The sequence below is a fragment of the Balaenoptera ricei genome, chromosome 6 (genome assembly GCF_028023285.1).
Source record: "Balaenoptera ricei isolate mBalRic1 chromosome 6, mBalRic1.hap2, whole genome shotgun sequence".
In the NCBI taxonomy this organism is placed as follows: domain Eukaryota; kingdom Metazoa; phylum Chordata; class Mammalia; order Artiodactyla; family Balaenopteridae; genus Balaenoptera; species Balaenoptera ricei.
Window position 1 is genome coordinate 24,640,082 of NC_082644.1, and position 144,179 is coordinate 24,784,260.

The 144,179-nt window shown below is 38.1% G+C and overlaps 1 protein-coding gene, 1 non-coding gene and 1 pseudogene across 3 annotated transcripts; 1 reads left to right on the forward strand and 2 right to left on the reverse strand.

Moving 5' to 3' along the window:
* Positions 1-9,317: 9,317 nt before the first annotated feature.
* LOC132368253 (zinc finger protein 883-like) lies at positions 9,318-106,221 on the forward strand. 2 transcript variants are annotated; one of them, XM_059927046.1, is made up of 8 exons: positions 9,318-9,525; positions 10,679-10,737; positions 12,697-12,848; positions 20,260-20,352; positions 77,885-77,943; positions 79,835-80,021; positions 98,894-98,986; positions 103,752-106,221. In XM_059927046.1, exons 3-8 carry the CDS (start codon positions 12,701-12,703, stop codon positions 104,837-104,839), a joined length of 1,668 nt encoding a protein of 555 aa, XP_059783029.1. In that variant the 5' UTR covers positions 9,318-9,525; positions 10,679-10,737; positions 12,697-12,700; the 3' UTR covers positions 104,840-106,221. The 2 variants fall into 2 exon arrangements, with proteins under 2 accessions (XP_059783029.1, XP_059783028.1); XM_059927045.1 differs by lacking the exons at positions 77,885-77,943; positions 79,835-80,021; positions 98,894-98,986; positions 103,752-106,221 and adding an exon at positions 25,613-27,262.
* Positions 37,557-37,629, reverse strand: TRNAW-CCA (transfer RNA tryptophan (anticodon CCA)). Its single transcript has one exon. It is a non-coding gene; the product is annotated as a tRNA-Trp (tRNA).
* Positions 65,466-68,497, reverse strand: LOC132367575 (nonsense-mediated mRNA decay factor SMG5-like; annotated as a pseudogene).
* Positions 106,222-144,179: the final 37,958 nt, after the last annotated feature.

Below are 144,179 nucleotides of genomic sequence, written 5' to 3' on the forward strand. Positions count from 1 at the left end.
GCATTATGTTTGGTGGGGATATGGAGAAATTAGAACCCTTGTACATTGCTGGTTTGAATTTAAAATAGCTCCGCTGCTATGGAAAACAAATAGATGGTTCCTCAAAAAGTTAAACATAGAATTAACTTATGACCCAACAATTCTACTTTCTGCTCTACCCCAAATAATTGAAAACAGTTTTCAAGTAAACACGTTTTACATAAATGTTCATAGCAGCAGTATTCACACTAGCTAAAAGATGGAGACAACCCAGATATCTTATCAGCTAATGAATGCATAAAGAAACTGTGGCATTATATACAATGGAATATTATTCAGCCGTAAAGGGAATAAAATACTGGTACATGCTGCAAGATGGATAATCCTTGAAAACAGTATGAGTGAAAGAATCCAGATACAAAAGGCTACCTATTCTATGATTTCGTTTATGTGAATCATCCAAAATAGGCAAAAGCATAAAGACAGAAAGCAGATGGATGGTTGAAGGAGATTGGGGACCTAGGGATGAGAAGAAACTGCTTAATGGGTATAGTTGTTTGGAGGGGTAATGAGAAATTTGTGGTACTGTACAATGTTGACAGCTGCAAATCCTTGTAAATATACAAAATGCCACTGTATTGTACACTTTAAAATTATTAACTGTGTATTTTATCACAATCAATCCATAAATTTTGTTACAAATGAGAAAGGAGAAATAACTGGAGTTGAAAGGAAATTGATATATTGCCAGAAATATTCCCAAGAAAGATTGTGTGCAACTATTTTTAAAAAGTTTTATTATTATTTTGATTTGACAGGTAATGAGATATTTTATTTTGGACACTCATTACCACATCTTAGGCATAACCCAAATTTTAATCAAGTTAGAAAGATTAAACTGTTTGATATTTCCTAGAGGAGCCTTAGAAAATTATAAAGATTTGTTTTTTCACCTTGTTGGGCTGCACCCCACAGGCCTGCCTGTACTTGCCCAGCTTTAAGACAGAAGAAAGAGCCTGGAGTCAGCAACAGAGACATCAATGGTTTAATGAACAGGGGAGCTTACACGTCTGAAGCAAGGTCCTGGAGGAACATCCCACCGTGTGCGGTGGACAGCGGGCAGGACATGGTGGCAGTCTTCACTCCCAGGGGAAGGGGAGATTACCAGTTATAGGGGAATTGATGTCAGGTGGGCTCATTAGTTACCAGGGGAACCAGTAGAGGGGGTTTTCTCCTCACCACCCCTTTGATAAGCTATCCTTAGCTGGGGCCTGAGGCAAGTAGTCAGGAAGGTCAGTCCTGTGAGTTGGGTGTAGGTGAAGCAGGCCCTGGTCAGGAAGTGGCCTGACCATACACACCTTATGAAAAGTGAGAGAATAGAAACAACTAGATTTGATGTAGTACTATTAATGAGTTTCAAGGGAAGAGTTGTCAAATAAGAAGAGATGGCCAGTCTTTCTCAGGTTAAATTTGTATACATGAAAGTCTACTTAATATAAATTTTTCTGAGACTATGTGTTATCTATATTGGAAGTCCCTGGTGATTTTTCCATGCCCTTGCTGTTCATAATATGTTTTAACCTCAGGGCAAATACTAATCAAAATTCATAGTTGGGGAGGAGAGGAGAGAAAAAGGTGAGGGAAACTAAGATGTACAAACTTGCAATAACAAAATAAATAACTCACAGGTATAAAAGGTACAGTGTGGGAAATATAGTCAATAATTATGTAATAACTTTATATGGTGACAGATGACGACTAGACTTAATCGTTGTGACATTTTGAAATGTATAGAAATATCAAAACACTACGTTGGGTACCAGGAACTAACAGAGTGTTGTAGGTCAATTATACTTCAAAAACAAACATACAAGCAAACAAAATCATTTAAAAAGAAATCAGATTTGTGGTTACCAGAGATGGAAGGTGGGAAGAGGGGGAATTGGATGAAGGTGGACAAAAAACACAAACTTCCAGTTATAAAATAAATAATAGGGCTGTAATGTACAACATGATAAATACAATTAACACTTCCATACGTTATATATGAAAGTTGTTCAGAGAGTAAATCCTAAGAGTTCTCATCACAGGGAAGAATTTTTTTTCTATTTCTTTAACATATTTTTATGAGATGGTGGATGCTCACTAAATTTCTTATGGTCATCATTTCATGATATATGTAAGGCAAATCATTATGTTGTACACCTAAAACTCATACAGTGATGTTTCTCAATTATATTTCAACAAAACTGGAAAAAAAATCAGAAAATGTATTGCTTTCCTATATTCTATTTTCTATTTCCTATATTTTCTATATTCTATTTCCTATAGTCTTGGCAGTGCTTGAATTATATTAGGTAGAAAACAATGTAGTGTAAATCATTTTATTTTATTTATTCCTTAAATAACCAGATAAGGCCAGTCTCACTTAGGAACCTAATATATTCCATTAATTAATGAACTTTGTTAAATAATTAATCTTAATTCATTCCATTGATAGACTTGGGACTATACTCTCTGAATATTACAGTAAATGCTGAAAAATATATTGTAGCACTCAACACTTATTCCTGTTGAAAAATTTTAGCAAACCAGGAATAGCAGGAAATCTCTTTTCTTAGTGGGAATTCACCAGAAACTTAGAGTATGAATTATATTTAGCAAAGATTTGTTAGAAACACTACCTTTAAAAAGAGGAAATGCTTCCAAAACTCAAACCTGATTATGTCATTGCTGGCCTTCACAGCGTTGCATGCTCATATTGCTTGCAGAATAAAGTCACTGCCCTTTGACCTTATAGGACAAAGGAAAGGACAGGAAAGGTAACAATTAACCTTAGTAAAGCAGTTTGGCACCTGAATTCAGCTCTTTTCAGAAAGGATTAATTTCCCCCCAGCACCTCCTGGGTAATGATCAGGATAAAAAGGATAGGGGTTTATATGGAGCTATTTTGAAATTTAGGTTCTCTTCTGATAATTCTAGGTTAGGTTATCCCCTTGTTTTCCTTGACACCTCCCTGGGGGGACCCACTGTTATAGTCTTGAGTGGCTGTACACATATACGGAGGCTTAGGTGACTAATCCTATTTTAGTTTCCTTCCCTGAAGTTTGTCAGAATACTCAGATAAAAGGATTATTTAAATTGTTATTTTTTTACAGAGGGATGTCTAATCTGTGATTTGGTTTCACCCTACTTTCTAACTAATAATTCTCAGGAAAAAGGGCCCCTGAGAGTAGCTCTGATTAAATTCCAAAGGCAAATACAAATAAACATAAATTCTTTTAAAAATTCAAGAAACGTTTTTTAAAAAATATTTTTAAAATAAATTTATTTATTTATTTATTTTTGGCTGCGTTGGATCTTCATTGCTGTGCACAGGCTTTCTCTGGTTGTGGCAAGCAGGGGGCTACCCTTTAATGTGGTGCAAGGGTTTCTCATTGCGGTGGCTTCTCTTTGTTGTGGAGCACGGGCTCTAGGCACTCAGGCTTCAGTAGCTGTGGCACATGGGCTCGGTAGTTGTGGCTTGTGGGCTCTAGAGCACAGGCTCAGTAGTTGTGGCGCACAGGCTTAGTTGCTCCGCAGCATGTGGGATCTTCCTGGCCCAGAGCTCAAACCCGTGTCCCCTGCATTGGCAGGCCGATTCTTAACCACTGTGCCACCAGAGAAGTCCAAAAAAGGTATTTTTTAAAAACTTTATTTTGTCTTATATTGAAAAGCTTTTGCTGTTTTTCCCCCCAGATTGACAGGTTTTTTTCTTTTAGACTTTTTCTTTTTCTTCTTCTTCTTTTTTTTTTTTTTCTCTTGCATTGATTCTGACAAGAAATTTGTCATCTTTCTCCTGGCTTCCTTGTACAAAATATTTTTTTTCTCCAGCTGTTTTTAATATTTTATGTTTATCACTGGTTTTGAGCAATTTGATTGTGATGTGTCTTGGTGTACCTTTATGTTTCTTAGGCTTGAGGTTCACTAAGTTTCATGGATGTATGTATTTACAGTTTGAAAATTTTTGAAAATTTTTCAAACATTATTTCTTTAAATTTTCTCTCCTACAGGAACTCCAATTACGTATGCATTTGGCTACTTGAAGTTGTTCTACCATTTGCTGTTCATTGTTAGCGTTTTGCTGTCTGTTCTTTTTTTTTTCCTTATGTCTCCTCTCCTGAAATGCATCATGTGCTGTTAATCCCATCCATTGTATTTTTCATATCAAGAATTATAAGTTTCATCTACATCTAGAACTTCAATTTGAATCTTCTGTTTCATTTCCCATGCCTCTACTTAACTTTTGAATGTATGGAATACAGTGATAATGACTGTTTTAATACCCTTCTCTTCTAATTCTAACACCTGTGTCAGGATAGCAACAATTTTAATTGATTTCTTTTACTCCTTGTGGGTGCCAGTTTTTTGAGTCTTTATACTCAAATCATTTTAAATTGGATTCCAGACTTTTTGGGTGGTGGATATTTTGTAGTCATATAAATATTCTTAAGCTTGGTTCTGAGATATATTTATGTTAGTTGTAAACCATTTGATCTTTTTGTGTTTCACCATTAAGATTTGTTAAGTGACATGAAAGCAAGGCTCATCTTTGGTCTATCTTGCCCTGAACCACGGGCCAGCCATGACCAAGCACCTCAACCTAAGGGAGCAGCACCAATTTGGTCAGGCCTTTCTGCCAGGTAGGGACATACTCCCCTTGCTCTCTTGCTGGGACTCTAATAGGCTTCCCACACTAATCCTGAGCACAAACCCAAGAACAGAGTAGAGGGATTTTTATTTCTTTTTCTCTCCTGTCAATCCAGCATCTAGAAAAACAGGTGTCATACAACAGGTTATAATAAATACACAGAAAAACTATTTTATATATTATATATATAGTATATAATTATATATACTTTTTCTCTGTTAGTAATCTTTATGTTAAAGTCTATTATGACATTTAATACAGCTCCACCAGCCTTCCTGTGCTTATTATTTTTAATTCATCAATGAAGCTGTGTTAGTTTGCTAGGTCTGCCACCACAAAACAGCACTGGGTTCTTAAGCAATAGAAATTTATTTTCTTATAGTTTGAGAGTCTCAAAGTTCAAAATCAAGGTGTCAGTAAGTTTGATTTCTTCTGTGGCATCTCTCCTTGACTTGCAAATTGTTGCCTCCATTTTAAATTTAAATATATTTGACATATAACATTATGTAAATTTAAGTTGTAAAACATGTTGATTTGGTAGGTTTATGTATTGTAGTATGATTGCTGTTGTAGTGACAATTAGCACCTTGATCATGTCAAACAATTATCATTTCTTTTTAGTGATTGGAATATTTCAGGTCTAATCTCTTAGCAAGTCTCTTAACAATAAAATAAAATATTGTTATCTATATTCATTATACTGTGATCCCAGATCTCTGGGACTGGGACTTCCCTGGTGGTCCAGTGGTTGAGAATCTGCCTTCCAATGCAGGGGATGCAGGTTTGATCCCTAGTCGGGGAACTAAGATCCCACATGCCACAGGGCAACTAAGCCCGTGTACCGTAACTACTGAACCTGAGCACTCTGGAGCCCACACGCCACAACTGGAGAGAAGCCCACAAGCCACAACAAAAGATCCCGAGTGCTGCAACTAACACTCGATGCAGCCAAAATAAATAAATAAATAAATAAATAAATAAATAAATATTAAAAAGAAAAGAAAGTATGCAGGCTCAACAATATACTTAAAAAAAAAGATCTCTGGGACTTTTTTAGTGTTGCCTTCTTATTGTGTCTTCATATGGTCTTTCCTCTGTATGTATGCATCCCTTATATCTCCTTGTGTATACAAATCTTCTTATAAGGACACCAGGTAGATTGGATTAGAGCTTACCTTCACAGTCTCATTTTAACTTAATTACTTCTTTAAGGGAATTTCCTGGTGGTCCAATGGTTAGGACTCTGAACTTTCACTGCCGAGGCCACAGGTTTGATCCTTGGTCAGGGAATTAGGATCCCACAGTCATGTGACACAGACAAAAAGTAAAAAAAATAAATTTACTTTTTTGATTGGTCCTAACCCTGAATATAGTTATATTCTAAGGTATTGAAGGTTAGGGCTTCAATATATTAACTTCAAGGTTGGGGTACAATTCTGCCCATATTAGAAAGACAAATAATGATAAATATTGAAAATGAGTAACATTATGTTCATGAAAATCAAGATCATTAACATTCAAATTAGTTTAAAAAATAAATAAGAGAATGAAGGAAAAAATATTGTTAACATATCAAAACCAATAGCTCTCACATGTGCAAATAAATACATGTTATACAATATGTGAAGATGATTTATTTATAGTAATAAGAATCAAACTGAAAGAACTTAATAAATGTTTACCTGTACGTTCATCTATTTGTAGAAAACTATTAACCTGCATAAGGGATTTAAAGACTATACAGTGACCGGAAGTATATTATTGGAAGACTGGATAATGTCATTATTTTATTATTGTAAAAATACTATTTCTCACTTTAACTGATAAGTGTAATGCTAATCAGAACCTCAACATGATTATTTCAGAGATTTGGCCCTACAAACTTATGGTAATGTTTCTCTTGATGAATAGCTTGTGAGGATAGCTAGGGAAATTCTGAAAATTAAGAATCAAGAGAAATGATTAGTACTACATGGTATTTATATCCATAAGAAAGCTAAAGTAATTAACATTGTGCTTAAATCGTACATTGATAGGTAGATGAAGGGAATAACAATAATGAAATGTCTATGAATACATCCAAGTACATAATGGAATTTTATATGTAATAGACATTGGTTTTCAGAATAATAAAGAGGACTCTAGTTTCAGAACCTATTTGAAAAAAATTTAGAACTTGTAACTCACACATACAGTAAAAAAATGCCCAATGTAAATACGTAGATGTGAATGGTCAATTCAATTAGCCTCTGTAATAACTATTTATCAAAGAATAATAAAATCCAATGTTGGAATAGGGGTGGGAGAAATGGAACTCTCATGTAATGTGACCCAAACTCTCTTCTTGACCAAACTTTAGTCAGGCTCCTCTAAACCCTCTTTTTGACTAGGCCTTGACTTTGGCATTCCATATACATCCCATCCTTGACAGGCATACATAGTTCAGTTTTAACAAGAATCCTGCTAATTCAGTTTAGAATCCTCATCCTTGATCTTCATCCCTCACCGTTGACATCTAAGCCTTAGGCCTCTCTTTAGCAAGAATCTCAATAGGTCAGTTTAGTAAGAATCCCTCTACCTTTGAAGTCTCCCTCTAGTCATTTTCTACCCATGTATTCCCTCACTTCGCTCATCAGCTATAAATCCCCACCTTTCTTTGCTGTATTTGGAGTTGAGTCTGAGCTCTCTTCCCTACTGCAATCTTCTTGAATAAAGTCTTTCTTACTGTTTGACTAAGTGTCAGAACAGCTTTTTCTTTCACAAATCCTAGTGTGAGCATAAACTAGCACAGCCTCTTTGATGGCTTGTTGTTAACATCTACCAACTTTTACACATCTATTTTAATTTAGCAATTCTATATTTTAGAATTTGTATTGCAGAAATAATGCAAACATGAAAAGAAGTATAGACACAAATATATAGTGCACATTTACAGTAATGAAAATTGGAACAAACTAAACATCCATGAAAAAGATTTTTATTTTAAAAAAAAGATATACCCGTCCAATACAGTATCATGCAGCCAAGAAATAGCATGATGTAATTCTAAATAATTTGACCTGCTAACATGATTATACCCTAATTGAGGATCAAAACAAGTTGTAAATAAGTCAGAGAAAAGAATAATTCCTTTTTGAAAAATGTATTCCTCTAGTGGTCTGCACTGAATAAAGTCAGAGCTAAGCACCAGTTAACACTGGTTACATTTGGGAAGGAGATGGAGAGTGGGAAGTTGGTCCAGTTATCCCATCAAGCACTACTCTTTTGATTAAATGGATCCTGTGTTTTTGTATAATTTAATATAGAATGCTGAAATACATTTATATACGATAAAGAAAACAGGAAATGCTCCGTAAAGTGTGAAGGAAGAATGCTTTTTCAACAGCTTTGCTCAGCCCAGAATTTCAGGCGTGTGAAAAGTTGCAAAATATATTGAGTATTTTGCTAGGCCTATGTCATAAGGAGGGCCATCTAGTCTACATAAAACATACTTGGTTGGGTTATCAGTTTATTATATAGTCATATTTAGCTTTAACACTTGGAGTTCAAGGATTTTTTTGTAGAAAATCACTGCCAAATGCAAGTTTGTCTGCCTGATGCATAGTGAAGCCAAACAAACCAAAAGGAAGTTTGGAGCAGATAAAGTTTTACTGAAAAGGCTAAGGAAGGAGAAATGGTGGCTCATGCTTAAAAGACCCAAACTCCTGGATGATTTTGGGGTAAGAGTTTTTACAGGCAAAATTTCAGGCAAGAGCTACAGGGTGTGTTACTGTGGTTGGTGGTGAGCTAACAGGGTGGTGCTCAGGAATCGTGTGCTCCACCTGAAGCTACCATCCTCCGGCGGGGTTGCAGCCCTGGTTTGCGGCCTTAGTTCCTTCAGAAGAACTGAAATATATGTTGCTATGTATATCCCTTGAGGAGGAATGAGGTCCCTGCTTTATAGTTGCACTATTGTTTTTTTGACTGCTCCACCTTTCTTCTACATTCCATTCTTTCCCTTATTAGTAACTGTCTGAATCTGCCCTTTGGAACTCAGGGATGGCCTGGGAGGCTGAAGCCTTTTGCCTGCAAAAAAAGCAGGGGACAGGGAAAGCCTTTTGTACCTAGCAGGGCCCTGCAGGGTGCTGCTTGGTTTCAAAATGGCAAAAAATGAAAAAAGATACCTGTTCCATTATGAATAAACTGGTGAACTCACTTTGGAAAAAATACGCTATTTGTCCTTTACAAAGGAAGCCCACATGATGGCAAGTAGGTTAACTAATGCAGAGACAGAAAATTCTATTCCATTAGGAGGACATTTTCTCAAGACTATAAGGATTTAGCAATTTTGACAATCTGATTTCGGTCATGAGCTTTCCCAGTTTTGCCCTTGAACCTCCACATACGCCAGGTATGAAGATGGCCTAAGACCCACAGTGTGGAGACACACCCGATCCAGGGTCTCTGGGCACCGAGGACCCTTGGACAAGCATTTCTCCCATATTTCTACCCTGCAGCAGGAAACCGATTGCTCTGTTCAAAGTCAGCTCAGGGAGCGCGCAGAGAGCGAAGGGAAATGTAGTCTCTCCCCTCCACCTTCCTCCTGGTCTCTAGGGGCTCCCTCTGCGCATGTGCAACTTAGGCCCCGCCTCTTCCCTTTTGCGTTTAGAGGTCGGGAGAAGGGAAGATTGTGGAGCGTCTCTGTCGGGGTCGCAGGTGCGGGAACTGCGCAGCCGGGACGGGGACTTCGCGTGGCCTGGAGCTTTGCTGAGAGCCGCGTTCTTGTGGCGGGGGCGGAAGCGGGACGTCTCGGGCCGTCCTCTGGCCCAGGCGGGACTGCAGTGCCCTGTTCTGGCCTGGACCTCCGCCCTGGGAAGGTGGGTGGGGCGATCCCGGTTCGGGCCTTGTGGTCTCGGGGGCCAGTGGAGCTGAGACCCGTTAGGAGAGGGGACGGTGCGTGTGGGGACGGAATGCCCGGCCCCGCCCGCATCTGACGGGGGGACGCCGGGGCGGACAGTGGGAGGGAAAGCGCGGTGGTCACGCTGGCCGTGAGCGGGCCAGAAAGCGCGGGCGGAGGGTGTGCTGGGCCGCCCTGCTCTGGAGCGGGAGAGACCCGGTCAGTTACAGCCGTGTCACCTGTACTGTGGGCGGGAGAAGTAACCTGGGGGCGAGTCAGGTCTGCAGAGGAGGCTATGAATAATGCCTGCTTCATGGCGTTGTTCTGAGAATTCGATGTGGTGTCATTTGGAAAAAGAGCCAAGTGCCAGGTACTAACCGCCGAAAAAGTGATAATAGCTGTTATACTTAGAAGACAGTTTGTTCTTTTCATTGGGTGGTTTACATAAGCCTCCCAATTATCTCGTGATAGCGGTATGAGCATCTGCATTAAACATACATTAAGCAAAAAGCAAATCTGAGTCTCAGGTTGGTGAGGTGGTCCTGAGTTTGAGAGGGCCGGTGACTTCTCCAGGCTCACCCAGATTGTGACAGAGCCAGGAGTCGAACAGTCGTTCATACTGTTCAGTCATCAAAAGAAACTTATCAAGAGTCCCTTTTGAGAAACTGCAGCCCACTTCAATAATTTTTTTAAATTGCCTTCAAGCACCCCATCCTTTCTACTGGGGTTTTTGTGGATTCTCTAACTCAAGGGGTAAACAATTTTGCTGGGAAAATCGATAAAGAATACAGTCTGTGTCTCTTTTTCTACTGTTAATTTTTATGAAATAGTGTCATCCTTTGGTGTACTTCAGTCATCTGTTGTTTTCTGTTTGTATTGTTTAAATCACTTTAAATCAATAGACAGAATTGTTTTTACAAAATGAGAAGTGGTAGGTTTAAGGCCGTGCTCATTTCAAACTGGAAAATGGATAAGTGGTGCTTCCACTGTGTCCTTCCCTCGCCTTTCAAGGTCTAAGGGGAGGCTGTACAGAGGCTGCCCCTAGGCTGGGCTGCTGAGGTGATTGGGAGGTGAATGTAGGAACTATCAGGCAGGCCAGGTGTCCTAACCCTTTCCTCTTTCTGTCCCCCCAGCTGAATCTTCACCGTCCTCTACACTCTCCCAAAACCTACCGAAAATGAACATATCTGAGGTGAGCTCTTTATTCATTAGCTACTTTGTGCTGTGATAGATATAACTTGATTTCAGATTGCTCTCAGTTTGTGTTACACATCCTTTATCAGTGTAAGTTATTTCTCTTTTATAATCAGTTTAAGATTTTACTTGAGTCGTGAATCTACACTGAATTATATTGAACACCTTTTTGTATCTTTTGGAGTAAAGGTATAGCTTGTTTTCTTTAATCTACAAATATTAGATGTAGCTTAAGTGGATTTTAGAATGTTAACTTACTCTTGAATTCCTGTGTAGACCCTATTTGCTCATGGGTGTGTTTTTTTGTTTTTGTTTTTAAATTTGTAACTGACATCTTTTTGCTAATATCATATTTGAATTTTTATTCCTGTATTGACAAACTAGATTAGCCTATAATTTTGTTTTCTTGTATACCTGACCAACTGTGGTATCTCGGTTGTACTAGTCTTTTCAGGGCACTTTCTTGCTCTTTTCTCTTCTCCCCTCCCTTCCCCTTTCCTTTCTCCTATCCCCCTCCCTCTCTTTCTGTCTCTCTCTCTCTCTCTATTTCATATGAGAAAATCACCTGCTATATATTTCCTTAAACTTACCTCTAAAATTGGGCTTTGTGAGTACATCTGCTTTTTTGTGTAGATGTAGATTATTGAATCACTTTATTTAAACAATCACAGATCTAGTCTGGTTTTCTATTTTTTTAATTACTACATTTTCAGAGAAAATTGTACATTTTTATGTGTTTTTAAATGTATTTCATAACCTTGTTGATTGTATTCTCATATCTGTTTTGTTATAGCTATAATTTCGGTTTTCATATATTTAAATTTTTTACTTAATACAGGGAATGCTGATCAGAAAGCAACCAAATGTGTTGCTGGTTGGCCCTGTCATAAATCTAGAATTTCAGAGTCTGAGGATGGGTTGGAAATTTGTACAGGTAGTGTATTCTAAATACTGAGTTGAGGGAGCATACACTCAACCATTTTGCTGGTTCCCACTTCAGTACACCAGCTGTCAGTTTCTTTTTTTAGGTAGGTGATACGTTCCTCTGACTCTAAAATCTAAGCAGAAAGCAGACTCATTGAGGTCTGTGATCATTTTGAATTATTTTTTGTGGTTCAAAGAATGAATCAAGGTTATTGTTATTATTTTTTTCTAATGGAGTTTTTTAGTCTTGCATGATTTTTTGTCAGAATATACTTTCTCCGTTGAATTGCCCAGACACCTAAATTAAAGAAATGTGTGTGTGCACATATGTTTGTATATATCATTTTTAGACTTTCTCTTCTTTTGATCTGTGTGTTTCACTTTTTGTTAATATCACATACTATCTAGAGGTGGCTGTATGGTATGTCTTGAAATCAAGTAATATCAGCTCTCCAACTTTATTGTTTTTCAAAATGGTTTGCATATTCTAGGATGTTTGCCTTTTTACATAAATATTAGAATTAGGTTGTGAATCTAAAAGAACCTGGTAAGCTTTTAATTGTGATTTCATTGAATCTATAGACCTCTTTGTGGAGAACTGATACCTCCACCATATTGAACCTCCTAATCTATGAATTCAATATTTATCTCTGTTTACTAGGTTTTTTAGAGAATTTTGAGGTGAGAAAGGGCATCACCTGACTTATAATTTAAAATATAACTCTGAGAATGGACTCTAGTGAGACAGTGGTGGAAACAGAAGAGTTAGCAGGTTCTTTCAGTAATCCTTTCAAGAAATGATGATGTTAGCAGCTGTACTTTGAAGTGATCAAATTTTGAATGGATTTTGAAGGCAGAGCCAAATATATGAAAATGCCTGCTTCCCTAGGACATTGCATATAAAGAGTATACTGTCAGATATTTTTGATAATATGAAAAGATTTTCAGTTTTTGTCTTACATTTTTAACCATAAACTTGATAGGAATTAGTTCCAAAGGTATTATCCATGTCACCTAATTTTGAATTCTTCAGATTGATGAGAAATGTGCTTTCACAGACATCAGTGTCATTCAGGGACGTGACTGTGGAGTTTACCTTGGAGGAGTGGCAGTGTATGAACTCTGCTCAGCGGACCCTGTACAGAGATGTGATGCTGGAGAACTACAGCCACCTTGTCTCATCGGGTGAGCCTACTTTATCATGCGACTCTGCCTAGAGTGCATGTGATTTTCTGCTGCTTCTTCCTTTTTTTAAAAAAAAACACCTATATTGAGGTATAATAATTGAGTGAATTTTGAAAAATGTGTACAGCTGTACCAGTAAAATCATGATACAGATTATTCCTATCACGTGAAAATTTTCCACTGACTTTCTCAGTCAGTCCTCTCTTCCCACCCATTTTCTGATAATTATTGATCCACTTTCTGTTTCAATACATTTGCCTTTTTTGAAATTTCACATACAAGGTTGTGTACTAGTTTTTTGTATGGCTTCTTTCATTTAGCTTAATTCTTTTGAGATTCATGGATGTTTGTTGTGTGTATCTGTATTTATTCTTTTTATTGACGAGTAGTGTTTTGTTCTATGCCATGTATTTTCAGTTGTTCATAAGACATTGAGGTCCTTACCAGTTTGGAGCTATCATAAGTAAAGGTGTTATAAATATTTAAGTCCATGTTTTCATTCCCTTGTGTAAAGACTCTAGTTGTGGTTTTCTGGGTCTCACGGCAAGTATTTGTACCTATAAGGATACCTGGTTTTATTGTGCTTCACTTTATTAGGCTTCCCAGATGTTACGTTTTTTACAAATGGAAAGTCTGTGGCAACCCCTTGGGTCTGACCACATTTATTGCTCCCAGTTTTCGAACAGCATTTGCTCACCTTTATTTCTGTGTCATGTTTTGGTAATTCTCATAACGTTTCAAACTCTTTCATTATTTTATTTGTTATGGTGATCTATGATCTTTGATGTTATATTGTAATTGTTTTGGGGCATCATGAATTGCACCCATATGAGATGGCAAACTTAATTGATAAATATTGTGTGTGTTCACACTGCTCCACTAACTGGCCATTCCCCTATCGTTCTCCCTCTCTTCAGGCCTCCCTATTCCCTGAGACACAATAATATTGAAATTAGGCCAATTAATAACCCTACAGTGGCCTGTAAGTGTTCAAGTGAAAGGAAGAGTTGCATGTCTCTTACTTAATACTAAAAGCTAGAAATTATTGGTGAAGAAGGCACCTTGAAAGCCGAGATCAGCTGAAAGCTAGGCCCCTTGCACCAAACAGTCAGCTAAGTTGTGAATGCAATGGAAAAGTTCTTGAAGGAAAATAAAAGTGCTAACTCCAGTGAACACATGAATGATAAGAAAGTGAAACAGCTCAATTGCTGATATGGAGAACATTTTAGTGTCCTGGATAAAAGGTTAAACCAGCCACAACATTCCCTTAAGCCAAATACTAATTCAGGGCACAGCCCTAACTCTCTTCAATTCCGTGAAGGCTGAGGGAGGCGAGGAAGCTGCAGAAGAAGAGGTTGAATCTAGTATAGTTTGGTTCATGGGGGTTAAGGAAAGAAGCTGTCTCTCTTAAGATGAATGTTCAAGGGGGATCAGCAAGTGCTGTTGAAAAAGATGCAGCAAGTTATCCAGAAGATCTAGCTAAGATGATTAATGAAAGTGGCTACACTACACAACACAGTTTCAATGTAGATGAAATACTCTTCCATTGGAAGAAGATGCCATCTAGGACTTTCAAAGGTAGAGAGAAGAAGTCAATGCCTAGCTTCAAAGCCCAGACTGACTCTCTTGTTAGGGACTAATGCAGCTGGTGACTTTAAGTTGAAGCCAATGCTCATTTACCATTCTGGAAATTCTAGGGCCTTTAGGAATTATGCTGAATCTCTTTTGCCTGTGCTCTGTAAGTGGAACAGCAAAGCCTGGATGAGAGCACGTATGTTGACAACATGATTTACTGAGTATTTTAAGCCTGTTGTTAGACCTACTGCTCAGAAAAAAGATTCCTTTCAGAACATGCTCATTGATTATGCACCTGGTCACTCAAGAACTCTGATGGAGATGTACAATGTGGTTAGTATATTTATGCTTGCTAACACAACATCCATTCTGCAGCCCATGTGTTGAGTTGTTTTGACTTTCAAGTCTTATTATTTAAAAAATATATTTTGTAAAGCTATGGCTGCCATAGATAGTGATTCCTCTATAGATATGGGCAAAGTCAATTGAGAACCTTCTGGAAAGGATTGACCATTCTAGATGCCATTAAGAACATTTGTGATTCATGGGAAAAGGTCACAATATCAACCGGAACAGGAGTTTGGAAGAAGTCGATTCCAACGCTTATGGATGACTTTGACAGTTTCAAATTTTCAGTGAAGGAAGTAACTGCGTATGTGGTGGCAGAAACAATTAGAATTAGAAGTAAAATCTGAAGATATGTTTGAATTGCTTCAATCACATGATAAAAATTTAATGGATGAGGAGTTGGCTTCCTGAAGAAGCAAAGAAAGTGGTTTCTTGAGATGAAATCTACTCCTGGTGAAACCACTGTCCATAAATTTAAGGGTTTATTTCTGGCCTCTCAATTCTCCATTGTTCTCTGTTTTTATTCTTAATATGTCTATTCTTACACCAGTACTACCTTAATAGTATAGTATGATATTGTGATTTATAATAAGAAAGATATATTTGGTCTTCATCCCTGTTCCTGGCACAGAGTTCTAAAACCCTGGCAATTTCTTAAGTAATACAGGAGATAGAGGCGTCTTACTCATAATGAGCCCCTTTCAACCATGCCTGAGTTCATGTTACTGAGGTGACTTTTGGAAACCCCCTGAGGATATAGGCTTGTTGCCAAGAATGCCAATCAAGTGACTAGAGGGTTGGGACTTTCAGACCCACCCCCTGACCTGCAGGGAGGGAGGGGGCAGGGCTGGAGATTGACTTAATTACTAATAATAATTATTCCTGTGTAATCAAGTCTCCATAAAAATTTCTGAACTGTGGGGTTCAGAGAGCTTTGTTGTTGGTGAACACTTGTAGGTGGTGGGAGGTTGATGCTCCTGGACAGGGCATGGAAGCTTTGCCTTCTGCAGCTTTTTTGTCTGGCTGTTTCTGAGTTGTATGCTTTGTAATAAACCTGGCAATCTATTAATAGTAAGCAAACTGTTTTCCTGAGTTCTGTGAGCCATTCTAGCAAATTAAACCTGAGGACAAGGATGTGGGAACCTCCCATTTATAGCTAGTTGGTCAGTAGCACAGGTAGTAACCTGGGCTTGTAACTGACATCTGAAGTGTGAGGAGAGGCAGTCTTGTGGACTCAACCCCTAGCCTGTGGGATCTGATGCAAACTCCAAGTAGATATGTCAGAACTGAATTGAATGTAGGACACCTTGCTGGTGTTGCAGAGTTGCTTGGTAGTGGGAAAAACCTCTACACACTCAGTGACCAGCAGTGAAGTAATATTGAGGCTACAGAAGTATTCTGTGAGTAGAGACAGTAATATAAATGAGAAACAGTAGTGTTTTCTGTAAACAGAGTAATTGAAAGTTTGAGCTCTCCAGGTTTTTTCTTTGTCAATTTCTGTAAAAGAATGGAGCTGTGATTTTGTTAGTGGTTCCATTGAATCTGTAGCTCAATTTCTGGAGTATTGCCATCTTGACAACATTAACTCTTCTGATCCATGAACACTGAGATTATCTGTCTTTCTATTTATTTAGGACTTTTAAAATTTATTGTAATGATATTCTGTAGATTTAAGTGGTCAAATTTTATACTTTTGTTAAAGTTATTTTAAGTGTTGTATTCTTTTTGATGCTATTTTAAATGAAATTGTTTTTATTTTTCATTTTAGGCTTGTTCATTGCTAGTGCATGGAAATACAACTGAGTTTTGCATATTTACCTTGTATTCTGCAACCTTGTTGAACCTGGTTATTAGCTTTTGGAGGTTTGTTTACTTTTGGAATCCTCAGGGTTTTCTATACTGATTTGGTTTACCTTGCCCTTCCTTTCTTTACTGTTTTATGATAAAATTTAAGCTCATGAATTGAGACTTGGTTTTGCTTTTTTAATGTAAGCATAAGGCGCTATATTTTCCTTTGAAAACTGCTTTAGCTGCATCACACAAGTTTTGATGTTGTGTTTTTATTTTCATTTAATCCAAGATATTTTTTTAAATGCCTGGTAATTTCCTGTTTCATCCATTGGTTTTGTAGAATTTGTTTACTTTCTAAATATTTGTTTCATAATTTCTTACTGTTATAATTTTTATATCCTTTTTTGTTTGTGTGTTACTCTGGATAATATTTCATGCATGATTCAGTCTTATTAAAGGTCCTGAAGTTTGTCTTAGGGCCTAACATATGATCCTGGGGAATGTTCCATATGTCACTGAAAAGGGTATTTTTTCTAGATAGGGATTAGTTCCAGTGGGCTGATTGTATTGCTTAAAACTTCTATATCCTTTTAATATCTTATCTACTTGTTCTGTTAAATACTGAGAAAGGAATGTGAGTATCCAAGTCTAATTTATTTGTATCTTCTTTCCTTTTTAATAGGATTTGCTTCATGCATTTTGAAACTCTGTGTTTAAGTAGTAAACCACTTAGGATTGTTATATCCTCTTGGTGAATTTTCCCTTTTAGCGTTTTGCAGTTTTTATTGATATCCCTGGTAATCTTTCTTTCTCTGAATTTTGTTTGGTACTGTATAGTCAGTCAGACTTTCATTTGCTTATTGTGTGCTTCGTATGATATATACTTTTCTCTGTCCTTTTATTTCTAACCTATCTTTGTCTTTATATTCACAGTCGGTTTCTAAGAGACAGCAAGGTTGTCTTGATTTTTATCCACTCTGACAATTTTTGAGTTTTAGGGAAATGTTCACATCACTTATATTTAATGTTATCTTTGTGGTTGATACCTTCTATTTTTTTCTGTCTTTATTTTTTTTTTCCTTTTCCCTGGTTTCTCTGTGCTTTTTGTTTTTAAATTTTTGGCCACACCACATGGCATGCGGGATCTTAGTTCCCCTACCAGGGACCAAACCCACGTCCCCTGCAGTGGAAGTGCAGAGTCTTAACCACTGGACTGCCAGGGAATTTCTTGTGCTTATTTTTAATGAATCTCTTTTACCCACTTTTGGCTTCTATGAAATGTACTTTTTGTTTTCTAGTGGTTGCTAAATATACATCTCTGAAGTATCAGTCTACCTTCAAGTAATACTTGTTACTTCAACTATGTCATAAGAATATTACAACAGAATATTTTCACTTTCTTTCACCCTTTGTGTTATTGTTGTTATTGATTTTATTTCTACATATCTGGTAATCCCCATAATGTATTGTTATCTTCTTATAGTGTTATTTTCACTTCAGTATGTTTTTAAAATGAGAACAATATTTTATTTACATATCGTCCATTTACAGTTCTCTGTATTTCTTTGTGTAGATTCAAATTTACACTGTATCATTTTTTTAAATCTAAATGACTTATTTTAACTTTTCTTTTAGATCAGGTCAGCTGGCAATGGGTTTTATTTATTTATTTATTTATTTGTCTTAAAACAGCATTATATTTTTTGATATGTACTAGCGCTCTGAGTTCTGTTTGAGTTCGCTCAAAATTCCAAATAACTGGTTTGGGGAGAGAAGAGGAGCCTCATTTGACTTGGGGGCTGTTGAAACTTAATATTTAATTTTGGGTCCTTTTTTTAGCTGAGAAAGTTGATAAGGTGAATGATACACTGAATGTGTAAGATAAGTATGAACAGTTTGAAAATCTTATGTTTGGGAGTGTTGACTTTTTTTTAAGCTGCCGTTTAGAATAAATCAAAGGGGAACAGAAATGTCTGCTATTCTAATATTAAAGACTCTTGAATCATCTTGGAATTGGTTAGAAGTGCAATCTCTCATATGTCATCCCAGAACAACAACTTAATAGAGTGCTCAGTTGGCCGGGTGCCCATTGAAATTTATGAGGAATTCTTGGAGGCACTGAGTGTGGCAGGTCTGTTGAGACCATATAGTCCTTTGACCTAGGAGGCCAGTGATGTTTCAGAGTGCCTTTGAGGTCAAAAATTGTGATAATGACACTAAGATATTAGCCTTTTTCACCATTCACAAGTAAACAATGGAGTTTTCAAGTAACTGCGTGGCTGGACATGATAGAACGAATAGAGCAGGAGCATGGGAGAACCTAGATGTCTTATTAAAGAGATCTGTGTCAGTTTTTATTTCTATTGTAAATATTGGTAATCCATATCACAAAATCTTTTGGAGTCTTTCAGTGTTTTTTCCCCCAGGTGATATATTTTCCTGCCTTTACTTCCAATTTGTGACTTTTTTTTATAACTTTGTTTTCTCACCCTGTTCCTGTTTTCTCTATCTTCATTAACATGTGGAGTGTATTAATAATAGCAGTTTTAACGTCCTTGGAGGCTAATTTAATCTCAGGTTACATTTCTTCTTCTGTCCCATTGATTGACTTGTCTCCTTGTCGTGAATCGTGTTTTCCTTCTTTTCATACTTGGTCTCTATTGATAGTGTGCTGCATACTGTGAATTTTACACTGTTGGCTGCTAGATTGTCTTGTGTTTGTTTAAATACTTTGGGGCATTCCTGGGGGGGGGAGTAGTAAATGACTTGGAGGCATTCCTGAGGGGGAGTAGTAAATGACTTGGGAGTAATTTTAATCCATTAAGTGCTGGCTTGTAATTAAGCAGATTAAATTAATTCAATGTTTGCTTGTTATTTCAGGTCTAGAACATTCTTTAGTTTAGGACTAATTTGGTCACAGTAGTGGGACAGTAATACTCTTGTGAACAGAGTGTCTAATACCTCATGTATTCCTTATGTATTAGAAGATCTTTCCACTCTTTCTAAATATCCTGTCTGTGTTTATGCTTTGGGAATTTTTCCACCTATTGCATTTGGGTTCTTTTCCTCCACTGTTGGAAGTTTTCTTATATGAATGTACAAATTTTACTCAAGGTGACCTTTCTGTTAGAGCTTCCTGCTTCTCTCTCAGTTTACCTCTTTCCTCTGAAATTTTTTACTCCAGAAATTCTAATTGTTTTGGCTTTCCTGAACTCCCAACATTGCTTTCTGTAGTTACTGAGATCAGCAGGCTATGATTCGGTGTCTTCTTCCTGTACCATAACCTAGAAATTCTATTTCTTTCCCTCCTCTCAGAGATCCTTGTCTTCCAGTGCCATTGTCCAGTGTGTAATGCCTAAAGGTCATTATTTCATTGATTTTGTATGGTTTCCATTTGTTTGGCATGTAGAATTATTCCTCTTACACCATCGTGGCCATGGCTGGAAGTTCCTATGCAGAGCCTTATTTAAACCTCTGCACATGTAGACTCAATGTTATGTATCCTTATGATTCAGGGGTTTAAGGAGATCAATTTCTTTTTAGATTCAGAAAAAACAACACTGTAGTTTCCTCTCCAAAGGAAAGGTCAGATGAGCACCATAACTATGCTACTCCCTAGAACTATTCCTTCCTTCACATTCATATGCATTAAAGCCAATGCAACTGATCCAAATCCTAAATTATTTCCCATTTGCAGGATATTGTTTAACAAAACCAGATGTAATCGTCAAGTTGGAGCAAGACGATCCATTGTTGTTAGAGGAAGAGATTCTAAGCAAGAGCCATGCAGGTGAGTTATTGAGTATAGTAGACAGGTCTCCAGGGGAAATAGGATCCAAAGTGGTCACTTAGAGGTGGACACCAGGAAATTGTTTAAATGCTTCCCTTTTTGAGGACTTATATCTTGAAGTTTAGAAAGAGTAGACCTAATATGATGTAGTAAGGGAGTGTGTAAGAAAAGGGATAAAATATAAGCACGTTGATGTTCTCAGTTTGCAGACAGTAAAATGGAAGATAGAAATCCACCTACATAGATGGTAACTTTAAATATGAATGATATAAGCATTTCCGTTCAAACATAAAATTTACTGATCTTTCATGTGGGTAATTTTCTTCAGTTTTATGCACTGCTACCTTAGATAGAAATCAAGAGTCAGTAAATGTGTTTGCTCCTGGTTTCTCTATTGTTTCTCTAGCCTGTTTAATTATCTCTACCCTAGCGCCATTTCATATTGATTATAGCACCTTTATAGCATGTTTTAATAATGAGCTGATCAAATTTCAAAATAATACTCATGAGATTTTGTTTGGCATTATGCTAAACCTTGAATTTAACTTTGAAAAATTGAATTTAACCTTAACTAAGATCAGTGAGTCCTGAATTATTTTTAAATGTTTACTTAATTTACAATTTTTTATTTCTAATTTTCCAAATTAATTTTCAGTATGTCTCTGATACAGTCTAATAGCATTTTCTTTTAGTAGTTGACCTTAGCCCATTCATATTGATTGACTGTCTGTTACTTCTATAATGCAAACTTATGTATAATGTTACAGAAACTCTTTTCAATAATAGGCCTATTTCCTTCGCTTTTTAAAATAAGTGTATTTTTCTCCCGGTAATTTAGTTAAGTTGTACTTTGGCTTAAGTGACCTTAAAAATTGTAATCTTAGGACTTCCCTGGCAGCCTAGTGGTTAAGACTCCGTGCTTCCACTGTAGGGGGCATGGGTTCAGTCCCTCATCAGGGAACAAAGGTCCCACATGCCATACGGTGTGGCCACAAAAAAAAATTATAATCTCATGTAATGGCTTAATCATCTATTTATTTAGACAGTATCTAATAATCACCTGATATGAAACCAGTTATGAAACTAAAATGCTTATTTTCTCTTCTGTCCCATATTTTAATACCCAACTTTAGTTTCTGTTATAATCTCGTAATTTTTAGCTTTTGAATATCAAATATGACTCTTAATTGATTTTAAAAGTATATATTTTGGTTCCTAGTTTTTCACAATGAGAAAAACATCAGGATTACGTCTCATTGCTTTTGTTACATCTTCCTCCTCCACATATTGGATATATTTTTTCTAAACGTCCAAATTCTTAAGGCCTCTAAAAGAGAGTTGTAAAACAGTACAGAAATGAGAGCAAATAATTACTCTAAATTTTATGAGTGATGTGACCTGTAATGATGCAGAAACTTGCGCTTAAGAAAGTTCTGAAGTTTCCCTGATCCAGTCATATTCTATTTCTTGATGAGGATGATAGTTCCATGGGTGGTCACTCTGTGGTATTATTATAATGGACAGAATAGTTGTATGTATATTTATGCTAAATTTCACATTTTTATAAACATGAGGAGACAAAACAGACAGTGAGAGATGATATTTGTTACAAATGTATTTCAGAAAGGATTTGTTTCTATAACAGATAAAGAATTCAGATCTCAAGACAAGTATCTTCTTAGTATGGCCTTCTGTGACTATTATTTAAAATGTCACCCCTGTCCTTTCTTCTGTTTTATTTTTCTCCAAACCACTCATCACCTAATGTACAATTGTCAGGTATTTTGTTTTCTGTCTGTCTCTTTCCACTGGAATATGAGCTCTCTGAGAGCAGATATTTAAAATATTTTATTCACTGATTCAGCACCTGAGACAAAAACTTGGGACTCAAATGTATGTTAAGTATTAAACTACTGAAATTGTGAGTAAAAAGTCAAGCAACCCATTAAAAAAAGAGTCAAAGTCCATAAACAGGCATTTCTCAAAGAAAGGAATAAATGGAATTTATGAGAAAAAGTGCTCAATTTTGGTAATGTGGGAAGTACAAATTCAGATTGGATCTCATATAGTATGATTTTATATGCACTCAATTCTCAAACATGAAGAGGTCTTATGATTCCAAGAGTATGAGGATATCATGCAGGGAAGCATCTACAAAGCATGTAGCAGAATTAATTGGTGTAAGTATTTGGGAAAACAGATTAGCATTTTCTTTGAAGTTTAACATGCCTGGGACTTCTCTGGTGGTCTAGTGGCTAAGAGTCCGTGCTCCCAATGCAGGGGGCCTGGGTTCAATCCCTGATCAGGGAACTAGGTCCCACATGCCACAACTAAGAGTTCACATGCCACAACTAAAAGATCCCGCATGCCACAACTGAAGATCCCACACGCTGCAACTGAAGATCTCACATGCCGCAACTAAGACCTGGCACAGCCAAATAAATAAATATTAAAAAAAAAAAAAAAAAAAGTTTAACATACCTGTATCCCATGACTCAGCAGTTTCACTCCCAGGTTTATCTTCTAGAGTTTCCTGCACTTTTTCACTGGGAGACAAAAATAAGACTTTCTTAATACAACATTTATAAAAAGCCCAAATCTGCAAAGAACCTCAATACTTATTCACAAGTGAACTTAAAACTAAATCATGATGTAGTAATAAAACGGAACATTGTACACTGTAGGGCAATCATGTTCTATGAATCTAAAATGAAAATTGTGCATATGAAATCAAGCAGAAAATGTTTATAGGTAGAAAAATGCCATACAAATAATGGTCAGAAACATAATAAACTGAATAGTGCCTCATTATTTGGAATAAGAATGTTAAAACATACACACATACACAAATTAAGATATATGTAAAACTAATGTGGGTGTATAAATAATTTGGTGTATTGTAATGCACCAAAAAAGAATATTCCCTATTCCTCCCTCCTCTAGGATGTAATATATAATTAATATTGTACAGTTACATTGGGGTTGACAATAGAGCCAGGTAGGTGAGCGGTATTTCATGTTTATTGATGCACCAGTCAAATTTCTTTGACTTCTGAATCATCCTGTATATTGGCATTGAACCTGAGCCAGTGTAACCAAGAGTGGTCTGGGTAACTCTGAAGCATACTGCATTTTTAAAGACTACTGATTTATTTTATATCACAGAGGGGTGCAAAAATAATCACAGAATGAGAGTTCTGTTCCAGACTTAGGAGCACAGAGTTGCATGAAATATATTTTATAGGATCTAAAATGGTATCAGTTGAGAGACAAGCCATTATTTTAGGGATAGCTAAAAAACTGTGGACATGCCATAAATTTTAAGATGCATCCTGATTGAGTGATGGTAATTTGCTTAAAAATGTGTGCCTCAATGTGCATGTGTGCTCTCTGGGTATTCATTATTAAGGTAAATGGTATAGGCAGCACGTATTGTGAGAGTATAAATTACTGGTGGGAACCTCTTAGAAGGTATTTTCTTGGTCAAGTTTAGAGAACAGCATTGCCTCAAAAAATATCTAGATTAATCGTTAGTCCTTAAGTTGGGATGTAGGGTTATGTAGAGAAAGGATGTGGGTAGAAGATAATTGTTGAAAATGAAAAATATTATTGTTGTTAAGGAACCACTGATGGGAGACAAATAGCCTGGCCAGGCTAGATTGGAAAACATCGTGGAGTTGTGGAATGATAGCTAGAATATCTCATGTGCCTAAAATTGGTAAAAATGGTTGTTTTCCAAAATGATGCCACTTAACTCTTTTTATCTGTGGTATTTAGAGCAGTGTGTTCAGTGCCATCTTAGGTTTTAGCATAGGGCTGTCATTTTATGTAGAAAGTGAAAATAGCCTAGGTAAGAGCAGTCAAATATATGAAAGAAACTTTTATGAGAAATGAATAAAATGTGCATTTCTAAATAGGCTTTTGGAAACACTTTGAAACGTGATATTAAAGGATCTCAGTTAATAGAAACTGTATATTCAGAAGTAGATGGAATGCTTACATAGAGATTAGTCCTGGTTAAGACTAGTTTTAGGGGGAATTCCCTGGTGGTCCAGTGGTTAAGACTGCAGGGGGCACGGGTTTGATCCCTGGTCAGGGAACTAAGATCCTGCATGTAGTGCTGTGTGGCAAAAAACAAAAACAAAACAAAACAAAGCAAAAACTAGTTTCAGGAGAGTGAGTGATCATAATGAAAGGGGAAACTTGTGACTTGATATTCAAGAGAAGTTGTTGTTGACCAACACTGATATAATAAACTAAGGCATCAGAGCCAGCATACAGAAGTGAATTCATTCCAGGTCAATATATGGCTTTACCTCTCATCAGTTTTACACTTCTTGTACATTTGTAATTCTGTGAATAACTCCAGGAGGATTTGAGCTTGAGCTATAGAATTGTTTCTTTTTTTAAAATAATTAATTAATTAATTAATTTATGGCTGTGTTGGGTCTCCGTTTCTGTGCAAGGGCTTTCTCCAGTTGTGGCAAGCGGGGGCCACTCTTCATCGCGGTGCGCGGGCCTCTCACCATCGCGGCCTCTCCTGTTGTGGAGCACAGGCTCCAGACGCGCAGACTCAGTAATTGTGGCTCACCGGCCCAGCTGTTCCGCTGCATGTGGGATCCTCCCAGACCAGGGCTCGAACCCGTGTCCCCTGCATTGGCAGGCAGATTCTCAACCACTGCGCCACCAGGGAAGCCCCTAGAATTGTTTCTTTAATCAGAAGAAAATCAGTGCAATTATGAATTTATTTCAGTGTTGATGTGTAGAATAGAAAAGAGGGAACTCCAGCTGGAAGCTTGTAGACTAAGTAAGTTCCTACCATCGTAATCTTTAGTTGGAAGTATAAGGACCTAGACATTGATATTCTTTCTCAGTCCAATCCCTTCTCTGATATATTGTTTGAAAACCCTTACTGACTGATTTTTCTTGTAGTTCTACTTATTGCTTATAATCAGTCATCCCAATGTCTCATTTCCGGTTGCCTGAGTGAATCACTTTTGAGAGTCCTCTATTAGCTATTTACTGTTCATTTCCTTATTTTTAAAATGCCAGCTATATAGAGATAATCATCATAATTTTGGTGTCCTTTTTTCTCAAGGAGTATAGGAAACATACATTTGGAATTTATTTATTTTGGGAAGATGTGGTGGCTAGAAACCAAAGAGTCAAATACAATATAGGGCATAGATATAAAGGCTGCATCCTGTAAGAAATGTGTTTTAAGGCTTATAAGGCATTTTTATTTTCTTTATTTTATAAGACTGCAAACTTGATAACCTCTTAGAGAAAAGCCTGGCAAATCAAGGAAAACATTTGCAGCAAGACTTTTTTACTCAACTTCAGAATACAGACACAGGTGAGAAAACTTTCAGCCAGAAGTCACACTGCAGAGAACATCAGAGCACTCACTCAGAAATAAAGCCCTTTGAAATTGGAAGTAACTTAAGCCCTAATGCAGCCCTTACCATATCCCAGAAACTTGACACAAAGAGGAGCTTCTGTGATGATACCATATTTTGGCAAACCTTATACCCTCAGACTACCTTTACTGTACATCAGAGAACTCAAATGAGTGTGAAACCCTATGAAGAATGTGGAAAATCCTTCTCTAGGAAGTCATACCTCATTGGACATCAGAGAACTCATAGTAGGGAGAGACCTTATGCATTCAATGAATGTGAGAAAACTTTTACCCACATGTCATACCTCAGAGAACATCAGAGAAGTTGCATAGGGGAGAAACCCTATGAATGTATTGAATGTGGGAAAGCTTATGGCCATAAATCAACCCTAAAAAGACATCAGAGAACTCACACAGGGGAGAAACCCTATGAGTGTAGTAAATGTGGAAAAGCCTTCTATAGAAATTCTCACCTCACTGAGCATCAGAAAAGTCACACAGGGGAGAAACGCCATGAATGTACTGAATGTGGGAAAGCTTTTACACACATATCATACCTCAGAAAACATCAGCGACGTCACACAGGGGCGAAACGCTATGAATGTGTTGAGTGTGGAAAATCTGTCTGTAGGAAGTCATACCTCATTGTGCATCAGAGAATTCACACAGGGGAGAAAGCCTATGACTGTAATAAATGTGGGAAAACTTTTAGACATAAGTCATCCCTAAAAATACATCAGCGTACTCACACGGGGGAAAAACCCTACAAGTGTAATAAATGTGGAAAATCCTTCAATAGAAAAAGTTACCTCAGTGATCATCAGAGAAGTCACACAGGGGAGAAACCCTATGATTGTAATAAATGTGGAAAATCCTTCCATAGAAAGAGTTACCTCACTGAGCATCACAGAATTCACACTGGGGAGAAACCCTATGAGTGTAACAGATGTGGGAAATCTTTCTATAGAAAGTCTTACCTCATTCTGCATCAGAGAAGTCACACAGGGGAGAAACCCTATGAGTGTAACAAATGTGGAAAATCCTTCTATACAAATTCTTACCTCACTGAGCATCAGAGAAGTCACACAGGGGAGAAACCCCATGAGTGTAACAAATGTGGAAAGTCCTTCTATAGAAAGACTAACCTCACTGAGCATCAGAGAAGTCACACAGGGGAGAAACCCTATGAGTGTAACAACTGTGGAAAGTCCTTCTATAGAAAGTCTAACCTCATTGAGCATCAGAGAAATCATACAGGGGAGAAACCCTATGAATGTATTCAATGTGGGAAGGCTTTTAACTGGAAGTCATTACTAAATAGACATCAGAGAATTCATACTGGGGAGAAACCCTATGGTTGTAATGAATGTCAGAAAGTTTTCACCTATAAAGTCAACCTCAGGTTACATCAGAGGGTCCACACATGAGAGAAACCCTATGAATGTAATACATGTGAAGTATCTCTCTCTAGGAAGTTTCACTTCACTTCGGCATCAGAGAATTCACACAGGACAGAAACCTTAGGAGTGTAACAAGGGTGGAAAATCCTTCAAGAGAAATTCTCATCTACCTCTGCATCATAGAATTCACACGGGAGAAACCCTGTGAATGGGTTGAATGTGAGAAAGCTTTTAGCCAAATGCCAGTCCTAAACACTTCAGAGAGCTCACACTGGGGAGAAATCCTATTATTAATTTGGGAACGTTTTCATCTACAAACAACCTCAGAGTACGTCAGACAGTCGCCACGTGGGAGAAACCCTATGAATGTAATGGATATGGGGAAACTTTGACTGGAAGTGCAGCATCAGAGAACTCAGGGGAAGATCAATGAATATAATAAACGTGGAAATTTTCCCTTTGAGAGATCAACTATCAATCAACAAAACTCACAGAGAAATCCCTCAGGTGTATTGTGTATGGATAGTGTTTCAACCAGATTTCAGCCCTCATTGGACATTAGAGGACTCACACAAGAGGTAAATCCTTGAAATTAATCACTTATGAACAGTCTTTCCGCCAGACTACTCAGTGGGTGTTAGAAATTTACACAGGAAAAAATGCCTGTGAAGGAAATGGATAAGGAAAACTTTTCTCCCCAAAGACCACCTTCAATTTAATTGTACTGGAATCCAACATGAGGGTTGTAGGAATTATGCACTTTTTATGCAAAAACTATCATCATGTAAATACATTAGAGGATACATTTGGTTAGTTAAAATACATATGTTCCTATTTTTTCCTACTGTCTTCTGGTCAGTGTATATAAGGAAGACCATTGTTACTGAATTGCCTCTTCAAGAAAGAAGCCAAACAATGTTTTCTGCAAGACTTTTATTGTCTCAAGGTCAGCAGTGCATTTAGTGTGAATATTAGATTCATTATGCAAAAGTCATAAGCACAGTTGTTTGGAGAACAAATCTGAGTCAATCGAGGAGTTGCTGTGAGCAGTGGTACTCAATATTTACACTGTAAACAGAAAAAGAAGTTGTATTTTCATTCTCCTTTAGTTCAAAATATTTTAAAATTATCTGGGAGTTTTTTGACCCACACGTTATTTAGATATGTGTTGTTCAATCTGCAGATATTTTCATATTTATAGCCATGATTTATTAATGACTAGCTTCATTGTCTTGTCATATGAGAAAATACTTTGTATGATTTCTGCTCTTAAATTTGTTGAATTGTGCTTTCTGACCCCAACTATTTCCTATCTCAAAGTGCCATCTGAGCTTAAAAATGTGTATTCTGCTGTTGTAGAATAAAGTATTCTATAAATGTTGATTAGATCCCATTGACTGATGGTGCTGCTCAGTTCTGCTATGTCCTTGTTTTGACTGATGAATCCATGAAGTACAAATGGAAGTTTGTTGAAATCTCAGACTATAATTGTTATCAGTTCTTGCCTCACCAATTTGGATGATCTGTTTTTAGGCACACACTCTTAAGGATTGTTATATCTCCTTATTGTCTCTACCCCTTTGTCATTATGTAATGCTCCTCTTTATTCCTGATAATTTTCCTTTCTTAAAGTCGGCTTTGTCTGAAAGTAATAAAGCTACTCTAGTTTTCTTTTGGTTTGTGTTAGTATGACATTTTTTTCTTCATCCCTTTACTTTTAATATATCTCTTTATATTCACAGGGGTTTTGTACAGGTAGCATATTTGGGTCTTTTTTTAATCCACTCTGAGATTGTTTTTTCATTGGTACATTTAGATAATTCACATATATCTGCCATGTTTTAAAATATTATCTATTCATTGTACTTTTTCATTCTTCTCTTTTTCTTCCTTGTATAATTTTAACTGTGTATTTTATATGATTGCATTTTCTTTCTTCTTGGCATATCAATTATAATTTTTAAAGCTTTAGTGGTTGCCCCAGAGTACAGTATACACTTAAAGGTAATTCAAGTAACCTTCAAATAATACTCTGTATGCTGGAGGCTTGGACAGGATATATCTAGATATTTTTATTTATATATGGCTTGGTATTCTCTGGCTTCCTGGATCTGGGGTGGGAGTGTGTCACTAATTTTGAAAAACTCAGCCATTATTTTTTGTTGTTTATTTTTTGTTAAGATCCACGCGGCTTGTGGGATCTTAGTTCCCTGACCAGGGATTGAACCCAGGCCACAGCAGAAAGTGCTGAGTCCTAATACTGGACCACCAGGGAACTCCCCTAATTTGTTTGTTTTTTCTTCTTCTGGAATCCTAATTATATGTACGTTCCTTCCTTTGTAATTGTTCTCACATTCCGTAGGTATTTTGTCCTTTTTTATTCTTCCTTTTTTTCCTCTTGCATTTCAATTTCTGATGTTTCCATCTTGAAGTTCATTTACTGTTCCTCTACTGTGTCCAGGCTACTTGGGAGCCCCTCAAAGGTATTTTCATTTCTGCTGCACTGTTTTTAATTACTAGTTTTTCCCTTAGGTTCTTTCCTAGAATTTTAATCTCTGTTCTTCTAATGTCCGTTTGTTCTTGCGTGTTGTCCATTTTTGCAATAGAGGTTTTAGCATATTAATCATATTTTAAAATTCCAGTCTGATAATTCCAAAATCTGTCATATCTAAGTCTCGTTCTCTTGCTTGCTTTGTCTCTTCATACTGTGTTTTTTTCTTCTCTTACAATACATTGTAATTTTTTGTAGAAAGGCAGACATGATTTATTGGGTACAGAATCTAAGATAAATAGGACTTCAGTGGGAGGGTTAATGTTTAGCTTGGTAAGATTTATGCTAGCATGTTCACTGCATGTTCACTGTTTGCTATACCTGTAGGTATCTAAATCAATTTCCGCTAATATGCTTGTTTTTCTGTTCTTGGTTGTCTTTGAGTTTCCCTAGAATTTCCTCCTCAGAGTCTAAATCTTGCAGTTCTTTCAGCTGTAATCCTCTTTTATGCAAGAATCCTGTTGATGAGTTGATAGTTGTGGGGCAGGGGAAGCATTCTATGATTCCATGATTACATATCAGTCTTTTCCTTGACCTGTGCCCCTGGGATGTATCCTTCTCAAGTGCTTCTCAGCTTCTTGTTTCCCGTAGGTGTGAGAAACAGGAAGGCTTGGAGTTGAGTGTTTTCCTTCCCCTACATGAGTTAGATTAACTCACAATAGTTTTCCTCAAGAACAGGCACAGAACAGAATGCTCTGGATATATTAAAAATGGCTCCTTTTCCCCTCTCCCTGCTGGAAACACGAGGGAATTTTTCTCTGACCGTCACCAGGAGAACTTGGTGGGGCTCCTTGAGGTAAAACTCATGAATGTGTGGCATTTCCCCTAAGAATAGGCTCACGGGAGTTTCTAAACCTCAAGCTAGTCCATACTCAAGCTCCAGCAGTTTGGTTATATTTACCTAACAGTTTCTGGCTCTAGCAGCTTCTTGGCAAGCTGTGTTTCTCTGTATTCACCTTTCTTGGGGCATTTGTTCTCCCAGTGACCTCAGTTGTCTTAGAAGTGTTGTTCACTTTGTTAGATTTTCTTCATTGTTGTAAAGATGGGACTGACAGTTTCTGACGTTTTTACGTGTTGGAGTAGAAACCAGAGCAGTCTTCACAGTTTTTGATAATGCTGCTAGGCTTGGACTCAAATAATCTTGACATAATGTACCAGTAGTACAGCTTTCATCCCATGTGTACTGTCTGGGTGGGGATATTCACTGCCATGTCTGTAAGAAGTAGCTTCTACAACCCCAGGCTGGCAGAAATGAGAAATTTCAGTGTCCTGTCCCTCCTGAGGTAAAAACGCAAAATTCTGAAATGGGGGGATGGAGCCCATTTGCTGGTTTGAATTTGCTCAGATTAGCATGCCCACAGCAAAGATATGTGGGGTGGGGGAAGGGGAAAGTAGTGCATTCATATTTCAGACTCTTTCTGTTCTTAGTTTAGATTTTCTTGAATGTATGTTTTTCACTTTGTGATATGCCCTTCAGGCAATATCCAGAAACTTAGTAATATTTTAAAGACAACTTTCTCCAGTTAAGTCAGTTATTTTGCTGTTCTTTTGTTTTCTCTTTTTTAATATGAGTAGATGATCCACCACACCTCAGTGGTTAGCCTCAGAAAACCCTCTGGCTGCTTTAAAATTTTTCTCTTTATGTTTAGGTTTTGAAGTTTTTCTGTTGTGGACCTACATATTTTCTTCACATTTATGTTGCTTTGATTTCCAGATTCTTGGATACAAAACGTAATTTCTTCACCAAATTTTGGAAGTTTTCAATAATTATTTCTTCAAATATTTTATCATTTTTCCATGTCTTAACCACACACATTCGATCACTAGTATTTTCTCACAGATCACTGATACAGTGTTCTCTTGTTTCTCAGCCTATTTCTCTCTGATCTTTAGTTTAGGTAATTTCTATGGATCAAGAATGTGCCCCCATAACAAAAAGCAATTGCCTAGTTGTGCATGACTGAAAATACTTGTGTGACATATTTTGTTCGTTTATACAGTTGTTTTTGGCTGAATTAGTACCAGTTGGGTACTAAGTACTCTGTCACTAGCAGCCCAGAAGTCTAAAGACACTGCATTTTTTAAAAGATCATTGTGACTGTTTTGCAGAAAATGGATTAAAGATGCTAAGATTAGAGGCGAGTGGACCATCTGGAGGTGGCTGGAGTAAACCCAGGAGAGAAACTATGATGCCCACAGGCTTGATGTGTATTCCCAGGTTAATCCAGCTAATAGGCCTTAACTCTGTATCTTCTGGGACAGATGTTTGTCTGCCCCTGAGGAATAAGCAGGGATTGGGTCCTGGACAGCCAATGAACTGAATCTGTTAAAACTTCCTATCTTATCTTCCATGTAAATTTGATGATAGTAACACCACCACCACCACCTAACACTTGTAAAACACCTGCAATGGCGTATTTCCGCTCCCTTTATATATTGGGTTGGCCAAAAAGTGCCTTCGGTTTTAAGTAAAAGTAAAAGACACATTTTTCATTTTCACCAAGAACTTTATTGAACAACATATTCACCCTTTTGTTCCACTACCTTCTGCCATTTTTCAGGCAACTTCATAATTTCATCTTCTCAAAACTTTTTATCTTTTTGAGCAAAGAACTGTTCCAGGTGCCTTTTACAGTCTTCCAGGGAATTGAAATTTTTCCATTAAGAGAATTTTGTAAAGACTAAAATAAATGGAAATCCAAAGGTGCAATGTGTGGTGAATACGGAAGATGAATCAGAACTTCCCAGCCAAGCTGTAACAGTTTTTGCCTGGTCATCAAAGAAACACGTGGTCTTGCATTATCCTGATGGAAGATTATGTGTTTTCTCTTGACTAATTCTGGATGCTTTTCATTGAGTGCTGCTTTCAGTTTGTCTAATTGGGAGCAGTACTTGTTGGAATTGTTTGCTTTTCCAGATGGAGCTCATAATAGAGGACTCCCTTCCAATCCCACCATATACACATCAACTTCTTTGGATGAAGACTGGCCTTTGGTGTGGTTGGTGGTGGTTCATTTCCCTTGCCCCCCAATCTCTTCTGTTCCACATTATTGTACAGTATCCACTTTTCATCGCCCGTCACAATTTGTTTTAAAAACAGAACGTCTTCATTACGTTTAAGTAGAGAATCGCGTGCGGAAATATGGTCAAGAAGGTTTTTCTCGCTTAACTTATGTGGAACCCAAACATCAAAGCAATGAACATATCAAGCTGGTGCAAATAATTTTCACTGCTTGATTTGGATATTTTGAGGATGTCAGCTATCTCCCGTGTGGTATAATGTTGATTGTTCTCAGTTAATGTCTCAATTTCATCGCTATCAACTTCAACTGGTCTACCCAACCGTGGAGCATCCTCCTGCGAGAAATCTCCAGCACAAAACTTTGCAAACCACTTTTGATATGGTTGATCAGTCACAGCACCTTCTCCATACAGTGCACAAATCTCTTTTTGCATTTCAGTTGCGTTTTTACCTTTCTCGAAATAATACAGCATAACATGCTTAAAATGTTGCTTTTTAAAAATCCATCTTCAATATTAAAATGACTGCACAAAAATTCACCAACTTTGATAAATCTTTTTTTAAATGCAAGGTGATATGACAGCTGTCACATAGAGTCTAACAAAATTGTTTCAAATGAAGTTAAAGACAGCTAAGTTTTACTAGAGCCATCTTACAGAAAAAGCTGAAGGAACCTGTTGGCCAATCCAATAGATTAACGTCTTCATACTTCATAATAGCCCTATGAAGTTGACAATATATTACACACATTTTTCAGATAAACATACAATGGTACAGAGTTTGTATCCTACCCAGTGTCCCACAGGAGACCTGAGACTTCTGCACATGCAGTCTGGTAACAAGTCCATGTTTTCAAACGTTGTGTCATTTACCAAACCTGGAAAAGTCAGAGTACACTATGTGGGACTCCATCATACTAATTACAGAGTCAGACAGTATATGGATTACAGAGTTAAGATTTGCACAGGCAGTTCTAGGTAGGTATTTCATTGAAAACACATCAGGAGTATGAAAAATAGGTATATGTTTTCACCTTATGAAACTAGACCTAGAACAACAATTCAGACCTAAATCAAGCTGGATAAAAGAAATAAAAAGAGCAGATATCAATTAAATTGAGTAGAGAACGACTGTAGAGAAAAATCAACAAAACCAAAAGCTGGTAGTTTGAAGAGATCAAGACAATCAATAAACCTTGAACCAGGCTAAGCAAGGAAAGAGAGAAGACACAAATTACTAGTACCAGAAGTCAAAGAGGGACCATCACTACTAAATCCATAGATATTAAAAGGAAAATGAAGGAATATTACGAACAACTATATGCCCCCAATTTGTATACCTTAGGTGAAATGGACCAGTTTCGTGAAATATAACTTCATAAAAGACAGTCTACCAAAACTAACACAAGGCTGTGATTCTGCCCATATATTATAAAGAAATTGGATCAAAATTAATAAACCTGTAGAACAGAGTAGAAAAACTTTTTGATTGGTGAGGGATCCATTCAGAGACATCCATTTCAAATAAACATATTGCCAGCTGTGCAACACAGATATTAGCAAATTAAGTAGATGAGGGACCAGGCAACCTCAACCCATGAAGTTCCCCTTTTAGAAAGCCCTGCGTAACCTAGGTAACTATCCTTTTGAATGACCCTGCTTCTCCCTTTCTGCACCCTAATTCCTGCTCTTATACTTTAAATTTGCCAAGAAAGAGTGAACCCACAAAAGCATAGACACGCAGCCAACCCCAGACCCTAATAAAAGCAGAGCTCCATGTCCATGCTCCCTGCCTGTATATCTAACTCACTCTGTGGCCCTGTACCCTCCAGGATCTCTTGTTCTTCTGAACTTCCTGATGATTTCTTGATCAGGTGCATCCTGTGATCATAATAACCACAAGCATTGGTCTAGCCACAGCATTGGCTCTGGTAGGAGAAATGTTTGTGGTACCAATAGTACATCCTAGGTGAGTGCCTCAGGGATTCCTACTCAATAACCTCACTATCAATAGAATGAGACCAATACATCCTGCTGGTGTAGCCAGCATGATTGCATGATTGCACTTGCAATTAACCGAGGGGAATGCCCTTTAGCTGTGACTGGCTTAGTGATTGGCTAACCTAGCTGGGTAACACCCTTTGGAAAGGAAGCAGCCACTTGGTGGAGGTCCATGACACTGTTATCTGTTTTTGTGTATTATCTCTACCATGTGTTGCCAGCAGTACCCGTCCCCAAGTATCACAACTGCCATAATAATTCAACAGTTTTCCCAGAGCTGCATGATCAAGGCTGTATGATCTAATAAAACAATTAGACCAGTAATTATAAAGGCCTAATTAACTGTTCATATACTCACACACCTCACGCCAGGGAGAGCCGAGGAAGGTGGACTGAATCATAAGGCTATTATCACTGCACAAGGTGGAGCTTCTGGTCAAAGGCACAAGGAAAGGATATTCCCATAAGTAAGGTGGAGGGAAACTTGTCCCTGCATCCACTGAGGCGGTAGGTGGTGCCAGGACTATTTGTGTCCTAACCTAGATGAGTGAAATATTCTTGCAACAGAAACTAACAGCACCAAGAAAAGGGAAATTCAACCAAGACTTGCTTTCTCTCAGTGGCTGCCTCACCCCCTGCCATCACTCTTTGTCCCCCAACCTGATGGGATATCATGTGTTATGATTTGATTTCTTTTGTATCATGATCCATCTTGTGTGAAATTATAGGACTTAAGCTATGTTAAATAATTTTAAATGGAGTCACAGTGGCTAATGTGAACTTACATATTAGTTGTTTTGAAATGTTTGGTATGTGACTGTAGATGTCTTGGTATGATAAATTGAGTGTTACTTTAGGCACAGAAACAGACATGGATCAATGGAACAGAAAAGAGAGCCTAGAAATAAACCCACACACATATGGTCAATTAATCTTCAACAAAGGAGGCAAGAATATACAGTGGAGGAAAGACAGGCTCTTTAGCAAGTCATGCTGGGAAAGCTGGCCAGCTGCATGTAAATCAGTGAAGTTAGAACACACCCTTACACCATACACAAAAATAAACTCAAAATGGCTTAAAGACTTAACTGTAAGATTTGACACCATAAAACTCCTGGAAGAGAACATAGGCAAAAGGTTCTCTGACATAAATCGTGACAATGTTTTCCTAGGTCAGTCTACCAAGGCAAGAGAAATAAAAGGAAAAATAAACAAATGGGACCTAATCAAACTTACAAGCTTTTGCACAACAAAGGAAACCATAAACAAAACAAAAAGACCACCTATGGACTGGGAGGAAATATTTGCAAATGATGCAACTGACGGGTTTAATTTCCAAAATATACAAACAGCTCATACAACTCAACAACAACAAAAAAACCCAATTGAAAAGTGGACAGAAGGCCTAAATAGACATTTCTCCAAAGAAGACATACAGATGGCCAAAAGGCACATGAAAAGATGCTCATCATCCCTAATTATCAGAGAAATACAAATCAAAAGTAAAATGAGGTACCACCTCACACCACTCAGAATGGCCATTATTTTAAAAGTCTGCAAGTAACAAATGCTGGAGGGAGTGTGGAGAAAGTGCAACCCTCCTACACAGTGGGTGAAAATTGGTGCAGCCACTGTGGAAAACAGTACGGAGGTTCCTCGGAAAACTAAATATAGATTTGCCATGAGCCAGCAATCCCACTACTGGGCATATATCGGGACGAAACTAATTTGAAAAGATACATGTACCCCTGCATTCATAGCAGCACTATTTATAATAGCTAGGACATGGAAACAACTTAAATATCCATCAACAGATGAATAGATAAAGAAGATGTAGTATATATATATATACGCAGTGAATACTACTCAGCCATAAAAAATGAAATAATGCCATTTGCAACAACATAGATGGACCTGGAGATTATCATACTAAGTGAAGTCAGAAAGAGGAAGACAAATACCATCACTTCTATATGGAATGTAAAATAAGACACAAATGAACATATCTACGAAAAAGACACTGACTCACAGATATAGAGAACAGACATGTGGTAGCTGTGGGGGAGGGATGGATTGGGAGTTTGGGATTAGCAGATGTAAACTATTATCTATAGAATGGATAAACAACAAGGTCCTACTGTACAGAACAGGGAACTATATTCATTACCCTGTAATAAACCATAATGGAAAAGAATATGTTTATATATATGTATAACTGAATCACTTCGCTGTACACCAGAAACTAATACAACATTGTAAATCAACTATACTTGAATTTAAAAAAAAATAGATAGGGAATTTGACGACATCCAAGGAAAGACTTCACTGAAACAGAAGGAGCAACTCATAAGATACGCGACCCCCTGGGTGTAACTACTATACCCTGCTGGCAGGCTCCTTCAAATGAGACCACTGAACTCAGCAACTTGAAGGCACTTTGCTGGAGGACCGCCTCCACCCTGCTGAGAGCTGTTCCCGACCGATGCTGCTGGAGCCTCTGTGGGAGCAGGAGGCAGCTTCCCACTCATGCTTGTCTCAAGACCCATTGCTGGACCAGAGAGATTGCTGCTGGTGCTGACACATTTCTTTCTTAGGCTTCTCCTTGGTGTGCTTCGTTATCCCCTTTGAACGTTAACTGTTTTGACTAATCTGTGATGTGTGCTAATTGTGTGCAATAAACCAGGTGACTGGTTGAATATTGGCTAGTTTCATGTATTTTCAATCCTGTGATTCTTTTTTTTTTTTTTAAATATATTTATTTATTTATTTGGCTGCACCGGCTGTTAGTTGCGGCACGCAGGATATTTTAGTTACTGCATGTGGGCTCTAGTTCCCTGACCAGGAATCGAACCCAGACCCCCTGCATTGGAAGCAAGGCGTCTTAACCACTGGACCATCAGGGAAGTCCCAATCCTGTGATTCTTACCTGGCCTTACTGCTGGGCCCTGTAACAAAACAGTGGGTCCAATCCCTAACACAGTGTTGCAAAAAAAAAAATTAATGGACAACTGTAAGTGTTCTGAGCATCTTGTGCTAGTGCCTTCTGAAACTCTGGAGGAGATTCAGCAACTCCTCCATAAATGTAAAATCCCTATAGGAACTTCCTGGGTGTGGCTTGGTAGCACAGCACGCCAGCAGGCCAGGGCTGTGTTATTACTCTCCAGAGGCCCTGGGGCTTTTTCCGAAGACCCTGTGTGTAAGACACTAGTGGAGGCAGACCCTAATTCTCGGGTGCTTCACTGTGACACCCAGGAAGGGGAGGCAGCCACTTACTAAGAGGGCTTACAAGAAGTTCTCCACAAAATTTCCAATACCAACACATAAGGTTCAGGTAACAGGAGAAAACTCAAAGTCAAACTAAGATCTGAAATTATATCTTAAATTGAAAACTTAAAAATTTGGTGCAGCAGAGGGAAGAGAAGGGAGCTGATTGACTATTGCGGGTTTTTGGAATGGGCTCTGGATTGTTAATCTCAGCTGCTGAAATGTACCAACTAGCCAGTATGTCTTAAAGACCTTAAAGATCCATCTGGGCTGCGTGCTCGTTTCCTCCGAGATACCACAACCTAAGCCCTCTTGGCTTTCCCCTGAATGAGGGCAGAACCAAAAAACACACCTCATGAGATACCCCTGCCACCAAGGAAAAAGCAGATAAGGTTATTAAGGCCTCTAGTGACAAGGAGGGGAGGACAAGAGAAGGCAAGAACCACTGATATTCGCACCAGAGCCCTCCCTCTCCTCACCTGGATATTTATTGCCTGGCACCATGCCCACCTTTCATCATGGTGATTACTGCTAAGCTCAGTGAATAGAAGACATTAGATGAGGCCCATCTTGTGCTGCACAAAATTAGCATGATCCAATGGGTTTGCCATTTCTATGACTATAGTGACTCAAATGAACGCCTCTCTATTTCTAACCCTGAAGATGGCCCATTTGACCCTGAGTCCAGAGGATTTTTACAAGGTACTCACCCTAAATTACAGAGTGGCACTATTCCATTTTATTAGGACTGATAAAGCCATTCAAAAGGCACTGGCGGACATGAACCTGGTTTTTAGACATGGAGGAGAGATTTGCACCCAGACACCCAAATACTTCAGGCTTATGCCCCTCTGCCCCTACTGTCCTGGAGGGGCCTCCCTCAAGCAAACTTCCCTTAATGAAAAAGGCTCCCCATTTCCTCCCCAATAAATTCCCATCCTAATTTTACCCCTCAAGGGAATACGCAGCAAACCTTTACTGGGTGTTATGAAACCTCAGAAATCATGGCCACTTGATCTCTGAACAGCCAGTCTCTAAATTTCAGTTTATAAAACTAGCATTCTCCCACTACAGCCCCTTTCTACCATCCATCCTCTTGCCACAAAGCCCCCTCAGTCCTTAATGCTCCCTCTGTGTTCTTCCCTAACCTCCAGGACTTCCAGCCCTCTAAGCCCCTATCCTGGAAAATTGGTGGCTCCTGAGGGCTTTTTCCACCTCCTGGGGACAATCACTCTTACACCGTTCTGGTGGACAATAAAAATATACAGGGGTTTCTTTTGGCCCTGTTAGAACCAATACCACTGTCATTCCGGGCAGTCCCTCTAAATTCCCAGTGTGGGAGCCCTACTACTTACAGGGCATTGCTGGTAAAACCATCAAAAGTGTACAGATCCATTCGGATGTAGCTATTGGGACCACTCACAAGAAATGGCTTCCTCTCATGGTGCCCCCCTTGGTTCTTTCCCTGTTTATTGGCATGGATGCACTTACATGATGCCATGCCACGTGGAAGAAGCCCAATTTCCTGGCCTTCCTGGTGGGCCTGGCCAAGTGGATGCCAGTGACTCTTCTTCCCTGGGTCAAGATGGTGAACACCCCTGATATTGACTTAAACAGGGCGCTGAAGGCCTATGCCCTGTTATTACAGAAATAGGAGTCATTAAGCCCCCACCCTCCCCTTTCAATAGCAGTGTTTATCTGGTACTTAAGCTAGCCACTAATGAGTGGTGCCTCACCATGGACTAGCTAAACCTCAGTTCTCAGTTTTCCCAATTTCTAGTATTATAGAAAGATTGGAGAGATACAAGGGACCCAAGGAGTGTCCTTTGCTGTCACTGACCTAGCTAATATATCTGTTCCCATCTCAAAGGAATCCCAGATCCAGTTTGCTTTTACTTTTGAAGGGGTTAAACATTCATTGATGTGGCTCCCAATGGCATATTTGAACAGCCCTGCAGTCGCACAGACCTCTGCTCCTGGGATTTAGATAAATTACAATTGGAAAATTGTATTTTTGAGGCATTATTTTGATGGCATTATGCTGAGGTGTCCCTCTGAGGGAATGATATGGGCAGAGTTGCACACCCTTACACACCACCTAAACCAATGTGACTGGGCAAATGCCCCTCAGGAGATCTAATGCCCAGTGTTATCTTTACGTTTCTGAGCATCACCTGGGACTTTAAGGGCTGAGAAATACCCCCAACTGCCAAACATCCATTGCTCACTATTGAATCACCCACTACGCTCAGACAGGCACAACAAATAATAGACCTTTTCAGGTTCTGGTGGCAACACATCCCTCATCTCTCACTAGTTATTTGCCTTGTCTATGCAACCACATGTAAATTTGCCATCTTCCATTAGGATGAGGCCCAATACTGTGTTTTGGAAACTGCCCAACAGAAAGTCCAACAAGCTTTACCTTTAGTGCCACCTGACTCCACATTCTGAGTATAGTCTGTGGCCACACCTGACTATTCCTCCTGGAGCCTCTGCACCAAACCTAAGTCTACCTGGTTTCTTCTGGGTTTTTGGCATAAAAGTTAAAACCTAGTATATCAGTGGCATCCTGATACATTGCCCTTGAGTGCCAACTCTTGGCATTCTACTGGACTCTTTTAGAAACCGAGGCCCTAAACGACCCACACCCAGGACTACTCCATACCCAAGTTTCTATAATGCCCTGGGTTCGAGATGCCTGCCAGCAGAAGCTCAGCACAGCCACTGAGGCATCCTTGGCAAAATGGAAATGGTATCTTCAAGAAGGGCTAAGCTTGACATCAAAAGTCTTTCCAAATTACAGAAGAATGTGACTTTTCCATGCTACAAGAGGTAACCCAAGGCTTTCTTGTCAACTGTTAATCAATATTCAAGTAGCTCAGCCAGAAGGAACCCTATCGAAGCTCATCAACTGTTGGTACTCTGTATGGCTATAGCAATTCTTACTGCTTTGTGCAGTCCTGATAATTGAGTTACTGGTAGATCCCCTTGGGCCTACCCATCACACAAGGGCAATGTTGGAATAATACTGCTCCAGCCCACAACTGCACCACAAGGTAGCAAAATGGGAAATGTTGGAGAGCTGTGTTGGAAGGGCCTAGGCTAGCATGACACCAAATCTGGGAGCAAAGGGATTGAATCCCTTCACAGGAAATGGGCCCTCTGGAGGTGATGTCTAAGTGATACTCACCCACCAATTCTATATATCAAGTATTGTCACAAACTAATTGGCCCTGTGAGTGACCATACACAAAACTCATCTGGTTACAGGGACTGTGCTCCCATGTTTTGTCCATCACCCTCATGGGTCAGTCCCAAGAATGCCTAAATAACATCCGGATCTTCCTTAGCCTGGGATGTGAATGTGCCCAGAATCTTTATGTGCCTTGGATGAGCTCTACTGGGATTGAAAGGGCAGCCACCTGTTGTTTCCTAAATGTGTCCCTGATGATGCCAAGGAGGTGTTAATAATTTGTTCCACTAGCAGGAGGCACCAAATATGAAGGTGAGACATCAGGAAAGCCTCCTGTAACATCCCCAGCCCGTGACCAACCCCAACTGGATAGCCACATGGGAGGGTCAAAGATTTGGAGAGGACATCACCTCAGATGACTTTGCCCCAGCCCAAGAGTTCATTGCTGGAGATGACTATGCCCCCATACAATAGGACACACCAGGGGCATATCACCATGTCAGAGACCTTGACACTTGCCCACATTGCTGCACTCCCGAGCTCACTCTAAAGTCTCTGAAACACTGCAATTGAATCTAAGTGTTTGTATTGCCTTAATAGAATCAGGGGACCCACCGGAATATGATTTTCCTGAATTTGCCTGGTGTTTGCCTGCTGACCCTTCCTAATACCAACATGCCTGTCAGGCTGTGAGTACATCCTCTGTCAAGTGCAGGGCAGCCTTGCCTCCTGTCTTCCCTATTTTGGTGGCTGAAAATGTGCATTCAGAAGCAGACAGTTTTCCTGCCAAGAAAAACTACCCATTTAGACTCCTTGCCTTCACCTGCTCCCCTTGACCTTCCAATTTTCTGTGCTTACACGGGAATTCCCAACCATGATGTCTGTGGGCCACCACCATCCCCTACCGCTGGCACTCTCAGAACCTCGTCCACTACACTTCCTCCTGTACTTTCCACAACACTGGCAAGATGCTTAGCAAACACCACCAACATTTATATCCAGTAGGCTGAGAAGGCTGCCCATACTTTGAAATTAGAAATTGCTAGGCCTGTCGTTTGTCCTCCAATCACTTGTACTCTACCTTAAATGCTTACCTTGCTGACATATTCAATTTCAGTCAACTCCACTTAAAAAATGATGTCCTTTCCCTGGCCACCCTTCAGTTACATGCCTCACCCAGTTTCTACTCCAGTAGCTCCTCAAAGGATAATTTTGAGGTAGGCTTTAAGCCTCCTTGGTGATTCTGTGCCCAGACACAAACAAATCTTGGTCAACATACCCCTTTAACCACACCACTGGGACTCATATAGCACAGATAGACATGAGTGGGCACTAGTTCCTGGTTTTCTCACTGAAGACCCCAATGAATATTCTACAGTAAGAACGGCCACCTTTTGATTCCACTGTAGGCCCACAGTGTAAGAATCTCACCTAGTATATTACTCTCTTCCCCAGCCCTCCAATCAACTTCCCCTGGGCTGCATACTAAGTGCACCATTGTCTCCCTTGTCCTGCCTCTGGAGGTATAAACCTTGGGACGCAAAATCCCTCAGTTTCCTAATTTGTTTGTCTACCATCGACAAAAAGCCATTTTCATTTCTTTAGTCCTGGGCATGTCCGTTCTGCTGGAACTGACTGAACTAGGCACCAATGCAGTGGCCCTGGCCACCCAAAATTGGGTAATTGGGGCCAAAATACAACTATTGGCCATCTTTACAAATACAAAGCCTCCATTAAACCCTACACTTTGTGCAACGGTCCCATGAGTCTCTTGCTCCAGTGGTTTCAGATAACCTCCTGGCCCTAGATGATCTTCTGACCAAGGAAAGAGCAGTTTGTGCCCTCCCAGGGACCACGTGCTGCATGTTCATCACTAGCTCAGGACAAGTTCAAACTTACTTACATCAGATGGCCCAAGATGTTAAAATGTTTTGTAATATTACCAAAATCTTTGAACAGATTCCCTAGGCCTCCAAGATCACTGACGTATTTTCATGGCTGGACATTTCAAGTTTGGGACAATGGCTACTGACTGTATTTCAGACCATTTTTTGTGTAATTATAGGATTTGTTATCATAACCAAAATCAAATACATACTTTCTTGGTACCTACCCCTGAGTTTTAATACATCTGCTACCCAGGCTGTTAATGTCCTCACCATTAAATCTGATACCTAGATATATTAGGGTGGATTGTAGTGTAAGTGCCTGACATTAAGCTTTTGATTGCCTTGGCATCAATGTCAAAGGCATACATCTCAAATAAAGGTATTGCCAACTGTGTGACACAGCTATTAGTAAAAGTACTAAAGAAGGAACCAGACTGCCCCACTCATAAAATTTCCCTTTTAGAAAGTTCTGGGTAACCTTAGAACCGACCCCTTGGGTCACTTCTTCTTTTCCATACCCTAATTCTCACACCTATGCTTTAAATTCACCCCAAAATTGTGAACCCATGAAACCATAGACACCCCACCCATCTAATCCTAGTAAACGGAGAGCCCCAGGTGTGTACTCTCTCCCTCCCTCCCTCTCTCCCCACAACTTCACTGAGTGGCCCCGTGTGTGCCATGTACTCTCAAGGACCTGTGAGTAATAACTCTTGTTCTTCAAATTTCCCTGATGGTTTCTTGCTGAGTTGTGTCCTATAATCATAATAAGAACCACAAGGGCTGGCCCAGTCATAACATTTTCCCTAGTGGTGATGGTGGGAAATGTCTGTGGGGTTCACTTTGAGTCAATACAGTAAATGCACTTGCCCAGGCATTCCTGGCAGAGAACAAAGGTATCAGTAGGCTGAGTCAACACAACATATTACAACAGAGATTATTTTTTAATGTAAGGAAGTTTTCAGAGGGAATATAAAGACATATTACACATTGGAAATAGCCATGTGGATGACATCCTTCTCATCACAAAAAGATAACCCAGAATTCTATATCAAGGGAATTATATTGCAAAAATGAGGTTGAAATAAAATAACATTTTTAGAAAAATGACAACTGAGATATTTTGTTACAGCAGATATGCCAGATAAAAAATGAGAAAGATACTTGTTCAGGCTGTAGTAATGTCATAACAGATGCATACCTGTATCCACAAGAGGCAATTGAAGAGCAGCAGAGAGGGTAAATCTATCAGCAAATGTAAAAGACTGACCTTTCTTTTTCTTCTCCTTGTGTGTGTGTGTTTTGTGTTTTGTTTTTGATAGGTAACTGCACTAAATGTGTCATGCAACATGGGTTCAATTGCTAAAGAAGTTACACAGGACACACAGTTACTATACTTACAAATCTACAGTTTATTGAAGGAAAAATATACAATGTAGTGACACATCTAAGTAATGATATGAATCACATTGAAACCTGTGTCATAGCAAGGGGTTTGTAGAGGTCAAATTTTGGCTCTGATTATCCTACCTCTGTAAGTGCTGTGACAGAATATACTTTGTCTTAGATCAGAAACCACCAACATTTGCAAAGACGCCTTGAAATCAGGGAGCCCCAAATGGAATGTTGGCTGAGATATATTATTTTAATATTTTGCTAATCATTCAGGCATATTACTGCTACATATTGAGCCTCAACAGCAGAGGCCTTCAGGGGTCTCACCAAAACCAAGTGCAATTATCTGTCCTACTGTTTTCAATACACAATGTTTATGAGTTGGTACAATATACCCTGGTATTTCATGGACCCCAAGCAAAACTATTAATTAGTATTTTTCACTACTTGTTCAGAGTTCACTGCCATGCAGATATATTAGCAAAACAATTCAGGCTCATTCCAGGCCTGGTAGAGTTGAATCTCTGTTGATCATGAGCTGCCCATTCTCCTTGCTTGACCCCATATTGGGCACCATGCAGTGAACAGTGTACTTTCCTTCACCACGCTGTCAGTGTTAGTAGATTGCCTTTACTGTGCATTGTGCAAGTGGACCCATGTTTGGTTCGGTAACAGCACCAAGTAATATTTTTCTGACCACAGTGGTATGAAATTAGAAATCAACAACTTGAGGAAAGCTGGAAAATCTACATATTGTAAAAATTAAACACCACACTCCTGAATAACCAAAACAAACAAAAAAAAAAATCAAAAGAAAAATCCAAGAATATTTGAAATAAAAAATAGAACACAACTTACCAAACCTTATGGGAGCTACTATAGCAGTTCTGAGAGGGAAGTTTTTAGCAATAAATGCATATATTAAGAAGTTAGAAAGACTGCAAGTAAACAACCAAACTTTACATGTTAAGAAAAGAAAAGCAACTTAAACCAAAGTAGCAGAAGGAAGGACATAATCAAGGTCAGAGCAAAAATGAATAAAATAGACTTCAGGAGAACAATAGAAAAGATCAATGAAACTAAGAGCTGATTTTTTAAAGAGATTTTAAAAATAGAAAAAAATGTTAGCTTGGCTAAGAAAAAAGGAAGGAAGACTTAAAGAAATGAAAGAAGAGAAATAATAACTAACACTACAGGATACATAGGATTATAAGAGACTACTATCAATAATTATACAACAACAAGTTAGATAACCTAAAAGATAATTTCCTACAGTCATGGAACCTACCAAACGGAACCAGGGAGAAATAGCAAGTCTGAACAGACCAAGAAAGAGTAAGGGGATTGAATTAGTAATCAAATACCTCCCAATGCCTCCCAACGGAAAATCCCAGACCAGACACAACACACTGTGTAAAGGCACATATATAAAATATGTTAAATAGAATGCCAGTGGTATGTGCAAATAAAGACTACCTTCTCTCAGTGAATTAATTAGTTCATCACACTGTGGCACATGGGAAAAAAAAGTTTCTAAGACACACGTATAAAAGATGATTATAAGTAAGCCAGTTGTACTTGTAAAAATGACAGTGTAATTCTAGTACAAGACGGAGTTCAACATTCTGTGGAGCATGAAAAAACTTTGTGAGGTTACTTGTATAGCGTTTTTCCTAATAAAGCTAGTTGTGTAATTGAAATAAGAACAGTATTACTAGAGTGAAAAATTGTAATCACCATACTGGAGTGCATAGCATAATGTATGTAAAAAAGTTCATGAAACATATAGAATGCTTGTTGTATACATGAATAAGATTTCTGTTATTTTAGTGAGAGAATATGATTACAATACTGTGATGCATTGAATACACTATGAAAAGTCACATGTATGAAAAATGTTTCAAGAATGCTAGTTGCATATGTAAATAAAGGACAGTGTTATTTCAGTGAAAGAATGTGTTCACCAAGTACAATATATCATATACCCTGTAAAGGAACATGTATAAAAGACATTCCTAAGAGTTAGAATTTTGTTGCATTTCTGTAATGTTATTTGAATGACAGACTGTGTTCAGTAATCTGTGATGCATGGAATTCACTATAAAGAAAAATGTACATGTTTTACAGAATGTTGACTGTGTATGTGAATAAGGATAGTGTTATTTTACTGAACGAGTAATTCACCACAAGGTGCTACATGGAAAACATTATGTAAAGGTAGGTTTGAAAACCATGCTTCTTTGAATACTAGTGTTTATGTGTATAAAGGTGATATAAATTCAGTGATAGAAAGTATTTACCACTATTATTAATGTAATATATTATGATAAAACTCACATATAAAATTGTTTCAAAGAATGCTCATTGTATATATGAATATGGCAGAGTTATTTCAGTGAAGGAAAGAATGACCATACTGTGGTGCTAAGTTTACTCTAATTAAGACACATATATAGGGCTTCCCTGGTGGTGCAGTGGTTAAGAATCTGCCTGCCAAAGCAGGGGACACGGGTTCGAGCCCTGGTCCGGGAAGATCCCAGGTGCCACGGAGCAACTAAGCACGTGAGCTACAACTAATGACCCTGTGCTCTAGAGCCCGTGAGCCACAACTACTGATCCCACGTGCTACAGCTACTGAAGCCTGTGCACCTAGAGCCTGTGCTCCACAACAAGAGAAGCCACCGCAATGAGAAACCTGCACACCGCAACGAAGAGTAGCCCCCACTCGCCACAACTAGAGAAAGCCCTCACGCAGCAACGAAGACCCAGTGCAGCCAAAAAAACCAAAAAACAAAAAAGACACATATATAAAGGTTGCTTCTACTTACTGTAGTTGTACTCCTGAATGAGTCAGTGTTAAGTGGAAGAATGTGGTCACTGGAAGAACGGGCATGGAATACATATTGAAAACCACATGTATAAAAGATTATCCTAAAAGGCTAGTTTTATATGTGAATGTATAAAATGATAGGGTTTTTTCCAGTGAAAACGTGTTCAACACACTGTTGTTGGAATATGCTATGTAAAAATACCTGTGTAAAATAAATTTCAAAGACTGCTAGCTGAATATATAAATGAGAATATTAGCTCACTAAAGATATTCTCATCACGCTTTGATATTCACTATACACTATGTAAACACACAGGTATAAGAGATGTTTCTCAGAAAGTTATTTATACATATGAAAGAGCAGAGTGACATTTCACTGACATAATGTATCCACCAAATTCTAGTGCATGGAATACATTATATAAAGAAGCATATAAAAGATGTTCCTCATAAAGCCAGTTGTATATGGGGAAAAGAACAGTGTATTACCATGAAAATTAGTTCCCAATACTGATGTATTAGACACACTAGGGATCATAAGAAACTACTATGAACGAATTATTTGCCAAGAAATTAGACAATATAGAAAAACTAAATACCTATAAGCTTACAACCTACCAATTATGAATCATGAAAAATAGAAAATATGAACAGACCAACTACTAGTGAGATTAAATCATTGTGGTGCATCTAGAATATAATGATTCAGTGAACATGGGGGTGTGCATGTATACAGGTTTCTATTTGAGATACTGATTTTGTTTCCTTCTGATGAATATCCATAAGTGGAATGCTGGATCATTAGGTAGTTCTATTTTTAATTTATTGAGAAATGTCCATACTGTTTTCCTTAGTAGTTGCACCATTTTACTTTCCAAACAACAGTGCACAAGGGTTCACTTTTCTCCACATCCTCACCAACTCTTGTTCTCTCTTGTCTTTTTTATATACATTCTAATATGCATGAGATGATATCTTATTGGGAGTTTGATTTGCATTTCTCCTACAATTAGTGATCTTGAGCACTTTTTCACGTGTCTGTTGGCCATTTGAATGTCTTCTTTGGAAAAATCTCTATTCATATCCTCTGCTAACTTTTTAATCAAAATGTTTTTTCTATTGTTATATGAGTTCTCTGTATATTTTCATAATTAGCCCTATCACATATATGATTTGAAAGATTTTCTCACATTCTATAGGTTACCTTTTCAATATATTGATGGTTTCCTTTGCTGTCAAGAAGCTTCTTAGTTCGATTTGGTCCCAGTTGTTTATTTTTGCTTTTGTTGCCTTTGCTTTGGGTGTCAAATCCAAAAAAACCTTATTGCCAGAACTAATATCATGGAGTTTACCCTCCTATATTTCTTCTCGGAGTTACACAGTCTCAGGTCTTATTTTCAAGTCTTTATTCCATTCAGTTGATTTTTGTGTGGTATAAATTAGGGGTCCAGTTTCATTATTTTGCATATGGCTGTCTACATTTCTCAACACTATTTATTGAAGAGACAGTTCTTTCTCCCTTGTATATTCTTGGCACCTTTGTTGTGAATTAATTGACCTTATATTTGTGAGTTTATTTTTGGACTCTCTTCAGTTGCATTGATCCATGTGTCTGTTTTTTTGTCAACAGCATTCTTTTTTTTTTTTTTTTCTATAGCTTTTCTAATATAGTTCCAATTTAGGAAATGTGAAGACCCAGCTTTGTTGTTTCTCAAGATTGCTTTGGCTATTTGGGTCTTTTGTGGTCCATGCAAATTTTAGGATTCTTTGTTCTAGTTCTGTGAAGAATGCCATTGGAATTTTGATATGGATTACATTGAATCTGTAGATTTCTTTGGAGAGTCCAGATCTATTAACAGTATTAATTCTTCCAATCCATGACCATGCATAACTTTCCTTTATTTATGTCTTCTTCGATTTTTTTTTAATCAATCTCTTATAGTTTTCAGTCTTTCCCCTCCTTGGATACATTTATTCCAAATTATTTTATTATTTTTGATCCATTTGAATGGGATTGTTTTCTTTTTTTTTAACAACTTTATTGGAATATAATTGCTTTACAATGGTGTATTAGTTTCTGCTTTATAACAAAGTAAATCAGTTATACATATATCCCCATGTCTCCTACCTCTTGCCTCTCCCTCCCACCCTCCCTATCCCACCCCTCTAGGTGGACACAAAGCACGAAGCTAATCTCCCTGTGCTATGCAGCTGCTTCCCACTAGCTATCTATTTTACATTTGGTAGTGTATATATGTCCATGCCACTCTCTCACTTCGTCCCAACTTACCCTTCCCCCTCCCCGTGTCCTCAAGTCCATTCTCTACATCTACATCTTTATTCCTGTCCTACCCCTAGGTTCTTCAGAACCTTTTTTTTTTTTTTTTTTTAGATTTCACATATATGTGATAGCATATGGTATTTGTTTTTCTCTTTCTGACTTCTTCACTCTGTATGATAGTCCCTAGGTCCATCCATCCACCTCACTACAAATAACTCAATTTCATTTCTTTTAATGGCTGAGTAATATTCCATTGTATATATGTGCCACATCTTCTTTATCGATTCATCTGTCGATGGACACTTAGGTTGCTTCCATGTCCTGGCTATTACAAATAGAGCTGCAATAAACATTGTAGTACATGACTCTTTTTGAATTATGGTTTTCTGAGGGTATATGCCCAGTAGTGGGATTGCTGGGTCATATGGTAGTTCTATTTTTAGTTTTTTAAGGAACCTCCATAATGTTCTCTCTAGTGGCTGTATCAATATACATTCCCACCAACAGTGCAAGAGAGTTCCCTTTTCTCCACACCCTCTCCATCATTTCTTGTTTGTAGATTTTTTTGATGATGGCCATTCTGACTGGTGTGAGTTGATACTTCATGGTAGTTTTGATTTGCATTTCTCTAATGTTTAGTGATGTTGAGCATCCTTTCATGTGTTTGTTGGCAATCTGTATATCTTTGGAGAAATGTCTATTTAAGTCTTCTGCCCAATTTTGGATGGGTTGTTTGTTTTTTTGATATTGAGCTGCGTGAGCTGCTTGTATATTTTGGAGATTAATCCTCTGTCAGTTGCTTCATGTGTAAATATTTTCTCCCATTCTGAGGATTGTCTTTTCATCTTGTTTATGGTTTCCTTTGCTGTGCAAAAGCTTTTAAGTTTCATTAGGTTGCATTTGTTTATTTTTGTTTTTATTTCCATTTCTCTAGGAGGTGGATCAAAAAATATCTTGCTGTGATTTATGTCATAGTGTTCTGCCTGTGTTTTCCTCTAAGAGGTTTATAGTGTCTGGCTTTACATTTAGGTCTTTAATCCATTTTGAGTTTATTTCTGTGTATGGTGTTAGAGAGTGTTCTAATTTCATTCTATTCCATGTAGCTGTCCATTTTTCCCAGCACCACTTATTGAAGAGGCTGTCTTTTCTCCATTGTATATTCTTGCCTACTTTATCAAAGATAAGGTGACCATATGTGCGTGGGTTTATCTCTGGGCTTTCTATCCTGTTCCATTGATCTATATTTCTGTTTTTGTGCCAGTACCATACTGTCTTGATTACTGTAGCTTTGTAGTATAGTCTGAAGTCAGGGAGCCTGATTCCTCCAGCTCTGTTTTTCTCAAGATTGCTTTTGCTCTTTGGAGTCTTTTGTGTTTCCATACAAATTGTGAACTTTTTTGTTCTAGTTCTGTGAAAATGCCATTGGTAGTTTGGTAGGGATTGCATAGAATCTGTAGATTGCTTTGGGTCGTATAGTCATTTTCACGATGTTGGTTCTTCCAACAAAAGAACATGGTATATCTCTCCATCTGTTTGTATCATCTTTAATTTCTGTCGTCAGTGTCTTATAGTCTTCTGCATAAGGGTCTTTTGTCTCTTTAGGTAGGTTTATTCCCAGGTATTTTATTCTTTTTGTTGCAGTGGTAAATGTGAGTGTATCCTTAATTTCTCATCTAGATTTTTCATCATTAGTGTATAGGAATGCAAGAGATTTCTGTGCATTAATTTTGTATCCTGCAACCTTACAAAATCCATTGATTAGTTCTAGTAGTTTTCTGGTGGCATCTTTAGGATTTTCTATGTATAGTATCATGTCATCGGCAAACAGTGACAGTTTTACTTCTTCTTTTCTGATTTGTATTCCTTTTATTTCTTTTTCTTCTCTGATTGCTGTGGCTAGGACTTCCAATATTATGTTGAATAATAGTGGACATCCTTGTCTTATTCCTGATCTTAGAGGAAATGCTTTCAGCTTTTCACCATCGAGAATGATGTTTGCTGTGGGTTTGTCATATATGGCTTTTATTATGTTGAGGTAGTTTCTCTCTATGCCCACTTTCTGGAGAGTTTTTATCATAAACGGATGTTGAATTTTGTCAAAAGCTTTAATAATGATGTTTTAAACAACTACGTTTTTTTTTTTGGCCATTCCATGGGGCTTGTGGGATCTCAGTTCCCCGACCAGGGATCAAACCTGGGCCCCCTGCAGTGGACGTGCAGAGTCCTAACCACTGGACTGCCAGGGAATTCCCTAAACAACTATTTTCAGGATGCATTTAGCTCAGTGTATATGAGTGAATAAATGTGATAACATTCAGCAATGCATTGTGGTTACTATAGGACACTTGTAAATATTATTCTATGAATGCATATTTAACAAGCTCTTAACACAGTGTTATTTTAGTGAATGGAAATACTATCATTCTATGATGCATGTAGTGAAATTTTAAGAACACTTCTTATAAGGATATTTCTTACAAGCTACTTGATATTTTTCAGAACAGTGGTATTTCAGTGAAGGGAACTGATATCTGTTATCTAATACACATAGCGATGTGACTATAATCACATACCAAAGATGTTTCTAAACACCTTCTTGCAGGATGTGTTCAGCACAGTGTTATTTCAGTGAATGGAAGTGATACCCATTCTGCAATGCATGTATTTAAGTGCTTAAGAACATTTGTAATGAAGATGTTCTAATAAGCTACTTAAAAGCTGTGTTTCTATGTTATTTCAATAAATGGGAGTAATGCCCATCTTGTAATGTATGTAAAAGGGTTCAAAACACTTGCAATAAAAATGTTTCTAACAAGCCAATTACAAACTGCACACTTGTCTGTGATCTCTCAAGTAATGGAAGTGATACACTTTCTGAAATGCATGTAGTGAAGTGTTTAAGAACATTTGGATTAAAGATATTTCAAACAAGTGCTTATAAGTTACATTGATCACAGAGTTATTTTAGTGGATAAAAGTGATACCCATTCTGCAATGCCTGTAGTGAAGTGTTATAAGCTACCTTTAGCACAGTGTTTAAGAACACTTGATATGAAGGGTTGCTAAGAAACTACATGCAAGCTGAATTCAGAATTGTGTCATTTCAGTGAAAGGAGGAGAGAGATTCCCAAGTTTAATGCATGAAATGACATGTTTAAGGACACGTTAATAAAGGCGATTCTAGCAAGCTACCTGCATGCTGTGCTCAACAGTGTTATTTCAGTGAATGGAAGTGAACCCATTCTGTAATGTACATATTAAAGTGCTTAAGAATATTCCTATAAAGATTTTTTTAAGTACCTACTTGCAAGTGGGTTTAATACAGTGTCATTTCAGGGAATGTACTGATACTGAATATGTAACGCATGTAGTGAAAAATTTAAGAAAACTTTCATTAAAAATTTATTTTTAGCTAATTTCATGCTGCTTTAAGCATAGTGTCATTTTAGTGAATGGAAGTGATGCACATTCTCCTGTGGATGTAGAGAAGTATTTAAAATCATTTTTTACAAGGAGGATTCTAAGAAGCTTGTTTGCAAGCTGTGTTTACTACACTTTCATTACAGACAGTGGAAGTGATACCCGTTCTTTAATGTATGTGGTGAAGTGTTTAAGAACACTTGCACTAAGATGTTTCTGAAAGCTATTGCAAGCTGCCTTCAGCAATGTTATTTCAATGATAGAAGTGACACACACTCTAATATATGGAGTAAAGATTTTAAGTGCACTTTTTATAAAATTGATTATAAAAATCCATTTGCAAGCTGTATTCAACACAGTGTTATTTCAGTGAATGGAAGTGATACCCATATTGTAATCCATGTAGGAAAGTGTGTAACAAGGAGCACATGTAATAAAGGTACTCCTTAAAAGCTACTTGTACCCTTTGCTCAGGAGAGTGTTCTTTCATTGAATGGAAGTGATAGACATTCTGTAATGCATGCAGTGAAGGGTTTCACAGTATTTGCAGTAAAGTACACTCTAGCAATCTACTTGTAAGCTGTGTTCAGCACAATATTCTTTCAGAGAATGGAAATGATGCTCATTCTCTAATGCATATAGTCACTTGTTTAACAAGACTTGCAATAAAGAAGTTCTGACAAGCTCCTTTCAAACTTTGTTCAGCGTAGTGTTCTCTCATTGAATGGACGTAATACCCATCCTGTAATATTTACATGCAGTGAAAGATTTCAAGCTGGATTCAACACAGTGTTCTTCCATGAATGGAAATTATCACTATTCTGGAATGCATTTAGTGAAGTGTTAAGGAAGACATAACTAAAATGTTTCTACCCAGCTACTTGCAAGTAGTGTTCCACTCAGAGTTCTTTCAGTGATTGTAAATGATACTCATTTTGTGATGCATGTAGTGTATAATAAGACTTTTAGTAAAGATGTTTCTAGCAAGATACTATCAAGATGTATTCAGCCCAATGTCTTTCATTGTTTGGAAGCATTACCCACTCTTTAATGCATGAAGTATCTAAGAAGACTTGTAATACACATGTTTCCAATAAAGTACTTGCAAGCTGCATTCACCAAAGTTTGTTTTCATTCAAGCTAAGTGATACCCATTTTGTAAGGCATAAAATGAAGGTTTTAGAATGATTTGTAATGAGTATGTTTGTAACAAGCCACTTGAAACTTCTTTAAATGTGATGTTCTTTTGAACCCAGTAGCTCAGCACTGAAGCCAAGTCTGGAATGCCCAGGACAGATAGCTGATCAATTTAGCAGCCTAGCACTAGAAGGCAAGTCTGGGGCACTCCAGGTGAATAACTGGTTGAATTAGCAGCCTGAAAATGAAGGCCAGGTTCAGGATGCCTGTGATGCCCTGGATGGCCAGCTGGTTAACTCTGCAGCCTGGCACTCAAGGCCAAGGCAAAGAAGCTTGAGATGCTTGGGACAAATAGCTGGTTGACCTGGCAACTTGACACCATTTGCCAATTCTGGGACACCTGGGACAGACAGCTGACTTCATTGACAGCTTGGCATTTAAGCCTAAGCCCAGGACACCCCAGATGAAAGCTGGTTGACTTGACAGCCTGATGGCTGAGGCCACATCCAGGACAACCATGAAGCCTAGGATGTACAGATGGTCAACCCAATAATCTGGCATCAAGGAAAACCCAGGATGCCTGGGATATTCAGATGATCAACCCAGCAGCCTGGCACTCAAAGCCAAGTCTAGGACACCTGGGACATCCAGGGCAGACAGTTGATTGACCAGGCATCTTGACAACAGTGGACAAATCTGGGATGCCCATGATAGACAGCTGGTCAATCCAGTAGCCTGATGCTGGAGACTAAGTCAGAGATGCCTAAGATTAACAGCTGGACAAACCAGCAGTCCAGTGCAAATTCAGGACACTTTGGAATGCACAGCTGGTAGATCCAGCAGCCAAGTTCAGAAGGCAAAGTCTGGACTCCCGGACAAACACCTGGTCATCCTGGCAGCCCAGCATCAACAACCAAGTCTGGGATGTCCAGGAATGACAACTGGTCAAGATGGTAGCGTGGTGCCAGAGGCCAAGTCCTAGACACCCCTGAAAGATATCTGGTTGACCTGGAATCCCAGCACCTGAGGGAAAGCCCAAGGTGCCCAGACACCCAAGATGGTGAGCTGGTTGACCAGGAAGCCTGACACCAAGACCAATTCTAGGAGACCCATGATCCACAGATGGATGGCTGGTTGACCTGGCAACCTGGCATTGTGGACAAGTGTGGGATGTCAGAGATGACGTCTTTCACTTAGCTTGACACCCTCTAGGTCCATTGGGTATTACAAATAGCAATATTTCATTCTTTTTTATGGATAAGTAATAGTCCAGCAATCATATATATACATATTTATATATATATTTTTCCCGTTCATCTATTGATGGACACTTAGGTTGATTCCATATTTTGGCTATTGTAAATAATGCTGCAATTAACATAAGAGTTCATATATCATTTCAAATTAGTGTTTTCATTTCTTTCTGATAAATACTCAGAAGTGGAAATGCTAGATAGTATGGAAATTCTGTTTTTAAGTTTTTGAGGGATCTCCATAGTGTTTTCCATAGTATCTGCATCCATTTATATTCTCACCAACAGTGTGTGAGGTTTCCCTCTTCTCTACATCCTTGTCAATACTTGTTACTTGTTTTTGTTTTTGTTTTATTTTGTTTTTTACAATAGCCATTCTAACATGTGTGAAGTGATATCTCATTGTGTTTTTTATTTGCATTTCCCTGATAATTAGTGATGTTGAGCATCTCTTCATGTGCCTATTGGCCATCTGTATGTTTTCTTGGGAAAATATCTATTCAGATCCTTTGCCTATTTTTTTCATCAGGTTATCTGTTTGTTTGTTTGTTTTTGAGGTTGAGTCATATGAGTTCTTTGTATACCTTGGATACTAACCCCTTATCAGATATTTCATTTGCAAATATCTTCTCCCATTCAGTAGGAGGCCTGTTCATTTTGTTGATAGTTTTCTTCACTGTTCAAAAGCTTTTTACTTGGATGTAGTTCTACTTGTTTATTTTTGCTTTTGTTTCCCTTGCCTGACGAGACATATCCAAAACAATTGCTAAGACCGATGTCAAAGTGCATAATGCCTATGTTTTCTTGGAGAAGTTTTATGGTTTCTGGTCTTATATTTAAGTTTTTAATCCATTTTGACTTTAGTTTTCCACATGAGGTGAGAAAGTAGACCAGTTTGTTTCTTTTGCATTTAGCTGTCCACAACTTTTATGGATGTGTCTTTAACAGTGCTTTAAATGGACAGCAGGGTGGTCAAAAAATACATTCCTTGAAATAATACTTTTTTCAAAATTGCATTTAACCAGTACTCTTAGAAATATTTTTTACATGTGTCTGTAAACACTGATTTACATTTAATAGAGTGTGGAGAACTTGCAATAACACTGGTCTCAAATTCACATTCAAGTAGCTCTCTTAGGAACAGCTATTATACATTTATCTTTAATACTATTTTACAAGCATATTAGCTTAGTGAACACATACATTTCTTGAAGAAATACTGTTCCAAAGTTCTCATGCATATATAACTCTTAGAAACCTTTTTTACATGTATATTTACAAGTTTTACATAATTTACTTTGTGTTGAACATATCCATTCTTTGAAATAACTTATCAAATTTGAATGCAAGAAGCACTCTTAGAAACATATTGTTTACATGTGTCTTTAATCACTGTTTTACATGATCTGCCATGCATCTATTTCATGAAATAATGTAATAAAATTTCAATGCAATTAGCACTGTTAAAAATCTATACATTTGCCTAGAATCACTGTTTTACATGCATTACATCCTTTTTTTGAAATAACACTTTTCTTAACATTGCATGCAAAAAGCACTCTAGCAATATCTTTTGTACACCATTAATCAGGGAAGGGCAAATGAAAACCACAATGATAAACCACCACACCTCTCAATTTCTCATGAAGGTAAACTTCTTACTAACAACTTTTTTAATGTCCATAAATAGTGATTTAAATGGAGAACAGTGTTGTTGTTTTTTTAATGTTTATTGGAGTACAGTTGATTTACAATGTTGTGTTAGTTTCTGCTGTATGGCAAAGAGAATCTGTTATACCTATACATATATCCACTCTGTTTTAGCTTCTCTTCCCATATAGGCCATTACAGAGTATTGAGTAGAGTTTCCTGTGCTATACAGTAGGTCATTATTAGTCATCTATTTTCTATATAGTAGTGTGTATATGTCAATGCCAATCTCCCAAATTTATCCCTCTCCCCCTTACCCCCTGGTAGCCATAAGTTTGTTTTCTACATCTGTAACTCTATTTTTGTATTATAGATAAGTTTATTTGTACCCTTTTTTTAGATTCCATATGTAAGCGACACCATATGATGTTTGTCTTTTTCTCTGTCTAACTTACTTCACTCAGTATGACAATCTCTAGGTCCATCCCTGTGAGAACAATGCTCTTAACACAGCTACTCCTTGAAGGAGCACTGATCTCAAATCTGCATGCAAGTAGCACTCTTAGAAACATCTTTTATAATTTCTCTCTCAACACAGTTTGCAAGCATTACAGTGTGGTGAACTCATCTGTCCTTGAAATAACACTGTTTTCAAATATGGACACCAAGTAGAATTCTCGAACCTTTTAAACTCTTTTTTTGCTTTGTTTTTATGTAGTACAGTATGATGAACACATCTATTCCTAAAATAAGACTCATCTCAATTTTCCATGCAAGTAGCACTATTATATACAATTCTTACACTTATTTTAAAACATGATTTACATGGAGAGCATTGTTGTGAATGCATTTATACCTGGATAACACCATTTTCAACTTCCCATGCAAATAGTAGTTTTAGGAATATCTTTTATACATGTATTTTTAAACACTGCTTTGCAAGCAATACATTGTGGTGAACATATCTATTCCTTGATAAAACAGTTCTCAACTTCACAAGTAAGGGGCACTCTTAGAAACATCTTTTATACCTGTGTCTATAAAACCATTTTACATCTATTACACGTGGTAAATACATCTATTGCTTGAAATAACTCTATCAACTAGAGGTGAAATAGCACCCTTAGATACATCTTTTATACATGGCTCTTTAAACACACTATTTTATAATCATTACAAGTGGGAACACATTCTTTCACTGAAGTAACATTTTCTCAACTTCTCACAGAGGAAATACTGTAAGAAGCATCTTTTATAAATGTGCACTTAAACAATGCACATATAGGCAGCCCAGTGTGGCAAACACATTCATTCACTGAAATAACCTTTCTCACACCTTCTCGACCAAGTGGCCCTTTTAGAAACATGTTTATAACATTTATCTCTAATGTTTACCATGCAGACCAATGTGGCAAATATTCATTGAAATAGTGCTGTTCTAAAATGTGCACACTAGTAATGTTACATGAAATTTTTTCAAACGTGTCTTTAATAGTGATTTAAATGCAGACAATTGGATGGACAATCATTCACTGAAATAATTTTTCAAATTTTTCAAATGAAAGTAGTACTGTGAAACATTTATATATATGTGTATTTAAACAGTGATTTATATATGGAGTGAGCTGATGAACACATTTATTCTTTAAAATAATACAGTCCTCATAGGAGCTCATATGAACTTTGTTAGAAATATTTGTTTAAATATATCTACAGGGCTTCCCTGGTGGTGCAGTGGTTAAGAATCTGTCTGCCAATGCAGGGGACACGGATTCGATCCCTGGTCCAGGAAGATCCCACGTACAGTGGAGCAACTAAGCCCGTGCGCCACAATTACTGATCCTGAGCTCTAGAGCTCGCGTGCCACAACTACTGAGCCCGCATGCCACAGCTACTGAAGCCCGCGTGCCTAGAGCCCATGCTGCGCAATGAGAAGCCCACACACCACAACAAAGAGTAGCCCCCCACTCGACACAACTAGAGAAAAACCCGCGCGCAGCAACGAAGACCCAGCGCAGCCAAAGATAAAATAAATAAAAAGTTTTAAAAATGCTATGCCATGTTTAAATATATATATATATATATATATATATATATATATATATATATATTTATAAATATATATATATCTGTATCTACAAAGCTTCTTTCCAACCCAGGTGTGGCTTCTTCAGCGGACCAAGCTGCAACGCAGTATTGATTTGACAGAGCCTCTGCTTCAATGATGTCTGTCTCACAGTGGCTCCAGTAATTTCTATACTGCAAAATAAAGCCAAACTCTGGAAACAAACAAAAAAACAAAAAACAAAACAAAAACAAAAACAAAAAAGCCCCTTCTTTCCATATAGAACAATGTGGTGAACAATTCCTTCACCGAGAAAACATTGTTCACTATTTTTTGCAGATTATTGAGATTTAATTGCCAAATAACATTGTGTACTTTAAGGTGTACAATGTGGAGATTTGATACATGTATATATTGTGAAATGATTACCACAATAAGTTTAGTTAACATATCTATCACCTCACATAGTTATCTCTGTTTTCCATGATGATAACTTGTAACATCTACCCTCTTAGCATATTTCAAGTATATAGTATTGTTAACTATAGTCACATTGCTTTATATTACACCCTAGAACTTATTCATCTAAAAACTGGAAGTTTGTTCCCTTTGACCATCTTAGCCTCTCCCACCCGTATTCCTTACCTTTCCCTGCCAAATACCACCTACTCTCTGTTTCTATGACTTAGGGTTTCTTAGATTTCATGCATAAGTTAGGTGCTACAATATGCATCTTTCTCTGCCTGACTTATTTCACTTAGTATAATGCCCTCAAGGTCCATCAATGTTGTTGCAAATGGCAGACATTTATATGGTTGAAATATATTCCAATATATATATATATATACACACACATAATTTTCTTTATTCATTTATTGATCAGTGGACACAGGTTATTTTCATAATTTGACTACTGTAAATAATGCTTAAAGAACATGGAGGAGCAGACATCTCTTTGAGAGAGTGACTTCATTAGTTAAGAATGGACACCCAGAGAGGAACTGCTAGATCATATGGTAATTCTATTTTTAATTTTTAGGGGAAACTTCGTACTGTTTTCCAGTGGGTGCACCAATTTACTTTCCAACCAGCAGTGTACAAAAGTTCCCTTTTCTCCACATCGTTGCCAACACTTGTTATCTCCTCTCATTTTTATAATAGCCATTCTAACCAGGTGTGAGGTGATATTTCTTTGAGATTTTGATTTTCATTTCAGTGATGATTACTGGCATTGAGCAACTTTTCATGTATCTGTTGGCCATTTATATGTCTTCTTTGTGAAAAACAATGTCTATCGAGGTCTTTTATCCATTTTTTAACCAGATTATTTATTTATTATCATTATCACTATTATTATTTGATATTGAGCTGTATGAGTTTCTTATATATATATTAGAATTAACCCCTTATTAGATGTGGCTTGCAAATATTTGCACCCATTCTGTCAGTTGCCTTTCATTTTCTTATTTCCTTTGTTGTGTGTAGAAGCTGTGCAGAAGTTTGATGTAGTTCCACTTGTTTATTTTGGCTATTGTCTTTGTCCTTTGGTGTTGTATACATAAAATCATGGCCAAGACCAATGTCAAGAAGCTTTTCCCTTTATTTTCTCTGAGGAGTTTTATGGGTTCAGGTCTTACATTTAAGTCTTAATCCATTTGAAGTTAATTTTTGAGTGATTTAAGAAAAGGATCCAGTGTCATTATTTTGCATGTGAATATCCACTTTTTCAAATACTGTGTACTGAAGAGACTATCTTTTCCCCATTATATATTCACAGTTCCCTTCTCAAGTATTAGTAAGCCATATACATATGAGTTTTTTTCCTGTGCTCTCAATTCTGTTTCATTATCTACATGTGCATTTTTATGCCAGTACCATTCTGTTTTGATTAGTATTGCATTTTAATAGAGTTTGAAATCAGAAAGTGTGAAGCCTTCAGCTTTTAAAAAAATATTTCTCTGGATTACTTTGTCTATTTGGGGTCTGTTGTGGTTCCAGATTAATTTTAGCAACTTTATATTTCTGTGAAAAATGTAATTGACTCTTTGATAGGGGTTGCACTGAATCTATAGATGGCTTTGTATTGTAGGGACAGTATAACAATAACAATTCTTAGGAATGGATAAAGAAGATGTGGCACATATATACAATGGAATATTACTCAGCCATTAAATGAATCGAAATTGAGTTATTTGTAGTGAGGTGGATGGACCTAGAGTCTGACATACACAGTGAAGTAAGTCAGAAAGAGAAAAACAAATACCGTATGCTAACACATATATATGGAATCTAAAAAAAAAAAAAAAAAGTTCTGAAGAACCTAGAGGCAGGACAGGAATAAAGACGCAGACGTAGAGAATGGACTTCAGGACAAGGGGAGGGGGAAGGGTAAGCTGGGACGAAGTCAGAGACTGGCATGGACTTATAAATACTACCAAATGTAAAATAGATAGCTAGTGGGAAGCAGACGCATAGCACAGGGAGATCAGCTCGGTGCTTTGTGACCATCTAGAGGGGTGGGATAGGGAGGGTGGGAGGGAGATGCAAGAGGGAGGAGATATGGGGATATATGTATATGTATAGCTGATTCCCTTTGTTATAAAGCAGAAACTAACACACCATTGTAAAGCAATTATACTCCAATAAAGATGTTAAAAAAAAAAAACAAACCAATTCTTCCAGTACATGAATGTATCTTTCTGTTTATTTATGATTTCTTCAGTTTCTTTCATCAAAGTCTTATAGTTCTCAGTGTACAGATTTTTGCCTCCTTGGTTAAATTTATTCCTAAGTATATTATTATTTTTGATGCTATTGTAATGCGATTATTTTCTTTATTTCTTTTTCAGATAGTTTTTTCCTAGTGTAATGAAATGCAGCTACATTGTTTTTTATATTCTGTATCTTGTTACTTCATTAAATTTGTTTATTAGTTCTAAATGTTTTTTGCATAGGAGTATTGGATAGTCTACATATATAATAATATGTCATCTGCAAAAGCCAATTTTACTTCTTCCCTTCCGGTTTGGATGCCTATTCCTTCTTTTTCTCTTCTAATTGCTCGGGCCAGAACTACCAATACATTGTTGAGAGGACAGGTGAAAGTGGCATCCTTCTCTTTTCCAGAGGAAAAGATTTCAAACTTTTTCTGTGGAGTAAGATGTTAGCAGTGGGTTTGTCATATATGACCTTTATTATTTTGTGGGATATTCCTTCTATGTCCACTTGTTGAGAGTTTTTATCATGAAATAATTTTTAATTTTGTCCAATTCTTTTTCTGAATTTATTGAGATGATCATATGATTTTTAACTTTTGATTAAAGTGGTGTATCACATTTATTAATTTGTATATTTTGTATCATCCTTGCATCCAGGGATAAATCCCACTTTATCAGCGTGTGTGTTCCTTTTATTGTGTGACTGATTTGGATTACTACTATTTTGTTGATGATTTGCATCTATATTCATCAGGAATATTGGTTTGTGGCTTTTGTTTCTAGCCATGTCCTTATCAGGTTTTGGAAGCAGGGTAATTCTGACCTCAAAAAAATGAGTTTGGGAATGTTTTCTCCTCTACCATATTTTATAAGAATTTGGAAAGACTGGCACTACTTCCTCTTTAAATGCTTGGTAGAATTCATCTGGAAACCTATCTGCTCCTGGGCTTTTCTTGTTGGGAGGTTTTTGAATAGTGAGTCAATCTCATTACTCATTATAGGTCTGGTCAAATTTTCTCTTTCATCCTAATTCAGTCTTGGTAGCTTGTATGTTTCTTGGAATTTATCCATTTCTTCTAAGTAATCCTATTTATTAGCATATAAATGCCTATAGTAGTCTCCTATAATCCTTTGTATTTCTGTGGTATCAGTTACAAAGTCTGCTCTTATTCCTGATGTTAGTTTAGCTGAAGTTTTGTTGATTTTTCTTATTTTTTTTAAACTAGCTCTTCATTGTTTATCTGATTTTCACTTATTTTTGCTCTGATCTTCGTAATTTTCTTCTGCTAAACTTGGGTTTGCTTGTTTTCTTTTTTCTAATTCCTTGAGGTAAAAAGTTACATTGTTTACTTGAGATCTCTTTTTATCCTTAATGTAGGCGCTTTTCACTATAAACTTCTCTGTTAGGAGCACTTTTGCTGAATTCCATTAGTTTTGCCATGTTGTATTTCTATTTTTATGTATGTCAGAGTGTTTTTTACATCTCTTTTTATTATTTTTTTGATCCATTGGTTATTCAGGAGTATGTGTTTTAAAAATTTATACATATTTGCACATTTCCAGGTTTCCTCCTGTTATTGATCTCTAGTTTCATATCATTGTAGTAAAAAAAAAAAAATAGTACTTAACATGATTTAAATATTTTAATTTTGCTAAGACTTGCTTTGTAACCTATCACATGCTTTTTCCTGGAGAACATTTCATGTATCCTTGAGAAAATGTCTATTCTGTTGGTGTTTGACTGAATGCTCTGTGTATATCTGTTAGGTCCATTTAGTCTAAGTATAGCATAAGTGTGCTCTTTCTTTATTGATTTTCTGTATGGATCATATATCTGTTGATCATATATGATCATATATCTGTATGGATCATATATCTGTTGATCATATATGATCATATATGATCATATTGATTTTCTGTATGGATCATATATCTGTGGATCATATATGATCATATATCATATATATATATATATATATATCCATATATCTATCATATGGATCATATATCATTATCGAAAATGCGGTAATGAAATTCATACTATTACTGTATTGCTGTCCAATTTCTCCCTTCAGATCTGTTAGTATTGACTTAATATATTTAGGTGTACCAATGTCAGCTGCATAAAATTTACAAGTGTTAAATCCCCTTGCTGAATTGACCCTTCAATATTATATAATGACTTTCTGTGTCTCATGTTAAATGTTAGGCATAAAGTCTATTTTTTCTGTTATAAGTAGAGCTACCCTTGCTCATTTTTGTTTTTGTGGTTTTGTTTTTGTTTTTTTTTTTAGGTTTCAGGTCGGGGGGGGGTCTTTATTAAGTGATGCTTTAGTCTCAGTCTCTGCCAGGGACTGGAAATGGGGGTGATCACACTGCCCCCAGGTGGTCCCAGACTTACCGTCTTAGAGGAAGGAGGCGGGATGCCTGCTGTCCTCTGAGAACAGCCTGGGAAGCTCGGCTAGCACTGGGGCTGGGGGGAACAGCAGAGCTGAGATCCCCGCCTTCAACCCCCAGTCCAAGATATATGTGCAGCCTGAGGGGGAGGGGCTGAGGCAATCCTGGCCAAAGCCTCCCACACACAGCCCTGCTCTTGCTGTTCCACTCATGATCTCTGCTCCCACATTCACCTCGACACTCCAAAAGCTAGCCCCGTGCTCAGCTCCTCCAGGCCTTTAGTCCTGGGGAAGGACAAAAGTAGGGAAGCCTATCAGGGCAGAGGGCCCCTGGCCAGGCAGCTTCAAGGGACGTCTCCTTTCTGCTGCCCATCCGAACACAGGCCCCTCCCTAGAGAGTAAGGGGGGTGGTGGCCTCAAACGTCGCCCCCCTCCTCTTACTGGCATCCCACTCTGTCCCAGCACAGCAGCCCAGAGCACAAAGCACAGTGACCATGGGGCTGGTGGGCACAGAGCCCTCACTGGCATACAGGCCTGACTGCCTGAAGCCGTCATGGGCCTGCTCCCTGCACCAGAAGCCAGATGAAGGGAGACAGAAAAGAGAAGTGGGGCAATGGGTGTGCAGCCCCTGCAGCAGGATGGATCTAAGCCCTGCCCTGCTATTGGTGCAGGCAGCTCCAGGCCCCTCTTTCTTAAGAGTCCCCAAGGCTCCAGAGCTGCCCAGCTCTTGCAAAGGGAGATGAGAGGGGGATGGGTGGGCCTCGAGGAGAGGAAGGGTCTGCAGAGAACCACCCAGACATCTGGTGTTACCCAACTCTACCCACAAGGCCGGAGGGCCCAAACTCCTGGCACCAACCACCCTATGCCTTGGTTGAGGAAGAAGGGCCCCTTCTGCTGTCCCTTCCCCTCAGCGGTCCGGGAACGACTCCAATGAAACGCAGACACCCGTGCCTGCCACCTGCCCCTGGGGAAAGCAGGGGGGCTGAGACAGGAAGGCTGGCTAGGGGCCCACAGGCCTCTCCTGCTCCAAGCACTTTCCTTGCTTTCCTGACATTGTCTTGGAAACAGGGGGACCCCACCCTCCCAGCTGGCTCCTGGGCCCTTCCTGCAGCCTGTGTGCAGCTGGGCTTCCTTCCTGTGTACATGTGTGAGTCTGCGTGTGGTGGGATGACTACAGGTGGTGGTCCTGGCTGCCAGGGAGGGCAGGAGAGACGTGCAGTCAGCCCGCTGCAGGGCCTGGGGGTCGGTCTCAACCAATCTCCTTCCACTGCTTGTAGAAGTCCAGAACATTCTTGATGTCCACACTGGCATGTGCAGCAGCCCGCAAGGCTGCCTGCATAGGGCCTGAGAGCATGCTGGGGTTGTCCAGTGGAAGGCCTGTGATGATGGTCACCATGCCGCTCAGGTCCTGCTCACCTGCCTTCTGGGCCAGAGTCAGCTGTTTGCAGCTGTCCAGGATCTTACAGAGCGTCTAGGCATCTGCATCCTGCCTCTTCAGCTTATGCCACTCGAAGCTCTTCCCCACCTCTTTCTGGCAGCCAATGTTCCTGTTCCCTTTTTTAAACTCTGCCTCCAGGTACTGGATTCCATCCTGGGCCCCTGGGTGTTCCTTCTTCAGCAAATCCAGGCCATCGATCACTGTCATTGGGATGATGACAATGAAGAGGCCACTGGTGGCCAGCTGGCGGATGATAGGGAGGTGGTGGCAGAGGGCTTGGGTGTCGGGGACGAGGTAGGGAGACATTGCTGACTGGGCCTTGGGCTGCTGCAGGCTCCCTTCCAGCTGAGAGACCTCAAGCTGAAGTCATCGCTGGGCCATGTCTCTCATTAGGCCATTCCGCCGAGCTTCCTCCTGTGCCATGCGGAACTGGGCCCGGGCCTGCTGCTGCAGCCTCTCTTGCTCAGGCTGGGAGATGCTGACCTCTGGGTTGAACTGTAGGCTGCTGCCGTGCCGGCGGGCAATGAAGTGGCCAACGCTGTGGATGCAGCAGATGTGCACGACTGTCTCCTCTAAGGTGCTGAGCAAGAGCTGATCCGTGTCACAGTTAAAGCATCTGTGGGCAGCCTGGAAGGGAGGCAGACTGTGAAGTGCCATGTCCTCTGGGAGCAGCAGGCTAGACGGGCGGTCAGGCAGTTCACAACCCTCAAGGAGATCCTGGACCTTGGGACACAGGACCAGGCCAGACTCTTGGAGTTCGCCAGCAGCTGGCAACAGATTCAGCAACACAGACAGGCAGTTCCACAGACTTAGAGAGCTCTGCGCACATACAAGGATGATGCCGCGGTTGGCTCGCGGCCAGCCCAGGAAGACTTTCACAGCAGGAAGCTGGCCTTCGGCCATGAGGACTTGCAGCTTCTCCTGGATGCTGTGCTCGTTCCAACAGCCCCGCCCACTGTTGGACTCACTTCCCTCCGACTCAGAGCCCTCTTCAGAGGCTGGCTCTGAGGGCTTGTCCGCATCCCCATTGACACGGGGCCTGGGGCTGGCCAAGGTGGGAGCTTTGGTGGTGGGCTGGAGGAGCAGGTTGCTGAAGGTGGGGGCCAGTTGGAAGCAGCCTTTAGTCTGGAACATCTGGGTGGACCTCGCTTGTAGATTGCTGGCAATGCTGGCCTCGCTGGGGTCCAGTGGGCCACTGAAGGATTCAGGAGCCTCTGACCCGGCCCGAGGTGGCTCCAGGCTAGGGCCCGTGTCCCTTCCTCATCCTCCTTATCTTCCAGGTCTGATCTGGACTCTTGGCTCTTCATTTCTGAATCTGTCTTGGCATCAAAGGACGTTCCCCCACCTTCAAGACTCTTGTCAGAGCCACTGTCCGAGCCCTCACTGTCCTGGGCTGAGTCATGGCTCAAGTCCTACTCAAAGCCTTCACTCATGTCACTGTCATCACCAGCTGTGGGTGGGCGGCAGAGGCAGGAGAGGCGGGAGAACTTCTGGTTCTTTCTGACTTCGCCCTCTTGAGGTCCTCTGCAGGAGGAGGCTCAAGACCCAGACCCTCCTCCTTCTCCAAGGGTCCCTTGGACTCTGGTTCATCTGTGCCATCGCTCTGGAATGCCGGGACAGGAGTCTCGCCCTCTTGCAGCTCAGCTTGCAGCCCTATGTTGACATGATTGACGAGGCGGGAGAAGAGGGCCAGGGTGAAGGCAATGGCTGCGCTGTACTGCTCGGCTCCTGCTCTCTTCAAGCTGTGCACACCCATAAAGCAGATGATGACCGTTTGAAAGATGAGAAGGTCTGGGAGGAAAGCATATCCCCTCTCATACTCCTCCTCATCCGCACTGGCCAGGCTGAGGTTGGGTGGGGAGGGCAGGTAGGAGAGACAGAGCTTGAAGTCCTTCAGGACTGACTGGCAAAGTGACATCAGCTTTGAGTCCAGGGAGCTGCTTTTGGGCTGCAGGAGGCTTTGCAGATACATAAAGTTCACCAGCAACCTCTTAATGTCTTTACATCGCTTCTTGTTGGGAGAGAGTTTCCTAGTCTCGCACTTCTTCAGCTGTGGTACATTTTGGCTGCCTTGTCACGCAGCCGCTTGAGATTCCCATAGGGCCCCTCAAAGGACACTTCTGACTAGATGCAGCACAGGTAGCAATACATGGCTTCCACGTTACAGTACTTGCTGCCTGCAAGGGTGCCCAGCTGGTTGAAGGCATTCCGATCTGGTGAGCCACTGACAGGGCTTGGTAGTAAAATCTCTCAGCTAGCAGCTCAGAGTTTACGCCAGCTAATTCATTCTGATATCATGACAAATCCCCCAGGTACATTAGCCATTGGTGGCATGCCGTCTGTGCCCAATCCATCTCCTTCCCTGAGGCAGACACTGGCTTCCTGCATCCTATGAGGGGGTCGGTGACATGGGTCCAGTCGATGCAGCATTGCAGTTCTAGCTGGTAGTGGGACTGGATATAGAGAAGGAGATGCTGGTAGAAGCCAATCCCAGCGACCAGGTGTTTCCTGTAGGCACATTCTAAGGTGCTCCGGCTGTGGATATGCTTTCTGAGTCGTGATAAGCTGGATAACTTCGCAGCATACCTTTCTCCACAGCAGCTGTTCAGCCTTCCTCCCGTAGTCCACCGGGTGCTTGACGCAGAGATCACAGCTTGTTCCTCAGGCTAATGTTCTCTGGTTTGAACCCTTCTTGATAAGCGGTTTTGTTGCAAAGGATGAGGTCAAGTCGATGCACAGCCTTCACCACAGTTCGGATAAAGCCGCTTAGTGTTGGGGACCTTTGCTTCGCGGGCTCGCTGCTCTCCCCTTTGGTGGGGGGGGAGGGGCGCTTGGCTCATGGTGCCTGGGCCCGAGGATGGCTCCCGGTCACAGGCCCCCACTATACCCACCACTATCGCCAGCACTGCCGTCTTTCTGGCCGCGGCAGCAGCCGGCCCTGCTCTGCCGCCATCGCAGGGAGATGGCTGCCCGCGACTGCCAACCCTTGCTCATTTTTGGTTTTTATTTTCATGGAATATATTTTTTCCATCTCCTCACTTTTATTTGTCATGAAAGCTGGAAAAAAAAATCTCTTTAGGTGGAATACAGTTAGTCTTTTTAAAAATTCGTTCAATCACTCTGTCTTTTAACTGGAAATGTTTATCTATTTACATTTAGAGTATTTATTTATATGTAAGAGCTTACTAATGACATCTTGTTAATTTTTTCTGGCTGTTTTGTAGTCTTCCTGTTCCTTTCTTTGTCTCTTGATGTCTTTCTTTGTGAACTGATGATTTCCTGTAGAGGAATGTTTGGTTTTCTTTACTTTTTCTCTTGTGTATCTACTGTAGGTCTTTGCTTTGTGGTTACTGTGAAGCTGATAAGCCATGAACATCTTATACATATGACAGTCTATTTTAGGCTGCGACAACCTAACTATTCACATACAGATTCTGCCCTTTTACTCGCTCCCCGCAACAGTTTATGATTTGACTTCACAGTTTATGTATTTTTATATTGTTTATCTATAGCAAATTAGTGTGTAAGTATAGTTATTTTTAATGCTTCTGTCCTTTAACCTTTGTATGATTAATTAACACACCATCATATTTATGCATTGTTGTATTCCTATTTCACTATATACTTGCCTTACCAATGTGTTTTGTATCTTTTAGTTTTAATGTTCTTAGTGTTTTTTCATTTAACCTTGAAGAACTCCCTTTGGCAATGTAAGCAGTGTAGGTCTAGCAGTTGTGTATTCCATTAGATTTTCCTTGTCTGAGAGTCTTTATCACTCCATTTCTGAAAGACAGCTTTTCAGGTAAACTATTTTTGGTTAATTTTTTTTTTTTTTCTTTCAGCATGTTGAATTTATCATCCCACTCTCTCATACCCTGCAAAGTTTATTTTGAGGTATCTGCTGATAGTCTTATGGGGAGGGGGTTTCCACTGCATGTGATGCTTCTTTTTTCCTTGTTGCTTTTAAAACTTTCTCTTTGCCTTTGATTTTAGGCAGTTTTATCACAATGCTTGTTGGAGAAGATCTCTCTGGGTTGGATCTGTTTGGAGACTTATGAGCTTTGTAAACTTGGATGTCCAAATATCTCTGCAGAGATGGAAAGTTCTCAGCCATTATTTCCTTAAATATACTTTCTACCCCTTTCTTTGTCTCATCCTCTGGGACCAGAGTTATGCATAGATTATTACTTGTAATGGTTTCCTGTAGTTCACAAAGGCTTTCTTCACTTTTTTTTTTGGTTCTTTTTGTAAGCTAACATATGATGTATCATACAAAATGTTCAATATGCACTTGAAGCAAAGTGTGTGTTCTGTGCTTTCTGGGTGGAGTGTTCTATGTATGTCTTTTAGGTCTAATTGTTTTATATTGTTGTTCAGATTTTCTATTTCCTTATTGATCCTCTGGCTGGTTGTTCTATTATTGAATATGGGGTATTGAAATCTTGCTCTCTAGCTGTGGACGTGTCTGTATCTCCCTTCAATTTTGTCGACATTTGCCTTGTATACTTTGGCACTCTGAGGTTTGTTGTGTACATATCTATAGTTATTATATATTCTCAGTGAAATATTTCTTTTACCAATACATAGTGTTCTTATTTTTCTCTTTTACCAGTTTTATATTTAACATCTATTTTGTCTGATATTAATATATAGCCATGCAGCTCTTTTGGTTACTATTTGCATAGGATATCTTTTCCATCCTTTCACTTTTAACTTATGTGTATCCTTAGATCTAAAGTGAGTCTGCTGTATATAGTATATCCTTTTTGTTAAAATCAGCTGTGCAAAACTATGCCTTGTGCTTCAGAATTTTAATCCACTTATATTTAATTACTGTTAAGAAATAATTCTTTTGTTATTTTTCCATAAATAAAGTAATTATTTGTTTCTGTAATTCTTATGCCTTTTTGTGGTAACTCATTTTGTCTATGACTACCTTCCCTTGTGTTTAGTAAATTGTTTGTAGTCACATGTGTCAGCTGCCTTCTAACTCCTTTTACAGATATTTTCTTTGTGGTTACCATAAGGGTTACATCTAACATCCTAAAGTTATAGTACTCTATTTTGAATTGAAACAATATAAATGTAATTGCACACAAAACTACCCCTTTATAATTCCATCTCCCTGCACTTTATGTTACTGATGTCTCAAGGTACATCTTTATAGTTTCTTTGCTCATTAGCACAGTTTTATAATGACATTCATGCATTTTTCTTTTAAATCCTGTAGAAAATAAAAAGTAAAGTTATAAACAAAATTATAATTTTTAAAAATTTTCTCATGGGTATACCTTTACTGGAGATCGTTACATGTTCATATGGTTTCAAATTACTCCCTAGTGTCCTTTCATTATAATCTGGAGGAGTCCCTTCAGCATTTTTTAGGGTAGTCTAGTGATCATGAATTCCCTCAGCTTTTGTTTAACAGGGAATATGTTAATATCTTACACATTTATAAAGTCATTTTTTTCTGGATATAAAACTCTCAATTGGATATAAAATTCTCAGTTGATAAGATTTTTTTCCCCTTTCAATACTTTCTATATAGCATCCAATGCCTTCTGGCCTCCAAGATTTCTGCTGAGAAATTCGTTGATAATCTTAATGAGGATGGATACCTTGTTCGTGACAAGTCACTTTTTTCCTACTACTTTCAAGATTCTCTCCTTGTCTTTGTCTTTCAACAGTTTAATTTTAATGTATCTCAGTGTAGGCCTCTTTGGGTTTATCCTCTTTGTAGATGATTGAGTTTCTTGAATTTGTACATACCTCCTTTTCTCTAATTTGGGAGATTTTTGGCCCTCGTCCTTCAAGTAATCTCTCTGCTCTTTTCTCTCTTCTTCATCTGGGACTCACATAATGCATACATAGGTACATTTGATGTTTTAAATAACCTGATGTTTTAAATAACTAATTTTTAACGAGTCTCACTCTAGCTTCTCCTTGGAGCTATGTAATTTATTATATGGGTCCACCAATAATCTAGTTCTCCAGAGAATGCAAATCTAAGATCTGCAGGTCTTAAAAAATTAACCTTAGTAAAGCAGTTTGGCCACTGAATTCAGCTCTCTTCAGAAAGGATTAATTTCCTCCACGCACCTCCTCGGTAATGATCGGATAAAAAGAATATGGGGTTATATGGACCTATTTTGAAATTTAGGTTCTGCCCTGATAATTCTAGTTTAGGTTACCCCCTTCTTTCCCTTGAAAGCTCCCTGAGGGTGCAACACTGTTATAGTCTTGAGTGGTTGTACAGATATATGGAGGGTTAGGTGACTAAATCCTATGTCAGGTTCTTTCCCTGAAGTTTGTCAGAATACTCAGATAAAATGATTATTTTAATTGTTATTTTTTACAGAGGGATGTCTAATCTGTGATTTGGTTTCACCCTACTTTCTAGCTAATAATTCTCAGGAAAAAGGGCCCCTGAGAGTAGCTGTGATTAAATTCAAAAAGCAAATACAAATGAAACATAAATTCTTTAAAAAATAAAATCAAGAGGTATTTTTAAAAAACTTTATTTGTTCATCATTTTGAAAGATTTTGCTGTTCTCCCCAACTGCCAAGTTTACAGTTTTTTTTTTTAGTCCCTTTCTTTCTTTCTTTTCTTTCTTTTTTTTCTTGCTTTGTTTCTGACAAGAAATTTGTCATTTTTATCTTAGCTTCCTTGTACAAATTATTTTTTTCTCCAGCTGCTTTTATTTTTTAAAGCTTTTTTTAAAAATTAATTTATTTTATTTTATTTATTTTTGGCTGCATTGGGTCTTTGTTGCTGTGCACGGGCTTTCTCTAGTTGTGGTGAGCAGGGGCTACTCTTCATTGCGGTGCACAGGCTTCTCATTGTGGTGCCTTCTTTTGCTGCAGAGCACAGGCTCTAGGCACGTGGGCTTCAGTAGCTGCAGCACTGTGGGCTCAGTAGTTGTGGCTCACGGGCTCTAGATCGCAGGCTCAGTAGTTGTGGCACACAGGCTTAGTTGCTCCGCGGCATGTGGGATCTTCCTGGACCAGGGATCAAGCCCGTGTCCCCTGCATTGGCAGGAGGATTCTTAACCACTGTGCCACCAGGGAAGCCTCCAGCTGCTTTTAATATTTTATATTTATCACTGGTTTTGAGCAATTTGATTATGATATACTTTGGTGTAGCTTTATGTTTCTTATGCTTGACATAAACTTCATGGATGTATGGATTTACAGTTTGAAAAGTTTTCAAGCATTATTTCTCTAAATTTTCTCTCCCATATCACTCACACTCCTACAGGAACTCCAATTGCATATTTACCTGGTCACTTGAAGTTTTTCTACCATTTGCTGTTCATTGTTAATTTTTTTCTCTGTTTTTTTTTTTTCCTTATGTCTTTTCCCTAGAAATTCATAATGTGCTGTTGATCCCATCAATTGTATTTCTTATATCAAGCATTGTAGCTTTCATCTACATCTAGAAGTTCAATTTGAATCTTTTTTCTCCCATGCCTCTACTTAACTTTTTGAATGTACAGAATACAGTGACAATAACTGTTTTAAAACCCTTCTCCTATTTCTAACACCAGTATATGATTAGCAACAATTTTAATTGGTTTATTTTGCTCCGCATGGATCCCATTTTCTTGAATCTTTACAAATCTGGTCATTTTCAATTGGATTACAGACTCGTTGGGTGGTGGATATTTTGTAGCCAAATAAATATTCTTGAGCTTGGTTCTGAGATGTATTTATGTTATTTGTAAACGGTTTGATCTTTTTGTGTTTTGCCATTAAGATTTGTTAAGTGAGATGAGAGCAAGGCTCTTCTTTGGACTATCTTGTCCTGAACAAAGGGCCAGTCATGACCAAGCACCTCAACCTAAGGGAGCAGCACCAATTTGGTCAGGACTTTCTGCCAGGTTAGTGCCATACTCTCTTGCTCTCTTGCTGTGATTCCAACTAATAGACTAATCCTGAACAGAAAACCAAGAGCAGAGTAAAGGGATTTTTATTTCTTTTTCCCTACTGTCAACACAGCATCTAGAATAATAGGTGTCACACAGCAGGTTCTATGAATACACAGAAAAGATATTTCATATATAATATGTATAATATATGAGATGAGATGTATATATACTTTATCTCCATTAGTAATCTTTACTTAAATTCGATTATGACTTATTTAATAAAGCTCCACCAGCCTTTTTGTGCTTATTATTTTTAATTCATTAGAGAGGTGTATTAGTTTGCTAGGTCTGCCATAACAAAATGGTGCAGACTGAGGGCTCAAGCAACAGAAATACATTTTCTTACAGTTCGAGAGTCTAGAAGTTCATAATCAAGGTGTCCTTAATTTTGGTGTCTTCTGTGGAATCTCTCCTTGGCTTGCAGGTGGTTGTCTCCTTTTTTAAATTGAAATATATTTGACATATAACATTATGTAAATTTAAGTTGTAAAACATGTTGATTTGGTAGGTTTATGTATTGTAGTATGATTGCTGTTGTAGTGACAATTAGCACCTTGATCATGTCACATGATTATCTTTTTTTTTTTTGGTGATTGGAATAATTAAGACCTAGTCTTACCAAGTTTGACGATTATAATACAATATTGTTGTTTATATTCACTATATTGTGCTTTAGATCTCTGGGACTTTTTTTAGTGTTGCCTTCTTATTGTGTCTTCATATGGTCTTTCTTCTGTAGGTATGCATTCCTTGTGTCTCCTTGTGTATCCAAAGCTTCTTATAAGAACACCAGTTGGATTGGATTAGAGCTTACCTTAACAGCCTCATTTTAACTTAATTACTTCTCTGAAGGCCCTAACTCTGAATATAGTTACATAGTAGGGTACTCAGGCTTAGGACTTCAACATATTAATTTGGGAGGTGGGCACAATTCAGCCCATAATAGAGGACAAATTTATGATAAAATTGAAAATGAGTAACTTGTCATTATGTGCATGAAAATCCAAGACCACTAATACTAAAATTAGTTAAAAAATAAATTAGAGAATGAATGAGAAAATATTGTTAATATATCAAAACAAGCATCTCTCCTATGTGCAAATAAATATTTGTTATACCATATGTGAGAGTGTTTTATTTACTGTAATAAGGTTCAAATTCAAAGAACTTAATAAATGTTTACCTATATGTAAGTCTATATGAAGAAAAGTATTAACCTGCATAAGAGATTTAAAGAAGAGAGAGGATATATATTGGCCAGGATTATATTAGTGGCAGACAGGATAATGTCACTATTTCACTTTTGTAAAGATATCTTTTCTTACAGGTGTGCAGGGTGCAGCCCAGCAATGTAGTTCTAAATAGTTTGACCTGATGATATGATTACACTTTAATTAAGGGTCAAAATAAGCTGTAAATAAGTAGAAAAAAGAAAAGCTTGTATTTGAAAAATGTATTTGTGTGGTGTACTGCACTGAATAAAATTGAGGCTAATTAACATTGGTTATGTTTGGGAAGGAGATGGAGAGCGGGAACTTCCTCCAATTATCCCATCAAGCACTACTCTTTTGATGAAACTGATCTTGTGTTTTTGTATAATTTAAAACAAAATGTTGAAATATATTTATATACATTAAAGAACACAGGAAACATTCCATACAATGTTGAAAGAATAATGATTTTTCAACAGCCTTGCTCAGATCAGAATTGGTGGTGTATGAAAAAAATACTTGCAAAGTATATTGAGTATTTTCCTAGGCCTATGTCATGAGGAGGGCCATCTAGTTTGCATAAAACAAACATGGTTGGGCTATCAGTGCATTATACTGTCATATTTAGATTTAGCGTTAGAAGGTCAGGCATTTTTACATAGAAAATCATTGCCGAATGCAAGTTCATGTACCTGATGCACAGTAAGGCCAAACAGACCAAAACATTGATGTTTGGAGCAGGTAAAGATTTACTGCAGTGGTCAAGCAAGGAGAATGAACGGGTGGCTCATGCTCAAAAGACCTGAACTCCTAGATGATTTGGGGGGAAGAGTTTTATAGGCATATTTGGGGGCGGAGCCTGCAAGGTATCTACTTTGGTTGGTGATGAGGTGACTGGGTGCTCTTCAGGAATATTGTGCTCAACCTGAAGTTAACCATCCTCCTGCAGAGAGGGGGCTTTAGATCCTGCAACAAAACTCAAAGATATTTTATGTATAATCCCTTGAGGAGGAACCAGGTCCCTGTTTTACAGCTGCACTATTGTTTCTTGACTTCTCCTCTTTGCTTCTGCATTCCCTCCCTTCCCTGGTTAGTAACTGTTTGAATCTGTCCTTTGGAACTCAGCGATGGTCTAGGAGCTGAAACCTTTTTCCTACAAAGATGCAAGGGACTGGGAAAGGCTTTTGTATCCAGAAGAGCCCTGTAGCGTCCTGCTTGGTTTCAAAATTGCAGTAAATGAAAAAGAAGTCTGTCCCATTATGACTAAACCAGTGAACTCACTTTTGAGAAAATACGCTATTTGTCTTTCACAAAGGACGCCCCCTTGATGCCAAGTAGGTTAATTAATGCAGAGACGGAAAATTCTATTCCATTAGGAGGATATTTTCTCGGGACTATCAGGATCTAGCAATCTGGAGAATCTGATATCAGCCATGACCTTTACGTGCTTGCCTTGGTACACCCACATAGGCCAGGTATGGAGATAGTCCAAGAACCACAGTGCGGAGAAACACCCGATCCGGGGTCTCGGGGAACCCAGGACCACGGCACAAGCATTTCCCCCGTATTTCTACTCTGCCGCAATAAATTGATTGCTCTGTTCAAGACACCCCAGGGCGCGGGGAGCGACGGGAAATGTAGTCTTTCTCCCTCCACAGCCCTCCTGGTCTCTGGGGCTTCCTCTGCGCCTGTGCAACATAGGCCCCACCTCATCCCTTCCGCCCTCACAGGCATCGTGGTGTGTAGCATCTGGAGCTTCGGTCCTCGCAGGTGCGGGATCTGCACGGCGGGGACGGGGACTTCGCGTGGCCTGAAGCTTTGCTGAGAGCCGCGTTCTTGTGGCGGGGGCGGAAGCGGGACGTCTCGGGCCGTCCTCTGGCCCAGGCGGGACAGCAGTGCCCGGGTCTGGCCTGGACCTCCGCCCTGGGAAGGTGGGTGGGGCGATCCCGGTTCGGGCCTTGTGGTCTCCGGGGCAGGTGGAGCTGAGACCCGTTAGGAGCGGGGACGGTGCGTGTGGGGACGGAATGCCCGGCCCCGCCCGCATCTGACGGGGGGACGCCGGGGCGGACAGTGGGAGGGAAAGCGCGGTGGTCACGCTGGCCGTGAGCGGGCCAGAAAGCGCGGGCGGAGGGTGTGCTGGGCCGCCCTGCTCTGGAGCGGGAGAGACCCGGTCAGTTACAGCCGTGTCACCTGTACTGTGGGCGGGAGAAGTAACCTGGGGGCGAGTCAGGTCTGCAGAGGAGGCTATGAATAATGCCTGCTTCATGGCGTTGTTCTGAGAATTCGATGTGGTGTCATTTGGAAAAAGAGCCAAGTGCCAGGTACTAACCGCCGAAAAAGTGATAATAGCTGTTATACTTAGAAGACAGTTTGTTCTTTTCATTGGGTGGTTTACATAAGCCTCCCAATTATCTCGTGATAGCGGTATGAGCATCTGCATTAGACACACGTTAAGCAAAAAGCAAATCTGAGTCTCAGGTTGGTGAGGTGGTCCTGAGTTTGAGAGGGCCGGTGACTTCTCCAGGCTCAACCGGATTGTGACAGAGCCAGGAGTCGAACAGTCGTTCATACTGTTCAGTCATCAAAAGAAACTTATCAAGAGTCCGTTTTGAGAAACTGCAGCCCACTTAAATGATGTTTTTAAAAATTGTCTTAAAGCTTGCCATGCTTTTTACTGGGCTTCCTGTGGATTTTCTAACTCAAGGGGTAAACAGTTTTGCTGGGTAAACAATTTTGCTTGGCAAACAAAGTAAGGATGCAGGCTGTGTCTTTCCTTCTACTGTTAATTTTAATGAAACATGTCCTTTGGTGTATTTTAGTCTGTTAGTTTTTGTTTGTATTGTTTAAATTAGTAAAAAAAGTTATTTTTACCAACTGAGAAGTGGTAGGTTTAAGCCCCATGATCATTTCAAACTGGAAAATGGACAAGTGGTGCTTCCACAGGGTACTTCCCTTGCCTTTTCAAGGGCCAAAGTGAGTCCTTAGGGAGGCTACCCCTCAGCTGGGCTGCTGAGGCAATTGGGGAGTGAATGTAGGAACTATAAGGCAGGCCGGGTGTCCTGACCCTTTCCTCTTTCTGTCCCCCCAGCTGAGTCTTCACCGTCCTCTACGCTCTCCCAAGACCTACTGAAAATGAACACATCTGAGGTGAGCTCTTTATTCATCCCCCTGTTAGTGGTATGATGGATTCAACTCTTGATTTCAGATTGCTCTCAGATTGTGTTACACATCTTTTATCAGTGTAAGTTATTTCCCTTTTATAATCAGTTTTACTTGGGTCATGAATGTACCCTGAATTATATCGAATACCTTTTTGTATCTATTGGAGTAAATCTATAGCTTATTTTTTTGAATCTCCAAATATTAGAGGTAGCAGGTAGCTTAAATGGATTTTAGAATGTTCACTTACTCTTGAATTCTTGTATAGACCCTACTTGATAATGGGTGTGAGCCTTTTTTGTTTTTGGTTTTAAATTTGTAACTGACATCTTTTTGCTATTATCATATTTGAACTTTTATTCTGTATTCACACACTAGATTAGCCTATAATTTTGTTTTCTTATGTCCCTGACTAACTGTGGTATCTTGGCTATATTAGTCTTTGGGGCTCTTTTCTGCTCTTTTCTCCTCTCCTCTCCTTTCCCTTCCCCCTTCCTTCATTTATCCTTTCTCTCTCTCTCTCTCTCTCTGTCTATTTCATACGAGAAAATCATCTGTTATAGACTTCCTGAAACTCATCTCTAAAACTGGACTTTGTGAGTACATCTGCTTTTTGTGTGTTGATGTAGATTACTGAGTCACTTTATTTAAACAGTCATGGATCTAGTCTGGTTTTCTATTTTTTAATTATTTTCAGAGAAAATTGTACATTTTTGTCTGTTTTTACAATGTATTTTCATGACCTTGCTGATAGTTTTCTCTTATATTTGTTGTTACATCTATCATTTCTGTCTACATATATTTAAACTTTCTACTTAACACAGGGAATGCTGATCAGAAAACAACCAAATGTGTTAACGGGTTGGCCCTGTCATAAATCTAGAATTTCAGAGTCTGAGGTTGGGCTTGGAAATTTGTACTGGTAGTGTATTCTAAATACTGAGTTGAGGGAGCGTACACTCAACCATTTTGCTGGTTCCAACTTCAGTACACCAGCTGTCACTTTCTTTTTTAGATAGGTGATATATTCACATGACTATAAAATCTAAACAGAAAGCAGATTGAGGTCTTGATCAGTTTGAATTAATTATTTTTTGTGGTGCAAAGTATGAATCAAAGTTATTGTTATTATTTTTTGTCTAATGGAGTTTTTTAGTCTAACATGATTTGTGTCAGAATATACTTTCTCCATTGAATTGCCCAGACACCTAAATTAAAGAAATGTGTGTGTGCATTATGTTTGTATATATCATTTTTAGACTTTTTCTTTTGATCTCTGTGTTTCATTTTCATTAATATCACACACTTTCTTTGTCTTAAGCTCTATGGTATGTCTTGAAATCAAGTAATATCAGTCCTCCGACCTTGTTCTTTTTCAAAACTGTTTTCATATTCTAGGTTGTTTGCTTTCTATGTAAATATTAGAATTAACTTGTGATTCTAAAAATCCTGGTAAGCTTTTGATTATGATTTCATTGAATCTGTAGATTTCTTTGTGGAGAACTGACAATCTCCATCATACTGAATCTCCTAATCTATGCATTCAATATTTATCTCTGTTTACTAGGTTGTTTAGAGAATTTTGAGCTGAGAAAAGACATGACCTGACTTATATTTTAATAATAACTCTGAGAGTGGACTCTAGTGAGACAGTGGTGGAAACAAATGATGTAGCAGGACTTTCAGTAATCCTTTCAAGAAATGGTGATGTTAGCAGTTGTACTTTGAAGTGATCAAATTTTGGATGGAATTTAAAGGCAGAGCCAAAACTATGAAAATGCCTGCTTCCCTAGGACATCACAGATAATGTGTGTACCATCAGATATTTTTGATTTTTCATAATGTGAACAAATTTCAGTTTTTATCTTACATTCCAAAGGTATTATCCATGTCACCTAATTTTGAATTCTTCAGATTGATGAGAAATGTGCTTTCACAGACATCAGTGTCATTCAGGGATGTGACTGTGGAGTTTACCCAGGAGGAGTGGCAGTGTATGAACTCTGCTCAGCGGACCCTGTACAGAGATGTGATGCTGGAGAACTACAGCCACCTTGTCTCATTGGGTGAGCCTACTTTATCATGCGACTGCCTACAGTGTATTTGATTTTCTGTTTCTTCTCCTGTTTTTTAAAAAATCATCTATATTGAGGTATAATTAACAGAAAATAAAATTCAACAAATTTCTATGTATAATTCAGTGACTTTTGAAAAATGTGTACGGCTATACCACCAAAACCATACAGATATTTCTATCATGTGAAAATTTGCCTTATGGCCTTTCTCAGTCCTCTCTTCCCACCCATTTTATGATAATCACTGATCCTCTTTCTATTTCAATACTTTTGCCTTTTTTGAAAATTCTTATAAATGGAATCACACTTTATATACTGTCTGTATGGCTTCTTTCCCTTAGCGTAATTCTTTGGAGATTCATGGAAATTGTTGTGTGTGTCTGTATTTATTCTTTATAGTGATGAGTAATGTTTCATTCTATGGCATGTATTTTCAGTTGTTGATAAGACATGAGGTCCTCTTTGCTTTGGTGCTATCATAAGTAAAGGTGCTATGAATATTTAAGTCCAGTCTGTGTGTGGCTATGTTTTCATACCTTTGTGTAAAGACCCTAGTTGTTGTTTCCTGGGTCTTACGGCAAGTATTTATACCTACAGGAATACCTGGTTTTATTGTGCTTTACTTTATTAGGCTTCTCAGCTGTTACTTTTTTTTACAAATGGAAAGTTTGTGGCAGCCCCTTGGGTCCAACCCTGTCTATTGCTGCCAGTTTTCAAACAGCATTTGCTCACTTTGTGTCTCTGTGTCATGTTTTGGTAATTCTCACAACGTTTCAGACTCTTTCATTATTATATTTGTTATGGTGATCTGTTGTGATTGTTTTGGGGCACCATGAATTGCACCCGTATGAGATGGCAAACTTGATTGATAAATATGTGTGTGTTTTGACTGCTCCGCTGACCGGCCATTCCCCCATCTCTCTCTTTCTCTTCAGACCTCCTATTTCCTGAGACATAATAATATTGAAATCAGGCCAATTAATAACCCTACAATGGCTTGTAAGTGTTCAAGTGAAAGGAAGAGTTACATGCCACTTACTTTAAATTAAAAAATAGAAATTATTAGTAAGGAAGGCATGTCGAAAGCCGAGATATACTGAAAGCTAGGCTCGTCGCACCAGTTAGCCAAGTTGTGAATGCAAAAGAAAAGTTCTTGAAGGACAATTAAAGTGATAACTCGAGTGAACACATGAATGATAAGAAAGTGAAACAGCCTGATTACTGATATGGAGAATATTTTAGCGTCCTGGATAAAAGGTCAAACAACAGTCCCTTAAGCCAAAGTGTAATCCAGGGCAAGGTCCTAACTCTCTTCAATTCTGTAAAGGCTGAGAGAGGCAAGGAACCTGCAGAAGAGTTTGAATCTATTATAGGTTGGTTCATGAGGGTTAAGGAAAGAAGCCGTCTCTATAAGATGAACGTGCAAGGGGGAGCAGCAAGTGCTGATGTAGAAGCTGCAGCAAGTTATCCAGAAGATCTAGCTAAGATGATTAATGAAGGTGGCTACACTACACAACAGAGTTTTAATGTAGGTGAAATACTCTTCTATTGGAAAAGATGCCATCTAGGACTTTCGTACGTAGAGAGGAGAAGTCAACGCCTGGCTTCAAAGCTTCAAGGGATAGACTGACTCTCTTGTTGCAAGCTAATGCAGCTGGTGACTTTAATTTGAATCCAGGGCTCATTTACCATTCCAGAAATTCTAGGGGCCTTAGGAATTATGCTGAATTTACTTTGCCTGTGCTCTGGAAATGGAACAACAAAGCCTGGATGACAGCACGTATGTTGACAACATGATTTACTGAGTATTTTAAGCCTGTTGTTAGACCTACTGCTCAGAAAAAAGATTTCTTTCAAAACATGCTCATTGATTATGCACCTGGTCACTCAAGAGCTCTGATGGAGATGTACAATGTGATTAGTATGTTTATGCTTGCTAACACAACATCCATTCTGCAGCCCATGTGTTGAGTTGTTTTGACTTTCAAGTCTTATTATTTAAAAAATATATTTTGTAAAGCTATGGCTGCCATAGATAGTGATTCCTCTGTGGGTCTGGGCAGAGTCAATTGAGAACCTTCTGGAAAGGGTTGACCATTCTAGATGCAATTAAGAACATTTGTGATTCACGGGAAGGGTTTACAATATCAGCCTGAACAGGAGTTTGGAAGAAGTTGATTCCAATCATTATGGATGACTTTGAGGGGTTCCAAACTTGAGTGAAGGATGTAACTGCAGATGTGGTGGAAGAAGCAGAAGAATCAGAATTAGAAGCGGATCCTGAAGATGTGACTGAACTGCTGCAATCCCATGATAAAAATTTAATGGGGCTTCCCTGGTGGCGCAGTGGTTGAGAATCTGCCTGCCAATGCAGGGGATCTGGGTTCGAGCCCTGGTCTGGGAAGATCACACATGCCACGGAGCAATTAGGCCCATGAGCCACAACTACTGAGCCTGCGCGTCTGGAGCCTGTGCTCCGCAGCAAGAGAGGCCGTGATAGTGAGAGGCCCGCACACTGCGATGAAGAGTGGCCCCTACTTGCCGCAACTAGAGAAAGCCCTCGCACAGAAACGAAGACCCAACACAGCCAAAATAAATAAATTAATTAATTAATTAATTAAAAAAAAAATTTAATGGGTGAGGAGTTGCTTCTTGAAGGAGCAAAGAAAGTGGTTTCTTGAGATGGAATCTATGGGTGAAGACACTCTGAAGATCCTTCAGATGATAACAAAGGATTTAGAATATTACACATTTAGTTAATAAAGTAGTGGCAGGGTTTGAGAGGATTGACTAGTTTTGAAAGAAGTTTTACTGTCCGTAAAATGCTGTCAATTCGCTTTGCATATTATGGAGAAATAATTCATGAAAGGAAGAGTCAATTGATGTGACAAACTTCATTGTTGTCTTTTTTTTTTTTTTAAAGGACTTGATCATTTTTTTTTTTTAATTTCTTTATTTATGGTTGTGTTGGGTCTTCGTTTCTGTGCGAGGGCGCTCTCTAGTTGCGGCAAGCGGGGGCCTGTTGTCTTGTTTTAAGAAACTGCCACAGCCACCCCAGCCTTCAGTAACCACCACCATTAATAGTCAGCAGCATCAACACTGAGGCAAACCCTCCACCAGCAAGATTACCATGCACTGAAGGCTCAGTGATGGTTAGCATTTTTTAGCAATAAAGTGTTTTTTTAAATAAGATATGTACATTGTTTTGTTTTTTTTTTTTTTTTAATTTATTTATTTATTTATTTATTTTTGGCTGTGTTGGGTCTTCGTTTCTGTGCGAGGGCTTTCTCTAGTTGCGGCGAGCGGGGGCCACTCTTCATCGCGGTGCGCGGGCCTCTCACTATCGCGGCCTCTCTTGTTGCGGAGCACAGGCTCCAGACGCGCAAGCTCAGTAGTCGTGGCTCACGGGCCTAGTTGCTCCGCGGCATGTGGGATCTTCCCAGACCAGGGCTCGAACCCGTGTCCCCCTGCATTGGCAGGCAGATTCTCAACCACTGCGCCACCAGGGAAGCCCTGTACATTGTTTTTTAAGACATAATGCTGTTGCAAACTTATTAGTCTACTCTGTGTGTAAACACAGCTTTTCTATGTACTGGGAAACCAAACAATTTGTGTGACTCACTTTATTGTGATATTCACTGTATTGCTGTGATCTGGAACCACACCTGCAGTGTCTCTGACGTATGCCTGTATATGAAGAAGAAAACAACAACTGCCAGATGTTTTTAAAGTGCATGTATCATTTACGTGGGCATTAGCAACTTATAGTAATTCTAGTTGCTCCAAATATTCACCGTCATTTTGTGTTGTAAACCCAATGAGTTTTTATCCTTTTAGTGGGGGTCTTTTGTATCTACTTGGGTTTCATTTATCATTTCTCTTTGACTAATGATGCTTTTTGTATGCTATTTGTTCATTCACATAGCTTTTAAAAAAGTAAGTTCAGATCCTTAGCCCATTTGTTTTGTTGAGTTTTTCGGCTTATAATTCAGTTGAAAGAGTTCTTTATACAATCTTGATAGAAGACTTTTATAAGATACACGTGTTGAAAATTTTTTCTCCTAATCTGTGGTTGATCATTTTAGTTGTGAAACAGTTGGGCAAAAGGTTTTCATGTTGATGAAGTCCAATCTATCATTTCCTTTACTTTCCTATTCTATTCCCCCCACCTCCTATTTAATAATTTGCCTAACAAAGGTCATTCAGATTTTCTCCTCTATTTTTTTCTAGAAATGTCCTTGGTTTAGGTTTTACATTTAAGTCTTTGACTTTTTCCAGTTAATCTGTGTAAATGGTGTGAAATATAGATTGTGATTCATTTTTGCAGCTAAAGGTCTGCTTGGCTCACTGGTTATCCTTTTCCTATTCAGTTGCCTTGGCACCTTTTGAAATAAATTGTACATATATGCATAGGCTTCTCTCTGAATATCATTCTGGTTTATTGATCTAAATACCTATCTTAATACTAGTCATGCACTATTTTGATTAATCTGTCTGTGCAGTAAGTTTTCACATCAGAAGGAATAAGTCCTCTTAACTTTTTCTTTTAGCTATTACAGTTTCTTTTTCTTTCCCTATAAATTTAAAAAAAATTTATTTTTTCTGGAAACCCTAGTGGTGTTTTATAAGGATTGTGTTGAACGTTTAGAAGATTTGGGGGAAAATTTACATCTAATAATATTGAATTTTCTGATGTGTGAACAATGTCCTTCCTTTTCCTTAGCTTTTAATGTTCCTTTGCAGTGTGTTACAGTTTTCACTTACGTGTCTTCAGCCTTTTTTGTGAGATGTATCCTTAAATCTTTGGATGCTATCTGTAATGATACTTTTAAAAACTTCAATTTCCAATTGTTTTTTGGATTTAAGTAGAAATATAATTTATGTTCATTGATGTTGTTTATCTCTGTTTTGCTAATTTCACTTGTTACTTCTGCTAGATGTCTTGAAGACTCCTTAGACTACTTTATATGTTAAATAGTATGATTTGTAATTAAAGATACTTTTATATTTTTCTAATCTGTATTCATCTTAATTTCTTTTTTGAACAGGCTAGGATTTAATGCGAAGAATTTATTATTTACAACTAAGTATGATGTTAGTCATAGGCCTTAAATAGTTGCTCACTGTCACCTATTTCTTTTCTTTCTATTCCTAGTGCTGTAAAATTAATATCATTTCTTCCTTAAAAGTTCATACTAGAATTCATTACAGAAGCAATCTGGACCTGGAATTTTCTTTGTTGGAATTTTTTTTTAATAACAACTTGATTGAGGTAGAATTTGTGTACCAAAAGTTCACCCTTTTAATTTATACAATTCAGTATTTTTTAGTATGTTCACAGAGATATGGAACTATCACCACTATTTAATTTTAGTATATTTTCATCACCCCAAGAAGAAACCCTAATCTACTAATCTACTCTGTGTCTATAGAGATTAGCCTATTTTGGATGTTTCATATAAGTAGAATCACAAAATACATAACTTTTTCTGAGAGGCTTCTTCTACTTAGCATGATCTTTTTAAGGTTTATCAGTGTTATAATATGTATCCGTAATCAAATTCAATTTCTGGTTAAGTAATATTTGATTTTATGGATATATCACATTTTGTTCTTCTGTTGATGGGCTTTGGGTTGTTTCCATTTTGACTGTTAATGAATAATGCTGCTGGCCAGTTGTGTTTTTGTGTGCACACAGTTTTCCATTCTACTTTGTATATACTAGCGTAGAATTACTGGGTGATATGGCAACTCTGTTTAACAATTTTAGGAACTGCCAAAAGAATTTTTAAAAGCAGTGGCACTTTTTTTTACCACCCCACCAGCAATGAATGAGGGTTCCTGTTTTTCCACAGGTACCTGAATAATTGTTACTGTCTGTTTTTTTTTTTAGCCCTCCTAAAAAAGTGGAGTGTGAAGTGGGATTTCATTATAGTTATGAGTTGTATCTCTCTAATTTTGAGCATTTTTAATGTGTTAATTGCTTATTGGCTGTTTGTATATATTCCTTGGAGAAATGTCTGTTCACATCCCATTCTCCATTTATAAGTTGGGTTATTTGTCTTCATTGTTGACTTTTAAGATTTTTTAATATAATCTGGATACAAGTCTCTTTATCAGTTACATGTTTTGTAAATATTTTCTTCCATTCTGTGAGTTGTCTTTTCACTTTCTACATGGAGCTCTTTGAATCACAAAAGTTTTTATTTTGATAATATCCAGCTGGCCTATTTTCTCTTTTCGTCTTTTTTGTCAAATCTCAGAAAACTTTGCCTAACTCAAAGTCAAAAACATTTACTCCTATTTTTTTCTGTATATTTTATAATTTTTTCTCTACATTTAGGTCTATTATTCATTTTGAGTTAATTTTTATAGATGGTATGTGTTACAACTTCATTCTTTTGCATGTGAATAGTGAAGTGTTTTCCAACATCATTTGTTGAAAAGACTATATTTTTCTGATTGAACTGTAGCACCCTTGTTGAAATTCAGTTGTCCATAGATGTAAGGGTTTATTTCTGTCCTCTCACTTCTATTCCATTGGTCTCTATTTTTCTTCTTATAATGTTTATTCTTACACCAGTACTACCTTAATAGTATAGTATGATATTGTGATCTATAATAAGAAAGAAGATTTGGTCTTCATCCCTGTTGCTGGCACAGAGTTCTAAATCCCTTGCGATTTCCTAAGTGGTAAGAGAGATTGAGGTATCTTTCGTTATTCATAACAAGCCCCTTTCAACCATGCCATAGTTCATGTTAATGAGGTGACATTTGGAAACCCATGTAGGCTTGTTGCCAGGAATACCAATCAAGTGATTTGAGGGTTGGGACATTCAGGCCCACCCCCTGACCTCCAGGGGTTGACTTGATTACTAATAACAATTATTCCTACATAATGAAACCTCCATAAAATTTCTGAACTCTAGGGTTCAGAGAGCTTTATTGTTGCTGAACACTTGTAGGTGGTGGGAGGTTGATGCTCCTGGACAGGGCATGGAAGCTTTGCCCTATGCAGCTTTTTCATCTGGCTGTTTCAGAGTTGTATGCTTTGTAATAAACATGGTAATCTAGTAATAGTAAGTAAACTGTTTTCCTGAGTTCTGTGAGCCATTCTAGCAAATTAAACCTGAGGACGAGGATGTGGGAACCTCCCATTTATAGCTAGCTGGTCAGAAGCACAGGTAGCAACCTGGACTTGTAATTGACATCTGAAGTGTGAGGAGAGGCAATCTTGCGGGACTGAACCCCTAGCCTGTGGGATCTGATGCAAACTCCAAGTAGATATGTCAGAACTGAATTGAATGTAGGACACCTTGCTTGTATTGCAGAGTTGCCTGGTAGTGGGAAGAAACCTCTGCACATTCAGTGACCAGCAGTGAAGTAGTATTGAGAATACAGAAGTATTTTGTGAGTAGAGACAGTAATATAGATGAGAAACAGGAGTGTTTTCCATAACAGAGTAATTGAAATTGAATAGTGTGAGCCCTCCAAGTTTTTTCTTTATCAAGGTTGTTTTAGCTATTCTGGGTAACTTGCATTTCCATAATTTTAGGATTGGTTTGTCAATTTCTGTAAAAGAGTAGAGCTGAGTTTTTGAGAGGGTTCGAATGAATCTGTAGCTCAACTGGAGTATTGCCATCTTGACAACTTTAATTCTTCTGATCCATGATCATTGAGATTATCTGTCTTTCCATTTATTTAGGCCTTTTAAAATTTATTGCAGTGATATTTTGTTGCTTTAAATGGGCAAGGTTTATACTTTTGTTAAAGCTATTCTAAGTATTTTATTCTGTTTGATGCTATTGTAAATGGAATTGTTTTCTTTATTTCATATTTGGATTGCTCATTGCTAGTGCATAGAAATACAGCTGAGTTTTGCATATTTATCTTGTATTCTGCAACCTTGATGAACCCGGTTATTAGCTTTCAGAAATTTATTTATTTTTGGATATCTTAGGATTTTCTATACTGATATAGTTTAACTTGCCCTTCCTTCCTTTGCTGTTTTATGATAAAATTTAAGCTCATGAATTGAAACTTGGTTTTACTTTATTATTTTTATTTATTTTTAATTAATTTATTTTTGGCTGTGTTGGGTCTTCGTTGCTGCATGCAGCCTTTCTCTAGTTGCAGTAAGCGGGGTCTACTCTTCGTTGTGTTGTGTGGGCTTCTCGTTGCAGTGGCTTCTCTTGTTGCGGAGCATGGGCTCTAGGTGCACAGGCTTCAGTAGTTGCGGCATGTGGGCCCAGTAGTTGTGGCACATGGGCTTAGTTGCTCTGCAGCATGTGGGATCTGCCTGGACCAGGGCTCGAACCCGTGTCCCCTGCATTGACAGGTGAATTCTTAACCACTGCGCCACCAGGGAAATCCCGGTTTTGCTTTTTTAATGTAAGCATAAGGCTCTCTATTTTCCTTTGAAAACTGCTTTAGCTGCATCACACAAGTTTTGATGTTGTGTTTTAATTTTCATTTAATCCAAGATATTTTTTAAAATGTCCTGTGATTTCTTGTTTGATCCATTGATTTTGTAGAATTTGTTTACTTTCCAAATATTTGTTTCATAATTTCTTATTGTTATAATTTTTATATCCTTTGTGTGTCACTCTGGATAATATTTCATGCATGGTTCAATCTTATTGAATGTATTGAAATTTGTGTTAGGGCCTAGCATATGATCCTGGGGAATGTTCCATATGTGACTGAAAAGAGTACTTTTTCTTGATGGGGATTAGTTCCAGTGGGCTGATCGTATTGCTGAAGGGTTCTATATCCTTTTAATATCTTATCTACTTGTTTTATTAAATACTGAGAAAGGAATGTGAGTATCTAAGTATAATTTGTGTGTTATCTTCTTTTAAATAAGATTTGCGGGGCTTCCCTGGTGACGCAGTGGTTGAGAATTTGCCTGCCAATGCAGGGGACATGGGTTTGAGCCCTGGTCTGGGAAGATCCTGCATGCCACGGAGCAGCTGGGCCCGTGAGCCACAATTACTGAGCCTGCGCGTCTGGAGCCTGTGCTCCACAACAAGAGAGGCTGCGATAGTGAGAGGCCCGCGCACCGCGATGAAGAGTGGCCCCCGCTTGCCACAACTAGAGAGAAAAGCCCTCGCACAGAAACGAAGACCCAACACAGCCATAAATAAATTAATTAATTAATTAAAAAATTTTTTAAATAAGATTTGCTTCAGGCATTTTGAAGCTCTGTTCTTAAGTGGCAAAGCACTTAGGATTGTTACATCCTCCTGATGAATTTTCCCTTTTAGCATTTTGCATTGTTTATTTTTATTTCTGGTAGTATTTCTTTTTCTGAATTTTGTTTGGTACTGTATAGTCAGTCAGACTATCATTTGCTTATTGTGTGCTTCATGTGATATATAGTTTTTCTGTCCTTTTATTTCTAACCTGTGTCTTTACATTCACAGTTTCTAAGAGACAGTATGTTTGTTTTACTTTTTATTAGCTCTGACGAGTTTTGTGTTTTAGCAAAATGTTCATATCACTTATTTTTTTTTTCAAATTTTAACCTGTTCCACATTCCTTTTTTTTTTTTTTAATTTAATTAAATTAATTTATTTATTTATGGCTGTGTTGGGTCCTCATCTCTGTGCGAGGGCCTTCCCTAGTTGTGGCAAGCGGGGCCACTCTTCATCGTGGTGCGTGGGCCTCTCACTATCGCAGCCTCTCTTGTTGCGGAGCACAGGCTCCAGACGCGCAGGCTCAGCAATTGTGGCTCACGGGCCTAGTCGCTCCGTGGCATGTGGGATCCTCCCAGACCAGGGCTCGAACCCGTGTCCCCTGCACTGGCAGGCAGACTCCCAACCACTGTGCCACCAGGGAAGCCCCACTTATATTTAATGTTATCCTTGTGGTTGAATTTGAAACCTTCTTGCTGTTTACCTTCTAGTTTTTTGTCTTTTTCCCCCCCCTTTTTCCTGCCTTCTCTGTGATTAACTCGTTCCCCCCCACCCCCACCCTTTTTTTTTTTTTCTTTGGCTGCACTGTGTGGCATGCAGGATCTCAGTTCCCTGACCAGGGATTGAACCTGGGCCCTCAGCAGTGAAAGCACTGGACCACCAGGGAATTCCCTTAACTACTTATTTTTAATGAATCTCCTTTAACCACTTTTGGCTTCTGAGATATACTTGTTTGTATTTTTAGTGGTTTCTAAATATACATCTCTAAAGTGTCAGTCTGCCTTCAAATAATATCTTGTTACTTCAGCTGTGTTATTACAGAATTTTTTCCTTTTCTGTCTTTCATCCTTTGTGTTCTTGTTGTCATTTATTTTACTTGTACATATCTTGTAATCCACATAATACATTGTTTTCTTCTCATAAAATGTTATTTGCACTTTAATATATTTTTAAAATGAGAACAATGTGTTTTATTTATATATTGTTCATTTATATTTCTCTTTATTTCTTTTGTGTAGATTCATATTTACACTTGGTATAATTTTTTAAAATCCAGATGACTTAACTTTTCTTTTAGATCTGGTCAGCTGGCAATGGGTTTTATTTATTCATTTGTCTAAAAGAGTCATTATATTTTTGGATAAGTGCTAGCACTTTGAGTTTGCTCAGGATTCCAGACACTGGTTTGGGGAGACAAGAGGAACCTAACTTGATTGGGGCAGGTGAGAGTTATACTTAATGTTGGGTCCTTTATTTAGCAGAGAAAGTTAGTAAGAATAGTGTACTGAATTTGTAAGATAAGCATGAACAGTTTGAAAATCTCATGTTTGGGCATACAGACTTTTTTTTAAAAGCTGCCATTTAGAATAAATCACAAGGGAACAGAAATGTTTGCTATTCTAATATTAAAGACTTTTGAATCATCTGGGAAAATTTGTTAGAAATGCAGATTCTCATATGTCACCCCAGAACCACAACTTAAGAACCACTAGAGTAATAGAGTGCTCAGTTGGCTGGGTGCCCTTTGAAATTAATGAGGAATTCCTGGAGGCACTGAATATGGCAGGTCTATTAAGACCATATGGCCCTTTGACTTGGCAGTCCCAGTGACCTTTTCAGAGTGCCTTTGAGGTCGAAAGTTGCCATAACAACACTAAGGTATTAGCCTTTTGCACCATTCACAAGCAAACAATGCAGTTTCCAAATAACTGTATGATTGGAACATAACAAAATGAATGCAAAAGCACACAAGAACCTACATGTCTTATTAAAGAGATCTATGTCAGTTTTTATGTCTGATGTAAATATTGGTAATCCTTATAACAAAACCCTTTGGAGTCTTTTAGTGTTTTTCCCCCCTCTAGGGAGTATATTGTCCTGCCTTGAAGTTCAGTTTTGGACTTTTGTTTTAACTCTGTTTTCTCAGCATGTTCATGTTTTTCTCCTTTAACCTATGGAGTGTATTAGAATAGCAGCTTTGATGTCCTTGGAAGCAAATTTAATCTCAGATGACATTTTTTCTTCTGTCCCATTGATTGACTTGTTTCCTGGTCATGAATCACGTTTTCCTTCTTTTCATACTTGATCATTTTTTAAAATTTAATTTTAATTTTATACTGGGGTATAGTTGATTTATAATGTTGTAGTAGTTTCAGGGTACAGCAGAATGATTTAGTTTTACATATTCATATAAGCATTCTTTTTCAGATTCTTTTTCCATATAGATTATTACAGAATATTGAGTAGAGTTCCCTGTACTATAAAGTATATCCTTGTTTATTTTATATATAGTAGTGTGTATATGTTAATCCCAAACTCCTAACTAGTCCCTCCGCTGCCTTGCCCCTTTGGTAACCATAAATTTGTTTTCAAATTTATGAGTCTGTTTCTGTTTTGTAAATAAGTTCACTTACATCATTTTTTTAGATTCCACATGTAAGGATATCATGTTATATTTATCTTTCTCTGTCTGACTTCACTTAGTATGATAATCTCTAGGTCCATCCATGTTGCTGCAAATGGCATTATTTTATTCTTTTTTATGGCTGAGTAATATTCCACTGTAGATATGTACCACATCTTTATCCATTCCTCTGTCGATGGACACTTAGGTTGCTTCCTTGTCTTGGCTACTGTAAATAGTGCTGCAGTGAACATTGGTATGCATGTATCTTTTTAAATTATGGTTTTCTCCGGTTATATGCCCAGGAGTGGGATTGCTGGGTCATATGGTAGTTCTATTTTTATGTTTTCAAGAAACCTCCATACTGTTCTCCATAGTGGTTGTACCAAATTACATTACCACCGACAATGGAGGAGGGTTCCCTTTTCTCCACACCCTCTCCAGCATTTATTGTTCGTAGACTTTTTGATGATGGCCAGTCTGACTGGTGTGAGGTGATACATCATTGTAGTTTTGATTTGCATTTCTCTAATAATTAGAGATGTTGAGCATCTTTTCATGTGCTTTTTGGCCATCTGTATGTTTTCTTTGGAGAAATGTCTGTTTACATCTTTTGCCCATTTATTGATCGTTTTGTTTTGTGTTTTTTTTTTTTGATATTGAGCTGCATGAACTGTTTGTATATTTTGGAGATTAATCCTTTGTCAGTTGCTTTCTTTGCAAATATTTTATCTCATTCTGTAGGTTGTCTTTTTATTTTGTTTATGGTTTCCTGTGCTGTGCAAAAGGTTTTAAGTTTAATTAGGTCCCATTTGTTTATTTCTGTTTTTATTTTTATTACTCTAGGAGGTGGATCTAAATAGGTGTTGCTGTGATTTATGCCAAAGAGTGTCTGCCTGTGTTTTCCTCTAACAGTTTTATAGTATCTGGCCTTACATTTAGGTCTTTAATCCATTTTGAGTTTATTTTTGTCTGTGGTGTGAGAATGTTCTAGTGTCACTTTTTTTACATGTTGCTGTCCAGTTTCCCCAGCACCATTTATTGAAGAGGTTGTCTTTTTCCATTGTATATTCTGGCCTCTATTGTTGTAGATTAATTGACCATAGTTGTGTGGGTTTATTTCTGGGCTTTCTATCCTGTTCCATTGATCTATATTTCTGTTTTTGTGCCAGTACCATACTGTTTTGATGACTGTAGCTTTGTAGGATAGTCTGAAGTCAGGGAGCCTGATTCCTCCAGCTCCATTTTTCTTTCTCAAGATTACTTTAGCTATTCAGGGTCTTTTTTGTCTCCATACAAATTTTCAATTTTTTTCTTCTAGTTCTGTGAAAAATGCCAGTGATAATTTGATACGGATTGCATTGGATCTGTAGATTGCCTTGGGTAGAATAGTCATTTTGATAATATTGTTTCTTCCAATCCAAGAGCATGGTATATTTTCCCATCTGTTTGTGTCATCTTCATTTTCTTTCATCAGCATCTTATAGTTTTCAGAGTAGAGGTCTTTTGCTTCCTTTGGTAGGTTTATTCCTAGGTATTTTTGATGTGATGGTAAATGGGATTGTTTCCTTAACTTCTCTTTCTGATCTTTCATTGTTAGTGTATAGGAATGCAAGAGATTTCTGTGCATCAATTTTGTATTCTGCAACCTTACCAAATTCACTGATTAGCTCTAGTAGTTTTCTTGTAGCATCTTCAGGATTTTCTATGTATAATATCGTGTCATTTGTGAACAGTGACAGTTTTCCTTCTTCTTTTCCAATTTGGATTCCTTTTGTTTCTTTTTCTTCTCTGATTGCTGTGGCTAGGACTTCCAAAACTATAAAAGTGAATAAAAGTGGCAAGACTGGAGATCCTTGTCTTCTTCATGATCTTAGAGGAAATGCTTTCAACTTTTCATGGTTGAGAATGATGTTAGCTGTGGGCTTGTCATATATGACCTTTATTATGTTGAGGTAGGTTTCCTCTATGCCCACATTTGGAGAGTTTTTATAATAAATGGGTGCTGAATTTTGTCAAAAGCTTTTTCTGCTTCTGTTGAGATGATGATACAGTTTTTATTCTTCCATTTGTTAATGTGGTGTATCATACTGATTGATTTGTGCATATTGAAGAATTCTTGCATCCCTGGGATAAATCCCACTTGGTCATTGTATATGATCCTTTTAATGTATTGCTGAATTCGGTTTTTTAGTATTTTGTTGAGTATTTTTGCATCTATGTTCATCAGTGATACTGGCCTGTAATTTTCTTTTTTGTGGTGTCTTTGTCTCGTTTTGGTATCAGGGTGATGGTGGCCTCATAGAACGAGTTTGGGAGTATTCCTTCCTTTGCAATTTTTTGGAAGAGTTCCAGAAGGATAGGTGTTACCTCTTCTCTAAATGTTGAAGGAATTCGCCTGTGAAGCCATCTGGTCCTGGACTTTTGTTTCTTGGAAATTTTTTAATCACAGTTTCAATTTCAGTGCTTGTGATTGGTCTGTTTATATTTTCTATTTCTTCCTGGTTCAGTCTTGGGAGTTTGTACCTTTCTAAGAATTTGTCCAATACTTCTAGGTTGTCCATTTTATTGGCATATAGTTGCTTGTAGTAGTCTCTTATAGATCCTTTGTGTTTCTATGGTGTGAGTTGTAACTTCTCCTTTTACTTTTCTAATTTTATTGATTTGAGCCCTCTCCCTTTTTTTCTTGATGAGTCTGGCTAAAGGTTTACCAATTTTTTATCTTTTCAAAGAACCAGCTTTTAGTTTCATTGACCTTTTCTATTATTTTCTTAATCTCTATTTCATTTATTTCTGCTCTAATCTTTATTATTTCTTTCCTTATGCTACCTTTGGAATTTGTTTGTTCTTCTTTCTCTAGTTGCTTTTGGTGTAAGATTAGGTTGTTAATATTCGAGATTTTTCTTCTTTCCTGTGGTAAGGTTGTATTGCTATGAACTTCCCCCTTAGAACTGCTTTTGCTGCCTCCCACGTTTCAGATCGTCGTGTTTTCATTTTCATTTGTGTCCAAGTATTTTTTTATTTCCTCTTTGATTTCTTCAGTGATCCATTGGTTGTTTAGTAATATATTGTTTATCCTCCATGTGTTTGTGTTTTTTACAGTTTTTTTTCCTTGTGGTGGATTTCTAATCTCATAGCACTGTGGTTGGAGGAGATTCTTGCTATGATGTAAATCTTCTTAAATTTACAGAGGCTTGATTTGTGACCCAAGATGTGATCTATCCTGGAGATTGTTCTGTGTGCACTTGAGAAGAATGTGTATTCTGCTGCTGTCAGATGGAATGTCCTATAAATATCAACTAAGTCATTTAAGACTTGTGTTTCCTTAGTGATTTTCTGTGTGGATGATCTGTCCTTTGATGAAGGTGGGGTTTAATAATAGTGGCCTTAATATCTCCCACTATTATGTGTTACTGTTGATTTCTCCTTTTATGGCTGTTAGTATTTCCCTTATATATCAAGTTGCTCCTATGTTGGGGGCATATATATTTATAATTTTTATATCTTCTTCTTGGATGAATCCCTTGATCATTATTCAGTGTCCTTATTTGTCTTTTGTAACAGTCTTTATTTTAAGGTCTATTTTGTCTGATAAGAAGATTGGTACTCCAGCTTTCTTTTGATTTCCATTTGCTTGGAATATCTTTTTCCATTCCTTCACTTTCAGTCTGTATGTGTCCCTAGGTCTGAAGTGGGTTTTTTGTAGACAGCATATATATGGGTCTTGTTTTTGTATCCATTCAGCCAGCCTATAAGTCTTTTGGTTGGAGCATATCTATATGTATGTTTGTATTGCCATTTTGTTAATTGTTTTGAATTTGTATCTGCAGGGCTTTTTTCTTCCCTTCCTCTTTTCTCTTCTCTGGTGATTTGATGACTATCTTTGGAGTTGTGTTTGCCTTGCTTTTTCTTTTTTTGTGTGTATTGTAGGTTTTCAGTTTATGGTTACCATGAGGTTTTGATATAGAAGTCTGTATATAAACAAGATTGTTTTAAGCTGCTGGTCTTTTAATTTCAAATGCATTTCCAATATCCTACATTTGTACCATCCTCTTCTCACAGTTGCTGGCTTTGATATCATTTCTGTGTGGATGATTTCCTACCTTTACTCTGCTTGCCTTTACCAGTGAACTTTTCCATTAATAATTTTCTTGTTTCTAGTTGTGACTTTTTCTTTTCATCTGGAGAAGTTCCCTCAGCATTTGTTGTAAAGGTGGTTTGGTGGTGCTGAATTCTCTCAAGTTTTGCTTGTCTGTAAAGCTTTTGATTTCTCCATTGAATCTGAACAAGATCCTTGCTGGGTAGAGGATTCTTGGTTGTAGAGTCTTCCTTTTCATTGCTTTCAATATATCATACCACTCCCTTCTGGCCTGCAGAGTTTCTGCTGAAAAATCAGCTCATAACTTTATGGTAATTTTGTTGTATGTTATTTGTTGCTTTTCCTTGTTGCTGTTAATATTTTCTCATTGTCTTTAATTTTTGTCAATTTGATTAATGTGTGTCTCAGTGTGTTCCTCCTTGGGTTTATCCTGACTGGGCCTCTGCAGTTCCTGGAATTGGGTGACTGTTTCCTTTCCCATGTTAGGGAAATTTTCAATTATTATCTCTTCAAATATTTTCTCAGGCCCTTTCTCTCTCTCTTCTTCTGGAACCCCTATAATACAAATATTGGTGCATATAATGTTGTCCCAGAGGTCTCTTAGACTGTCCTCGTTTCTTTGCATTCTTTTTTCTTTATCTGTTCCGCAGCAGTGATTTCCAACAATCTGTCTTCCAGCTCACTTATTTGTTAGTCTGCCTCATTTTTCCTGCTGTTGATTCCTTCTCATGTATTTATATTTCAGTTATTGTATTGTTCAACTCTCTTCTCAAAGCTTCTAATGCGTTATTAAACATTTCTTCTATCTTCTTCATCTGTGCCTCATTCTTTTTCCAAGATCTTGGATTATCTTTACTATCATTACTCTGTATTCTTTTTCAGTTACGTTGGCTATCTCTATTTCAGTTAGTTGTTGTTCTGTGGTTTTATCTTGTTCCTTCGTCTGGGCCATAATTCTCTGCCGTCTTATTTTATCTAACCTTCTGTGTTTGTGGTCTCCATTTGTCAGTTTGCAGGACTGTAGTTCTTTTTGCTTCTGGTGTCTGCCCCCTGGTTGGTGAGGTTGGCCCAGAGACTTGTGTAGGCTTCCTGGTTGGAGAGACTGGTGCCTGCCCACTGGTGGGTGGAGCTGGGTCTTGTCCCTTTGGTAGGCAGGGCCTTGTCAGAGGGTTTGTTTAGAGGCAGCTGTGGGGTTAGGAAGACTTTAGGCAGCCTGTCTGCTGGTGGGTGAGGCTGTGTTCCCACCTTGTTGGTTGTTTGGCCTGAGGCATCCCTGCACTGGAGCCTGTAGGCTGTTGGTTGGGGCCAGCTGTCAGTGCCAAGATGACGATCTCCCGAAGAGCTCATGGCGATGATTATTTCTTGAGGCCTCCGCCAGCAGTGTACTTGCCCCCACAGACAGCCATGGCCAACCTCTGCTTCTCCAAGAAGCCCTCCAAGACCCACAGCTATGTCTGGCACAGGCTTCTATGGAGTCACTGCTTTGCCCTGGTTCCTAGTGCACATGAAACCTTGGGTGTGTCCTCCAAGAATGGAATCTCTGTTTCCCCCAGTCCTTTGGAGCTCCTGCTCTCAAGCCCCGCTAGCGTTCAAAGCCAAATGCTCTGGCAGCGCCTCCTCCTGATGCCAGACCCACAGACGTGGGAGCCTGACATGGGGCTCAGAATTCTCACTCCTGTGGGAGAACCTCTGTGGTATAATTATTTTCCAGTTTGTAGGCCACCTACCCACTGAGCATGGGATTTGATTATATCACAGAAGCTCCCCTCCTACCGTCTCGTTCTGGCTTCTTCTTTGTCTTTGGGTGTAGAATGTCTTGTTTGGTAGGTTCAAGTCTTTTTTCTCAATGGTTGATTACAGTTGTGATTTTGATGTTTTCATGAGAGGAGGTGAGCTCAAGTTCTTCTACTCTGCCATCTTGTCTCCTGCTCCCCGCCCCATACTTGGTCATTTTTGATAGTGTGCTACATATTGTGACTTTTGCATTGTTGGCTGCTAGATTTTGTGATATTTGTTTAAATTCTTTGGGGCATTTTGGGGGGGAGTAGTAAATTACTTGAGAATAATTTTAATCCTTTCAGTGCTTGCTTCTAATGTAATTTAATTCAAGTAAATCATTTAAATTAACTCAGTATTTGCTTGTTATTTCAGGTCTAGAGCATTCTTTAAGACTAACTTGGTCGCACTAGTAGGACAATAATACTCTTGGATACAGAGCATCTAATACCTCACACAGTAGAAGATCTTTCCACTCTTTCCAAACATCCTGTCTGTGTGTATGCCTGGGAATTTTTCCACCTCTTGTGTTTGGGTTCTTTTTCCTCCATTGTTGGAAGCTTTCTTATATGAATGTACAAATTTTACTCAAGGTGACCTTTCTGTTAGAGCTTCCTGCCTCTCTCTCAGTGTACCTCTTTCCTCTGAAATATTTTACTCCAGAAATTCTAATTGTTTTGGCTTTCCTGAACTCTGAACTTTGCGTTCTGTAGTTCAGCAGGCTGTGATTTGGTGTCTTCTTTCTGTACCATAACCTAGAAATTCTATTTCTTTCCCTTCTCGCAGAGGTCCTTGTTTTCCAGTGCCATTGTCTCATGTGTAATCCCTAAAGGTCATTATTTTATTGATTTTGTATGGTTTCCAGTTGTTTGGCATGTACCATTATTCCTCTTACACCATCATGGTCATGATTGGAAGTTCCTGTGCAGAGCCTTATTTAAACCTCTGTACATGTAGACTCAGTGTTATGTATCCTTATGTTTCAGGGCTTTAATGAGATCAATCCCTTTTTAGATTCAGAAAAAAATTATATTGTAGTTTCCTTTCCAAAGGAAAGGTCAAATGAGCACCATCACTTTGCTACTCCTATAACTACTCCTTCCTTCACATTCATGTGCATTAAAGCCAGTTCAGCTGATCTAAATGCCATATTATTTCCCATTTACAGGGTATTATTTTACAAAACCAGATGTAATCATCAAGTTGGAGCAAGATGATCCATTGTTATTAGAGGAAGAATTTCTAAACAAGAGCCATACAGGTGAGTTGAGTACTTTAGACACAACTCCAGGGGAAGTTAGATCCAAAATGGTCAGTTAGAGGTGGACATCGTGAAATAGTTTAAACACTTTTCTTTGTGAGGACTTATATCTTGAAGTGTATAAAGAGTCCCAAATATGGGACTCATACCAAATATCATACCAAATATGATGTAAATGAGTGTGTAAGAAAAGGGATGGAATATTAGCACATTGATTTTCTCATCTTACAAATAGTAAGCTTTAAGATACAGTACATACCCAAATACATAGATGATTATTCTAAATATAAATGATATAAACATTTCCATTCAAGCATGCAATTTAGCAGTCATTCCCATGGGGAATTTTCTTCAGTTTTATGCATTGTTACCTTAGAAGTCAAGAGTCAGTAAATCATGTATTTGGTCCTGCTTTCTCTCTTGTTTCTGTGGCCTCTTTAATATCTCTACACTAGACCATTTCATATTGATTACAGCACCTTTGTGACATGTTTTAATAATGAGCTGATCAAATTTCAAAAAATACTCATGAGTTTTTTTTGACATTATGCTAAACCTTGAATTTAACTTTGAAAAATTGAATTCAGCCTTGACTGAGATTAGTGAATCCTGAATTATTTTTATATGTTTTCTTAATTTACCACTTTGTATTTCTGATTTTCCAAATTAATGTTAGGTATGTCTCAAATACAGTCTAATAGCATTTTCTTTTAATAGTTGACATTAGCCCATTAATATTGATTGGCAGTTACTTCTAAATGCTGTTTCTGTGTATTATGTTACAGAAGCTCTTCAGTTATAACCCTGCTTTCTTTTCTTTTTAGAATAAGTGTGTTTTTCTCCTAATAACGTAGTTAGGTTGTACTTTGGCTTAAGGTGTGACTGTAAAAATTTATAATCTCATGCAATTGCTTAATGATCCATTTATTTAGACAATGTCTAGTAATCACCTGATATATAACCAGTTATGAAATTTAAATGCTTACTTTCTCTTCCTTCCCATATTTTAACGCCCAACCTTAGTTTCTTTTATAATCTCTCTTAGTTTTTACCTTTTCAGTATCATTGTGACTGTTACTTGATTTGTCAGCTGTAAGTTATGTATTTGGCTTCCTAGCTTTTCAAGATGTGAAAAACATCAGGATTACATCTCATTACTTTTGTTACATCTTACTTTTCCGATATTGAATATATTTTTTCTAAACGTCCAAATTCTTAAGGGCTCTAAAAGAGAGTTGTAAAACAGCACAGAAATGAGAGTAATTAATTACTGTAAATGTTATGAGTGATGTGACGTGTATTGATGCAGAAACTTGTGCTTAAGAAAGACCTGATGTTTTTCTGATCCAGTCATATTCTGTTTCTTTATGAGAATGTTAATTCCATGGGTGGTCACTCTGTACTATTTCTTATCATGGACAGAATAGTTGTATGTATATTTATGCTAAGTTTCATATTTTAAGAACCATGAGGAGACAGATCAAACAGCGGGAAATGATATTTGTTATAAATATACCTCAGAAAGAATTTATTTCTGTAATACATAAGGAATTCAGATCTTAAGACAGATATCTCCTTAGTATGGCCTTCCATGACTATCGTATTTTAAATGTCACTCCTGTGTCAAATAGTCTTATTTCCTCCTTTTTTCTGTTTCATTTTTCTCCCAACCACTCAACACCTAATATACTATTGTGAAGTATGAATTTTTCCCTCTGTCTCTTTCCACTGGAATATAAGCTCTCTGAGAGCAGATATTTAAAATATTTTATTTTCTGATTCAGTACCTGAGACAAAAACTTGGGATTCAAATGTATGTTAAATATTAAACTACTAAAATTGTTAGTAAAAAGGCAAGCAACCCATTTAAAAAAGAGTCAAAGTCCATAAAGAGGCATTTCTCAAAGAAGGGGATGAATGGCATAGATGAAAAAAAAATGCTTACTCTGGGAAGCACAAATTCAGATCAGATCACACTGTAGTATGATGTTCTTCCCACTCAATTTTCAAACATGGAGAATTTTTATGATTCCAAGAGTACGATGATATGCAGGGAATCATTGACAAGGCAGGAGCAGTATTAATTGGTATAACTATTTGGGAAAACAGATTAGCATTTTCTTTAAATTTTAACATACCTGTTCCCCATGACTCAGTAGTTTCACTCCCAGGTTTATCTTCTAGAGTTTCCTATACATTTTCACTGGGAGACAGAATAAGACACTCTTCATGTAACATTTGTAAAAAGCCCAATTTTGGAAGGAACCTCAATACTAATTTACATGGGAACTTAAAGTTAAATCATGATATAATAATACAATGGAATATTACACACTGCAGGACAACCATGGTCTATGAAGCTAAAATGAAAATTATGCATATGAAATCAAGCAGCAAAAGTCTATTGGTAGAAAAATGCCGTGTAAATAATGGTCAGAAACAAAAAACTGAATAGTATCTTGTTATTTGGAACAGAATGTTAAAACATGCACACATACAAAAATTAAGGTGTACTTAAAACGAATGTGTGTGGGTAAATTATTTGGTGTATTATAATGCACCAAAAAAGAGTATTCCCTACTTTATTCCTGCCTCTTCTGGGACGTTATATATAATTAATATTGTGTAGTTACATTGGATTGACCATAAGGTTGGAGAGAGATATTTCATCCTAATTGACGCAGCAGTCAAATTTCTTTGACTAAGCCGGTGTAACTGAGAGTGGTCTGGGTAGCTGTGAAACATACTGCATTTTTTTAAAAACTTTTTTTTTTTAATTTATTTATTTACTTTGGCTGCGTTGGGTCTTTGTTGCTGTGCGCAGGCTTTCTCTAGTTACGGTGGGCGGGGGCTACACTTCATTATGGTGCACGGGTTTCTCTTGTTGCGGAGCACAGGCTCTAGGCACATGAGCTTCAGTAGTTGTGGCTCACGGGCTCTAGAGTGCAGGCTCAGTAGTTGTGGCACACAGGCTTAGTTGCTCTGCAGCATGTGGGATCTTCCTGGACCAGGGCTCAAACCCTGTCCCCTGCATTGGCAGGCAGATTCTTAACCACTGCACTACCAGCGAAGTTCCATACTGCATTTTTAAGGACTACTAATTTATGTCATATCACAGAGGAGTGCAATAATAATCAGAGAATGAGAGTTCTGTTTCAGATTTAGGAGCACAAAGCTGCATGAAATATATTTTATAGGCTCTAAGAAGGTATCAGTTGAAAGAGAAACCATTATTTTAGGGACAGCTAAAAAACTGTCGACACGCCATTAATTTTAAGATGAATCCTGATTTAAGTGATAATAATTTGCTTAAAAATGTGCGTGCCTCAATGTGCACGTGTGCTCTCCGTGTATTCATTGTTAAGATGAATGGTATAGGCAGTACTTACTGTGAGAGCGTAAATTAGTGTTGGGAAGCTCTAAGAAGGTATTTTCTTGGTCAAGTTTAGAGAATAGTATTGCCTCAAAAGATATCTAGATTAATCTTTAATCCCTAAGTTGGGATATAGAGTTACTTAGAGAAAGGATTGTGAGTAGAAGATAAATTTTGAAACTGAAAAATATCATTGTAGTTAAGGAACCACTGATAGGAGGCAAATAGCCTGGCCAGACTAGATTGGAAAATATGGAGTTGTGAAATGGTAGCTAGAATATCTAATGTGCCTGGAGTTGTTAAAAAAAAAAAAAGTTGTTTTCCAGAATGATGCCACTTAACTCCTGTTTTCTATTATATTTAGAGTAGTGTGTTCAGTGCCGCCTTAGGTTTTAGCATAGGGCTGGCATTTTACATCAAAGGTTAAAATAGCCTAGGTAAGATCAGTCACACATATGGAAGAAACTTTTATGTGAAATGAATAAAAAGGGTATTTCTAAATAGGCTTTTGGAAACAGGTTGAAACATGCTATTTAAGGATCTCAGTTAATAGAAACTAAGTATGTTGAGAAGTAGGTGGAATGCTTATATAGAGATTAGTCATGGTTAAGACTAGTTTCAGGAGAGTGAGTAATCATAGTGAAAGTGGACACTTATGATTTGATGTTCAAGAGAGGTTTGTCGTTGAACAACCCTGGTATGTTAAACTAAGGCATTAGAGCCAGCATATAGAAGTGAATTCATTCTAGGTCAAATTATGGTTTTACCTCTCATCACTTTTACACTTCTTGTACATTTGTATTTCTGTGAATAACTCGAGGAGAATTTGAGCTTGAGCTATAGAATTGTTTCTATAATCAGGAGAAAATTAGTGCAATTATGAATTTATTTTAGTGTTGATGTGTTTAGAATAGAAAAGAGGAGACTCCATCTGGAAGCTTGTAGACCTCCCACTGTAATCTCTAGTTGGAAGTATAAGGACCTGGACATTGTTATTCTTCCTCAGTCCAATTCCTTCTTTGATCTATCATTTGAAAACCCTTATTAACTGATTTTTCTTACAATTCTACCTACTGCTCATAATCAGTCATCCCAGTCTCTCATTTTCAGATTTCCTGAGTGAACCACTTTTGAGAGCCCTATTATCTATTTACCATTCATTTCCTTATTTTTAAAATGCCAACTATATAGTAATAATCATCATAACTTTGTTGTCCTTTTTTCTCAAGGAGTATAGGAATAGTATAAACATTTGGAATGTTTATTTCAGGGAGACTAGGTTCCTAGAAAGCAAATAGTTGAATACAATATAGCACATATATATAAAGGCTGCATCCTATGAGAAATGTGTTTAATGTTCATAAGACATTTTTATTTTCTTTATTTTATAAGACAGCAAACTTGATAACCACTTAGAGAAAAGTCTGGCAAATCAAGGAAAATACTTGCAGGAAGACTTTTTTGCTCAACTTCAGAATAAAGACACAGTTGAGAAAACTTTCCGCCAGAAGTCACACTGCAGAGAACATCAGAGCACTCACTCAGAAATAAAGACCTTTGAAATTGGAGGTAACTTAAGCCCTGATGCAGCCCTTACCATACCCCAGAAATGTGACACAAAAGGGAGCTTCTGTCATGATACCATATTTTGGCAAACCTCGCCCACTCAGACTACCTTTAGTGTACATCAGAGAACTGAAATAAGGGTGAAACCCTATGGATGTAAAGAATGTGGAAAATCCTTCTCTAGGAAGTATTACCTTATCGGACATCAGAGAACTCATAGTGGGGAGAGACCTTATGCATGTAATGAATGTGAGAAAACTTTTACCCACACGTCACACCTCAGAGATCATCAGAGAACTCATACAGGGGAGAAACCTTATGAATGTAGTGAGTGTGGGAAAGCTTTTAGCCATAAGTCAACCATAAAAAGACATCAGAGAAGTCACACAGGTGAGAAACCCTATGAGTGTAATAAATGTGGAAAAGTCTTCTATACAAAGTTTCACCTCACTGAGCATCAGAGTAGTCACACAGGGGCAAAACGCTATGAATGTAGTGAGTGTGGAAAATCTATCTGTAGGAAGTCATACCTTGTTGTGCATCAGAGAATTCACACAGGGGAGAAACCCTATGAATGTAATGAGTGTGGAATATTTTTCTATAGGAAGTCATACCTCACTGGACATCAGAGAACTCATAGTGGGGAGAGACCTTATGCATGTAATGAATGTGAGAAAACTTTTACCCACATGTCAAACCTCAGAGAACATCAGAGAACTCATACAGGGGAGAAACCTTACGAATGTAGTGAGTGTGGGAAAGCTTTTAGCCATAAGTCAACCCTAAAAAGACATCAGAGAAATCACACAGGGGAGAAACCCTATGAGTGTAATAAATGTGGAAAATGTCTCTCTAGGAAGTCTCACCTCACTCGGCATCAAAATTCACACAGAACAGAAACCTTAGCAGTGTAGTGAGTGTGGAAAATCCTTCTGTGAAAATTCTCATCTACCTCTGCATCAGCGAATTCACAGAGGAGAAACCCAATGAATGGGTTGAATGTGAGAAAGCTTTTAGCTAGATGCCAGTCCTAAAGACTTCAGAGAACTCACACTGGGGAGAAATCCTATTAGTAATGAACGTGAGAAAGTTTTCCCCTGTAAACTAAACCTCAGGGTACATCGGACAGTCCCCACATGGGAGAAACCCTGTCAACGTAGTAAACTTTAGAAAACTTAAAGCAGCAACCCAGGCCTGAGAACACATCAGAGAAGTCACACGGGGAAATCCCATTAACTTGATGCATATGGGAAAGCTTTTAGCCAGAATTCAGGTCTTAGGAAACATCAGACTGAGAAACTCTGTGAATGTAACAGATATGGGGAAACTTCAACTGGAAGTGCAGCATCAGAGAACTCAGGGGAAGATCAATGAATATAATAAATGTGGAAATTTTCTCTTCGAGAAATCAACCATCAATCAACAAAACTCACAGAGAAGTCCCCCATGTGTATTGTGTATGGATAGTGTTTCAACCAGATTTCAGCCCTCATTGGACATTAGAGGACTCACACAAGAGGTAAATCCTTGAAATTAATCACTTATGAACAGTCTTTCCGCCAGACTACTCAGTGGGTGTTCGAAATTTACACAGGAAAAAAATCCTGTGAAGGTAATGGATGAGGAAAACTTTTCTCCCCAAAGACCACCTTCAATTTAATTGTACTGGAATCCAACATGAGGGTAGTGGGAATTATGCACTTTTTATGTAAAAGCTATCATTATGTAAACACGTTAGAGGATACATTTGGATAGTTAAAATACCTCATGTTCCTATTTTCTCTTACTGTCTTCTGGCCAGTGTATAAAAAGATGGACGATTGTTACTGAATTGCCTCTTCAGGAAAGAAGCCAAACAATGTTTTCTGCAAGACTTTTATTGTCTCAGGGTCACCAGTGCATTTAGTGTGAACATTATATTCATTATGCAAAAGTCATATGCACAGTCGTTTGGAGAACAAATCTGATTCAATTGAGGAGTTGCTGTGAACAGTGGTACTCACTATTTACCCTGTAAACAGAAAAAGAAGTTGTATTTCCATTCTCCTTTAGTTCAAAATATTTTAAAATTATCTGGGACTCTTGATCTACATGTTATTTAGAAGTGTGTTGTTCAGTCTGCAAATGTTTTGATATTTCTGGCTGTTTTTTTAATTAATTCTAGCTTCATTGTCTTTTGAATTGTGCATTATGACCCACAATGTTGTCTATCTCAATCAAAGTGCCATCTGGGCTTAAAAATGTGTATTCTGCTGTTGTAGAATAAAGTATTCTATAAATGTTGATTAGATCCCATTGATTGATGGTGCTGCTCAGTTCAACTGTGTCCTTGTTTCAACTGATGAATCCATTAAGTACAAATGGAAGGTTGTTGAAATTTCAAACTATAATTGTTTTCAGTTTTTTTTTTTTTTCAATTAATTTATTTAGTTTTGGTTGCGTTGGGTCTTTGTTGCTGCGCATGGACTTTCACTTGTTGCGGCAAGCGGGGGCTACTCAGCATTGCGGTGCTCGGGCTTCTCATTGCTGTGGCTTCTCTTGTTGCGAAGCAGGCTCAGTAGTTGTGGTGCATGGGCTTAGTCGCTCTGCGGCATGTGGGATCTTCCCGGACCAGGGCTCAAACCCGTGTCCTCTGCATTGGCAGGCAGATTCTTAACCACTGCGCCACCAGGGAAGTCCCAGTTCTTGCCTCCTATTTTGATCTGGTTTTAGACACATACTCTTAAGGCTTGTTCTATCTTCTGCTGAATCTACACCTTTATCATTATGTAATGCTCCTCTTTATTCCTGATAATTTTCCTTTTGTTAATTCAGCTTTGTCTGAAAGTAATAAAGCTATTGTAGTTTTCTTTTGGTTTGTTTTTTTTTTAATGGCTTTTTAAATTTTATTTATTTATTTGGCTTAGTTGCAGCACACCAGACCCTTCGTTGCAGTGCGTGTTCTCTTCATTGCGGCTCACGGGCTTCTCTCTAGTTGTGGCGCACAGACTCCAGAGCATGCGGGCTCAGTAGTTGCAGTGCGCAGGCTTATTTGCCCTGTGGCATGTGAGATCTTAGTTCCCCAACCAGGGATCGAACCCATGTCCCCTGCATTGGAAGGCGGAATTTTAACCATTGGACCACCAGGAAGTCCCTTCATCCCTTTACTTTTAGTGTATATTTTTACATTCAAAGGGGTTTTGTATAGATAGCATATATTTGGGTCTTTTTAAAATCCACTCTGAGATTGTTTTTTCATTGGTATATTTAGGTAATTCACATATATCTGCCCTGTTTAAAATATTTATTTATTGTACTTTTTCTTTCTTCTCTTTTTCTGCCTTGTGTAATTTTAACTGCATTTTATGTGATTGCATTTTCTTTCCTCTTGATATATCAATTATCATTTTTAAAGCTTTAGTGGTTGCCCCAGAGTACACTATACACTTAAAGGTAATTCAGGTAGCTTTCAAACAATACTCTATATGCTGGAGGTTTGAACAGCATATTCCTGGATAGTTTTAATTATATATGGCTTGGTATCCTCTGGCTTCCTGGATCTGTGGTGGGAGTCTGTCACTAATTTTGAAAAACTCAGCCATTATTATTTAAAATATTTCATTTGTTTTTGCCTTCTCCTTCTGGTATCCTCATTATACATACGTTGCTTCCTTTGTAATTGTCCACACATCCCTTGGGTGTTCTGTCCGTTTTTTTTTCCTTTTTTTCCTCTTGCATTTCAATTTGCTGTTTCCATCTTGAAGTTCATTGATTGTTCCTCTACTGTGTCCAGGCTACTTGGGAGCCCCTCAAAGGTATTTTCATTTCTGCTGTAGTGTTTTTTGTTTGTTTGTTTGTATAAATTTACTTTTTATTTATTTATTTTTGGCTGCATTGGGTCTTTGTTGCTGTGCACGGGCTTTCTCTAGTTGCGGCGAGCAGGGGCTACTCCTTGTTGCGGTGTGCGGGCTTCTCGTTGCGGTGGCTTCTCTTGTTGCAGAACACAGGCTCTAGGCATGTGGGCTTCAGTAGTTGTGGCTCGTGGACTCCAGAGTGCAGGCTCAGTAGTTGTGGCGCACTGGCTTAGTTGCTCCACGGCATGTGGGATCTTAGTTCCCTGACCAAGGATCGAACCCTCGTCCCCTGATTGGAAGGCAGATTCTTTACCACTGGGCCACCAGGGAAGTCCCTTTCCTACAGTTTTAATCTCTGTTCTCCTAATGTCCATTTGTATTTGCATGTTGTTCTTTTTTTTGCAATAGAGCCTTTAGGCTATTAATCATGTTTTAAAATTCCAGTCTGATAATTCCAGAATCTCATATTTAAGTCTGGTTCTCTTGCTTGCTTTGTCTCTACATACTGTATTTTTTCTTGTCTTGTAATGCATTGTAATTTTTTGCCGAAAGGGACTATTGGGACTTCAGTGGGAGGGTTTATGTTTATCTTGGTAGGACTTATGCTAGCGTGTTCACTGTATGTTCACTGTTTGCTATACCTGTAGGTGTCTAAATCAATTTCCTCTAATATGCTTGTTTTTCTGTTCTTGGTAGTCTTTGAGTTTCCCTAGAATTTCCTCCTCAGAGTCTAAATCTTGTAGTTCTTTCAGCTGTAATCCTCTTTTATGCAAGAATCCTGTTGATGAGTTGATAGGTGTGGGGGAGAGGAAGCATTCTATGATTCTTTGATTACATATCAGTCTTTAACTTGACCTGTGCCCCTGAGCTGTAACCTTCTCAAGTGCTTCTCAGCTTTTTGTTTCCCGTAGGTGTGAGAAACAGGGAGGCTTGGAGTTGAGTGTTTTCCTTCCCCCACATCAGTTAGATTAACTCAAAGTAATTTCTCTTAAGAACAGGCACAGAATAGAATGCTCTGGATATATTAAAAATGGCTCCTTTTCCTCCTCCCTGCTGGAAACACGAGGGGATTTTTCTCTGACCGTCATCAGGAGAACTTGGTGGGGCTCCTTGAGGTAAAATTCATGAATGTGCGGCATTTCCCCTAAGAATAGGCTCACAGGAGTTTCTAAATCTCAAGCTAGTCCATACTCAAGCTCCAGCAGTTTGATTATATTTTACCTACCAGTTTCTGGCTCTAGCAGCTTCTTCTCTTGGCAAGCTGTGTTTCTCTGTATTCACCTTTTTTGGGGCAATTGTTTTCCCAGTGACGTTGTTGCAGCAAGGGGGACCCCTTCCAGGGCCCAAGAGCGGGCTCTTGTCTAACACTCGGAAATGAATTGTCCGAGGAGACACACGCCATAAAATAACCCATGCAAATGGTTACTGTGGTGCCTGGCCAGGGTGGGCAGTTTTAATCACTGTTTCCCCTAACAACCTCAGTTGTCTGATAGATCCAAGAAGTGTAGTTGTTCACTTTATCTGTCAGATTTTCTTCATTGTTGTGAAGATGGGACTGACAGTTTCAAGGCTCTTCTCATGTTGGAGTGGAAACATGAACATACAGTCTCCACGGTTTTTGATAATGCTGCTAGGCTTGAATTATCCCTGCTCTGATGCACTTCCTCAAGACAAAAGTGAGGAGCTATTCCAACTGCCTCTCCCTCGCAGGTAAAATCTCTGCATCACTGCTCTGGAACTGGGTTCAGGCAGTATCATGCTTCTCCTGGAATGACATACATGCTCTGCAAACATGCTGGATAGGGACTGTAATGGCTAGTCTTCCCTGTGTGGATACTCCACCCTGTGAGCTATTGTGAGGTTTATCAGGACTCAAGTAATTTTGACTTACTATACCTGGAGTAGAGCTTCCGTCCCATGTGTACTGTCTGGGTGGGGATATTCACTGCCATGTCTGCAAGAAAGAGCTTCTGCAACCCCGGGCGGGCAGAAATGAGAAATTTCATGTCCTGCCCCTCCTGAGGTAAAAAATGAAAAATTCTGAAATGGGGGAATGGAGCCCATTTGCTGGTTTGAATTTGCTCATATTAGCGTGCCCACAGCAAAGATCTGTGGGGTGGGGGAAGGGGAAAGTAGTGCATTCATATTTCAGACTCTGTCTGTTCTTAGTAAAATTTAGATTTTCTCAAATCTGTTTTTCCCTTTATGATATGCACTACAGACAATATCCAGAAACTTTTAATAATATTTTAAAGACAGTTTTCTCCAGTTAAATCGGCTGTTTTGCTGTTGTTGTTGGTTTTTTTTGTTTGTTTGTTTTTTATATGAGTAGATGAAACAGCACACCTCAGTGGTTAGCCTCAGAAAACCCTCTGGCCGCTTTAAAATTTTTCTTCTTATGTTTAGGTTTTGAAGTTTTTCTGTTATGTACCTACATATTTTCTTCATATTTATGTTGCTTTGATTTTGAGATTCTTGGATACAAAAAGTAATATTGTCACCAAATTTTGGAAATTTTCAATAATTATTTCTTCAAATATTTTACCATTTTTCTCCATGTCTTAACCACACACATTCGATCACTAGTATTTTCTCACAGATCATTGATACAGTGTTCACTTGTTTCTCAGCCTATTTCTCTTTCTGCTCTTTACTTTAGATAATTTCTATGGATCAAGAATGTGCCCCCATAACAAAAAGCAATTGCCTGGTTGTGCATGACTGAAAATACTGGCATGCCATATTTTGTTCATTATTATACTTGTTTTTGGCTGAATTAGTACCAGTTGGGTACTAAGTACTCTGTCACTAGCAGCCCAGAAGTCTAAAGACATTGCATTTTTTAAAAGATCATTGTGACTGTTTTGCAGAAAATGGATTAAAGATGCTAAGATTAGAGGCGAGTGGACCATCTGGAGGTGGCTGGAGTAAACCCAGGAGAGAAACTATGATGCCCACAGGCTTGATGTGTATTCCCAGATTAATCCAGCTAATAGGCCTTAACTCTGTATCTTCTGGGACAGATGTTTGTCTGCCCCCGAGGAATAAGCAGGGATTGGATCCTGGACAGCCAATGAACTGAACGTGTTAAAACTTCCTATCTTATCTTCCATGTAAATTTGATGATAGTAACACCACCACCACCACCTAACACTTGTAAAACACTTGCAATGGCACATGGCCACTCCTTTTATATAGATTAACGTCTTCACACTTCATAATAGTCCCATGAGGCTGTCAATATATTATACACATTTTTCAGATGAACATACAGTGGTTTAAGTGAGGTTAAGTGTCCTACCCAATATCACATAGGAGACCTGAGACTTGAGCACATGGAGTCTGGAAACAAGTCCATGCCCTCAAATGTGTGTCATGTACCAACGCTGGATAGGTCAAAGCATACTATTTGGGACTCCATCATACAAATTACAAAGGCAGACAATATATGGATTATAGAATTAAGATTTGCACAGTCAGTTCTAGATAGGTATTTCACTGAAACACATTAGAAATACAATAAAAACCCATGAAGTTTCCCTTTAGAAAGCTTTGGGTAACCTAGATGACTCTCCATTTGAATGACCCTGCTTCTCCCTTTCTGCACCCTAATTCCTGCTCTTATACTTTAAATTTGCCAAGAAAGAGTGAACTCACAGAACCATAGACACACCTCCGCCCCCAGACCCTAATAAAGACAGAACCCCAGGTCCATGCTCCATGCCTATATATCGAACTCACTGTGTGGCCCTCAGGTATGCCCTGTACCCTCCAGGACCTGTTGTTCTTCAGAGCTCTCTAATGATTTCTTGCTCAGGTGCATCCTATGGTTATGATAACCACAGGCTGGCCCAGCCACAACATTGGTTCTGGTAGGAGAAGTGTCTGTGGTTTCTCACCACCAGTAATACATCCTAGGTGAGTGCCTCAGGGATTCCTACTCAATAACCTCACTATCAATAGAATGAGACCAGTACATCCTGCTGGTGTAGCCAGCAGGATTGCATGATTGTACTTGCAGTTAACCAAGGGGAGTTCCCTTTATCAGTGACTGACTTAGTGACTGGCAAACCCAGCTGGGTAACACCCTTTGAGAAGGCAGCAACCACTTGCTGGAGGTCCCTGACACTGCTTTGTGTTTTTGCATATTCCTCTGCCATGTGTTGTCAGCAGTACCCGTCCCCAAGTGTCACAACTGCCATAATAATTGAACAGTTTTCCCAGAGCTGCATGGTCAAGGCCATATGACCTAATAAAATGATTAGACCGCTAATTATAAAGGTCTTAATTAACTTAATATAATCAACTATCTTCCACACCTCATGCCAAGGAGAGCTAAGGAGGGTGGATTGAATCATAAGGCTATTATCACTGCCCAAGGTGGAGCTCTGGTTAAAGGCACAAGGAAAGGTTATTCCCATAGGTAAGGTGAAGGGAAACTTACCCCTGCAACCACTGAGGCAGTAGGGTGCCAGGACTATTGTGTCCTAACCCAGATGAGTGAAATATCCTTGCAACAGAAACTCATGGCACCAAGAAAGGGGAAATTGAACCAAGACTTGCTTTCTCTAAGTGGCTGCCTCACTTCCTGCTGTAACTCTTTGTTCCCCAACCTAATGGGATACTGTGGGTGTTGGGATGTGATTTCTTTTGTGTCATGATTCATCTTGTGTGAAATCATAGGACTTAAGTATATTAGGTAATTTTAAATGGAGTCATAGTGGCAAATGTGAACCTACATATTGGTTGTTTTGAAATGTTCGGTATATGACTGTGGATGTCTTAGTGTGATGTATTAAGAGTGTTACTTTGGGCACAAAGACAGACATATGGATCAATGGAACAGAAAAGAGAGCTTAGAAATAAACCCACACACGTATGGTCAATTAATCTTCAACGAAGGAGGCAAGAATATACAGTGGAGGAAAGAGTCTCTTTAGCAAGTCGCACTGGGAGAGCTGGCCAGCTGCATGTAAATCAGTGAAGTTAGAACTCGCTCTTACACCATACACAAAAATAAACTCAAAATGGCTTAAAGACTTAACTATAAGACATGACACCATAAAACTCCTGGAACAGAACAGAGACAAAACGTTCTCTGACATAAATCTTGAAAGTGTTTTCCTAGGTCACTCTACCAAGGCAATAGAAATAAAAGTAAAAATAAACAAATGGGACCTAATCAAACTTACAAGCTTTTGCACAGCAAAGGAAACCATAAACAGAACAAAAAGACAACCTATGGACTGGGAGGAAATATTTGCAAATGATGCAAGTGACAGGGGCTTAATTTCCAATATATACAAACAGCTCATACAACTCAATAACAAAAACACAAACAACCCAGTCAAAAAGTGGGCAGAAGACCTAAACAGAAATTTCTCCAAAGAAGACATACAGATGGCCAATAGCACACGAAAAGATGCTCCTCATCCCTAATTATCAGAGAAATGCAAATCAAAAGTAAAATGAGGTACCACCTCACACTGGTCAGAATGGCCATCATTAAAAGTTTACAGATAACAAATGTTGGAGGGAGTATGGAGAAAACGCAACCCTCCTACACTGTTGGTGGACATGTAAGGTAGTGTAGCCACTATGGAAGACAGTATGGAGGTTCCTCAAAAAGCTAAAAATAGAGTTGCTGTATCATCCAGCAATCCTACTCCTGGGCATATACCCAGACAAAACACTAATTCTACAAGATACATGCACCCCTATGTTCATAGCAGCACTATTTACAATAGCCAAGACATGGAAACAACCTATATAAATGTCCATCTATAGATGAATAGATAAAGAAGATGTTGTGTATATATACAACAAATACTACCCAGCCATAAAAAAAGAATGAAATAATGCCATTTGCAGCTACATGGATGGGCCTGGAGATTATCATACTAAGTTAAGTAAGTCAAAAAGAGAAAGACAAATACCATATGATATCACTTACATATGGAATGTAAAATATGATGCAAATATGACATATACGAAAAAGAAGCAGACTCACAGATAAAGAGAACAGACATGGTTGCCAAGGGTAGGGATGGATTGGGAGTTTGGGATTAGCAGATGCAAACTATTATCTATAGAATAGATAAACAACAAGGTCCTACTGTATAGCACAGGGAATTATATTCATTATCCTATAACGAACCATAATGGAAAAGAATATGTGTATATATGTACAACTGAATCACTTTGATGCACACCAGAAACTAACACAACACGGTAAATCAACTATACTTGAATTAAAAAAAAAAGTGTAGATAAGGTATTCGATGACATCCACGGAAATACTTCACTGGAACAGAAGGAGCAACTAATGAGAGAGGAGTCCCCCTGGGGTGTAACCACTATACCCTACCAGCAGACTCCTTCAAATGAGACCACTGAACTCAGCAACTTGAAGGCACTTTGCTGGAGGACCGCCTCCACCCTGCTGAGAGCTGTTCCCGACCAATGCTGCTGGAGCCTCTGTGGGAGCAGGAGGCAGCTTCCCACTCATGCTTGTCTCAAGACCTGTTGCTGGACCAGAGAGATTGCTGCTGGTGCTGACACATTTCTTTCTTAGACTTCTCCTTTGTGTGCTTCGTTATCCCCTTTGAACATTAACTATTTTGACTAATCTGTGATGTGTGCTAATAGTGTGCAATAAACCAAGTGACTTGTTTCATGTATCACCAATCACATGATTCTTACCTGGCCTTACTGCTGGGCCCTGTGACAAAACAGTGGGTCCAATCCCTAACACAGTGTTGCAAAAAAACTTAATGGACAACTGTAAGTGTTCTGAGCATCTTGTGCCAGTGCCTTCTGAAACTCCGGAGGAGATTCAGCAACTCCTCCATAAATGTAAAATCCCTATAGGAACTGCCTGGGTGTGGCTTGGTAGCACAGCACGCCAGCAGGCCAGGGCTGTGTTATTACTCTCCAGAGGCCCTGGGGCTTTTTCCGAAGACCCTGTGTGTAAGACACTAGTGGAGGCAGACTCTAATTCTCGGGTGCTTCACTGGGACACCCAGGAAGGGGAGGCAGCCACTTACTAAGAGGGCTTACAAGAAGTCCTCCACAAAATTTCCAATACCAACACATAAGGTTCAGGTAACAGGAGAAAACTCAAAGTCAAACTGAGATCTGAAATTATATCTTAAATTGAAAACTTAAAAATTTGGTGCAGCAGAGGGAAGAGAAGGGAGCTGATTGACTATTGCGGATTTTTGGAATGGGCTCTGGATTGTTAATCTCAGCTGCTGAAATGTACCAACTAGCCAGTATGTCTTAAAGACCTTAAAGATCCATCTGGACTGCGTGCTCGTTTCCTCTGAGATACCACATCCTAAGCCCTCTTGGCTTTCCCCTGAATGAGGGCAGAACCAAAAAACACACCTCATGAGATACCCCTGCCACCAAAGAAAAAGCAGACAAGGTTATTAAGGCCTCTAGTGACGAGGAGGGGAGGACAAGAGAAGGCAGGGACCACTGATATTCGCACCAGAGCCCTCCCTCTCCTCACCTGGATATTTATTGCCTGGCACCATGCCCACCTTTCATCATGGTGATTACTGCTAAGCTCAGTGAATAGAAGACATTAGATGAAGCCCATCTCCTGCTACACAAAATTGGCATGACCCAATGGGTTTACCATTTCTATGACTGTAGTGACTGAAATGAACGCCTCTCTGTTTCTAACCCTAAAGATGGCCCATTTGACCCTGAGTCCAGAGGATTTTTACAAGGCACTCCCCCTAAATACAGAGTAGCACTATTCCATTTTATTGAGACTTTTGAAACCATTCAAAAGGCACTGAAGGATATGAACCAGCTCATTAGACATGGAGGAGAGATTCGCACCCAGATACCCAAATACTTGAGGCTTATGCCCCTCTGCCCCCACTGCCCTAGAGAGACTGCCCTAAAGCAAATTTCCCTCAATTGAAAAGGCTCCCCATTTCCTCCCCAATGAATTCCCATCCTAATTTTGCTCCTCAAGGGAATACACACCAAACCTCTGCTGGGAGTCATGGCCACTTGATCTCTGAACAGCCAGTCTCTAAATTTCAGTCTATAGAACTAGAATTCTCCCACTACAGCCCCTTTCTACCATCCATCCTCTTGCCACAAAACCCCCTCTAACCTCTTTGGCCCCAACTCAGTCCTTATTGCTCCCTCTGTGTTCTTCCCTAACCTCCAGAACTTCCAGCCACCTAAGCCCCTATCCTGGAAAATTGGTGGCTCCTGAGTGCTTTTCCCATGCCCTAGGGACAGTCACTCCTGTACCATTCTGATGGACAATTTGGACAATGAAAATATGCAGGGTTTTTTTTTTGACCCTATTGGAAACAACGTCACTATTATTCCAGGTAGTCCCTCTAAATTCCCAGTGCGGGAGCCCTACTACTTACAGGGAATTGCTGGTAAAACCGTCACATCCATTCGGATGTAACTATTGGGACCACTCGCATCAAATGGCTTCCTCTTATGGTGGCCCCCTTGGTTCTTTATTTATTGGCATGATTGCACTTACATGAATCTATGCCACATGGAGGAAGCCCAGTTTCCTGGCCTTCCTTCTGGGAGTGGCCAGCTGGCTGCCAATGACTCTTCTTCCTCAGGTCAAGATGTTGAGCACCCCCAATACTGACTTAAACAGGGCACTGAAGTCCTGTGCCCTGTTATTACAGAAATGGGAGTCATTAAGCCCCCAACCTCCCCTTTCAGTAGCAGTGTTTATCTGGTACTTAAGCTAGCCACTAAGGAGTGGTGCCTCACCATGGACTAGCTAAGCCTCAGTTCTCAGGTTTTCCCAATTAAGACCCCAATTTCTAGTATTATAGAAAGATTGGGGAGATACAAGGGACCCGAGGAGTGTCCTTTGCCGTCATTGACCTAGCTAATATATCTGTTCCCATCTCAGAAGAATCCCAGATCCAGTTTGCTTTCACTTTTGAAGGGGTTAAACACATTGATATGGCTCCCAATGGCATATTTAAACAATACTGCAATTGCACGGACCTCTGCTCCTGGGATTTAGATAAATTGCAATTGGAAAATTGCATTTTTGAGGCATTATTTTGACGGCATTATGCTGAGGTGTCCCTCTGAGGGAATGATATGGGCAGAGTTGCACACCCTTACACACCGTCTACACCAGTGTGACTGGGCAAATGCCCCTCAGGATATCTAATGCCCAGTGTTATCTCTGTTTCTGAGCATCACCTGGGACTTTAAGGGCTGAGAAATACCCCCAACTGCCAAACATCCATTGCTCACTATTAAATCACGCACTACACTCAGGCACAACACATTCAGGCTTCAGGCCTTTTCAGGTTCTGGCGGCAACACATCCCTCATCTCTCACTGGTTATTTGCCCTGTCTATGCAACCACATGCAAATTTGCCACCTTCCATTAGGGTGAGGCCCGACAGTGTGCTTTGGAAGCTGCCCAACAGAAAGTCCAACGAGCTTTACCTTCAGTGCCACCTACTCCACATTCTGAGTATAGTCTGTGGCCACGCCTGACTATGCTTCCTGGAGTCTCTGCACCAAACCTGAGTCTACTGAGTTTCTTTTGGGTTTTTGGCATACAAGAAGGTCTAAACTTGACATCAAAAGCCTTTCCATATTACAGGAGAATGTAACTTTCCCACACTGCAAGAGGTAACCCATGGCCTTCTTGTCAAAAGCAACTGCAGTCAGCTGTTAATCGATATTCAAGTAGCTCATCCAGAAGGAACCCCATCGAAGCCCATCAAATGTTAGTACTCTGTATGGCTATAGCAATTCGTACTGCATTATGCAGTCTGGATAATTGAGTTACTGGTAGATCCCCTGAGGCCTAACCATCACTCAGGGACAATATTGGAATAATACTGCTCCTGTCCACAACTGCACCACCGGGTGGATAAATGGGGAATGTTGGAGAGCTGTGTTGGAAGGGTTTAGGCTAGCATGACACCAAATCTGAGCAGCAAAGGGATTGAATCCCTTCACAGGAAATGGGTTCTCTGGAGGTGATGTCTAAATGATACTCACCCACCAATTCTTTATATCAAATATTGTTACAAACTAATTGGCCCTGTGAGTGACTATACACAAAACCCATCTGGTTACAGGGACTGTGCTCCCATGATTTGTCCATCACCCTCATGGGTCAGTCCCAAGAATGCCTAAATAGTATCCAGAAGATCTTCTTCAGTGTGGGATGTAAATGTGCTCAGAATCTTTATGTGCCTTGGATGCACTGTGCATGGAATGAAAGGGCAGCCACCTGTTCCTTTGGGGAATGTGTCCCTGATGATGCCAGGGAGGTGTTAATAATTTGTTCCAGTAGCTGGAGGCACCAAATATGAAAGTCAGTCTTCAGGAAAGCTTCCAAGCCATATCAGGCTAGTCTATCCCAGCCCATGACCAATATCCCAACCAGATAGCCCCATTGGAGGGTCACTTGCCCCCTGGGTGGCACCATTCTAGAGGACCTTACCCCTGAGTGAGATGAACTCAGAATTGGAGAAGACATCATCTCAGATGATTTGCCCCAGCCCAAGAGGTCACTGCTGGAGATGACTATGCCCCATACAGTAGAGAGGACACACCAGGGGCATATCACTGTGCCAGAGACCTTGACACTTGCCCAGATTGCTCTGCTCCCCAGTTTACTGTGACGTCTCTGAAATACTGCAACAGGGTCTAAGTGTTTGTGAAAAGAGTGGTTTAAATATATTGCCTTAATAGAATCAGGGGACCCACCGGAATATGATTTTCCTGAATTTGCCTGGTGTTTGCCTGCTGACCCTTCCTAATACCAACATGCCTGTCAGACTGTGAGTACATCCTCTGTCAAGTGCAGGGCAGCCTTGCCTCCTGTCTTCCCTATTTTGGTGGCTGAAAATGTGCATTCAGAAGCAGACAGTTTTCCTGCCTAGAAATATTACTCATATAGACTCCTTGCCCTACCTGCTCTCCTTGACCTTCCAATTTTCTGTGCTTACATAGGAATTCCCAGCCATGACTTCTGCGGGCCGCCACCATCCCCTACTAGGACTACCCCTGACACTTTCATAACCTCGTCCACTACACTTCCTCCTATACTGGCAAGATGCTTCACAAACACCAGCAATTTTTTTGGCCAATATGCTGAGAGGGCTGCCCATACTTTGAAGTCAGAAATTGCTAGGCCTATCGTTTGGCCTCCAACCACTTGTACTCTACCTTAAATGCTTACCCTGCTGACGTATTCAATTCCAGTCGACTCCACTTAACAATAATGTCTTTGCCCTGGGCTTCCCTTCAATTAGATGCCTCATCCATTTTCTACTCCAGTAGCTCCTCCAAAGGTCATTTTGAGGTAGCCTTCAAGCCACCTTGGTGATTTTGTGCCCAGAAACAGACAAATCTTGGTCCACGTACCCTGTTAATCGCACCACTCATATAGCACAGATAACCATGAATGGGCCCAAATTCCTGCTTTTCTCACCGACAACCCGAATGAATATTTTACAGTAAAAACGGCCAACTTTGGATTCTACTCTATGCAACAGTATAAGATACTCACCCAGTACATTACTCTCTTTCCCAGCCCTCTGATTGACTTTCCCTGGGCTACATACTAAGTGCATCATTGTTTCTCTCATCCTGCCTGTGGAGGTATAAACCATGGGACACAAAATCACTGAGTTTCCTACTCTGCTGGGCTTCTACTGACAAAAAGCCATTTTCATTGCTTTAGTCCCGGGTATTTCAGTTCTACTAGGACTGACTAGACTGGGCACCCATGCACTGGCCCTTGCCACACAAAATTGGGTATTTAGTGCCAAGAAATAATTATTGGCAATCTTAACGCAACATATACAAAGCCTCCATGACACCCTGTCCCTTGTGCAACAGTCATGAGTCTCTTGCTCCAATGGTTTCAGAAAACCACCTGGCTTTAGTTTATCTTCTTGCCAAGGAAAGAGCAGTTTGTGTGCTCCCTGGGACCACTTGCTGCATGTTCATCACTAGCTCAGGACAAGTTCAAACCTACTGATATAAGATGGCCCAAGATGTTAAAATATTCAGTAATACTGTCCAAATCTTTGCACATATTCCCTGGGCCTCCCAGATCACTGATGTATGTTCATGGCTGGACCTTTCAAGTTTGGGACAAAAGCTACTGACTGAATTTCCAACCATTGTTTGTATAATTATTATAGGATTTGTTATCATAACTGAAATCAGATGCATCTTTTCTTGGTACCTACCCCTGACTTTTAACATATCTGCTACCCTGGCTGTTAGTGTCCTCACCATTAAATCTGATGCCTTGGCATCATAGGGTGGATTATAGTATAAGTGCCTGACATTAAGCTTTTGATTGCCCTGGCATCAATTTCAAAGACATACATCTCAAATAAAGGTATTGCCAACTGTGTGACACAGCTATTAGCAAAAGTACTAAAGAAGGAACCAGACTGCCCCACTCATAAAATTTCCCTTCTAGAAAGTTCTGGGTAACCTTATAACTGACCCCTTGGGTCACTTCTTCTTTCCCATGCCTTAATTCCCACTCCTATGCTTTAAATTCACACAAAATTTGTGAACCCATGAAACCATAGATACCCTACCCCTCTAATCCTAATAAACGGAGAGCCCCAGGTGTGTACTCTCTCCCTCTGTACCCCTCTCCCCACAACTTCACTGAGTGGCCCCATGTGTGCCATGTACTCTCAAGGACCTGTGAGTAGTAAATCTTGTTCTTCAAACTTCCCTGATGGTTTCTTGCTGAGCTGCATCCTGTAATCATGAGAACCACAAGGACTGGCCTAGTCATAACATTTTCCCTAGGGATGATGGTGGGAAATGTCTGTGGGGTTCACTTTGAGTCAATACAGTAAATGTACTTGCCCAGGCATTCCTGGCAGAGAACAAAGGTATCAATAGGCTGAGTCAATACAACATATTATAACAGAGATTATTTTCTAAGGTAAGAAAGCTTCTGGAGGGAATGTAAAGACATATTACACATTTGAAACAACCTTGTGAATGACATCCTTCTCATCAGAAAAAGGTAACCCAGTATTCTATATCAAGGGAATTGTATTTCAAAACTGAGGTTGACATAAAGACATTTTCAGAAAAATGACAGCTGAGATGTTTTGTTACAGCGGATATGCCCTGGAAGAAATGATAAATTGTTCAGGCTGTAGTAAATTCATATCAGATGCAAACTTGTATCCATGGGAAGAAATTGAAGAGCACCAGAAAAAGTAAGTTTACCATTATGTATAAAATACTGCTCCCTCTTTTCCTTCTCTCACTCTGTTTTTTTTTTTTTTTCCTTCTTTGAAACATAATGGCATGAAATATGTCAGATAACAGGGGTTCAATTGCTAAAGAAGATTCACAGGACCCACAATGACTATACTTAGAAATCTACAGTTTAGTGAACGAAAAGTATACAACATAGTTACACATCTAAGTAATGATATGAACCACATTGAAACCTGTGTCATAGCAAGGGGTCTATAGAGGCCAAATTTGAGCTCTAATTATCTTACTTCTGTAAGTGCTGTGACAGGATATACTTTGTCTTAGATCAGAAACCACCAACATATGCAATGACCCCTTGAAATCAGGGAGCCTCAAATGGAATGTTGGTTGAGATGTATTATTTTAAAACTTTGCTAATCATTGAGGCATATTACTGCTACATATTGAGCCTCAATGGTAGAGGCTTTCAGGAGTCTCTCCAATACCATGTGCAATTATCTATGCTCCTGTTTTCAATACACAGTGTTTATGGTTGGTACAATACACTCTTAAATTCTATAGTCCCAAAGCAAAACTCTTAATTAGTATATTTCTCTCCTTGTTCAGAGTTCACTTGCATGCAAATATATTAGCAAAACAACTCAGGCTCATTCCAGGCCTGGTAGAGTTGAATCTCTTGAGCATGAGTGGCCCATTCTCCTTGTTGGCTCCATATTGGGTGTAATAAACAGTGTACTTTCCTTCACTACATTCTCAGTGTTAGTAGATTGGTTTTACAGTGCATTGTGCAAGTGGACCCAAGTTTGTTTTGGTAACAATACCAAGTGACTTTTTTTTTTATACAGTGGTATAAAATTAGAAATCAACAACTTGAGGAAAGCTGGGAAATTGTAAAAATTAAACACCACACTCCTGAATAACCAGTGTGTCAAATAAAATATCAAATGAAAAACCAAAAGTTATTTGAAATAAAAAATAGAACACAACTTACCAAACCCCTGGGAGCTGCTATAGCAGTTCTGAGAGGGAAGCTTATAGCAATAAACGCACATAGTAAGAAGTTAGAAAGATTGCAAATAAACAACCAAAGTTGCATGTTTAGAAAAGAAAATCAAATTAAACCAAAGTAGCAGATGGAAGGACATAAGATCAGAGCAGAAATAAATAAAATAGAGTTCAGAATAACAATAGAAAAGATAATGAAACTAAGAACTGATTTTTCTAAGAGATAAACAAAATTGAAAAACCTTTAGCTAGACTAAGAAAAAATGTGAGAAAACTCAATGAAATGAAAGAAGAGAAATAATAACTGACACTACAGAATTACATAGGATCATAAGAGATTATTATGAATAATTATACAGCAACAAATTTAATAACCTAAAAGAAATGGTTAACTTCCTAGAATCATACAGCCTACCAAACTGAACCAGGGAGAAACAGCAAGTCTGACAGACAAAGAAAAAGTAATGAGATTAAATCAGTAATCAAAATCCTCCCAACAGGGCTTCCCTGGTGGCGCAGTGGTTGAGAATCTGCCTGCCAATGCAGGGGACACGCTTTCGAGCCCTGGTCTGGGAAGATTCCACATGCTGCGGAGCAACTAGGCCCGTGAGCCACAACTACTGAGCCTGCGCGTCTGAAGCCTGTGCTCTGCAACAAGAAAGGCTGCGAAAGTGAGAGGCCTGCGCACCGCGATGAAGAGTGGTCCCCGCTTACTGCAACTAGAGAAAGCCCTTGCACAGACACGAAGACCCAACACAGCCAAAAATTAATTAATTAATTAATTAATTTAAAAAATATATATATACGTGAATGATCAAGCCACACTTCTTAAAAAAAAAAAAAAAATCCTCCCAACAGAAAATCCCAGATCAATGGAATATACTGTGTAAAGACACATGTATAAAAGAAGTTAAATAGAGTGCCAGTGGTATATGTAAATAAAGAACCATCTTCTTTCAGTGAAATAATTAGTTCATCACACTGTGGCACATGGAAAAAAAACTTGCTAAGACACATGCCTTACAAATAAGGCAATTGTACTTGTAAAAATGACAGAGTTATTCTAGTGCAGGACTGAGTTCAACATTCTGTGGAGCATGAAAACACATTATGAATTTACATGTATAGAGTTTTTCCTAATAAAGCTAGTTGTATATTTGAAATAATGACAGTGTTATTAGAGTGAAAAAATGTGGTCACCATACTGAGGAGTGTAGTATAATGTATGTAAAAACCTGTGCATAAAACGTATCTTAGAGGGACTTCCTTGGTGGCACAGTGGTTAAGAATCCCCCTGCCAAAGCAGGGGGCACAGATCCGATCCCTGGTCTGGGAAGATCCCACATGCCGCGGAGCAACTAAGTCCATGTGCCACAACTACTGAGCCTGCGCTCCAGAGCCCACGAGCCACAACTACTGAAGCCCGCACACCTAGAGCCCATGCTCCACACCAAGAGAATCCACCACAGTGAGAAGACCGCACACCGCAATGAAGAGTAGCCCCCTCTCACCACAGCTAAAGAAAGCCCCTGTGCAGCAACAAAGACCCAACGCAGCCACAAATAAATAAATAAATAAATTTATTTTAAAAAACGTATCTTAGAATGCTTGTTGTATATGTGAATAAGATCTATGTTATTTTAGTGAGAGAATATGATTACAGTACTGTGGTGCATTGAATACACTACGAAAAGTCACATGTATAGAAAATCTTTCAAGAAAGCTAGTTGTATATGTAAATAAAGGACAGTGTTATTTCAATGAAAAAATGTGTTCACCAAATACAATATGTGTTATATATTCTAAACGAACATGTATAAAAGATGGTCCTAAGAGAATTTTGTTGCATTTCTGTAGTGTTCTTTCAATGAAAGAATGTGTTCAATAAACTGTGGTACATTAAATTCACTATAATGAAAGATATACAGGCACGTTTTACAGAATGGTAATTGTATGTGTGAGTAAGGATAGTGTTATTTTACTGAATGAATAATTCACCACAAAGTGGTACATGGAAAACATTATGTGAAAGCAGGTTTGTAAACCATGTTTCGTTGAATGCTAATGTTTATGCATATGAAGGGGGTGTAAATTCAGTGATAGAATGTGTTCGCCACTATAATACATTATGGTAAAACTCATGTATAAAATTGTTTCAAAGAATGCTAATTGTCTAAATGAATATGGTAAAGTTATTTCAGTGAATGAAAGAATGACTACAATGTGGTCTTAAGGTTACTCTAATTAAGATACATATATAAAGGATGCTTCCAGTTACTGTGGTTGTACTTCTGAATATGTCAGTGTTAAGTGGAAGAATGTGATCACTGGAAGAACGGGCATGGAATATATTGTGAAAATCACATGTATAAATGATTACTCTAAAATGCTAGTTTTATATGTGAATATATAAAATGATAGCATTTTTTTCTCAGTGAAAAAATATGTTCAGCATACTCTTGTTAGAATATGCTATGTAAAAATACCTGTATAAAATAAGTTTCAAAAAATTCTAGTTGTATATATGAATGAGGAGAGTATTAGCTCACTAAAGATGTTTTCACCACACTGTGATATTTGCTATACACTATGTAAACACACATATATATAGGAGATGTTTCTCAGAAATTTATTTATATATATGAAAGGGCAGAGTGACATTTCACTGACATAATGTATTCACCAAACTGTAGTGCATGGAATCCATTATTTAAAGAAACGTTTAAATAAAAGATGTTCCTCATAAAGCTAGTTGTTAATGGGAAAAAGAACAGTGTATTACCGCGAAAATTAGTTCAAAGTAATGATATATTAGAAACACTAAGGGTCATATGAAAACACTATGAAGAAATAATATGCCAACAAATTAGGCAATATAAAAAAATAGATAAATATTTAGAAACATATAACTTACCAATTATGAATCATGAAGAATAAAAATATGAACTACTACACCAAATATAGTAAGGAGATTGAATCACTGTGGTGCAGATAATATACTATATAAAGTCACATGTATAAGAGATGTTTCTAAGAATGCTAAGTATATGTGTGACTAATTAAAGTGATGTTTCGATGAATAACGTGTGTACTGCAAAGTATGGTGCATGATATGAATACAATGCTCAAACATATTATAAAAGATGTTTCTAAGTGTGCTAGTGTTTAGTAGCATCTAAGTAGTGTTATTTCAATGAAACAATGTGTTCAGCACAATGCTGCATATTATATACACTATCAACACGTATAAAAGATGTGTGAGAATGCTAGTTGTATATGTGAACAAGTACCCTGTTATTTAGTGAAAATGTAATTAACACATTACATTACAAAGAGTATACTATGTAAAGACACGTATATAAAAAAATGTTTATAATGAAGAAAATTATACATGTGAATAAGCATTGTGTTATTTCAATGAAAGATAATTTCACCACAATGTGGTGAATGAAATACATTTAAAGAACCATGTAAATGAGATGTTTCTGAGACTCATACACTTATTTTTTTTCATCCAGGTATTGTTACTTCCTGGAAATTATGTTCTCACCACACTGTTCTGCATGAAATATACTATGTAAAGACACATGTACAAAAGACGTTTCAAAGAATACTAGTTTTATATGTGAATAATAACAGTGTTATAAGGAAAAGCTTTGTTGACCACACTGTGGTTCATGTATAATATTATTTAAAGTCATGCATAAAAGATGTTTCAAAGAATGGCAGTTGTTTATGTGAATAAGAATGGTGCTGTTTTATTGAAACGATGTATTCCCCAAGTTGTTGTGTATGTAGTACTATATAAAGACACGTGTATAAAAGATGTTTCTAGAACTGCTATCTATCTTTATCTTATTACAGTGAAAGAATGTGTTTACCAAACACTGGTGTATATATTCTCTGTTAAGGCACACATATAAAAATTGTTTCCACGTGTGCTAAATTTGATGCATCCAGGTAGTGTTATATGTTTTAAAGAATGTTTTTACCACATGGTGGTACACAGAATACACTGTAAGATCACATATATAAATATTTTTCAAAGAATGCTTATTTTATATGGGAATACCATTGTGTATTATTACTTTAGATTCAAATATCTTTCATTTCATTTCAGAAACCTTTTCATTTCCGGCCTTTCAGAAGATATAATCACAAAAGGGAAAGGGAGAAGTTCCTGTGTACCTTTAGAAATCTTCATATTAAGTTATACTTAATTTTGGGTCAAGAGTGGGCTGAGGGAGGTAAAAACATAATTAAAATTGAGAATGGAAAAAGACCTCGACTTTATTTTTTTTAATTCTTTTTAAAAAGTAGGTAGTTTAGATGCTTGGAAAATCTGAATTAGTGTTTCCTTCAAAAGAAACGTATAGGAATAACTCTTAAAATTGAAATTAATTGTAATTGTATTGAGAAGTTCGATTTATAAATTACGAGGTTTTGTTTTTTCTTTTTTTTAAATCTACCACAGTGATTTCTCACCCTTGGTGCTGTTGACATTTTAGTCTGAATAATTTTTGTTGTGGAGGCTGTCTTGTCCCTTTGTAGTATATTTAGCAGCATCCTGACCTCTATCCACTAGATGTCATTAGCAAGTCCCTCCTTTCACATCCAGTGTGACAACCACAGAGGACAAATTCCTCCCAGATGCCCTGCATTATAGGATTACTATAATGTAGTAGTACTGTAGTTACTATAGGTGTAACTTATATTGCTCTTTTCTTCTATTGTGAATGTCAGATTTGACTAAAACTTTAATATTCAACCTTTTTTTTTTTTTTCATGTACTTCATCACTCCTTTGCCTCTCGCAATCACCAATCTGTTCTCTGTAACTATAGGTTTGGGTTTTTTATTTTTAGATTCCACATACAATTGAGATGATACAGTGTTTATCTTTCTCTAACTTGCTTTGGCATAATGCCCTATAGTTTATCCATGTTGTTTCAATGGCAGGATTTCCTTCTTTTTTATAGATATATATGTATATAGACAGCTGGTCAACCCAGTAGCCTGATGCTGGAGGCTAAGTCAGAGATGCCCAAGATGAACAGCTAGTCAATCCAGCAGCCCAGTGCAAATTCAGAACACTCTGGGATGGACAACTGGTAGATCCAGCAGCCAAACTCAGAAGGCAAAGTCTGGACTCCCCAGACAAAACAGCTGGTTTACTTGGCAGCACAGCACGTGAGGCCAAATCCAGGATGCTCAAGATAGATAGCTAGTCAGCTGGGCAGCCCAGCACCAAAGGCCAAGTCTGGGATGTCCAGAATGGACAGCTGGGCAACCTGACAGCCTGGTGCCAGAGGCCAAATCCTGGGTACCCCTGAAGGATATCTGGTTGACCTGGAAGCCCAGCACCTAAGGCAAAGTCCAAGGTGCCTAGGACACCCTGGATGGTCAGCTAGTCGACTAGGAAGCCTGACACCAAGGCCAATTCTAGGACACTCAGGACTCGTGGGAGGGATGGCTGGTTGACCTGGCAGCCTGTCTTTGAGGCAAAGTATGGGATGTCACAGTTGAGCATCTGGTTGACTCTGCAACCTGGTGCTGAAGGCCACGCATGGGACACCCAAGGTAGATAGCTTGTTACCCTGAGAACCCAGTGCCCAAGGCCAAGTTCAGGCAATCACAGTGATCACCATGATAAGTCTAGTTTTCATCTGTCACCATACAACGATATTGCATAATTATTGACTGTATTCCCCACACTGTACATTTCATACCTGTGACATTTATTTTCTAACTGAAAGTTGTACCTCTTAATCTCCCACACCTATTTTTCTCTTCCCCCACCTCCTCCCCTCTGGCAACCACCTATTTGTTCTCTGTATCTATGACTCTGTTTCTATTTAGTTATATGTGTTCACTTGTTTGTTTTTCAGATTCCACATATAAGTGAAACCATACAGTATTTGTCTTTCTCTGTGTGACTTATTTCACTTATTTTCAAGTCCATTATGTATCACAAATAGCAAGATTTCATTCCTATTTACAGGTGGATAATATTCCAGCATTTGTGTGTGTGTGTATGTGTATGTGTATATATATATATATATTTTCCATTCATCTATTGATGTGCACTTAGGTTGCTTCCATATCTTAGCTATTGTAAATAATGCTGCAATGAACATAGGAGTTCATATATCTTTTCAAATTAGTGTTTTCATTTTCTTCAGATAAATATGCAGAAGTGGAATTGCTGGATACTATGGTAGTTCTATTTTTAAATGTTTGAGGAATCTGCATAATGTATTCCATAGTGGCTGCACCGATTCATATTCTCACCAACAGTGCATGAGGTTTCACTTTTCTCAACATCCTTGTCAACATATGTTATTTGTTGTTTTTTGGATGATAGCCATTCTGACAGTTATGAGGTGATATCTCATTGTGGTTTTGATTTTCATTTCCCTGATATTTAGTGGTGTTGAGCATCTTTTCATGGGCCTATTGACCATCTGTGTGTTTTCTTTGGAAAAATGTCTATTCAGATCCTCTGCTTATTTTTTTTCATCAGTTTGTTTTTGTTTTTTGTTTTTTTGAAGGTGTATCATATGAGCTCTTTGTATATTTTGCATGTTAACCCCTTACCAGATGTACCAAAGGCAAATATCTTCTTCCATTCAGTAGGCAGCCTTTTTATTTTAATTGTTTTCTTCACTGGGCAAAAGCTTTTTATTTGTATATAGTCCCATTTGTTTATTTTTGCTTTTGTTTCCCTTGCCTGAGGAGACATATTCAAAACAATATTGCTAAGACCAATGTCAAAGAGCATACTGTCTATGTTTTCTTTGAGAAGTTTTATGGTTGCAGGTCTTATATTTAAGTTTTTAATCCATTTTGAGTTTAGTTTTGTATGTGATGTGAGAAAGTAGTCCAGTTTGATCCTTTTGCATGTAGCTGTCCACATCTTTTTTAGATGTGTCTTTAACGGTGCTTTAAACAGACAGCTGTGTGGTTAACATATACATTCCTTGAAAATAACACTTTTTGAAAATTGCATGCAGAGTACTCTTAGAAACATTTTTTACATGTGTCTTTAAACACTGATTTACATTTAATAAAGTGTGGGTAACACCCATTATTTGCAATAACACTGGTCTCATTCACATTCAAGAGGCTCTCTTAGGAACAACTATTATACATTTATCTTTAATACTATTTTACAAGCATATTAGCTTGGTGGACACATACATTTCTTGAAGAAACACTGTTCGAAAGTTCACATGCATATATAACTCTTAGAAACCTCTTTTATATATATGTAAGTTTTACATAATTTACTGTGTGTGAAACATAACCATTCTTTGAAATAACATCAAATTTGTATGCAAGTAGCACTCTTAGAAACATACTGTTTGCATGTGTCTTTAAACACTGTTTTCCATGATTTTCCATGTATCTGTTTCATGAAATAATTAATAAAATGTCAGTGCAATTAACACTGTTAAAAAACCTATACATGTGCCTGGAGTCACTTTTATATGCATAACCTTTTTTTGAAATAACACTTTTCTTGACATTGCATGCAAAAAGGACTCTAGTAATATCTTTTTTACACCATTAATCAGTGAAAGGCAAATAAAAACCACAACGGTATATCACCTCACATCTCAATTTCTCATGAAGGTAAACTTCTTACAAACAACTTCTTTTACACGTTTTAAAACAGTTTTTTAAATGGAGAACAGTGTTCTTAACACAGCTACTCCTTGAAGGAACACTGATCTCAAATCTGCATGCAAGTAGCACTCTTAGAAACATCTTTTATATTTTCTCTTTCAACACAGTTGACAAGCATTACAGTGTGGTGAACTCATCTGTCCTTGAAATAACACTGTTCTCAAATATGGACACCAAGTAGCGTTGGAAGCAACCTAAGTGTCCATTATCGGATGAATGGATAAAGAGGATGTGGCACATATATACAGTGGAATATTACTCAGCCATACAAAGAAACGAAATTGAGATATTTGTAGTGAGGTGGATGGACCTAGAGTCTGTCATACAGAGTGAAGTAAGTCAGAAAGAGAAAAACAAATACCGTATGCTAACACATATATATGGAATCTAAGAAAAAAAAAAAAAGGTCATGAAGAACCTAGGGGTAAGACGGGAATAAAGACACAGACCTACTAGAGAATGGACTTGAGGACACGGGAAGGGGGAAGGGTAAGCTGGGACGAAGTGAGAGAGTGGTATGGACATATATACACTACCAAATGTAAAATAGATAGCTAGTGGGAAGCAGCCGCATAGCACAGGGAGATCAGCTCGGTGCTTTGTGACCACCTAGAGGGGTGGGATACGGAGGGTGGGAGGGAGGGAGACGCAAGAGGGAAGAGATATGGGAACATATGTGTATGTATAACTGATTCACTTTGTTATAAAGCAGAAACTAACACACCATTGTAAAGCAATTATACTCCAATAAAGATGTTTAAAAAATAAAAATAAAATAAAATAAACCTCTTTTAAACTTGCTTTTTTAAAATTTTGTTTTCATGTAGTACAGTGTAATGAACACATCTATTCCTAAAATCACACTAATGTCGATATTGCATGCAAGTAGCACTGCTATATGCAATTCTCACACTTGTTTTAAAACATGATTTACATGGAGAGCATTGTCGTGAATGCATTTATACCTGGATAACACTATTCCCAACTTTACATGTAAATAGTACTTTTAGAAACATCTTTTATACATGTAGCTTTAAACACTGCTTTGCAAGCAATACAGTGTGGTGAACATATCTCTTCCTTGATAAAACACTATTCTCAACTTCACAAGTAAGAAGCACTCAGAAACATCTTTTACATCTGTGTCTATAAAACCATTTAACATCCATTTCATGTAGTAAAGTCATCTACTGCTTGAAATAACTATCAGCTAGAGGTTAAATAGTACTCCTAGATATATCTTTTATACGTGACTCTTTAAACACACTATTTTATAATCATTACCAACAGTGAATACATTCGTTTACTGAAATAAAAGTCTTCTCACAGAGGAAGTACTGTAAGAAGCATCTTTTATAAATGTGCACTTAATGCACATATATGCAGTCCAGTGTGTATACAAATGGTGAATACATTCATTCACTGAAATAACCATTTTCTCAACTTCTCAAGCAAGCAGCACTTTTACAAACATGTTTATAACATTTTTCTCTAATGTTTACCATGCAGACCAATGTGGTGAATCTTCACTGAAATAACACTGCTCTAAAATTTGCACACTAGTAATGTTATTTGAAATGTTTTCCAAACGTGTCATTAACAGTGATTTAAATGCAAACCAGTTAATGTACAGAACCATTCACTGAAATGTTGTTTTCAGCTTCACATCAAAGTAGTACAACGAAACATTTATATATATGTGTGTGTGTCTGTGTCTGTGTGTGTATTTAAACAGCTATTTACATGCAGAGTGATGTGATGAACACATTTATTCTTTAAAATAATTCAGTCCTCAAGTGAGCTTATATGAGCTCGGTTAGAAATATTTGTATAAATATGTCTACAAAACATCTTTCCATGTAGAGCAATGTGGTGAAAAATTCCTTCATTAAGAAAACATCGTTCACTATTTTTTTTCCAGATTATTGAGATTTAATAGCTAAATAAAATTGTGTACCTTTAAAGTGTAGAACGTGATGATTCGACATATGTATATATTGTGAAATGATTGCTACAATAAGTTTAGTTAATACATCCATCACCTCACATAGTTACCACTGTTATCCATGGTAATAACTTGTAAGATATACTCTCTTAGCAAATTTCAAGTATATAATAAAGTATTGTTAACCATAGTCACATTGCTGTATATTACACCCTAGATCTTATTCATCTAATAACTGGAAGTTTGTACCTTCACCTACCCAACCCACCTTCCCTACCTGCCTCTACCAGATACCATCTACTCTCTGTTTCTGTGAGTTAGGCTTTCTTAGACTTCACATATAGGTCCTACAATATAAGTCTTTCTCTGTCTGAATTATTTCACTTAGCATAATGTCTTCAAGGTCTATCCATGTGGTTGCAAATGGCAGACATTTATATGGTTGGAAAATATTCCATTTTTTATATATATATATATATTTATATATATATATATATATATATATAAAATTTTCTTTTTTTATTTATTGATCAATGGACACTTAGGCTATTTCCATGATTTGACTACTGTAAATAATGCTTAAAGAACATGGAGGAGCAGACATCTCTTTGAGAGAGTGACTTCATCTGTTAAGAATGGATACCCAGAAGTGGAATTACTAGATCATATGGTAATTCTATTTTTAATTTTTAGGGGAAACTTCATACTGATTTCCAGTGGGTGCACCAATTTACTTTCCAACCAACAGTGTACAAAAGTTCCCTTTTCTCCACATCCTTGTCAACACTTATCTCCTGTCACTTTTATAATAACCATTCTAACAGGTGTGAGGTGATATCTCTTCGAGGTTTTGATTTTCATTTCAATGATGATTACTGACATTGAGCAACATTTCATGTTTCTGTTGGCCGTTTGTATGTCTTCTTTGTGAAAAATAATGTTGTTCAGGTCCTTTGTCCATTTTTAAACCAGATTATTTATTTATTTATTTATTGTCATGATCACTATTATTATTATTTGATATTGAGCTGTATGAGTTTCTTATATGTATTGGAATTAACCGCTTATCAGATGTGGCTTGCAAATATTTGCACCCATTCTGTCAATTGCCTTTCATATTCTTGTTATTTTCCTTTGCTGTATGCAGAAACTGTACAGAAGTTTGATGTAGTTCCACTCATTTATACTGGCTATTGTTGTTTGTGCTTTGGTGTTGTATACATAAAATCATTGCCAAGACCAACGTCAAAAAGCTTTTCCCTACATTTTCTTTTAGGAGTGTTATGGTTTCGGGTTTTACATTTCAATCTTTAATCCATTTCAAGTTAATTTTTGTGAGTGGTTTAAGAAAAGGGTCCAGTGTCATTATTTTGCATGTGAATATGCGCTTTTTCAAATACTATGCATTGAAGGAACTATCTTTTCCTCATTGCATATTAATAGTTCCCTTGTCAGATATTAGTTGGCCTTATATACATGAGTTTTGTCCTCGGCTCTCAAGTCTTTTTCATTATCTACCTGTTTGTTTTTATGCTAGTACCTTTCTATTTTGGTTAGTATAGCATTTCAATATAGTTTCAAATCAGAAAATATGATGCCTCCAGGTTTTTAAAATAATTTATCTGGATGTCTTTGTCTATTTGGGGTCTGCTGTGGCTCCAGATTAATTTTAGCAATTTTATATTTTTGTGAAAAATGCCATTGACATTTTGATAGGGGTTGCATTGAATCTATAGATGGCTTTGTGTACTAGGGACATTATAACAATAAAAATTTTGCCAGTGTATCTTTCTGTTTATTTATGACTTTTTCAATTTCTTCTGTCAAAGTTTCGAGTGGATTTTTCACCTCCTTGGTTAAATTTATTCCTAAACATTTTGCTATTTTTGATGCTATTGTAAATGGGATAATTTTCTTTTTTTTTTTTTCTTTTTTAGATAACTCTTTCCTAGTGTACTGAAATGCAGCTGAGTTTTTTGTATGTTTATTCTGTATCTTGTTTATTAAATTTATTAGTTCTAAATATTTTTGGCAGGGGAGTCTTTAGGATTTTTTACACATTCTATGTCATCTGCAAAAGACAATTTTAGTTCTTGTCATTTAATTTGGATGCCTATTGTTTCTTGTTCTTTCCTAATTTCTCTAGCCAGAACTACCAATAGATTGTTGAAAGGAGGGGTGAGAGTGGGATCCTTGTCTCGTTCCCAATTCCAAAGGAGAAGATTTCAAACTTTCTCTGTTGAGTATGATGTTAACAGTGGGCTTGTCATATATGGCCTTTATTATTTGTGGAATAGTCCTTCTATGTGCATTTGTTGAGAGTTTTTATCATGAAAGAATTTTTTTATTTTTAATTTTTTTAATTTAATTTTTATTTTATTTTATTTTGGGGTATAGTTGATTTACAATATTGTCTTAGTTTCAGACATTCAGCAAAGTGATTCATTTATACATATACATATACCCATTCTTTTTCAGATTCTTTTCACTTATAGGTTACTACAGAATATTGAATAGACTTCCCTGTGCAATACAGTAGGTCCTTGTTTATTATCTAGTTGATATATAATAGTGTGTTTATGTTAATCCCTAGCTCCTAATTAATCCCTCCCCCAACCTTTCCCCTTTGGTAACCATAAGTTTGTTTTCTTTGTCTGTGAGTCTATTTCTGTTTTGTAAACATGTTCATTTGTCTCATCTTTTTAGATTTCACATATAAGTGATATCAGATGATATTTGCCTTTGTGTCACTTACTTCACTTCACTTACTTCTCTGTCTGACTTACTTCACTTATTACTTATGATAATCTCTGGGTCCATTCATGTTCCTGCAAATGGCATTATTTCATTCTTTATTATGGCTGAGTAATATTCCATTGTATATATGAAGCACATCTTCTTTACCCATTCCTCTGTTGATGGACATTTAGGTTGCTTCCATGTCTTGGTTATTGTAAGTTGTACAGCAGTGAACATTGAGGTGCATGTATCTTTTCAAATTATGTTTTTTTTCCAGATATATGCCCAGGAGTGGGATTGCTGGATCATATAGTAGTTGTATTTTTAATTTTTTAAGGAATCTCCAAACTGTTCTCCATAATGGTTGTATCAATTTACATTCCCTAGCGAACTCTATCAAAAATTTAGAGAAGAGCTAACACCTATCCTTCTCAAACTCTTCCAAAATATTGCAGAGGGAGGAACACTCCCAAACTCATTCTATGGGGCCACAATCACCCTGATACCAAAACCAGACAAAGATGTTACAAAGAAAGAAAACTACAGGCCAATATCACTGATGAACATAGATGCAAAAATCCTCAACAAAATACTAGCAAACAGAATCCAACAGCACATTAAAAGGATCATACACCATGATCAAGTGGGGTTTACACCAGGAATCCAAGGATTCTTCAATATATGCAAATCAATCTAAGTGATACACCATATTAACAAACTGTAGGAGAAAAACCATATAATCATCTCAGTAGATGCGAAAAAGCTTTTGACAAAATTCAACACCCATTCATGATAAAACACTGCAGAAAGTAGGCATAAGGGAACTTACCTGAACATAATAAAGGCCATATATGACAAACGCACAGACAACATCATTCTCAATGGTGAAAAACTGAAAGCAGTTCCACTAAGATCAGGAAAAAGACAAGGTTGCCCACTCTCACCTTTATTTTTCAACATAGTTTTGGAAGTTTTAGCCACAGCAATCAGAGCAGAAAAAGAAATAAAAAGAATCCAAATCAGAAAGAAGAAATAAATCTGTCACTGTTTGTAGATGACATGTTAATATACATAAAGAATCCTAAAGATGCTACCTGAAAATGAGTAGAGTTAATCAATGAATTTAGTAAAGTAGCAGGGTACAAAATTAATGCACAGAAATCTCTTGCATTCCTACACACTAATGATGAAAAATCTGAAAGAGAAATTAGGGAAACACTCCCATTTACCATTACAACAAAAAGAATAAAATACCTAGGAATAAACCTACCTAAAGAGACAAAAGACCTGTATGTAGAAAACTATAAGACACTGATGAAAGAAATTAAAGATGATAGAAACATGGAGAGATATACCATGTTCTTGTATTGGAAGAATCAATATTGTGAAAATGACTATACTACCCAAAGCAATCTACAGATTCAATGCAACCCGTATCAAACTACCAATGGTATTTTTCACAGAACTAGAACAAAAAATTTCACAATTTGTATGGAAACACAAAAAACCCCGAATAGCCAAAGCAATCTTGAGAAAGAAAAATGGAGCTGGAGGAATCAGGCTCCCTGACTTCAGATTATACTACAGAGCTACAATAATCAAGAGTGTATGATACTGGCACAAAAACAGAAATATAGGTCAGTGGAACAGGATGGAAAGCCCAGAGATAAACCCACACACATATGGTCACCTTATCTTTGTTAAAGGAGGCAAGAATATACAATGGAGAAAAGACAGCCTCTTCAATAAGTGGTGCTGGGAAAACTGTCCAGCTACATGTAAATGAATGAAATTGGAACACTTCCTAACACCATACACAAAAATAAACTCAAAATGGATTAAAGACCTAAATGTAAGGCCTGACACTATAAAAGTCTTAGAGGAAAACATAGAACAGTCTACAACGTAAATCACAGCAAGATCCTTTTTGACCCACCTCCTAGAGAAATGGAAATAAAAACAAAAATAAACAAATGGGACCTAATGAAACTTAAAAGCTTTTGCACAACAAAGAAAACCATAAGCAAGATGAAAAGACAACCCTCAAAATGGGAGAAAATATTTTCAAATGAAGCAAGTGACAAAGGATTAATCTCCAAAATTTACAAGCAGCTCATGCAGCTCAATATCAAAAAGCAAACAACCCAATCCAAAAATGGACAGAAGACCTAAATAGACATTTCTCCAAAGAAGATATACAGATTGCCAACAAACACATGAAAAGATGCTCAACATCACTAATCATTAGAGAAATGCAAATCAAAACTATAATAAGGTTTCACCTCACACCCGTCAGAATGGCCATCATCAAAAAATCTACAAACAACAAATGCTGGAGAGGGTGTGTAGAAAACGGAACCCTCTTGCGCTGTTGGTGGGAATGTAACTTGATACAGCCACTACGGAGAACAGTATGGAGGTTCCTTAAAAATCTAAAAATAGAACTACCATACGACCCAGCAATCCCACGACTGGGCATATGCCATGAGAAAACCATAGTTAAAAAAGAGTCATGTACCACAATGTTCATTGCAGCTCTATTTACAATAGGCGGACATGGAAGAAACCTAAGTGTCCATTGACCGATGAATGGATAAAGAAGATGTGGAACATATATACAATGGAAAATTACTGAGCCATAAAAAGAAATGGAAATGAGTTATTTGTAGTGAGGTGGATGGACCTACAGTCTGTCATACAGAATGAAGTAAGTCAGAAAGAGAAAAAGAAATACCATATGCTAACACATATATGTGGTATCTAAAAAAAAAAAAAAAAGGTTATGAAGAACACAGACATAGAGAACAGACTTGAGGACACGGGGAGGGGGAAGGGTAAGCTGGGACGAAGTGAGAGGGTTGCATGGACTTATATACACTACCAAATGTGAAATAGCTAGTGGGAAGCAGCTGCATAGCACAGGGAGATCAGCTCGGTGATTTGTGACCACCTAGAGGGGTGGGAGGGATATGCAAGAGGGAGGAGATTTGTTGATATATGTATATGTATAGCTGATTCACTTTTTTATAAAGCAGAAACTAACACACCATTGTAAAGCAATTATACTCCAATAAAGATGTTAAAAAAATAAAAAATAAAAAAATAATATTACATATGTGGCTCACATTATATTTCTTAAGAGTCTGTGCCCTTAATTGCTATGCAGTACCTCTGCACCTATGAGGTGCAGATAATGGGCAAGATCCTGAAGATAATTATATGAACAAGACAAATGCTATTCCTTTATGGCTTCAGGAAGAGTCCACAGTCCTCATGGGGGAAGGCCAAGGCTCCAGATTCCTTTAGAGAATAATAGGGAAAAAGGCAAAGAATGTAAGGAAGTTTCATCTTTAGCTCCAAAGGTATTTGACAAATTGGTCTATCCCAGACTTTGTTTATTTATTATTCAGTTGAAGTGTATTAGACACTCATAAGTTAATAAGTTTTTCCCACAAGAAATGGCAGTATTTGTAACATAGTTGTGAATATTAGTTGATTGTTTGAAGTTAGCATTTTAAGAATCATGGCAAAATTTTTAAAAAAGCATGACAGAGCAGTAGATGAAGATAGAGGAGAGAGAAGAAAAAAAAAAAGATTGTGTGTGAGAGAGAGATGAAGATTGACTGAGAGGGATTCAAAAAGGTTCTTTTCATGCATGTCTTCACCAAGGCCTGTGTAAGACCCTCAGGACCATGCTTCCCGCACTTGGCTAAAATGAACTCCATCATTTTTTTCTCTCTCTTCCCTTCTCCCTCTGCCTCATTCTCTCCCTTTCCTTCCAGGGGGTGGAGTGTGGCATTAGTATCAGATAGATTTTGTTGTGATTCTGGCTTCTCCCTTCCTAGCTCCCTGAAATTGAAATATTTAGAAAAATTCTCTAAACTTCATTTTTCTTATGTGAACAACAGAAATAACTATACTTGCTGCCTCATTGGGTTATCATGTAAAGTGCCTTCAGTAGGCTCTGGCACATGTTAAGTACTTATTAAACATTAGGTATTTTATTTTCTTCAAAAGTCTGAGGACCAATGAATTAATGCCCTCACTTTATGCTTGAAACTTCCCTGATCCAGAGACCACAAGGAAGAAAGATCAGCCTGAGCAGACAAGGGATTATGGATGATATCCTGTGGCCCTTCAAGGGGTTCTAGCCATTTCAATTCTTGACTAAGCAAAGGATCCAGGTCGTCCTCGCTTAACTCATTAAAAATAACTACAGGGCACATAGCTGTGCTAGGGCTGCTTAAGGGAAAAGACAGCACTGGATGGAGCTGTTTTGTAGCACAAAGAACTACAAAGAAATCTGGGATTTAAAGATTTAGAAGACTTGGGAGTACCGGAGCAGCTGCCGTCAAGTCCAGATCCGATGCAGCCAGTCACCCGCCTGATGTGCACTCTATTTAATACAAAAGAAGCCAATAATGGAGGAAGAGAGAAATAAAAAAGAAATGGAAAATAAACAGCAATTGGTGGATGTAAATCCTACTTCATGAATCATTACAACAAATGCAAATGAATTAAACATTCCAATCAAAAGGGAGAGATAGGCAGAATGGATTTTTTTCAAAAACATGATCCAACTATAAGCTGTCTACAAGAGATTCACTTTAGAAAGTTAAAAGATGGGAAAAGATACAGCATGCAAATAGTAACCAAAAGAGAGCCAAGTGGGGACTTCCCTGGTTGCACAGTGTTAAGACTCAGTGCTCCCAATGCAGGGGCCCTGGGTTCGATCCTTGGTCAGGGAACTGGATCCCAAATGCATGCTGCAAATAAGGAGCCAGTGAGCCACAACTAAGGAGCCCATCTGCCACAACTAAGACCCTGTGCAACCAAATAAATAAATAAATACTTTTTAAAACAGAGAGAGAGACCCAAGTGGTTATACTAGTATGAGTCAAAATAGACTTTAAGACAAAAATTGTTATTGGAGACAAAGGACATTTTATAGAGGTATTTAAGGAAATAAATGGGTCAATCGAATAAGAAGAATAACAATTATATACACATATCCACCTAATAATAGAGTCCTAAAATACATGAAACAAAACCAGACATAATTGAATGAAGAAATACATATTTCAACAATAAAAGTTAAAGACATCATGCCCCACTTTCAATAACAGATAGAACAACTAGGCAGAAGATAAGACAGGAAGTAAAAGACTAGAACAACACTAAAACCCAATTCGAACTAACAGACAACTGGAGATGAGTCCACCAACCAACAGCTGAATACAACTTTCTTCTCAAGTGCACATGGAATATTCTCTCTCCAGGATAAACCATATGCTAGGTTATAAAATAGTCTCAATAAATGTAAAAGGATTGAAATTACACAAAATATGTTCTGAACCCATAATGGAATGAAATTAGAAATCAACAGAATATCATTTTTCAAATTTATAAATATGTGGAAATGAAACATACTCCTAAATAACAAATATTTCAAGAAGAAACACAAGGAAAATGAGAAAATGCTCTGATATTGTTGAAAAAAGATATACAACATACCAAAACTTATGGGACGCAGCAAAAGCAGTACTTAGAATGAAATTTATAATTGTAAATGCCTATAATTTTTATAAAGGAAAGATCTAAAATCAATAACTTATACTTCCATCTTAAAACACTGAAAAAAGAGTAGCAAAATAAACCCAAACCAAGCTGAATAAAGAAAATAATAAGGGTTAGAGAGAAAATAAATACAACAGAGAATAAAAAACCAATAGAGGAAATCAACAAAACCAAAAGTTGGTTATTGAAATAATCAGTAAAACTGACAAACATTTAGTACAGCTATCCTGACCAGGAAAAAGAGAGAAAATTCAAAATACTCTAATCAAGAATGAATGTGGTGGTAGTTGTTAAAATTCTTAGAACTGTACACCAAAAGTAGTGAATTTACTGTATATAAGTAACCAAAAAAAAAGCAGCCTGGACTTTCCTTAAGAAATTGCAAGTACAAATAAGTATAAGTTTCTTTTAATGAGAAGAGTATTATAAATCCACATAAATTAAAACTCCTAAAAAGTGGCCCTTGGACAGCGTGATGGGTCTAGATTCCTCCTGTATACTAAGACACGTCCAATTCTACACTTACGAGGGGTAGAGTTTAAGCAGTACAGAAGCATAAGCTGTGCAGAAGATGGCCCACCTCACGGATAGAAACGACGCTGTAAGTCAGCACAGACCTAAGGGCTATACTGAATTCCCCATTATGAGCAAGCAAATTATACCAAGAGTTTATAACCTACTCATTGGTTGGAATTAATTAATTATTGACTCATTCCTCCTGAAATTTTTTCTGACACAGCTGATTCATTTACAAACTGTGACTTCAGATGTTACCTTGTGCTTGTTAGGAATTTCCTATCAGGTTCCAGAGAATTAAAAAAAGGGAGAGGAGGGGACTTTCCTGGTGGTGCAGTGGTTAAGAATCCACCTGCCAGTGCAGGGGACATGGGCTTGAGCCCTGGTCTGGGAAGATTCCCACATGCCACAGAGCAACTAAGCCAGTGCGCCACAACTACTGAGCCTGCGCTCTAGAACCTGCAAGCCACAACTACTGAAGCCTGTGCACCTAGAGCCTGTGTTCCGCAACAAGAGAAGCCACCGCAATGAGAAGCCCGCATACCACAAGGAAGATTAGCCCCTGCTCACCGCAACTAGAGAAAGCCCGCACGCTGCAACAAAAATCCAACGCAGGCAAAAAAAAAAAAAAAAAAATCAGTAAAATAAATAAGTAAATAAATAAAAAAAGGGAGAGGAGAGATTTCCATTTCCCCATTTTCTATGACCCTTACTTAGGTTTTCACTAAGTATGGGAATATATCAGTTTGGCACCCAGAAATAAAACCAGATTCATTCAGTATTATTCCACAAAGAACAAAATCTATAAACAAATAAAAAATCTTAGCTGTAAAAAAAAAAAAATGAATGAAAAACATCACTACTGACCTAACAGATGTAAAAAAAAAAGGTTTATATTGGAATACTATGAACAATTGCATGGCAAAAGAAGCTAGATAATCCAGATGAAACAGACAAATTTACAGAAAGACATGGACTCCTGAAATTGTTCAAGAAGAAAAGAAATTTTGAATATATACATAGCAAGTAATTAATAATCATAATACTTCCCACCAAGAAAAGCCCAGGAATAGTTTTACTGGTGCATTCTCTGAAATGTCTAAAGAATTAACACCACTCCTTCACATATTTCAAAACATAGAAGAGAAGGGAACACTTTCCAACATATTTTATGAGTCCAGTATTACCCTGATACCAAAATCAGACAAAGATATCAGAAGAAAACTATAAACTAGTATCCTTTATGGATAAAGTGGATATGGATAATGAAAATGGACTTTAAAAATCTTCAACAAAATACTGGCACAGCAAATCAAGAAAGTATAAGAAAGATTATATCAAAATAATGAGAAGACAAACCACAGACTAGAAGAAAATATTTGCAAAAGACAGCTGATAAAGCACTGTTATCCAACCTGATTTTAAAATGGGCAGAAGATCTGAGCAGACAATTCACCAAAGAAGATATACAAATGACATATGAAAAGATGCTCTACATCAAATGCCATTAGGAACTGCAAATTAAAACAACAATGAGGATACCACTACACACATATTAGAATGGTGAAAATCCAAAACACTGACAACACCAAATTCTTGTGAGGATGGAGAGTAAGAGGAATGTTCATTCATTGTTGGTGATAATGCAAACTGATACTGCCACTTTGGAAGACAATTTGGTAGTTTCTTACAAAACTAAACATACTCTTACCATTCAGTTCAGCAATTGTGCTCCTTGGTATTTACCCAAAAAAGTGGAAAACTTAATTCCACAAAAACACCTGCACATGGATGTTTATAGCAGCTTTGTACCATAATTACCAAATCTTGGAAGCAACCAAGGTGCCCTTAAGTAGGTGATTGGATAAATAAACTGTGGTATATACAGACAATGGAATATTCTTCAGTGCTAGAAAGAAATGAGCTACCAAGCCACGAAAAGGCATAGAGGAACTTTAATTACATATTACTAAGTGAAAGTAGCCAATTACTGTGTGATTCCAACTACATGATATTCTGGAAAAACCAAGACTATGAAGACAGTAAAAATTTCAGTGGTTGCCAAGGGCTGGGGTGAAGGGAATGAATAGAATGAGCACAGGGGACTTTTAGGCAGTGAAATAATTATATATGATACTATAGTGGTGGGTGCATGCCATTATACATTTGCCAAAATCCGTAAAACATACAACACCGAGAGTGAACCTTAATGTGAACTATAGACTTTAAATGATAATGAAGTGTCAATGTTGGTTCATTAATTGTAGTAAATGTACCACTCTGGTGCAGGATGTTGATGCTGGGGGAAGCTGTGTGTGCAGAGCAACAAGGAATATAAGGGAACTCTCTGTACTTCCTGCTCAGTTTTGCTGTGAACCTAAATCTTCTCAAAAAATAAAGTATCTGTGTGTCTGTGTATGTGTGTGTGTGTTTAAAAGACTATACACAGCAACCAAGTAGGATTTGTCTCAGGAATGCAAAGTGCTCAACATAAGAAAATCAATAAATGTAATATATCATCTTGATAAGGGACAAATCTCACATGCTAATTTCAATAGACACAGAAAAAAGCACTTGACAAATCCAAACCCTTACAAGATAAAAATATTCAACAAAATAAAAATAGGAGGGAACATCCTCAACCTAATAAAGGCGTCTATGGAAACCCCACAATTAACATCATACTTAATGGTGAAAGACTGAAAATTTCCTCCCTAATATCAGGATCAGGACAATAATATCTGCTCTCTCCACTTACATGCAACATTTTACTGGACGTTCTAGCCAGGGCAATCAGATAAGAAGAAGAAATAAAAGGTACCCAGATTAGAAAGGAAGAAGTAAAACTATTTCTATTTGTAGATAAAAAATACTAAGGAATCCACAAGAAAACTATTAAGCTAATAAAGTTCAGCAATGTTGTAGGACACAAGATCAATATACAAAAATCAGTTGTATTTCTATAAAGTAGCAATGAACAATCTGAAAATAAAATTAAGAAAACAATTCTATTTACAATAGCATAAATTGAATAAGCTTCTTAGGAATAAATTTAACAAAAGTAGCACAAGACTTATGCACTGAAAACTACCACAAAAAAAAAAAAAAAAGAAATTAAAGAAGATCTAACTAAATAGAATGATATCCTGTCTTCATGGATTAGAAGACTTAATATTCTTAAGATGGCAATACTCCCCAAATTATGTACAGATTCACTACAATCCCTACAAAATTGACTTTTTTCCCCACAAATTAGCAAGCGGATCCTAAAATTCAGATGGAAATGCAAGGGACCCAGAATAGCCAAAACAATCTTGAAAAATAGGAATATAGTTTAAGGATTCACATTTCCCAACTTCAAAACTTACTACAAAGCTACTGTAATCCAGACTAGGTGATACTGGCATAAGGACAGACATATAAATCAGCAGAGTAGAATTGAGACTCCAGAAATAAATCCAATCATTATGGGGAGCTGATTTTTGACAAGGGTTCTAAAACAATGCAAAAAGAGAAGAATAGTCTTTTCACAAACACTGATGGGACAACTATATATCCTCACGTGCAAAATAATGAAGTTGGACCTCTACCTCACACTATCTACAAAAGATGGATGAAAGACCTAAGTGTAAGAGCTAAACCTATGGAACTCTTAGAAGAAAATATAAGCATAAATCTTTGTGATCTTGGATTAGTCAA

Excerpts from the sequence above, each read along its gene's own strand:
- LOC132368253 (XM_059927045.1), top strand. The coding sequence starts at position 12,701 with ATGAGAAATGTGCTTTCACAGACATCAGTGTCATTCAGGGACGTGACT. Across the intron at positions 12,849-20,259 it reads CAGCCACCTTGTCTCATCGG|GATATTGTTTAACAAAACCA; the intron begins GTGAGCCTACTT and ends TCCCATTTGCAG. Across the intron at positions 20,353-25,612 it reads TCTAAGCAAGAGCCATGCAG|ACTGCAAACTTGATAACCTC; the intron begins GTGAGTTATTGA and ends TTATTTTATAAG.